At 41.0% G+C, this 120,844-nt stretch overlaps 1 protein-coding gene, 1 non-coding gene and 2 pseudogenes across 13 annotated transcripts; 3 read left to right on the forward strand and 1 right to left on the reverse strand.

The window, feature by feature from the left end:
- The first annotated feature begins 7,951 nt into the window (after nucleotides 1-7,951).
- LOC123840366 (small ribosomal subunit protein eS12-like) lies at nucleotides 7,952-9,390 on the forward strand (annotated as a pseudogene).
- Nucleotides 9,391-13,695: 4,305 nt separating this feature from the next.
- LOC123840372 (large ribosomal subunit protein eL21-like) lies at nucleotides 13,696-14,203 on the reverse strand (annotated as a pseudogene).
- Nucleotides 14,204-36,924: 22,721 nt separating this feature from the next.
- Nucleotides 36,925-120,637, forward strand: CNOT10 (CCR4-NOT transcription complex subunit 10). Of its 12 annotated transcripts, XR_010411244.1 has the most exons (20): nucleotides 36,942-37,236; nucleotides 58,261-58,355; nucleotides 60,581-60,742; nucleotides 65,629-65,779; nucleotides 69,838-69,980; nucleotides 75,193-75,279; nucleotides 75,943-76,026; nucleotides 77,763-77,880; nucleotides 82,089-82,238; nucleotides 83,962-84,164; nucleotides 89,293-89,414; nucleotides 90,843-91,019; nucleotides 92,206-92,286; nucleotides 107,104-107,238; nucleotides 110,933-111,063; nucleotides 112,446-112,481; nucleotides 112,681-112,808; nucleotides 114,439-114,579; nucleotides 116,133-116,208; nucleotides 117,510-117,564. XR_010411244.1 is itself a non-coding variant. In XM_064590364.1 (19 exons), the coding sequence occupies exons 1-19, from the start codon at nucleotides 37,215-37,217 to the stop codon at nucleotides 117,659-117,661; spliced, it is 2,232 nt and encodes a 743-aa protein (XP_064446434.1). In that variant the 5' UTR covers nucleotides 36,925-37,214; the 3' UTR covers nucleotides 117,662-120,637. The 12 variants fall into 12 exon arrangements, 11 of the variants coding, with proteins under 11 accessions (XP_064446434.1, XP_064446433.1, XP_064446449.1 ...); XM_064590364.1 differs by lacking the exon at nucleotides 114,439-114,579 and having other exon boundaries at nucleotides 36,925-37,236; nucleotides 107,125-107,238; nucleotides 117,510-120,637; XM_064590363.1 differs by lacking the exon at nucleotides 114,439-114,579 and having other exon boundaries at nucleotides 92,209-92,286; nucleotides 117,510-120,637.
- Nucleotides 50,903-51,005, forward strand: LOC123841707 (U6 spliceosomal RNA). Its single transcript, XR_006790269.1, has one exon. It is a non-coding gene; the product is annotated as a U6 spliceosomal RNA (small nuclear RNA).
- Nucleotides 120,638-120,844: the final 207 nt, after the last annotated feature.

Below are 120,844 nucleotides of genomic sequence, written 5' to 3' on the forward strand. Positions count from 1 at the left end.
CAGCTGCTTGCAGGGCTTATGAAATATGGCTACAATCATCCAAGGAAGTGAAAAAGTAACAAGGAAACAGAACAATCAAAGTTACCTACCAAGAGAAGGTATCTTGATTTATTTCCTCTTGCACTGTTTGCTATAAATAGCGTGGCATTGGCCTCCTTGTACTTGCTTAAGGGAAAGGATTTGTGGTCCTATTGTTCTTCCTTCTGTTTTACTGATAAATGAAAGAGCAAAGGTGGAAGGTTACTCCCCGTTGGCAAAGTTCTGACGCCAAACCAGCTGGTGTCTAAGGAGGAGACGCAGAGACTCATGAGATTGGCATGGACAGAGATATCTGGTAGTCCAGATAGAAGTACATCATAAGAAAAGAAAAGAAAAAAGAAGGAAGTCATAAGACTCATTTCTACAGAAAGGCCGTGGCTAATCCGTAGTAGAAACTCAATAAATACAGAATGAACAGGGGAGGAACAGAGTGAGAGAACACAACCAGTTTCACTATATGGTTACATGTTATAAGGTTCTTTAAATTCATATTGGGGGGTACCTGGATGGCTCAGTCAGTTAGGTGTCTGCCTTTGGCTCGGGTCATGATCCTGGGGTCCTGGGATTGAGCCCCATATCAGGCTCCCTGCTCAGTGGAGAACCTGCTTCCCCCTCTCCCTCTGCTACTCCCCCTGCTTGTGTTCTCTCTCTCTCTCTCTCTCAAATAAATAAATAAATAAATAAATCTTAAAAAAAAAAAAAAAAGAGTTGGATGCACCACCACTGAGCCAGGCAGGCATCCTGCATAACCTCACCTTTTAATTTGCAATGGTTCAGGAGTCCTAAACACAAAAAGAACTTAAAACCATTCACAATTGAGATGGACAGGTACAGACCCGCCTAATGAATTGGGAGTTCCTGGAGGAGGCTGGACTATACTGAGAGACAGCAGGTTCTGGAAAGAAAAATGCCCACAGGAGAGAAACCCTATTTAATTCACCCAGAAAGTGTCTGCATTTGGTTTTTCCTCCATCAGCACCTTCCCCTGACATATGTCTGCACAGCCGTCATGCAGTGGGAGAAAGTTAAATATATCAAGATGTTGATTGTAACACTGAAATAGCAAAAAATTGGAAAATATCTCAATGAATATTATGGAGGATTGGCTATGTAAATCAAGATACATCCGTAACATAGAATCCTAGGTAATCATTAAGGAAAAGGTAAAGAAAACAAAAACAAAAGACAAAAATACATGAAAAATAATGCTTTTCAAAATATTGGACATCAGGTGATAAAGGACAGTGATCCCTATGGGACTCTTTAATATGGCTTGTATGGCCAGGCACAATCTAGCTTCTCCCTGCTCACAGACCTCATCTTGTGCTTTGTTCTCTCTGCTCAAGCCACACTGAACATGTGTTCATCCCTCACACCAAGATCCCTCTCACCACAGGGCCTTTGCATCTGCTCTTCCCTTTACCTTTTTAACTACTACCCAGCGGAGCGCCTTGGTGGCTCAGTCGTTAAACGTCTGCCTTCGGCTCAGGCCATGATCTCAGGGTCCTGGGATCGAGCCCCGCATGGAGCCAGGAAGCCTGCTTCTCCCTCTCCAGCTCCCTGTGCTTGTGTTCCCTCTATCGCTATCTCTCTCTGTCAAATAAATAAAATCTTAAAAAAAAAAACTACTAGCCAGCTTTCAGATCTCAGTCTCTTCAGGCTGTCCCTGAGCTTCTGACTAGGAACCCCTAATCTTTAAGCTTTCCACTCCTAAAATATGTACTCTCAGAAGAGCATTTTTCTCATCCTTCTACCTCTCGTTTGTCATAATATATGTATACACACACAACTGTTTTATTAATGTCTGTAGCCTCATTGGTGTGTAAGTAGACAGGGTCTGTGTTCATTTTCATTCTCTATTGCATCAACACCTAGCACAATACATTCCATAACTATTTGTTAAATATGTATATCAGTGAATGCAATTCTTATTTGGGGTGATTTTCAAAATACTTAACAACTAATATGGCACGGACACTTCTCATTCAGTACTGGAGATAGCCATAAATAACCAGCATAACTATACATGTCAGCACCAACTATATATTAATCCTGCCTGTATTACAATACCAAGGGTTCATTTTTTTAAGTTTATTTATTTTTTTTAGTAATCTCTACACCCAGTGTGGGGCTTGAACTCACAACACCAAGATCGAGAGTTGCATGCTCTATCAACTGAGCCAGGCACGTGCCCCCATAATACTAAGGGTTCTAACATAAACATTGCTTTCATTCTGACCTATTACAGGATTTACATGGGACTGTAAATAATTAAATAATAAATTTAAGTAACACATGCAAAAATCAAATCAGATCTAGATCTATTTGCTTAATTTGATTTAGATACTGACTCAGGATTAATATCAGCTGCATATAATAGAAAATCCAAATTAACAATGAATAAGTCTTGGGGTGCCTGGCAGGCTCAGTCAGAAGAGCATGTGACTCTGGATCTCAGTGTCATGAGTTTGAGCCCCACACTGTGTAGAGATTACTAAAAAAATAAATTAAAAAATGAGTAAGTCTTGCATGTGATAAGGTTTCATCTATACACAAATCCAGTCTGGAATTAATATGGAGACTCTAAGATATCATCAGGAACACAGGCTCTTCAAGCTTTCTGTTCCTGCCTCACTAGAACTTTTGTCTTCATGGTCTAAGATGGCTGTTGGAGTTCTGGCCATCACATTTACATTCTAGGCAGCAGGATGGAATACTAGGTGAAAAGTGAGAGACAGAGAAAAAGATATGTATCAGTCTTTTAAAGCAGTTTTCCAAAAAATGCCATATGACTTTAATTCTTTGCATCTCATTGGCAAGGATTAACCATGTGGCTACACCTAGCTGCATGGGAGACTGGAAAAATGGGAGCATTTGATCCAGGCAGTTATGTGACAAGCTAAAATCAGAGACTGTATGACCTTGGAAGATGAAGACAAGTTGGGATAGGTGGCTAACAGTCTCTACTTCAGACAGATTCACATATTACACTATTTTTTTAATGGGAGGGAATGCATAGAAATTTAAGAAATTAGTTACGAGGGGTGGTTGGAAAGGAGTAAAAAGAAGAGGAGAATGGAAATGGAGTAATACAGATGAGGACCAAGTTATACTTCTTTGAGAATACCTTTTTGTTATAGAACCACAGTCATGTTTCACATGCCGTTCACATTTCCCTGAAAAATAAACAAGTAATTCAGACCTATGCAGATGTGGTGGGAATCCAAGATATAATACGAACAGTAACACATGAACCTGTACTAATCATAAAAAACAAAATCTCACTGAAGGGGTGAGGAAGAAAAGAACTACTCTAAGTAACCTTGGAAAACAGGATCTTGTCTGCATAATACCAGTTTATAGACAGGGCGCCTGGGTTAGTTAAGCATCTGCCTTTGGCTCAGGTTGTGATCTCAGGGTCCTGGGATCAAGCCCTGCATTGGGATCCCTGCTCAGTGGGGAGCCTGCTTCTCCCTCTGACCCTCCCCCCCATGCTCTCTCATTCTCTCTCTCTCAAATAAATAAATAAAATCTTAAATAAAAACGTTGGGATGCCTGGGTGGCTCAGTTGGTTAGGTATCTGCCTTCGGCTCAGGTCATAATCCTGGTGGTCTGGGATCCAGCCCCACATCAGGTTCCCTGCTCAGCCTGCTTCTCCCTCTCCCTCTGCCACTCTCCCTACTTGTACCTCTCTCTCTCTAATAAATAAAATCTTTAAAAAATTTTAAAAGAGGTTAAAGACAAAAAGAACTACATAAATGCTATAATCTAGAATAAAAATGTGTATTTCAAAGGACTGTGGGTTAACAATTCTGACACCACTTTATGTGTACTTTATGAATAAATAAGTAAGAATTTTATATACAATGGAGAGCCTGGTTTCTCACTATTGGAAAAAAAGTTACAAATAAGAAGCGCATAATACTGGATTGGAATCAGAGGTATCAGCATAAAATCCTAGTTTTAAAATATATATACAGATAGAGTTCTATAAAAATACAAATGCATGTGTGCATGGCTTAGTAGAGATACACGTATTTCCTAGCTTTTCCACAGAAGGAACCTAGTAGCAGTGAGCACACTTAGCACCCAGATATTGGTTTCTATACACCATTCTTCAGTAAAAGAACCAGGATTCCTTGGAGAGTGGTTGATTCAAGGACTGGGACAGGGAAATTATACGATGAATCCAGAATATTTTGCAGTGCCAGAAAGTAAGGCTGTGCTGAAAAAAGGAAGGGACATGTCAAAAAGACACAGGAACCTGGGCACCTGGGTGGCTCAGTTGGTTAAGCGACTGCCTTCAGCTCAGGTCATGATCCCAGGGTCCTGGGATCGAGTCCCACATCGGGCTCCCGGCTCAGCAGGAAGCCTGCTTCTCCCTCTCCCACTCCCCCTGCTTGTGTTCCTGCTCTCGCTGTCTCTGTCTCTGTCAAATAAATAAATAAAATCTTTAAAAAAAAAAAAAAAAGACACAGGAACCAAACCTGAAGGAGCTCTAAATGGCCAAAGTTAGAACAATCTGAGCATTAAAATAAATAAATTATGGGTTAGATTATAACCCATAGAATGATAAATATTATGAATCTATACTGACATAAATAAATAAATGGGAAAGAATTCTTACAGAAGAATTCCAACTGAAGTGTGTAGAAAGAAAGAGGGAAATAAAAAAAATCAATATTAAGCAAGTACCACTGTGTTAATTCCTTGCAGGAAAGGTGGATACTAAAATTAGCAGGCAGGGATCCTGGGTGGCTCAGTTGGTTAAGCGACTGCCTTCAGCTCGGGTCATGATCCCAGGGTCCTGGGATGGAGCCACGCCTTGGGCTCCCTGCTCCTCAGGGAGACTGCTTCTCCCTTTCCCTCTGCCTGCCACTCCTCCTGCTTGTGCTCTCTCTGTCAAATAAATAAGTAAAATTTTTAAAAAATAAATAAATAATAAAATAAAATTAGGCAGAAATTTGAGGAGAAACAGGATATTTAGATAATCTTACATTATCTACTCAGTTATTTATGAAGACGAGGGGAAGATAGTAACTTTACAGTGGAGAAACCTCACAGGGGGCACCCTAACCAAATGATCAAGGTTAACGTGTAACAACATAACAATGTCATAAACGCCTTACTACGGAGCACTGAGAAGGACAAAAAGTCATTTGTCCAAAATGCATAACCTCATTCTAGTCACAAGAAAACATCAAACAAGCCCAAATTGATGGATATCTTAACAACATTCATGACCAATACTCTTTAAAATGTCAAGGTCATGGAAGATAAGGAAAAACTACAATACTGTCATAGATTAGAAGACACTAAGGAGAAATAACAACTCAATGATCTGTGAAATCCCAAAAGAGGAAAAGGACATCAGTGAATCACTACTGAAATTCTAATAAGTTCTGTACATTAGATAATGGTATTATACTAAGGTTAATTTCTTAGTTTTAATCAATATACTTTGGTCATGTAAGATGTTAGAATTAGATGAAGCTAAGTGGAAAATATGTGGAAACTTTCTGAATTATGTTTGCAACTTTTCTGTAAATCTAAAATTGGTTAAAAACAAAGTTTTGGGTTTTTTTTAAGATTTTATTTATTTATTTGAGAGAGAGAGAGAGAAAGCACTAGTATGAGCAGGGGGAGGGACAGAGGGAGAGGGAAAAGTGGGCTCCATCTGGGACCCCGGGATCATGACCTGAGCCAAAGGCAGATGCTTAACCAACTGAGCCACCCAGGGGCCCCAAAAATAAAGTTTTTTTTAAAAGGTATGATTCTGGGGTACCTGGCTAGCTCAGTCTGTAGAGCATGCCACTCTTGATCTTGGGGATATGAGTTCAAGCCCCATGTTGGGCCTAGACCTTACTTAAAAAATAAAATAAAATAATAAATTGAAATATGTGGTTCTGTGAATGTCAGATGTAGTGTAAAAAAATAAAACCTGTTTTGGTGTGAATACTTTATTGTATCTAACAGCTGTTATTAAATATACTTCATACTATTTTAAAGGGAAGGGGTTTAAAATTGTTGCCTTGATGAAGGATAGTTGGAAGAAAGGCAGGCAGACAAGGGGCCCCGACCCTAAGAGGAAACCACCCTTTAAAGGATTTTACACCGCCCTGGAAGGAGCCCTCCAACCTTGCCCATGTAATAGATAGGTGACAAAAATCTGATTGGATGCCAGGCACAGGGAGGGTTAATCAGATTAAAACAGCCCGCCAATAAGCCCATAAAAACCCCTAGAACTAAATGTCAAATTGGCAACCCTCTCGGGTCCCCTCCCTCTTTGGGAGCTTTGTACTATCACTTTGCTATCACTCAATAAACTTTGTCTTGCTGCCCACCAGTCTGTCTGGTCTACCTTTTCGTTCTTAAAAGCAGCATGGCCAGGAACCGTGGACACTTAGAGGAGAAGAAATCCTGTAACAGCCTTATGTTTTAGTAAGAAATATGTCAGGAGTTTAGCTAAGCTAGCCATGCTATTGCTGCCTTAGCATTTATTTTGTTTAGCCAACCAGCCTGCCAGCGGGCTTAACTGACATTAGCCCCCCATGCAAGCAAGCACACGTCCTAGGTAATAGCCTGCAGAGTCACAAGCAAATGTAAGATCCTGACATGACTTCCTCAACAGCCCTTGTGACCAACTGTCTGTCCTCTCTCCCAGAGCCTTTCTCTTGTGCACCCCATAGAGAAGACTCCCCTTGGATGGGATGCCTGGGTGGCTCAGTTGGTTGGGGGTCTGCCTTCGGTTCTGGTGGTTCATGATCCTAGTGTCCTGGGATCGAGTCCCACATCGGGCTCCTTGCTCAGCAGGGAGCCTGCTTCTCCCTCTGCCTGCCTCTCCCCCTGCTTGTACTCTGTCTCTCGGACAAATAAAATCTTAAAAAAAAAAACCAAAAAGAACTCCCCATGGAGCTTCCCAGACCACACTGTTTTGGGTTTGAATTGACCAATCCAGCCTTAGCCCAGGAACCCCAAAGCCCTCCCCACCCACAGAAAAGGATGAAGGCATATGCCCCAGGTCCTCTCCCTCTCTGTTTGCACCCTACCTTGACCTTCTCAAGTGCTCAAGTGGCCCCTTGACACATACTGTGTACTTCCTCCAGATCTTGTGAGTAATAATCCTCTCTTTCAATTTCTCTCGTAATCTTTTGTTGAACCGTGGCAACATCCACATCTTGCATTTCCTTTTTTTTTTTTTTAAGATTTTATTCATTTACTTGACAGAGAGAGAGGGAACACAAGCAGGGGGAGTGTGAGAGGGAGAAGCAGGCTTCCCGCAGCGCAAGGAGCCCGATGCGGGGCTCGATCCCAGGACCCCGGGATCATGACCTGAGCCGAAGGCAGACGCTTAACGACTGAGCCACCCAGGCGCCCCATACATCTTGCATTTCTTCAACAAATGTTAATCTAACAAAGTTATAACAAAAACATATTCTGGGCTTCTAGAATAAGGAAAGGAAACTAAGAAAGTAGAGGTATAATGCAAGAAACCATGGTGGAGGGGAAGATTTCCACAAGCAAGATTAAGACATCGTGGACCCATTCCCCAGTGAAATTGGTGAACATTTTTTTAAAAAAACAGACATAGGGGTGCCTGGGTGGCTCAGTTGTTAAGCATCTGCCTTCGGCTCAGGTCATGATCCCAGGATCCTGGGATCGAGCCCCGCGTCGGGCTCCCTGCTCTGCAGGAAGCCTGCTTCTCCCTCTCCCACTCCCCCTGCTTGTGTTCCCTCTCTTGCTATGTCTCTGTCAAATAAATAAATAAAATCTTTAAATAAATAAATAAATAAATAAATAAATAAATAAATAAATAAATAACAGACATAAAATCAGTCTTTGTTTTTCCCCCGCTGTCACCGAGTCGTGCGGAGGCTCAGGTGCATTCAGGATTCGGCTCTACCAGTAACCCACTGCCATTACTGAGGAAGGCATGACTGCTGGAGGTGTAATGGGTGTTCATACTGCTGCTTTGCAAGAGGTACTGAAGACCACCCTCATCCACAACGGCCTAGCACGTGGAATTCGCTAAGCGGCCAAAGCCTTAGACGAGCTCCAAGCCCACCTTTGTGCATTTGTATCCAACTGTGATGAGCCTATGTATGTCAATTTGGTGGAGGCCCTTTGTGCTGAACACCAAAATCAACCTAATTAAGGCTGATGACAACAAGAAACTAGGGGGATGTGTAAGCCTCCATAAAGTTGACAAAGAGGGAAAACCCCATCAAGTGGTTGGTTGCAGTTGTGTGGTGATTAAGGACCATGGCAAAGAGTCTCAGGCCAAGGATGTCATCGAGGAATACTTCACATGGGAGAAATGAACAAATGAAAAACTTGGTTCTTGTTGAAAAAGAAAAAACAACAAAATCAGTTAAAATCTCTAGAAATGGTCCTAAGGACATATAGCCTATAAAAAGAAAAGAAAGAAAGAAACATTTACTAAAACAAAACAAACAAAAGCTACTAAAATTCAGTACAAACACTGAGTCTATGGTATTTAAGCTGAGACCCACTCCTCCTTCCCCCACTCCCACTCGGCAAGATGAACACTCAAGACTGGTACATCCAAGAAAGAACACAGGGCTCTCTCTCCCCCCAGCTCCCAGTTGGAGGGCTATTTCCTACAAACAGCAGGACATCAGCATTTCTCATCTTATCCCCATCAACCTGTTGCGGAGGCTCACTTCCTGTGAGTGTGGCTGAGAAATGAGGGCTCCTTTCGTCTGCCCAGATCCTGCTCGTGGGACTGAGGCTCTCTACCCTGACTGTGGTGCCTCTGAGAGTCCACAGAGCTCTGATTGTCCTTGCCTCAGCTCACCAGGCAGTGGTTCCAAGCCGGAAGAGGCAAGCCAAGATGTGATGTTACTAACCCCTTTCTACTGAGTGCTCAATTCCTAGGGCAAGAGTGTCACTCCGAGAGAAGTGTGCCACAGTCCCCACCCCCTTCAGAGTAATGGCTCAGAAATTTTGCCTAAGGGAAGAAGCAGGATGAAAAAGACAGCTCTTATTTTCTTCCCAAAGACACTGATTTCATCTGCTATCAATGTGGAGAAGTTCAAGCCTGAGGGTTCTTTCAGAAACAGCGGAGATTGTGGTGAAAAGCAACTGGGAGGGGAATGACGTATTTATTGGATACATAGGCAAAGTATAGGCCAGCTAGAAAACCTGGGAAAGGGAGCGGGGAAGAGCCTGCCTGGGATCTGAATAAACTCAAATACTGCTCTCAGGGGCGCCGGGGTGGCTCAGGCGGTTAAGCATCTGCCTTCAGCTCAGGTCATGATCCAGGGGTCCTGGGATCAAGCCCCACATTGGGCTCCCTGCTCGGTGGGGAGCCTGCTTCTCTTTCTTCTGTTCCCCCTGTTTGTGTTCTCTCTCTCCTTGTCAAATAAATAAAATCTTTAAAAAAAAAAAAAAAGTACTGCTCTTGAAAAACTATTTCAGGGCACCTGGGTGGCTCAGTAGGTTGAGGGTCTGGCTCCTGATTTCAGCTCAGGTCATGATCTCAGGGTCTTGAAATCAAACCCTGTGTCAGGCTCAGTGCTCCACGCTTGGTGTGGAGTCAGCTTGAAATTCTCTCTCCCTCTGCTCCTCCCAAGCTTGTTCTCCCTCTCTCTCTCTCAAAATAAATAAATAAAATCTAAAAAAAAAAAAAAAATCTATCCCATCAAAGGAGACTGAATTGGATTGGGTTCCTCTGGGGAGCAATTTTTGCACCAGGGCTTTGCTGAAAACAATAGAGTAACCAGTGGGCAATTGGTGGAGTCTAACAGCGGTGTGGTCCGAGGAAGAGATATCAAAGAAAGCCCTGCCAAAACCTCCACATCCCAGGATGACTATGGACGACTGGGCTTCTGCCAGCCTCAGGACAACATTAGACCACAGGGAAAGGGGAGGATGGAGAGAGAATAGACTACACTAAAATAATCCAGTCAGTCACTAAACAAATAAACTAGCAAATAACAATAACAAGCCCTATTGGAAGGGTTACTATGATATTATCTAAAATGTCCAGTTTCTGGGGCACCTGGGTGGATCAGTCGTTAAGCGTCTGCCTTCGGCTCAGGTTATGATCCCAGGTTCCTGGGATCGAGCCCCGCATCGGGCTCCCTGCTCTGTGGGAAGCCTGCTTCTCCCTCTTCTACTCCCCCTGCTTGTGTTCCCTCTCTTGCTGTGTGTCTCTGTCAAATAAATAAATAAAATCTTTTTTAAAAAATAAAATAAAATAAAAAAATAAAATGTCCAGTTTCTGACAAAAAAAAATTATGGTACATGCAAAAAAACAAAGTATGACTTAACGTTGAAAAACAAAAAAAAACCAAAAAAACAGGCAACAGATACTGCAAGTGAGAGCAACCAGATGTCAGTTAACAAAACCCTCCTAGTAGCCATTTGTTTTGTGTTGGTCCCAGCCTATAGATAGTGAAGCTACTGGCTAGAAATGCCTGGTACAACACCATTTCCCCAGTGTTGAGGCCAGACCAGCCCATGTGGTTCTTATGATTGCAAGATGCACCTCAGTAACAACCATCAGGAAACCTTGAAAAAAAACAAGGTTTATTACTGAGGAGTCCTGGAGGGTACATGGCACATCCAGGCCATACAGTGAGATCAGGGGTACAGACAGAGGGAGCATGGGCCTGGGGTTTTGCCTTTATTGGGGTCAGGGGTGGGTTGCCTAGGGTTTTACAGGTTCACTCTTTATTGGTGATTTTAAAACATAAAAGTAGGAATTGAAGTGCATGAAGAGAAAAACATGGCCCCTCAAACACTAGCAAACTATGCGGCAACATATAAAAATGCACCATGACCAAAAGAGATTTATCCTAGGAATGCGAGTTTGGTTTAACATCTGAAAAATAACCATTTTAATGCATCATATCACTAAAATGAAAAAAGAACCCATGATCATCTCAATAGACACAAAAAAGCATTTGATAAAATTCAACACCTTGTCATTAAAAAAGAAAAAAAAACCACTCAACAAACTTCAACAAACTAGGCACAGAAGGGAACCTGACAAAAGACCGTCTATGATAAAGTTACAACTAACATATTTAATGGTGAAAGACTGGATGTTTTCCCCCTAAAATCAGGAATAAGACAAGGATGCCCACCCTCGCTATTTCTGTAATAGAAGATTCTAGTCAGGGAAATTGGGCAAGGATAAAAAAAGGCATCCAGATTGGAAAGGAAGAAATAAAACTATCTCTATCCACAGATGATGTGGCCTTGTATATAGAAAATCCTAAAGAATTACCTGAAAAACTATTAGAACTAAGAGAAACCGTTTTCTTTTTTTTTTTTTTAAGATTATTTATTTATTTATTTGAGAGAGAGAGACTGAGAGAGAGAGCACATGAGAGGGGGGAGGGTTGGGAGGGTCAGAGGGAGAAGCAGACTCCCTGCCAAGCAGGGAGCCCGATGCGGGACTCGATCCAGGGACTCCAGGATCATGACCTGAGCCGAAGGCAGTCGCTTAACCAACTGAGCCACCCAGGCGCCCGAAACCGTTTTATTTTCATCAAGGCTGCAGAATGCAAGATCAATTTTTTTCTATATACTTTCAATGAACAATCTGAAAATGAAATTAAGAAAATAATTCCATTTGAAATAGCATCAAAAAGAATACAATTCTTAGAAACACACTCACAAAACAAATATAACATTATATGCTGAAAATTATAAAATATTGTTGAAAGAAATTAAAGGATATCTAAATAAATTGAAAAAAATCCCATATTCATGGATCAGAAGACTTAATATTATAAAGGTGACAATACTCCCCAAATTGATCTACAGATTCAATGCAATATCTATCAGAATCCTAGCTGACTTTCTAGAAATTTACAAGCAGATTCTAAACTACATATAGTATTTCAAGAGCTTCTGAAAAACCCAAAACAACCTTGAAAAAGAACAAACATGGAGGACACACATTTCCTCATTTCAAAATACACTACAAAGTAATGGTAATCAAGACAGTATGGTACCGGCTTAAGATTAGACATAAACATCAATGAATAGAATTGAGAGCCCAGACACAAACCCATGTGTCTGGGGTCTATTTATTTATTTGTTTGTTTGTTTGTTTTTATTACTAATATATAATGTATTATTTGTTTCAGGGGTACAGGTCTGTGATTCATCAGTCTTACACAATACACAGAGCTCACCACGACATATACCCTCTCCAATGTCCATTACCCAGCCACCTCGTCCCCTCACCCCCCTCCCCTCCAACAACCCTCAGTTTGTTTCCTGAGATTAAGAGTCTCCTGGAGTACCTGGGTGGCTCAGTCGTTAAGCCTCTGCCTTCAGCTCGGGTCATGATCCCAGGGTCCTGGGCTCGAGCCCCGCATGGGGCTCCTGGCTCAGCAGGAAGCCTGCTTCTCCCTCTCCCACTCCCCCTGCTTGTGTTCCTGCTCTTGCTATCTCTCTCTGTCAAATAAATAAATAAAATCTTTAAAAATTAAAAGAAAAAAAGAGACTCTTATGGTTTGTCTCTATCTCTGGTTTCATCTTGTTTCATTTTTTCCTCTCTTCCCCTATGATCCTCTGCCTTATTTCTTAAATTCCACATATCAGTGAGGTCATATGATAATTGTCTTTCTCTGATTGACTTATTTCACTTAGCATAATACCCTCTAGTTCCATCCACATTGTTGCAAATGGCAGGATTTCATTTTTGATGGCTGCATAATATTCCATTGTGTATATGTACACCACATCTTTTTTTTTTTTTAATATTTTATCTATTTATTTGACAGAGCAAGAGAGCACAAGCACGGGGAGTGCCAGGCAAAGGGAGAGGGAGAAGCAGGCTCCTTGCTGAGCAGGGAGTGTGACACAGGGCTCGATCCCAGGACCCCAGGATCATGACCTGAACCTAAGGCAGACGCTTAACCCTCTGAGCCACCCAGGTGCCCCTACCACATCTTCTTTATCCATTCATCCATCGATGGACATCTGGGCTCTTTCCATAGTTTGGCTATTGTGGACATTGCTGCTATAAACATTGGGGTACAACTGCCCCTTCGGATCAATACATTTGTATCTTTGGGGTAAATACCCAGTAGTGCAATTGCTGGGTTGTACGGTAGTTCTATTTTCAACTTTTTGAGGAACCTCCATACTGTTTCCCAGAGTGGCTGCACCAGCTTGCATTCCCACCAGCAGTGTAGGAGGGTTCTCCTTCCTCCACATCCTCACCAACATCTATCATTTCTTGGCTTGTTAATTGTAGCCATTCTGACTGGTGTGAGGTGGCATCTCATTGTGGTTTTGATTTGTATTTCCTTGATGCCGAGTGATGTTCAACATTTTTTCATGTGTCTGTCGGCCATTTGGCTGTCTTCTTTGGAGAAGAGCATGTGACTCTTGATCTCAAGGTTGTGAGTTTGAGCCCCACATTGGGGATAGAGATTACATTAAAAATTTTAAGGGGCAGCTGGGTGGCTCAGTTGGTTAAACAACTGACTCTTAGTTTTGGCTCAGGTCATGATCTCAGGGTTGTGAGATCGAGCTCTGCATTGGGCTCTGAAGTCAGCAGGGAGTCAACTTCAGATTCTGTCTCTCCTTCTTCCACTGCACCTTCCCCTTTCTGGCACTCTCTTAAATAAATAAATCTTTAAAGAAAAAAAATTTTTTTAACAGTCTTGAGGTCTTTTATTTTCTTTACATTTATCATGCCATGAATTCATAGGGAATGGGTTCCTGCAGTTCGGGCTCCTTTCCACTGGTTCTCATAAAATGTGCTTCTCTGGGTGGGGCAGGCTGGCACTTCAGTTGAACCCAAGTACCTTTCTTTTTGGCTTCCTTCTTTTTCTGATCATTTTCCTTCACACGCTTCAGGAAGCTATCTCAGCTCTTTGAGTGTTTAATATGCTCAATGTGTACATTAATTCTCTTGGCAAGAGTCTTGCCCTTGTTTGTTTAGAACAATGCCAACAACATGCTCAGTAACATTGTAGACTCTTCCAGTTTTGCCATGGTGACATTTGTGGGGCATTCCTTTTTGAACAGTGCCCATTCCCTTGATGTCCACAATATCACCTTCCTTGTAGATTCCCATGTATGTGGCCAAAGGAACAACTCCATGTTTTCTAAAAGGCCTAGAGAACATATAGTGGGTACCTCTCCTCTTTCCCTTTGTTTTGATCATTTTAGCAAATTACTGGAAGATGGCAGTTCCAGACGAAAGGAAAGCAGAAGTTTTTAAAAATAAAATATAAATGGGACTCCTGGGTGTCTCAGTTGGTTAAGTTACTGACTATTGGTTTAGGCTCAGGTCATGATCTCAGGGTCATGGGCTCTGTGTTCAGAGGGAAATCAGCTAGAGATTCTCTCTCTCCCTCTTCACCCCCCACACTCTGAATCTCTCTCTCTCTCTCTCTAAAATAATAAATAAATAAATCTTTAACATAAAAAATAATAAATAAATGAAATATTAAATATTAAGAAGTTTTTAATTAAAATGGGCAAAGAGGGGAACCTGGCTAGTTTAGTTGGTGGAACATGTGATTCTTGGTGTTGGGGTCATGAATTAGCGCCCCATGTTGGGCATGGAGATTGCTTGAAAAAAAAAAATAAAAACAAAATAAAATAAAATAAAATGGGCAAAGTAGCTTTATTCTTAATAGCCCCAAAGTGGAAATAACCCAAATGACCATCACTTGATGAATTAATAAACAAAATGTGGGGGTCACAAACAATGGAATATTAGTCATCCATGAAAAGGAATGGAGTGCTGATATATGCTACTATATGGACGAACTTTGAAAACATGCTAAGTGAAAAAGCCAGTCACAGAAGGCATACATTGTATGATTCTCTTTGTGTGAGATGTCCAGAATAGGCAAATCCTCCAATAGTCAATCTGAGACAGAAAGCAGATTAGTGATTACCAGGAACCACGACGTGGGAGAAGCGGGAGAGAACTAGTAATGTGTGCAGCATTTCTTTGGGGAATGATGAAATATTTTGGAATTAGATAGTGGTGATGGTTGCATAACTTTGTGAGATACTAAAACCCACCAAACTGTACACTTTAAGTGGGTGAATATGAATTATATCTCAATATAGCTATTTCCTTAAAAAGGAAACAAGAATGAGCAAAGAAATTGGCGAACATGAGGATATATCTAAAATACATACAGAACAACTAAATAAGGGATTAAAAGCATGGTAGAGGGGTGCCTGGGTGGCTCAGTTGTTAAGCGTCTGCCTTCGGCTCAGGTCATGATCCCGGGGTCCTGGGATTGAGCCCTGCATCGGGCTCCCTGTTTGGTGGGAAGCCTGCTTCTTCCTCTTCCATTCCCCCTGCTTGTGTTCCTGCTCTTTCTGTGTCTCTCTCTGTCAAAAAAATAAATAAAATCTTTAAAAAATAAATAAATAATAAATAAATAAAAGCAGGGTAGAACTATAATAGCAAACAATCATTGGGGTTGTGTGCTTCCACAGGCACACATGGGATAATTTTAATTTCAAAAAGGTTAAGGACTGCAGTTGATTAAAACATATTGAATATATAAAAAGTCATGAGTTCAGAATAATTTTTTAGAAAGGAAATAGTCCTGGAGATAGCCAGGCCATCAACTTATTCCTCTGAAAATTGTTAATTATAGGGAAAGAACTAAACATTTCTGCTTTTCTAATATAAATAGAATTTCAGTATAACCTAATATCTCTGTGGATAAGGGAAAGTGTTTCAATACAGAAGAATTCCAGCTAGGGCTGGGATTAGGGTAAGGTGAGTCAAGTGCCTAGGGTAGAAAATTTAATAAGGTACTCACCTTGCCCTGATTTTAGTTAATAAATGCAGGACTGTCCAAACTAGAAAATTGTTTCAACCATTAGTGAAATAACTGATTCAAGCACTAGTCATTAATGCTGCTAAAACAACTACAAGAAAAACTGATAGGAAATGTATAAAAATCAGGCTGTCACCATCCAAACCCAATGATCAATCTTAATGCCACAAAAAGTGAGACAACCAACATCACATGCCTCCTGAGTGGGTACAGAAAGTACACAGCATCACTTAGTAAGGATTCTCAGAAAAAAAATTTTGAGTCATAATACAATCAAACCGGGCACCTGGCTGGCTCAGTCAGTGGAGGATGTGACTCTTGATCTCGGGGTTGTGAGGTTGAGCCCCACATTGGGGGTAGAGATCACTTAAAAATAAAATATTTAAAAAACAATAATAGGGGCGCCTGGGTGGCTCAGTCGTTAAGCGTCTGCCTTCGGCTCAGGTCATGATCCCAGGGTCCTGGGATCGAGTCCCACATTGGGCTCCCTCCTCGAGGGGAAGCCTGCTTCTCCCTCTCCCACTCCCCCTGCTTGTGTTCCTGCTCTCGCTGTCTCTCTCTCTTTGTCAAATAAATAAATAAAATCTTAAAAAATAAAACAACAAAAAAAAATAATAATGCAGTCAAACCTTTAAAACTGACCCCTAGTCCACAGGAAATATTGAGCATAAAGGATGAAGTCCACAAGGAAGCAATATACAAGATCTCAAAAGAGGGACTTTCTATTAGACTCTAATTTCATCAGCAAGTCAATGAAAGGAAAAAATAAAAGGTGAGGGGACTGTTCTAGATTAAGAGAAACATAAGACTTAAAAGACTTATGAGAAACACAAGACACGTAACAACCAAATAAAACGGATCCTGTTTGATCTTGATTCTAAACAGAAATTACAAAAAGAATTTTTTATACAATCAAGGAAATTTGAGTATGGCTTGGTAATTGAATAATATTAAATAATTATTTGCATTTTGTTAGATGTGATAATGGATTGTGGTCATGCAAGAAAATATTTGGAGATTTCTTTTTGAGTTGCATACTGAAGTATTTAGAACTGAATGGTACAATGTCTGGGATTTGCTTTAAAATACTCCAACAAAAAACATAACAAGGGGGAAGGGGTAAATGAAACAAGTCTATGGTTAAATGAAGCTAAGGGTTGGACACAGGGGATTTATTATACTTTCTAGTTTGGGGCATGTTTGGAAAGTTTCACAATAAAAATCCCAAAAATATGGGTACCCCATTATTCAGCTAAATCCCACTGTGTAGTATGTATCTTAGAGAAACTCTTACAGCTGTGCACATGTTCAAGAGTGAGTTGTGCTTTGTAAAATGAAAGGGTAAAGTGTCAACAGCCATACCCCATTCCTCCTAGTTAACAAAATCCTGATTTTATTTACCCCTCACAGAAATACTTTGTGAATACTGTGTGAGGATCCAAGGCATGCTTTGGAATCTCATTTCTTCTTACCAGTAATTGCAGTGGCAGGCAGGAAACAACTTTGCCAATGAAAACGAAGGGAAATCTTGATGAGAGTCTAGGGAAGTTCCACCATACTTCATTGATTCCAAGGCACACAATCTTTTTTTTTTTTTTTAAGATTTTATTTATTTGAGAGAGAGAGAATGAGAGAACACATGAGAGGGGGGAGGGTCAGAGGGAGAAGCAGACTCCCTGCTGAGCAGGGAGCCTGATGTGGGACTCGATCCAGGGACTCCAGGATCATGACCTGAGCCGAAGGCAGTCGCTTAACCAACTGAGCCACCCAGGCGCCCCCAAGGCACACAATCTTTCTTTCATTTCTGAAATTTGCAGGCTTCTCACAACTGATAGCATGTCGCTGGACGGCTGGTGCAGTGTGTTTGTCAACCCTGCGTGTGTACAAACATGATTTGAAAGCCTACCCTTTGTGCCATCTGGTAAGATCCAGAAAGTACTAGAATTACAACTTGCAGAATGGGTGTTCCTGAGACCATAGTGGCACATTCTGTGAGGGGATACTGCACTGCCAGTTCCTTATAGCACAGAGGGTAACATTTTGGGGGGGAAACACGGACGTGGAAGGCTCTGATTTTTAAAGTGATATAGAGTGGAACTCTGGTGAGAAGACATTCTGAAAATACCCTTAACCGATTTATTTCATTTCTACTTTCCTATTTTGTATACTCAAGAGTAATATATAATTTTAAAAATTTTATGTCTAAGTTTAAAAGGGCTATTTTTAAGAGTATAAAACAAAACTTCTAAGGGATAAGAAAGTACTGTCAGTTTAAGTGTTGGAATTTTGGTTTTTTTAGTAGTTAAAAAAATCTGTGCCTTCCCACTGATGGAATGTGGGACCTATCTGTTAGAGAATAAGGCTAGAAAATAGAAGTTCTTTTTGCTCCCCTTCTTGCTTTGGATACTGTCAGGCAAGGGCACAGCTGTGGCAGTTATCTGGGACCACCAGGGGGAGACCAAAAGGATCCCAGGGATGCCCAATTGCATCCTGACATTGCTGAGTCGCTAATCTAGCAATGGAACATCCTACTTGCAGATTCCCATCAATGAGATAAGTAATGCCTATATTACTTATAAAACTTTTACTTAGGAATCATGGTACAAAAGTATACTGAAGTGATAATCATTTAGTAGAATACTGAACATTTTAAAATACACTATAAAGTTTAATGTAAATATATATATTTTATATTTTAACATATATTTTATATAAATATAAACATTTTATATGAATACTATGTATTTTATAAATATATATTTCGATATCAAAAAGATAATGTTGAGTTAAAAAAAGCAAGTTTCAGAATAATATCTGTGCAATACTTATATAAAGTTGAATGATTCATAATGTATTGTTTATATGTTTTAAACATGGACTAGAAGGATACATACTATCTTTAGCATAGTGGATACGCTAAAGATACTCACTGGGGGGGCGCCTGGGGGCGCCTCTGTGCCTTCGGCTCAGGTCATGATCCCGGGGTCCTGGGATCGAGCCCTGCATCAGGCTCCCTGCTCAGCGGGAAGCCTGCTTCTCCCTCTCCCACTCCCCCTGCTTGTGTTCCCTCTCTCGCTGTCTCTCTCTGTCAAATAAATAAATAAAATCTTTAAAACACAAAAAGATACTCACTGGGAAGGGAGTAAGGGAAATGGAATCAGGAAGGGAATATAAACTGGACTCATCTGTACCAATAATGATTTGCATATTTTTTCAAAAGAATATCCAAAGCAAATGTGGCAAATATTAACTTTGTTAAATCTGAGTGGTAGGGGCGCCTGGGTGACTCAGTCGTTAAGCGTCTGCTTTCAGCTCAGGTCATGATCCCAGAGTCCTGGAATCGAGCCCCGCATCGGGCTCCCTGCTCGGGGGAAGCCTGCTTCTCCCTCTCCCACTCCCGCTGATTGTGTTCCCTCTCTCGCTGTCTCTCTCTCTCTGTGTCAAATAAATAAGAATTTTTTAAAAACCCTAGTTACTTAATTTTCCCATGTTTATAATTGAAATAATCTCAAAGTCATAGTTTAGAGCATAATAAAAGTATGTTTAACATACATACATTTTTTTCTTCACTTGTAAATTAGAAATGTCCACTGGAGATGGCGCCAAAGAGTCATGAAAAACACTAGGCTATATGACAGACTAATTCTCTTAAAGGTACTAGATATAATTGTGAAAATCCCATGTATACTATTAAGACTTCTATCAACAATATCTTGTATTTGCATATTAGTGGTTCAGAAATAATGATAAGGACACAAATCTAGGGCGCCTGGGTGGCTCAGTCGGTTAAGCGACTGCCTTCGGCTCAGGTCATGATCCTGGAGTCCCGGGATCGAGTCCCGCATCGGGCTCCCTGCTCGGCAGGGGGTCTGCTTCTCCCTCTGCCCTCTCCCCTCTCGTGCTCTCTGTCTCTCATTCTCTCTCTCTCAAATAAATAAATAAAATCTTTAAAAAAAAAAAAAGGACACAATCCAGCCCTTAACAGAGCGGGATACCACTACTGCCTCCTGCTGGAGCAGGGGGGAAGGACAGGAAGCAGGAGGTGTTCCTGGAGTCCAAGGGCTGGGGTCCCTGAGCAAAACCAGAACTACCCTGAGCCTGTTGAGGGATGAAGTCTTTCCCAGGAAGACTACCGGAAGCAGAGAAAGAGGAGAAATACCCCCGGTTTCTCCCTTCCTCTTGGCTTCCGATTTCCCAATGACGCCTCCCACTGGCTGGACTTAGCCAGAAATCAGCTGACCTGGGAGCCGGGAAACAGCCTATAGGAGTCAGCCCCCTGAAAGCACAGCGGAGCGGAGCAAGGGCAAAAATGAAATCTGAAGGCAGAGAGGATCCATCCCACTAGTTGTAAACTTAATTAGTTGTAGTTAAATTTTCTTGTTTCTCGTATTTCTTTTCCAGAATGGTTCTCAGGCGCCTGGGCGGCTCAGTCGGTTGGGCGTCTGCCTTGCGGTCAGGTCATGATCCCGGAGTCCCAGCATCGAGTCCTACATCGGGCTCCCTGCTCACTGGGGAGTCTGCTTCTCCCTCTGACCCTCCCCCCTCTCATGCTTTCTCTCTCTGGCTCTCTCTCTCTCTCTTAAATAAATAAAATCTTTAAAAAATAGTAACAAAATAAGATGAGATGGTTCTCAACTCCTATATACCTAGAGTTGCCAGATTTAGGGAGTGGGAGGAAGAGACACGGATGCCAGTTGAATCTGAATTTCAGATAAACAATGCAATATTTGGAATATATTTATAAAAAAAATTTTTAGTATTTATCTGAAATTCAAATTTAACTGGGCATCCTGTGCTTAAAATTGTATCTTGCACACTGTGTACCATATACCAAGTATAACTGAAATGCTTTAAAAACAAAACTAACTTATACACCCAACTATACAAAAACCAGAACTGATCCTAACTTCCACATCTGTCAGACAGTGGGAAAGACTATTTCACAAAATTGGATAATGCCACTGTGCTCCCATTCTGGTGACAGAGCCTTTGGATACAGGGCCAGACATGGGGTAAAGCAAGTGAGGCACTGACCTTGGGTGCAAACTTTAATGGGGTGCCAAAAAACTTGGTAAGTAATCAAGATAAATAATATGTTAATGCAATATTTTTAAATAAAAATGAATACAAAAAATCCACAAAGAACAAAATACTGAAAATTTTAATATGACAGGATCAGTAACAGTGCTGTGCTGAGACATATTGAAACCTGAGAAAAGAGGAAAAATCAGTCTTTACTTACTTTAAACCTGTCTTTACTTAAAATATTGATATACTGCTCATCATGAATATATTAACTCCTGATTTCTAAAAATATTGCCTTAAAATATTATTTGTCTTAATTAGGGAATTTTTTGGCACTTCCTTAAATTTTTCCACCTGAAATGAGTGTTCAGCACTGTTTGGATCCATTTCAGGGTTACACAAAATTCGTCAGATTTGTGTCGAATGATTACTGGCACATTTTAAGTTGGCAAATAGTTTTGCCTTTGAAGCTTGATTTGAATAGCCAGTGAATGAAAAGTGAAGCTGGGACAGGAGCTTGATGTCCATCCCTGTGGATGTAACTGCTTTGGCAAAGTGGGTAGAAATTTACGCTTTCACATCTTTGTAGTATTTCTTGGTAATATCTACTCACTGTGATGAATTGGTTGCAAAATAACTTGTAGTTTCCACCAGAAATTTGATTATGGGAATAACACTAGATTTAGCCCTTTGTATCCTAAAAAAAAAAAAAAAGCCAGATCTAGAGTTGCAGAACTCTTTCCAAGTTCTAGTTCTGACACTTACTAGCTGAGCAAGCTGATTTATTGATTTACTTCTTGGAGCCTCAATTTCTTCACCCTTAAAATGGGTTTGAATATCCATATTACAAAAATGTTGAGGAAGAAAAGAAGCAATCATTGCAAAACCTCTTTATGAAATTGTAAAAGACCATTCAGAAGTGTCAAAACCCCTGAAACACTGAAGAATTCTCATCTTGGGGGGGGGAGGGGCAAAGGGTGAGGGAGAGAGAATCTTAAGCTCCAGTGTGGAGCCCGATGTGGGGCTTGATCTCACCACCCTGAGATCATGGCCTGAGTCGAAATCAGGAGTTGGATGCTTAACCGACTGAGCTCCCCAGGCCCCCCAGAATTCTCATTATCGTAAAGTCCTGTTGCAATCATAGATATTGGCATGCTTGCTAAGTATCAATATAAGGATGATATTTAAAGACAGACAGTATTTGGGGCGCCTGGGTGGCTCAGATGGTTAAGCGTCTGCCTTTGGCTCAGGTCATGATCTCAGGGTCCTGGGATCGAGTCCCGCATCGGGTTCCCTGCTCAGTGCAGAGCCTGCTTCTCCCTCTCCCTCTGCCACTCCCTCTGCTTGTGCTCTTCTGTCTATCTCTCTGTCAAATAAATAAATAAAATCTTTAAAAAAAAAATAAAGACAGTATTTGGAGATTATAACTGAGGTGATGGAGAGGGGATTCATATCGAGAGATTGTTTCCATAGTGCAAGAGAAGATTTGCATATTGCTGGTATAGTCTTTGGCCATCAGGAACATCTTCTTGAGAAAATGATGCCCATGTTTCCTGGGAAGGAAACGGCTTTAGCTACAAAAGAGGGTATGTACGGGATGGAAACTGAAAAGGGATTATAGGCAGGTCATGAAAGGTCTTAAAAGTCATTTTAAGGAGTTTGGAATTGGTACTAAAAGCAATGAAGTGTTTTAAATGGATGTGGACATGATCAGATTAGCATTAAAAAACCTATCTCAGAGCGCCTGGGTGGCTCAGTCTGTTGAGCGTCTGCCTTCAGCTCAGGTCAGGATCCCAGGATCCTAGCATCGAGCCCCACGAGCAGGGAGCTTGCTTCTCACTCTGCCTCTGCCCGCCGCTCTGCCTGCTTGTTTGTGCTCTCCATCTCTGTGTCAAATATATAAATAAAATCTTCAAAAAAAATAAAAATAAAAAACCTATCTCTGGCTAAATGAAGACATTCTGGAAAGGGAAAGACAGGATGACAAGGTTGCTGTGGCACTTGTCTCAGAGGTGATAATGACTTGGGAATAGAGTGGCAGTGAAAATGGAAGGATCCATCATACGGAGGAGGTAGAATCCACAGACCTCGGTTGGCTGGTTGAACCAGATGGGGAATGAAGAACTGGGAGATGGTGTTTCAGTTATCTATTGCTACACCCTCAAATTTAGTGGTTTAAAAGAACAACTTTGTACATCCACATGCAAAAGAATGAGGTTGGGGGGGCGCCTTGGTGGCTCAGTAGGTTAAGGGTTTGACTCTTAGTTTTGGCTCAGGTCATGATCTCAGGGTCATGAGATTGAGCTCCGTGTGGGGTTCTGAGCTGGGTGTGGAGCCTACTTGGGATTCTCTCTCTCTCTCTCCAACTGCTCCCCCCACAACAACAACAACAAAAATCTTTTTTTTTTTTTTTTTGGAGAGAGAGCACATGTGTTCGAGAGGGATGGGGCGGGGAGGGGCAGAGGGGAAAGGGAGACAGAGAATCTGAGCAGGGAGCCCGATGTGGGACTTGATCCAGGGACTCCAGGATCATGACCTGAGCCGAAGGCAGTCGCTTAACCAACTGAGCCACCCAGGCGCCCCTGTTAATTATATCTTAATTTTTAAAATTAGATTTAAGAAATGCAACAACAATGCCTTATTATTTTTTGCCATCCTGGGGTTGACTGAGCAGTTTTTCTATTTCGTATGGTATTAGATAGGATCATTCATGTGACTACATCGAGCTGGCAGCTGAGTTGAGCTGGAAGTTTCAAGAAGGCTTCATTTTTGGGGTGTCTGGGTGGCTCAGTCAGTTGAACGTCAGACTCTTGGTCTCAGCTCAGGTCATGATTTCTGTGTCCTGGGATCAAGCCCGGTGTCAGGCTCCATGCTCAGCCTCCCCTTCTGTCCCTTTCCCTCTCCCTCCCCCTCTGCCCCTCTCCCAGCTCACACGTGCTCACTCTCTCTCTCAAATAAATAATTAAAATTTTTTTAAAAGAAGAAGGCTTCATTCTTATGTCTGGAACCTTGGTGCTTGCTGTCAGTTGAGGCATCTTGGGTCTCCTTCATGTGGTCTCTCTCCAGCAGGACAGCCTGAGCTTCCTTACACCTTGGTGGCTGAGAACAAGAGAGGAAAAGTGGAAGCTGCAATACTTTTGAAGGACTAGCCCAAAACTGGCTCACCATCACTTCTGCATCCTGTTGGTCAGAGCAACTCACAGCTCAGTTTCAAAGGGAGAGGGAGAGCAGCATGTGCGTATTGGGACAGGTGTAACTGCTGACAACTATCTTTGCAGACAGTCTTGCACAAGTGACAAGGACCACATCCAGTTTGAGGCGCTGTTCCCTGGCTGGAGGGGAAGTGCGGTGCCAAGGTTGGTGACAGAACAGAGTTCCACTGAGATTTTCCACCTCCCACTTTGGTTTTTTTTTTTAAAAGATTTTATTTTTGGGGGTGCCTGGGTGGCTCAGTCGTTAAGTGTCTGCCTTCGGCTCAGGTCATGATCCCAGAGTCCTGGGATCAAGCCCAGCATCAGGCTCCCTGCTCGGTGGGAAGCCTGCTTCTCCCTCTCCCACTCCCCCTGCTTGTGTTCTCTCTCTCCCTCTCTTTTAAGATTTTATTTATTTATTTGACAGAGAGAGACCAGCGAGAGAGGGAACACAAGCAGGGGGAGTGGGAGAGGGAGAAGCAGGCTTCCCACCGAGCAGGGAGCCTGATGCTGGGCTTGATCCCAGGACTCTGGGATCATGACCTGAGCCGAAGGCAGACACTTAACGACTGAGCCACCCAGGTGCCCTAAATAAAATCTTAAAAAAAAAGATTATTTTTTTAAGTAATCTCTACACACAATGTGGGGCACAAATCCACAACCTCAAGATCAAGAGTCTCATGCTCTACTGCCTGAGCCAGCCGGGTGCCCCCCTCCCCCACTTCTGAATTAACACCTTTCCATCACTGATGTCACCCTATCTGTGAACAAAGGATAGCTGCCAATACTGAAAGTTGAGAGACCTAAGATGTCTTCAATGTAGGAAATTCTAGAACCTTTAAAGCTGAATGTGGTGTTGGGGCACCTGGGTGGCTCAGTTGGTTAAGCGACTGCCTTCAGCTCAGGTCATGATCCTGGAGTCCTAGGATCGAGTCCCGCATTGGGCTCCCTGCTCAGCAGCGAGTCTGCTTCTCCCTCTGACCCTCCCCCCTCTCATGCTCTCTCTATCTCATTCTCTCTCTCAAATAAATAAATAAAATCTTTAAAAAAAAAAAAAACTGAATGTGGTGGTTAAGATAATAGTCACTTATTTGTCTTGTGACTTGGGAAAGTGGGTTAACACCTCTGCCTCAGTTTCCTTATCTATGAAATGAGGAAGAAGAACAAGAAAAGTGACCACCTGTGAGAAATTTAAAAATGACTCTGTTGACATCTAGGTCCTGCTAAGAAAATAAAAATAATTCTTCATAGCAGAATGTTCCCAAATGGACATAAACAATCACAGAATATGAACAATGTTCAGAGAAGTTTACAGCATGACTGTGTTTGGAACAAGACAAAAAACAAAGCCCTCCACAACTGTAAAAATGAGGGAACACCCCCTTCTTCTAACATGAGTGATGCTGCCCCTTGACCAATGACAATTCTAGTCTTTCTTTTTTTTTTTTTTTTTTTTTTTAAATTTTTTTATTCTTATGTTAATCCCCTTACATTACAACATTAGTTTTAGATGAAGTGTTCCATGATTCATTGTTTGTGCACAACACCCAGTGCTCCATGCAGAATGTGCCCTCCTAAATACCCACCACCAGGCTAACCCATCCTCCCACCCCCCTCCCCTCTAGAACCCTGTTTGTTTTTCAGAGTCCATCGTCTCTCATGGTTCGTCTACCCCTCCGATTTCCCCCGCTTCATTCTTCCCCTCCCGCTACCTTCTTCTTCTTCTTCTTTTTTTTTTTTCTTAACATATATTGCATTATTTGTTTAAGAGGTACAGATCTGAGATTCAACAGTCTTGCACAATTCACAGCGCTTACCAGAGCACATACACTCCCCAGTGTCTATCACCCAGTCCCCCCATCCCTCCCACCCCACCCCCCACTCCAACAACACTCAGTTTGTTTCCTGCGATTAAGAATTCCTCATATCAGTGAGATCATATGATACATGTCTTTCTCTGTTTGACTTATTTCACTCAACATAATACCCTCCAGTTCCATCCACGTCGTTGCAAATGGCAAGATCTCATTCCTTTTGATGGCTGCATAATATTCCATTGTATATATATACCACATCTTCTTTATCCATTCATCTGTCGATGGACATCTTGGCTCTTTCCACAGTTTGGCTATTGTGGACATTGCTGCTATAAACATCGGGGTGCACGTAGCCCTTCGGATCCCTACTTTTGTATCTTTGGGGTAAATACCCAGTAGTGCAATTGCTGGATCATATGGTAGCTCTATTTTCAACTTTTTGAGGAACCTCCATACAGTTTTCCAGAGTGGCTGCACCAGCTTGCATTCCCACCAACAGTGTAGGAGGGTTCCCCTTTCTCCGCATCCCCGCCAACATCTGTCGTTTCCTGACTTGTTAATTTTAGCCATTCTGACTGGTGTGAGGTGATATCTCATTGAGGTTTTGATTTGGATTTCCCTGATGCCGAGCGATATTGAGCACTTTTTCATGTGTCTGTTGGCCATTTGGATGTCTTCTTTGGAAAAATGTCTGTTCATGTCTTCTGCCCATTTCTTAATTGGATTCTTTGTTCTTTGGGTGTTGAGTTTGATGAGTTCTTTATAGATTTTGGATACTAGCCCTTTATCTGATATGTCATTTGCAAATATCTTCTCCCATTCTGTCGGTTGTCTTTTGGTTTTATTAACTGTTTCCTTTGCTTTGCAAAAGCTTCTTATCTTGATGAAGTCCCAATAGTTCATTTTTGCCCTTGCTTCCCTTGCCTTTGGCGATGTTTCTAGGAAGAAGTTGCTTCGGCTGAGGTCAAAGAGGTTGTTGCCTGTGTTCTCCTTTAGGATTTTGATGGACTCCTGTCTCACATTGAGGTCTTTCAACCATTTGGAGTCTATTTTTGTGTGTGGTGTAAGGAAGTGGTCCAGTTTCATTCTTCTGCATGTGTCTATCCAATTTTCCCAACACCATTTGTTGAAGAGACTGTCTTTGTTCCATTGGACATTCTTTCCTGCTTTGTCGAAGATTAGTTGACCATAGAGTTGAGGGTCCATTTCTGGGCTCTCTATTCTGTTCCATTGATCGATGTGTCTGTTTTTGTGCCAGTACCATGCTGTCTTGATGATGACAGCTTTGTAATAGAGCTTGAAGTCCGGAATTGTGATGCCACCGGCTTTGCTTTTCTTTTTCAATATTCCTCTGGCTATGCGGGGTCTTTTCTGGTTCCATACAAATTTTAGGATTATTTGTTCCATTTCTTTGAAAAAAGTGGATGGTATTTTGATGGGGATTGCATTGAATGTGTAGATTGCTCTAGGTAGCATTGACATCTTCACAATATTTGTTCTTCCAATCCATGAGCATGGAACGTTTTTCCATTTCTTTGTGTCTTCCTCAATTTCTTTCATGAGTATTTTATAGTTTTCTGAGTACAGATCCTTTGTCTCTTTGGTTAGATTTATTCCTAGGTATCTTATGGTTTTGGGTGCAATTGTAAATGGGATCGACTCCTTAATTTCTCTTTCTTCTGTCTTGTTGTTGGTGTATAGGAATGCCACTGACTTCTGTGCATTGATTTTATATCCTGCCACTTTACTGAATTCCTGTATGAGTTCTAGCAGTTTTGGGGTGGAGTCTTTTGGGTTTTCCACATAAAGTATCATATCATCTGCAAAGAGTGAGAGTTTGACTTCTTCTTTGCCAATTTGGATGCCTTTGATTTCTTTTTGTTGTCTGATTGCTGTGGCTAGGACTTCCAATACTATGTTGAATAGCAGTGGTGATAGTGGACATCCCTGCCGCGTTCCTGACCTTAGGGGGAAAGCTCTCAGTTTTTCCCCATTGAGAATAATATTTGCTGTAGGTTTTTCATAGATGGCTTTTATGATATTGAGGTATGTACCCTCTATCCCTATACTCTGAAGAGTTTTGATCAAGAAAGGATGCTGTACTTTGTCAAAAGCTTTTTCGGCATCTATCGAGAGGATCATATGATTCTTGTTCTTTCCTTTGTTAATGTACTGTATCACATTGATTGATTTGCGGATGTTGAACCAACCTTGCAGCCCAGGGATAAATCCCACTTGGTCATGGTGAATAATCCTTTTAATGTACTGTTGGATCCTATTGGCTAGTATTTTGGTGAGAATTTTTGCATCCATGTTCATCAGGGATATTGGTCTGTAATTCTCCTTTTTGATGGGGTCTTTGTCTGGTTTGGGGATCAAGGTAATGCTGGCCTCATAAAATGAGTTTGGAAGTTTTCCTTCCGTTTCAATTTTTTGGAACAGTTTCAGAAGAATAGGTATTAATTCTTCTTGAAATGTTTGGTAGAATTCCCCTGGGAAGCCATCTGGCCCTGGGCTTTTGTTTTTTGGGAGATTTTTGATGACTGCTTCAATTTCCTTAGTGGTTATAGGTCTGTTCAGGTTTTCTATTTCATCCTGGTTCAGTTTTGGTAGTTGATACATCTCTAGGAATGCATCCATCTCTTCCAGGTTATCTAATTTGCTGGCATAGAGTTGCTCATAATATGTTCTTATAATTGTTTGTATTTCTTTGGTGTTGGTTGTGATCTCTCCTCTTTCATTCATGATTTTGTTGATTTGGGTCATTTCTCTTCTCTTTTTGATAAGTCTGGCCAGGGGTTTATCAATCTTGTTAATTCTTTCAAAGAACCAGCTCCTAGTTTCGTTGATCTGTTCTACTGTTCTTTTAGTTTCTATTTCATTGATTTCTGCTCTGATCTTTATGATTTCTCTTCTCCTGCTGGGTTTAGGCTTTATTTGCTGTTCTTTCTCCAGCTCCTTTAGGTGTAGGGTTAGGTTGTGTACTTGAGACCTTTCTTGTTTCTTGAGAAAGGCTTGTATTGCTATATACTTTCCTCTTAGGACTGCCTTTGCTGCATCCCAAAGATTTTGAACAGTTGTGTTTTCATTTTCATTAGTTTCCATGTATTTTTTTAATTCTTCTTTAATTTCCTGGTTGACCCATTCATTCTTCAGTAGGATCCTCTTTAGCCTCCATGTATTTGAGTTCTTTCCGACTTTCCTCTTGGGATTGAGTTCTAGTTTCAAAGCATTGTGGTCTGAAAATAGGCAGGGAATGATCCCAATCTTTTGGTACCGGTTGAGACCTGATTTATGACCTAGGATGTGGTCGATTCTGGAGAATGTTCCATGGGCAGTAGAGAAGAATGTGTATTCCGTTGCTTTGGGGTGGAATGTTCTGAATATGTCTGTGAAGTCCATTTGGTCCAGTGTGTCATTTAAAGTCTTTATTTCCTTGTTGATCTTTTGCTTAGATGATCTGTCCATTTCAGTGAGGGGGATGTTAAAGTCCCCCACTATTATTGTATTGTTGTTGATGTGTTTCTTTGCTTTTGTTATTAATTGCCTTATATAATTGGCTGCTCCCATGTTAGGGGCATAGATATTTACAATTGTTAGATCTTCTTGTTGGATAGATCCTTTAAGTATGATATAGTGTCCTTCCTCATCTCTTATTACAGTCTTTGGTTTAAAATCTAATTTGTCTGATATAAGGATTGCCACCCCAGCTTTCTTTTGGTGTCCATTAGCATGGTAAATGGTTTTCCACCCCCTCACTTTCAATCTGGGGGTGTCTTTGGGTCTAAAATGAGTCTCTTGCAGATAGCATATCGATGGATCTTGTTTTTTAATCCAGTCTGTTAGCCTGTGTCTTTTGATTGGGGCATTTAGCCCATTTACATTCAAGGTAACTATTGAAAGATAGGAATTTAGTGCCATTGTATTGCCTGTAAGGTGACTGTTACCATATATTGTCTGTGTTCCTTTCTGGTCTATGTTGCTTTTAGGGTCTCTCTTTGCTTAGAGGACCCCTTTCAAGATTTCCTGTAGGGCTGGTTTTGTGTTTGCAAATTCCTTTAGTTTTTTTTTGTCCTGGAAACTTTTTATCTCTCCTTCAATTTTCAATGACAGCCTAGCTGGATAGAGTATTCTTGGCTGCATATTTTTCTCATTTAGTGCTCTGAATATATCCTGCCAGTCCTTTCTGGCCTGCCAGGTCTCTGTGGATAGGTCTGTTGCCAATCTAATGTTTCTACCATTGTAGGTTACATATCTCTTCTCCCGAGCTGCTTTCAGGATTTTCTCTTTGTCTGTGAGACTTGTAAGTTTTACTATTAGATGTCGGGGAGTTGACCTATTTTTATTGATTTTGAGAGGGGTTCTCTGTGCTTCCTGGATTTTCATGCCTGTTTCTTTCCCCAAATTAGGGAAGTTCTCTGCTATAATTTGCTCCATTATACCTTCTGCCCCCCTCTCTCTTTCTTCTTCTTCTGGGATCCCAATTATTCTAATGTTGTTTCGTCTTATGGTATCACTTATCTCTCGAATTCTGCCCTCATGATCCAGTAGTTGTTTATCTCTCTTTTTCTCAGCTTCTTTATTTTCCAGCATTTCATCTTCTATATTACTGATTCTCTCTTCTGCCTCATTTATTCTAGCAGTTAGTGCCCCCATTTTTGATTGCACCTCATTAATAGCCTTTTTGATTTCTACTTGGTTGGATTTTAGCTCTTTTACTTCTCCAGAAAGAGTTTCTCTAATAACTTCCATATTTTTTTCAAGCCCAGCTAGTATCTTTAAAGTGATGATTCTGAACTCTAGATCTGACATCGTACTAATGTCCGTATTGAGTAGGTCCCTGGCAGTCGGTACTGCCTCTTGTTCTTTTTGTTGAGGTGATTTTTTCCGTCTCGTCATTTTGTGCAGAGGAGAATAGATTAATGAGAGAACAAAATGCTAGCAGAGTAACCACGTCCCCAGAAAATATACTCTAAACAAATCAGAAAAGACCTGAAGCAGTGGGATAAGAAGGGGAAAGAGAGAAAAAAAAAAAAAAAGAAAAAAAAGAAAAAGATAAAGATAAAAACAACAACAAACAAAACAAAAGAACAACAACAAAAGAAAAACCAGAATGTGATCAAATATGATCTATATGGTATATAGATCAGTGCCACACACTAGATTTGGGGTGTGTTTTGGTCTTTTAGAAGAAAGTGTCTCCCAAAATTTTAAAGAAAGAAAAACTTATATATGTACAAAAATAAGGGTTGATATGATGAAGGGATGGAAAATGACTGTAAAAATGGAAATTATAAAAAATTTTATAAAAGGAATTGATAAGAAGTTGTTTGAAAAAAGAAAGAGGATTTAAAAAAAGAAAAAAGAAAAAGAAAAAAAAAGGGAGAGGATGTGATCAGGCAGGGGAATAGAGAACACCATATACTAGAGATTTAGGGTATATTTTAATCTGTTAGAAGAAACTATCTCAAAATTTTAAAGAGAGAACAACTTATATATATAAGCCAAAAATATGGGTAACTACTATGAAGGGATAGAATATGACTCTAAAAATGAAAAATAAAAATGTTTTTTTTTAAAAAAAGGGATTGATAAGATGTTGTTTGAAAAAGGGAAAAAGAAAAATTCAAAAAGAAATAAAAAGACAAAAAGACAGTTAAAAAAAAAATTAACTTTAAAAGACTAAGGAATCATGGTAAAAAAGCCGTGAATTCTATGTGCAGTAGTCCCCTAGCGCTGGAGTTCTGCTGTTCTCATTGATCGGTAAACTTGGTCTTGGCCGGCTGTTCTCGCTGATCTTCTGGGGAGGGGCCTGTTGCCGTGGTTTCCAAATGTCTCTGCCGGAGGCGGAATTGCCCCGCCCTTGCCCCCTCCCGGCTAAGTAATCTGCTCGGGTTTGCTCTCCGGGGCTTTTGTTCCCTGCGAGCTTTCCGTACAGCTTTGGAGGCGGAGAGTGAAAATGGCGGCCTCCCAATCTCCGCCCTGGAGGAGCCGAGAACTCGGGCCCGCTCCTCAGTGAGCCCCCAGAGAAAAGCCGTCAGTCACTCCCGTCTCCCCGGTCTGCAGCTGCACTCCGTGCTCAACCGGCCTGTGACCACGCGTTTCTATCTCTGGCACCGGACCCGGTCTGGAGTCTCCAAACCCAGCAGATCCCTGCGGTGCACTCCCGCGCGGCTCCTCCCGGGGGAGGAAGGTGAGTCTCCCCGGATCGGCCGCTTGTTGGGTCCCTGCTGGAGGAGCAGGGGCCCGACTGGGCCGCGGATCGCGGTTTATGGCAACCCCAGCTGAGAGCCCGCGCCTGGGCTCCGCCTCTGCAGCCGGCTTCCCTGCTGCGTTACCTGGGAGCTCTGCTGCCCTCAGGCACCCCCGGTCTTTCTGTGACCCCGAGGGTCCTGAGACCACACTGTCCCGGAGGGTTCCACCCCCCGCTGAGCCACCAGAGTGACGTCCCTCGGCGGAGCTGACTTTTAAAAGTTCCGATTTTGTGCTCCGCGGCTCTATCACTTGCCAGAAGCGGCCGACGGAGGCCCCTCCCCCGCCGTCTATCCTCCCGAATATCGCCTCGGATTCACTTCTCCGCACGTCCTACCTTCCAGAAAGTGGTCGCTTTTCTGCTGAGACAGTTGTTGCTCTTCTTTTCTTCGATCTCCTGTTGAGTTTGTAGGTGTTCAGAATGGTTTGATCCCTATCCAGCTGAATTCCTGAGAGGAGACGAAATCCAGGTCTCCTACTCCTCCGCCATCTTGCTCCGCCCCCAATTCTAGTCTTTCTTTAATCCTCCTGTCTCCCAGATAAAAATTAAGACCCTTAATCACTGAATTGCCTGTTTCCTGAGTGAATCTAATTCTAAATTGCCCCCTCCACCTGCCTAATCCCTCTTTAAAATCATCCAGCACAAGTCCAAATTATTTAAGAGGTTCCACCTAATTCTCTTTTCTTGAGAGGATCCTTCCTTAAGCAAGATTAGTAAGCACTTCAGGCATCTTTTTATGTGAGCTCTAACATGTTGGGGAGAAAGAATCTCCTCTGCCCTTCAGAGTTCTTCTAGCTGGACTAAGACTCAAGCTGAGATGAGACAGATTAGTGGGGAAAAAAATCAACTTTAATAGCATACATATGAGCAGTCCACACAGACATGGAAATTCCAAAGACAGTGAGTCACATGAGGCTTATATGAGCTAAGGAAAGGGGTAGGGGTCTGAAGATACAAAGGGAGAAAAAGATCTTTAGCAGGAAGGTGGGAAGAGATGTTTGGAAAATAAAGATGTTTGCCCTATGCCAAAGTGACCCATCTTGGGTCAGCCTGCCCTTGGCCCCTACAAACATATACATCAAAATATATACTAGAATATTCATATTGGCCTTATTCAATACAGACAATAAAATGAGCACATAAATTACAGAATAATTAACATAATGGAACATTACATAACAATGAGAAACAAGCTACAGACTCAACAACATGGATGAATCTCATATTGTTGAGCAAAAGAAGCTAAACTCCAAGAAAAATATACTGTATGGGGATGCTTGGATGGCTCAGTCGGTTAAGTGTCCAACTCAGGTCATTATCTCAGGTTTGTGGGACTGTGCCCTGAATCAGGTCCATGCTCAGCAGGGAGTCTGCTTGAAATTTTCTCCCTCTCCCTCTGTCCTTCCTCCAACTCTTGCATGCTCTCTCACTCTAAAATAAATAAATAAGGTGTGCCTGGATGGCTCAGTCACCTTTGGCTCAAGCTATGGTCCCAGGGTCCTGGGATCAGGCCCTAAATCAGGCTCCCTGTTCAGTGGGGAGTCTGCTTTTCCCTCTCCCTCTGCCCCCTGCCCCACTCGTGCTTTCTCTCTCCCTTGCTCTCTCTCTCAATAAATAAAATCTTTAAAAATAAAATAAAATAAATAAGTCTTTAAAAATATATATATAGGGGCCCCTGGGTGGCTCAGTCGATAGCGTCTGCCTTCAGCTCAGGTCACGATCCCAGGGATCGAGCCCTGCATTGGGGTCCCTTGTATGCGGGAAGCCTGCTTCTCCCTCTCCCACTCCCCCTGCTTGTGTTCCTTCTCTCACTGTGTCTCTTTCTGTCAAATAAATAAAATCTTTAAAAAAATAAAATAAAATAAAATAAATATATATATGCTGTATGGTCCATTTGTATTAAATTTGAATACAGGTGAAACTAATCCATGGTGTTAGCCATTAGTTTAGTGACTACCCTTGTGGAGAAATGGGAGGAGGCATTAGGGGGGCCTCTAGTTCCAGGTAGTTTGTTGTCCTTTCTCTGGGCGTTAGTTATGTGGATATGTTGAAAATTCAATAAACTGTACTTATGATTTGTGCACTTTTCTATGTGAACGTTAATGTGAATAAAAAAGGTTTTTTTAAAAGTGGGCAACCACTTAAAAGGGACATAGGAGCCTACCTGAAAAAGCTCCTAATTAATAAAGCTGAAACAATTTCAGCAACAAAGTAATTTAATATTGAATTGTAAACACAATCATGAGTCCATACTCATAAAATTTATGGTTAAATAAGTAACTAAATGGGGGAGAAGAGACAAATCTCCCTTAGAGAAGGTTATCTACATATATACTCCTCACTGCGGGAGGTAGAGTTTAAAACATCCTCCACTCCCCAACCTGAGTGTGAACTGCACTTAATGACTCACTTCCAAAGAGTGGAGTGTGGAAGTAACTTTACAGTGGAGAAGACTGGCAGACTCTACCTGAGCCAGGTGATCAAAGTTAACATCATCATTTGCTAGCATGTAATCTTCATTTGATGTGATGAGAATGGCAAGTCACCTCTGGTTTTCCTCCTAAAAGCCCATAATCCTAGTCTAACTATAACTGAACTCAAGGGGTGCTGCACTTGGGGTGCATCAAATTGAACATAACCCAAAGAAGTGTTGAAAGCAAAGAGCTTTTTGTTTTCAAAAAATTTTTTTTAAATTTCATTTATTTAATAGAGAGAGTGAGGGAGTGCAAAGAGGGAGAGTGAGAGGGAGAAGCAGATCCCCCACTGACCAGAGAGCCTGATGTGGGACTCAATTCTAGGACCCTGAGATCATGACCTGAGCCGAAGGCAGACACTTAACCAACTGAGGCACCCAGGCGCCCCAAAAGCAAAGAACTTTTTATTACTCGTTACTTGTAAGGAGACAGACAGTTCTCAAAGCACTGTCTTCCTATGGATTAGTACAGGATGCTTTTAGTCACTGTATTAGTGGGCAGGGCAGGTAGCTTGCATATACATTAAGGAACTTATATATATTCTATTACTTACACTCTTTGCTTCACCTATGCTTGTCTAACACATTAACATGCTAGTGCATATAGGTATGTTCAAGAAATGGCAGAAAATCCCACCTATAGGAAGAGATCTTAGTGTTATAATGAGCTAAAGGCAACTTTAAGACAACTTGGGGAAAAATAATAAAAAATAAATACATAAATAAATAAATAATAAAGGGGCTCTTGGCTGGCTCGATTAATAGAGCATGCAGCTCTTGATCTCGGGGTTGTAAGTTCAAGCCCCATGTTGGGTATTGAGATTACCTAAAAATAAAATCTTCTTGGGGGCACCTGGGTGGTTCAGTCAGTTAAGCGTCCGACTCTTGATTTTGGTTCAGGTCATGATCTCAGGGTTGTGAGATGGGCATGGAGCCTGCCTAAGATTTTCCCTTTCCCTCTCTAATAATAATAACAAAAATAATAATAAAATAATACAATCTTTAAAAAAATAAAAAGACAACTCAGTGGGGCTTCTGCATAGATCCTCAGCTCTAGTCCTGCTCAAACTGTCTCATGTAAGGGGCTATCATGTGAAACACCTAGCCGGGTAGTCTCCTTGGTTGGAACTGCTGGTTCTGCAAAACAAAACACATTCCTCCCCTGCTTTTGTCCCTTCCCGCTCCTCCCTTCTACTGAGAGCTTTTAGCCCTCTGATCTAAGTAACTTCCCTGCTGCATCCTAGCTAACAGGGGCAAGGGTGTCCTGAGAAGGTAGACCCCATTGATTGAAGGCCCATGAAGTCATGTTAGCAGGTGTCCTGATGCCATGCCACTTTGTCTGGTCCTCTGTAGGTCTTTTCCATTTCAAGAGAATTGGAATCTAAAATATACCTTTATTCTTTATGCTAAAGATTTCATTAGATATATTTGATAATTGTTATCTCTAGGCTAGTGCTGATTAACTACTTGTCCCACAGGTTGCTTTGAAAGATAAAGCAGGCATTCCTATCCCTGGAGGCTAGGCCTAAGTGTTCCTTGTTTGGTCCAGCTATGCCTGGGGACAATTTGCTTCTGTTCTGAATTGACAGGATGAATGTCTGGGTGCCAGCTTCATAACCATGAAGAAAATAAATCAAATCAAATGTGCAGTCTTCAAAAATCCTGACCAGTACTCCCTAAAGCTGTCAAAATCATCAAGGACAAGAGAAATCTGAGAAACTATCACAGTCAAGACTAGCCTAAGAAGACATAAGGAATGTAATGTGATGTCCTTGACAATCCTGGAACAGAATGGGGACAGTGGGGAAAATTGATGAAGTTACAAAAAATATATGGTAATGTACCAATCAAGGTCGTTTCTTAGATGTGACGGATGTACCAGTTATTCAGTCAAAATCTATGATGCTCACAACACGGGAAACTAGGTGGGGAGTATACAGGAACTCTATGTATCATCTTTGCAATTTTTCTGCAAATATAAAACTATTCTAAAATAAAATGTTTCGTTTACGGGAATTGCAAGTGTCTTCTCACAGAATTGGGAGAAATCAGTGGAAGCGTACAGGTGTCAGGTGTTATTATTGCGATTTTACGTAAAACGCGGGAGGAAAGCTCTGACACTTAGGAATTTTGACCAGGATAAGCAAGGGGTAATCGCGTGCAGATCCCTCCCCGGCTACCCAGCACACGCCCACAACCCCGAGTGAGCATCCGTCCGGTCGGGCGCGCACGCATACGCACACGCACACGCACACGCCGCCGGGGGCGGGGCGCTCGGGGGACGCCTGCGTGGGGCGGGGCCAGCCGCAGTTCCCACACCCGCGGCGGCCCCCGGAAGTGGTGTGTACCAGGATGCCGTGGAGCGGAAGCTGTCCCTGGCGGGAGTCAGTGGGGCTACCCGGCCTGAGACTCTGCCTCTTGTTGCTAGACGACGCGAACTAGCCTTCGTCACTTCCTCAGCCCGCCGCCTCCCCACTCCCCAGGCCGGAACCCAGGGGCCCGGAGCCGGGGTGGGCTCGTCTTCCGGGGTCCAGGACCGCAGCTAACTCGGCAGCTGGAATCGAGGCCACGCCACCTGCGGGGAAGAACCTAAGCTGGGCTGGGAAGATGGCTGCAGACAAGCCTGCAGGTGAGGCTCCCACGCCCCGTGTGCTGAAGCGGTGGGACACGCAGGGGTGGGCCGACCCTGGCGCTGAGTCTGTGGGGACTAGGGGGTGGGGGCCCGAGGGCGATTTTAATTTGGGTGTGCATTTGTCTCCCCCGTCCTCTCCCTCGACCGTCCCATATGTGAGTCTTTGGGCCCCAGATCGATAGTTTGTTTTTGTTTTTGTTTTTATCTAAGTGCAGTATGAAGCCACTACTGACCGCCTTTGCCCCACTCTCCAGAATATCTGACTTAAATGTAACCACTTCACAGGCTTTTCGGTTTTCCAGTGGGGAAGGCAGAACAAGCAAAGTTCACCCTGGAGCACACAGCTGCCTTAAGTCCCCTGGCTCAGGATAAGACTCACCTGGGCTGTTTGCCCCACATAAGCCTGCCTCTGGTCAGCGACGTCCTATGTAATTAGTTTTGTGAAAACTATTTAAGTAGACATAACATTAGAGCGTCTCTATTCGTTCTATGCTCGCAGATATCTTGGGTTTAGAACCTATTTTCCCGTAGTTCCTCAAGGTTAATTAATTTAATCTCGATTATTTTCTTTATGGATTACTGCTCCATTCCTAGAATCTTCTCCATTAGGGTATGTAAAATTCTTTCCTGCCTACCTCTGGGACGATCTGCGATATGTGTCTTTTAAGAAATTAATGTTCTCGGGTGCCTGGGTGGCTCAGTCGTTAAGCGTCTGCCTTCGGCTCAGGTCATGATCCCAGGGTCCTGGGATCGAGTCCCACATCGGGCTCCCTGCTCGGCAGGAAGCCTGCTTCTCGCTCTCCACTCCCCCTGCTTGTGTTCCTGCTCTCGCTATCTCTCTCTCTGTCAAATAAATAAATAAAATCTTAAAAAAAAAAAAAAAAGAAATTAATGTTCTCTGTGGCATCTCAATTATGTTGGGAGAGTTTAACTGACAGATCTTAGAAGTGGTCAACACTAAGACTTTTTGCAGTGAAATTTAAAAAAAAGAAAAGACAGTCTCTATATTCTGTAGATTTTGATCTCAGTAAGGGACAGATGGACTTGATTTGAAATGAAAGCCAATCCTAATATAGGTACAGATGAATAAAATTGTTGAAAGATCTCTTCAGTAAACTGAGAAGAAAAACAATAGAGAAAAGGTTTACAAAGTCAGGATAATAGAATATGCTGTAGAATTTTAGGTAGGCTGGTCACAGAAAGGCTCGGGTGAAGTGATATTTGAGCAAATACCCACATGAAATGAAGGAGCCATATGGAATGGTTAGGGTGGATAGGGAGAATGTTCCAGGCAGGAAATAAGCATGACTTGTCCAAGGCTGGACGAAGGGGACCAGCATCTTCCTTCTTAATTGATGACCGTTATCTGTTCCCCAGGTTTACCATTCCTCCTTGCCCATATCTTTTGCACTTGCCTGGAATGACCTTTTTAGGCCTAAAGCCCATCTAGTTTTCAAGTCCTACCTCAGTCATAAAGCATTCTTCTACTTGTTCATTCACTCACAAAGATTGAGTACCAGGCACTGCCTTGGATATTGAAGAAATGGGTATGACACACTCCCTGCCTTTGAAGACCTACTGCTCAGTTTGTGAGAGCCCTAATACAGTGGTACATCCATTTGGTAGGATGTATGTAATATAGCCATGTAACGTAGCTATGTAATACGTGTAGTGGAGGAGTAAGGTCCAGGGCGATTTGGGACTGTGTCTTTGGTTGAAGTTTATAGGCCATGTTGTAGGAAATTCTTACCTAGATAATGTTAAATATGTATTAAGTAGATGAGTGTTTAATGTGGTTCCTTTGAATCTCTCCTCCTCTCCATCCCCATTTCACCTGCTGGGATTCTAGCTTTTATCTCTTAATGGGGTCTGTTTCACATTAAGCAGCCTTCTGACTGCTGTTTGTTTCTCTTCCTATCCAGTCCATTCTTCTCACTGCTGTCTTTTTATTCTAAAACACGAATTGGAACATACTATTGCCACCCCTGTAAACTTTCTAAGATTGCACCATCTTGTGTGCATCACATCCTCACCCTTTAATGTCATTTGTGAAACTTCACAGTCTGTTTCCAGCTGATGTTTCTATGTCAACACACCTAGCTCTTCACACCAGAAATGACTCTCTTGAAAAGCATTGTGTTCTTTTGAGTTTCTGACTGGTAAGAAAGAAGGGAAAGTGGTATCTTCCTTTCTCTTCTCAATCTGGTAAACACTCTCTTCATTCAAAGTCTAGTTTATATGCTGCTTCATCTCTGAGCTCCTGAGCTCAGAGCCCTTGTCATGGAGGGTATTGTGTGCTTATTCTTAATTAGGTAAGAAAAGAGACCCATGAAAGCGTTTAAGAAAGTAAGTGACCTGGGACGCCTGGGTGGCTCAGTCGTTAAGCATCTGCCTTCGGCTCAGGTCATGATCCCAGGGTCCTGGGATTGAGCCCCACATCGGGCTCCCTGCACTGCGGGGAAGCCTGCTTCTCCCTCTCCTACTCCCCCTGCTTGTGTTCCCTCTCTCGCTATGTTTCTCTCTGTCAAATAAATAAATAAAATCTTTAAAAAAAAAAAAGAAAAGAAAGTAAGTGACCTGATCATAGTGTGGGAGGGGGTAGATTTAAGTGAAACAAGACTGGAAGGCCAGAGAATAGCTAAAGCCAGCTAATGTTGTGATATTAATTTATTCCGTAAATATTTACCCATGGCCTGCTTTGCCAGGCACTAACATAATCTCTGTAGTCCTGAAGCTTATAGTATGAAAGACAGATAAACATGTAAACAAAATAAGAAATAATTGTGACTTTTAAGTTGTGATAAATATTGTGACAAAAAGGACAATGAGTAGGATATGAGAGGATAATGAGAGCAAGGACCCTGTTTTGAATAGATTGGAAGGGCTCTCTTAGAAGTAACATTGGAACCCTCAATATAAAGAGCCAGCCATGGGGGGGAAAAATGATCCAGGTAAGAGGAGCAACAAATGTACAGACCCCTTGGAAAATGTTTAAAGAGAGTGCGAAGACCCCTTGAATATAAGCACCTCGAAGAGAGGTACTTTTATCTGTGTTAGTCTTGCTCTTATCTCCAGTGCCTAGAACAATGGCTGGCATATAGGAGGCACTCGATACGTATTTATAGCATGGTGAGCAAAGGAGCATGAAAGATGAATTCAGTTGTGTTGGGCTGGCCTATGTCAGTTTGAGTTCATTCTAATGGGAAGCCATTGGGAGATTTCAGCAAGAGCATCATGTGACATGATTTATGTTTTAACTGAGGTAGGTAAGAACTGATGAAGAGATAGAAGTAAGGGGTTTGAAACCAGACAGCCTGGGTTCATCCTAGCTCTACCACTTGGTATCCATGTGACCTTGGGCAAATTTTCTTTTGTAAAGTAGGCTCCACACCCAGCATGGAGCCCAACAGAGAGCTTGAACTCGCTGACTCTGAGATTAAGACCTGAGCTGAGATCAAGAGTCAGACGCTTGGGGTGCCTGGGTGGTTTAGTTGGTTAAGTGTCCAACTCTTCATTTCAGCTCAGGTCATGATCTCAGGGTTGTGAGATCGAACCCCATGTGGGGCTCTGTGCTCAGCAGGGAGTCTGCTTCAGATACTCTCTCTGCCCCTCTCCCCTGCTTGCTTGCTCGTGCGCTCTCAAATAAATATATAAATGAGTCAGATGCTCAACCAACTGAGCCACCCATGCACCCCTTGGTTAAATGTTAAGACCCTTTTTAAGCCTCAGCTTTCCTCTGTAAAATGAGAATGATAACAGTATCTGTGTCTCAGCATTAATAAAGGGTTAAAATGACATCATCTCAGGGCCTGATTTTTTTTTAAATGTGGGCTGATATTACTTTGGGGTAAGCGGTAGGATGGAAAGGAGAGGCAGATACGAGAATGTTTAGGGAGTAAAACTGGCAGAATTTGTGAACTAATTGGGTATAGTAAGTGAGCAGAAACCTTTTTCCTTAGGAAAGGTTCTTAGTTGGACCTCAGTTTCTTCATTTGTAAGATGGGTGTCCTAGCAGTTTTCTAACTTTTTTTTTTAAGATTTTATTTTTCAGTAATCTCTATACACAAACATGGGGCTCAGACTTAATAACCCCAAGACCAAGAGTCACATGCTCTACCAACTGAGCCAGCCAGGTGCCCCCTAACTTCTAATAGCATTTTATTTTATTTTATTTTATTTATTTTATCTTATTTTTTAAGATTTCATCCATTTATTTGACACAGAGAGAAAGAGAGCGAGCACAAGTAGGAGGAGTTGCAGAGGGAGAGGGAGAAGCAGGCTCCCCACTGAGCAGGGAGCCCGACGTGGCACTTGATCCCAGGACCCTGGGATCATGACCTGAGCTAAAGGCAGACACTTAACTGACTAAGCCACCCAGGTGTCCCTTTATTTTTTTTAAAGATTTTATTTATTGATTAGAGAGAAAGCAGGGGGAGCGAGGGCAGAAGGAGAGGGAGAAGGAATCTGAAGCAGACTCTGCCGGACTTGGGGCTCGATCCCACAACTGCAAGATCATGACCTGAGTTGAAACCAAGAGTCGGACATTCAACCAGTTGAGCCAACCCAGGTGCCCCCCAATAGCATTTTTATTTATCTCATAGGGTTGTAGCTTAAGTGTATCAACTGAGGTAAGGTGTACTATTTAGCTCACATCCTCTGAGAAGCAGAACTCAAAGTGCTTTTTATTTGGAAGGTGCAAACTCAAGATGGTAAAAGTGAGAGAGAGAAAAAAGTAAGGCAAAGGAAGGTGCAGTACATTAATACCTGGCTCCTGTTTCACCTTGAGCTAAGAGACAGAGCATGTCACTTGCATAAGGGATTTTTCTGAAAGGGTTTAAAGGAGAAACTGCACTCCAGAATAGTTCATATGAAGAGAAAAAAAAGGGATAATTTATCTGTCCAGTTTCCTCCCATTTCCTGTTTCCAACTGGTAAAGACTTACTCCCTGAGAAACAAATTGACCTGTGCTTCTGGATTGTGTGGCTTCTCAGTGACTGATCTGCCAGCGGTTCTCATGCTCTGATTTGTATTTCAGCCAAACTGTAGAGGAGGGTGGATGGGGGACCAACCAGAGACAAAGATTGAGGGGGGGGCATTGGGAGGTTCACAAGGTCCATGTCCCTATATGACATATAAAAGTGATGTGAAACTGGTTGGATTTTTGATTAAGGAAGTACCAACAGTGTTTTAGGATGATTTATTTGACCTTATTTTTTCATGGTTATCTGAAGGGAGAAAATGGCTGGAATTAGGACACAACATCCTAGATTTGAATCTATCTGAGAATTTGAACTGTGAGGCTGGCTGTAGTAGGCTTAATAGGAAAAGGTTAACAATATTATGAATAAGGGAAAGATAGGACCTGATGGGTAATAGGAAATCAGGAAAAGAGTACTTACAGATGGCTTTGAAATTTTGAGCCAGGATGGCCACAGAAATGATAACAACAAACAAATGGGAAAAATTTAAGCCAAGGCTATTTTATTTTATTAAAGACACCCAAAACTGATGATTATTATTAAATGTATAAGGTAAAAAGTATTAAATTCTCTGTTGCCTCTACCCGGTCTCTGCCTCCAGGTAGCTTATACTGAGTTTGTGTGTTCTTCCAGACTTCTCCTATTCCTACCCTAGCTCATATTGACTTAAAAATATGTATGTGCAGGGTCACTTGGGTGACTCAGTTGGTTAAGCTCCGGACTCTTGGTTTTGGCTCAGGTCATGATCTCATGGGTTGTGGGATAGAGTCCTGCTCCATGCTCAGGGCAGAGTCTGCTTGAGATTCTTTGCCCCTTCCCTCTCCCTTCCCCTCTGCTCCTCTGCATGCATGCACATGCACCCTCTCTCTCTCTCTCTCTCAAATAAATAAATTCACTCTTAAATAAATAAATAAATATATATGCAGATGAGGAAATAAACTATGTAATACCGTCCTATCATTTGCTTTCTTCAGGGTCCAGTAAGGAATCTGTGCATATATGAAATTTTTTCAACTTTGTATTACAAAGGATTTTAAACATCCAAAAAATTGAAAAAATGAGTATCCATATGCCCACCACCTAGTTAACGATTGTTACATTTTGCCATATTTACTTCCTCTATCTCTAGCTACAACTTTTAGTATTGAATCATTTCTAAATAAGTTATAGACACTTCATCTCTAAATATTTCACTATGCATTTTTAAAGATTTTATTTATTTGACAGAGTGTGAGCACAAGCAGGGGGAACAGGAGAGAGAGAAGTAGGCTCCCCACTGAGCAAGGAGCCCAACGCAGGGCTCGATCCTAGGACCCTGAGATCATGACCTGAGCTGAAGGCAGATGCTTAACTGACTGAGCCACCCAGGCACCCCTCACATGCATTTTTTTTAAAATAAAGCCATTCGGGGCAGCTGGGTGGCTCAGTCCTTAAGCATCTGTCTTTGGCTCAGGTCATGATCCCAGGGTCCTGAGATGGAGCCCCGCATCAGGCTCCCTGCTCCCTGCTCGGCAGGAAGCCTGCTTCTCCCTCTCCCACTCTTCCCTGCTTGTGTTCCTGCTCTCACTCTCTCTCTCTGTCAAATAAGTAAATAAAATCTTAAAAAAAAAAAGGCCATTCACCTATATAACCATTGTCATACTTTAGAAAATTAATATTTGAATATATTAAATTTCCCAGTTGTCATAAAAATGCTATTTAAAAGCTTAAAGAAGCTGTGCTTATCTGGCAAAGTATCAGTTAAAAGATAATAGTAGGGGCGCCTGGGTGGCTCAGTCGTTAAGCATCTGCCTTCGGCTCAGGTCATGATCTCAGGGTCCTGGGATCGAGCCCCGCATCGGGCTCCCTGCTCTGCAGGAAGCCTGCTTCTCCCTCTCCCTCTCTCACTCCCCCTCTCCCTGCTTGTGTTCCCTCTCTCGCTGTCTCTCTCTGTCAAATAAATAAATAAAATCTTTAAAAAAAATAAAAAATAGTAAGTTAAAAAGATGAAAAGTACAGCATAGGGAATAGAGTTAATAATACTGTAATAATGTATTAACTGCACCTACTGTGGCAAGCACTCAGTAGTGTATAGACTTGTTCCATCAACATGTTGTACACCTGACACTAATATAACACTACGTTAATTAAACTTCAATTAAAAAAAACTGCTTTTCAAACTAAGATCCAGTCATAGTTTACACATTATATATGTATATATATTTTAAGTCTCTTCAGTATATTAATTCCTAGTATTCCTTTATGTTTTGTTTTGTTGTATGACAGTGATTTTTGAATCAATTGTCTTGTAAAATATCCCACATTCTGGATTTGTCTAATTGTTTCTTCTTAGTATCCTTTAATTAGTTCCTTGTCTTCTGTATTTTCCATGAACTGAAAGTTGTTGCTTCTGCAGACTTGATTAGATTTAGGTTTACCATATTTTTGAGATACTTTTTAGATGATTTTGTATGCTTTATATAAAGTGCATAATGTCAATTTCAACTTGTCCATTGTTAGTGATGCTAAATTTCATCAGTTTGTTAAGGTAGTGACAGGAACATCTTTTTCCAATTGCAATTAGAAGTAATCTATGGGGTAATAATTTGGAATCATGTAAACATCCACCATTGATGATCAGTTATATCATTGGGGGTTGCACAGTGGCACTTTTCCTAGTTCTATTACTGTTTACATTTATTTGCTGATACTATATAAAGAATAGCTCTCCCATATCAACTGGGAATGAACTATAACTCTTCCCAGAAAGGCATGTTAAATGTTAAAAACTTGAAAATTCATCCTTTTTTTTTTTTTAAAGATTTTATTTATTTATTTGAGAGAAAGAATGAGAGAGAGAGCATGAGAGGGTGAGGATCAGAGGGAGAAGCAGACTCCCCGCCGAGCAGGAAGCCCGATGCGGGACTCGATCCCGGGACTCCAGGATCATGACCTGAGCCGAAGGCAGTCGCTTAACCAACTGAGCCACCCAGGCGCCCGAAAATTCATCCTTTTCATTTACTAGTTTTCAGGATAAGGAGTTGATATAATAGTGACCTACATTTGATATTTCAAGTGTCTTTAATGTTTAGGAATTTAGAGTAATGTATTGGTCTTATGATTCCTTTTTTTTTTTTTTTTTAAGATTTTATTTATTTGACAGAGAGAGAGAGCGCACAAGGAGGGGGAGCAGCAGGCAGAGGGAGAGGGAGAAGCAGGCTCCCTGCTGAAGAGAGAGCCCGATGCGGGGCTCAATCCCAGGACCCTGGGATCACGACCTGAGCCGAAGGCAGACGCTTAATGACTGAGCCACCCAGGCGCCCCTGGTCTTATGATTCCAATTTTAAATATATAATTGAGTGTATAGTTGATTTGTACATGTGAACTTAAGTTGAAACCTTAACTATATATTTTTGCATGGACATTAAAGAGTACCTGAGTCACTATTTTTGTAAGTTAAATTTTTTTAGATTTATAAGTTCAAGTCAATTGTACTTAAAATTGAATATATTAAAGTAGTAGAAATTTTATGTCTCAATGTGTCTAACTTTGTAAGGGAGATCAAACGTTCATCACAGCCCTTTAAAATTAAAACCCCAAATAAAATGTCTAAGTTGTGGGGTGCCTGGCTGGCTCAGTTGGTAGAGCATGCAAATCTTGCTCTTGGGGTTGTAAGTACAAGCCCCACAATGGGCATAGAGACTACTTAAAAATAGAACCTAAACAAAGAAAAAGATGGGACAGATGACTCAGTCAGTTAAGCATCTGCCTTCAGCTCAGGTCATAATCCCAGGGTCCTGGGATTGAGTCCCACATCGGACTCCTTACTCAGCGGGGGGCCTGTTTTTCCCTCTCCCTCTGCTTATGCGTGCTCTCTCTCTCTCTCTCACAAATAAATAAAATCTTAAAAAAAGTCTAAGTTGAATGTAAAAGCTTAAGGGAAATCTAGGCTTTCTGAATTTATAACATTAATAAATCAAGTATTAATATTTGAAAACTAGAGCAAATCTCTTTTCTGTGCATAAAAACTACGCTCCAGTATGAAAATTAAAATACTCCTCAGCAGGGTGCCTGGCTGGCAGTCAGTGGAGTGTGATCTTGATCTTGAGGTTTTTCGAGCCCCACAATGGGTGTAGCGATTCCTTAAAATCTTAAAAAAATACTCAGCATGGTAGAGGTCTGGTTTGCCTGTCTTTTCCAAAGCATGTTATATTGATTTTTTTTTTAAAGATTTTATTTATTTATTTGACAAACACAGCAAAAGAGGGAAAACAAGCAGGGGGAGTTGGAGAGGGAGAAGCAGGCTTCCTGCTGAACAGGGAGCCCGCTGTGGGGCTTGATCCAAGGATCCTGGGATCATGACCTGAGCCAAAGGCAGATGCTTAATGACTGAGCCACCCAGGCTCCCTAGAGTCTTTTTTTTTTTTTTTTTTTTTAAGATTTTATTTATTTGACAGAGAGACACAGTGAGAGAGGGAACACAAGCAGGGGGAGTGGGAGAGGAGAAGCAGGCTTCCCGCGGAGCAGGGAGCTCGATGTGGGGCTCGATCCCAGGACCCCGGGATCATGACCTGAGCTGAAGGCAGACGCTGAACGACTGAGCCAGGCACCCCTATTATTGATTCTTGATATTCTCTTCCTTTATTTCTGTAGTGCTGGACAGGGTGCTCAAGTCTGAGGCATTGCTGGCCACATATTATTTCTCTGAGCTATGTAGTAATCAGCTGTTATATGTGTAGGGTTTTGGTAAGTCAGAGACACTTGTCCAAGTGATAGAAAACCACATGCGAGGTGTATGAACTTCAGTTATATGGTAACTTTGGCAAACCTGAATGATTTTTCTTTGAAATGGCATCCTTTTTTAAAACTTGCCTTCGCAAAGGCATTAACACTATTTTGTGACCATACTAGTAGGTTTTCTTAGTTTTTAACATTCCTTATTCATTTGGAAAAAAATGTCTTTTCTTGAACATCATTGAAGTTATATTTTGAAAAGTGTAGCTTGTGTGGAATACCCTCCTCCAATCAGATTTCAGTTGTTAACATTCTGTATTAGAATGTGTCTGTGCTTTCAGTTAACTGACTTCTTTCAGTTTTGAAATAGCAGTGTATTTCTTTTCTACTTAGTTCAAACCTAAAAGCAATTGTTTGGTTCAAAATGAAGCCTGTTGGCTTAAAGGGTGTTAAGGTTTTTGCTCCTAAGAGCTCTCTGCGCCTGGAAGGTCAGCCATGTTCGTTAGGCCAGAGTAGAAGGAAAGTCAAGCTTATGGATGAACGCCCATACACTCTCACAATTGGCAATGGAGACTACTTTTGGACAAATAAAGACACATTATGGAATTATGTGCAGACTCTTTCTGGTAAGAACTCAGCAGTTACAAATACTGTTTTAAAACCTGATTATGAAAATAACACCCATTCTTTATAGAAAACAGGAAGATAACAGGGAAAATAAAAATAATAATCCCATTGGAGTATTTTTGTTTTAAAGTTTTATCTTGAAGTAAAAATGCAAATAAAATAATGGTTGGTTAACTTGGAAAAGGCTACTCTTTGGGCTCAGTTCTCCAAAATATCTGTAGAAATGAGAATTTCAGAGTTTCTTGTAAGCCTTAGAGTCTAGCTTATTTATTTATCTTAAAGTTCACTTCTCTCTTTACCTGGAGGATTGTAGGAGGCTTTTACAGTTCCTGGAGGATAATGGTGGAAAGTAGAAGCTTAAACTCTTCAGTGCGTTGGTGAATTGTTGGGTTATTTCCCCCTGCTTCATAGTATATATAAATCACTCTTTGGCAGTTGGGCCCAGAGGTCCCGTAAAAGAATATAACCTAGAGAGGGTATATTTTAGAGGAAGCTATGAAGATAACTTGATGGCACATTAAGAAATTTTGGCATTTGGTTTAAATTTTGTGTACTTCCTTATGAGCGAAGATAAATGTTGTAAACACTTAGGGTTTCCTAAAATTTTTTAAAGTGTTTGTGTTCATTGTTAAAATTTTATGACAGATGTACATGCAGTTGAGGGTTCTGCTTCACTCTAAACTCATTCTTCGATTTCTGGAGTCCTGAAATCCTGTGTCCTATTTTTACACATTTACAAGTAATTAGTTCTGGGGCACCTGGCTGGCTCAATCAATAGAGCATGCGACTCTTGATCTCAGGGTTGTGAGTTCAAGTTGGGTGTAGAGATTACTTTAAAAATAAAATCTGGGGTGCCTGCGTGTCTCAGTCCATTAAATGTCCAACTTCTGATTTCGGTTCAGGTCATGATCTTAGGGTCATGGGATTGAGCTCTACATAGGGCTCCAGGCTCAGTGCAGAGTCTGCTTGCCCCTCTCCCTCTGCTTCTCCCCCTGCTCACATGCGTGCTCTTTCTCTCTCAAATAACATCTTTTTTTTTTTCAAATCCAAAATAAAGATTTTATTTATTTATTTTTTTAAAGGAGATTTTATTTATTTGACAGAGAGAGACACAGTGAGAGAGGGAACACAAGCAGGGGGAGTGGGAGAGGGAGAAGCAGGCTTCCCGCTGAGCAGGGAGCCCTACGCGGGGCTCAATCCCAGGACCCTGGGATCATGACCTGAGCTGAAGGCAGACGACTAACAACTGAGCCACCAGGCGCCCCCAAAATAATCAGTAGTCACATCTCTACCAACTGAGCCAGCAGGCGCCCCCAAAATAAAATCTTAAAAAATGATAATAGTAAATAAATAAAAGTAATTGGTCCTTACTGTTATTATACACCTAAAGTTTTGCAAAACAGATGTATTGTGTAAACAGGTTAACAATAACTTATTGTCACTGGCTTTCTAAAGAAAAAGCTATCCTTTTTTTTTTTTTAATTTTATGTTTTCAGTAACCTCTACACCTGGAGCGCCTGGGTGGCGCAGTTGGTTAAGCATCTGCCTTTGGCTCAGGTCATGATCTCAGGGTGTTGGGATTGAACCCCACGTCAGGCTCCCTGCTCAGTGGGGAGTCTGCTGCTCCCTCTGCCCCTCCACCCACTTGTGCTTGCTTGCTCTCTCCCTTTCTAATAAATAGTTAAAATCTTAAGGGAAAAAAAGTAATCTCTACGCCCAACAAGGGGCTTGAACCCACAACCCTGAGATCAAGAGTCGATCCACCAATGGAGCCAGCCAGGTGCCCCTAATAGTGTCCTTTTAAACTTTCTTTAATAAACTATTCGTTTTCCTCCTCCCTATTAGGACTCAATTCTTATCTGTATGCTGAAGTGGAAATGAAATACTAATTTATCTGCTAACTCTTTTTTTCATTTATCTTATATATTTTGAAAGTTTTATATATTTAAGTATATATATATTTAAGTATCCCAGTGTGGGAGTCAAACTCATGACCCCGAGATCAAGAGTCACATGGTCTTCTGACTGAGCCAACCAGGCACCCCTTATCTGCTAACTTTAATTATCAGAAGTAATACTAAAAAACCCAAATACCAGAATACCTTTTTTTTGTAGAGCAGATCTAAGTCTTTGATAAGTTCACTTAAGCACAAGTTATATTTTGTTCTTGGTGTTAAGTGGTGATTCTCAAAAGAGTATGCAATCCTACTGGGTATTTACCCCAAAGATACAAAAGTATGGATCCGAAAGGGTACGTGCACCCCAATGTTTATAGCAGCAATGTCCACAATAGCCAAACTGTGGAAAGAGCCAAAATGTCCATCAACAGATGAATGGATAAAGAAGATGTGGTATATATATATATATATATATATATATATATATATATATACACACACACAATGGAATATTATGCAGCCATCAAAAGGAATGAGATCTTGCCATTTGCAACGACGTGGAGGGAACTGGAGGGTATTATGCTGAGTGAAATAAGTCAGAGAAAGACATGTATCAGATGACCTCACTGATATGAGGAATTCTTAATCTCAGGGAACAAACTGAGGGTTGCTGGAGTGATGGGGGGTGGGAGGGATGGGGTGGCTGGGTGATAGACACTGGGGAGGGTATGTGCTCTGGTAAGCGCTGTGAATTGTGCAAGACTGTTAAATCTCAGATCTGTACCTCTAAAACAAATAATGCAATATATGTTAAGAAAAAAAAAAAGGCAGGAGGGGAAGAATGAAGGGGGGGAAATCGGGGTGGGGGGAGAAGAACCATGAGAGACGATGGACCCTGAGAAACAAACTGAGGGTTCTAGAGGGGAGGGGGGGTCGGGGGATGGGTTAGCCTGGTGATGGGTATTAAAGAGGGCACATACTGCATGGAGCACTGGGTGTTATGCACAAACAATGAATCATGGAACACTTCATCTAAAACTAATGATGTAATGTATGGGGATTAACATAACAATAAAAAAGAATAAGTAGAGATTAAAAAAAAAAAATATGCAGTCTACCAGTGCTGGCTCCATTGGTGAGAAACTGCAAGAATCTTTAATGGTTTTGTCAAAAGGAAAGGGGAAGGGAGGTAATATTTATTTAGCATCTCCAAACAGAGAGTTAGATGGCGAAGAGGAGACCGTACCGGAGATGTGACCGATTCCAAGGCTTATACTGCTTTCATTGCACTGTGTTTCCCTCTTGAGAGAGGGAAATTGGGAGTCTTTACTGACTGCCAACATGTGCCTGGCCAGGGCTCTTGGAGTCAGCTCTGTGGAGGACTGGTTCTTTGAAATGCTCTTGGAATATACAGGATTCTAGATAGTTATCAAAAATGTCCACATCGTGCTTGCTTCAGCAGCACATATACTAAAATTGGAATGATAGAAGATTAGCATGGCCCCTGTGTGAGGATGACAGGCAAATTCGTGAAGTGTTCCATATTTTTATATATATTGGGAATGTTAACCAAAAAAAAAAAAAAAGCCCACATCATGAATGTAAATAGAGTTTAATGACACCTCACACACCCAGAAGCCCCCTGTATGCATCTTGCAGTCACTAGACTCCTGAAGGATTGATTTGAAAATTAAATGAGTTAAGCTATCTGAGGTGCTTACGTGCCTAACACATAGTGAGTGCTCAATAAAGGCTAGATGCTATTGTTGTTACAGTTAGGCAGAAATTGCGGGTAGTATAGGATGGAGAAGCAAACAGTTTCTCAAGATAGAACCTGGCATAGTAGGGGCTGGAAAGAATGATGGTTGTTTGAGAGCTGCAAGCGGTTTACATTTGGAGCCCTATATCCTCAGGACTTCCATGCCTGCCTTCTGATTTAGGTCCAACCTCACCTCCCATCCCCACTCCCTCTCTTTCACAGCCCCTGTTATTGTCATAGCATTATTCACATCTGGAGTCCTGTATTTGTATCTTTTCTCCCCAAGGAGTCTCTTAGTTTCACAAGTGCTGGAACCTTGTCTGTGTGGTTTACATTTACATCGCTAGCACTTAGAACAATGCTTGACCCATAGTGGTCTCTCAGCTATTTATTAATTGAATGCATGGCTTGAATTTATCACATATAAGCCAAACTATCACAGTTAAAAAAATAACTCCCAGGCAAGTGTTCCGTGTTTCACCATGGCCAAAGTTAAAGAGTGAACAATGTCTTCTGAGAAACTTGGGGTGATGGTAATGGTAGTGGTTGTAGGAATTATTGAGTAGTAAATTTGGGGGACAAGATGATCTGCCATTTCCCCCCATGTGGAGATTTGTCTTCCATTGATACCTTAGTTAGATATAAGTGTTGCTTTGTGAACAAACATAGCTGTTTCTTTATAGAAGCTTGTTTGGGGGACTGAATTTCTGAGTTGGAGGGTACCCTAAAAGCCATCTAATACAGATGCTCGTTTTAGTAAATAGGGAAGCTGACATTTGCCCCAGTTCCATTTCTGTATCATCTGTTTAATTTCAAAAGTGGCACTAGAGTTTTGGTCATCGTATTTTATTTCCAGGTATTGTCTCCACCTCATTGTGCTACCTGGTCCTGCCTGTCTGTTGAAAATAATACAGTCTGTACTACCATGCCACATATGGGGACTTTCTCTGCCAGATACATTTCAATCACTTCACATATATTCTTAACAAAGCCTCCCAATAACTCTGAAAAATGTTTTCTTATCCCCATTTTGCACCTGGATTCAAGCTTTGGAGGTCTTTGGATTCAAGGCCGAAGCAACAATTCTATCTGAAAAAAAAAATCTATATAAATAAGAAATTCAAATATCACAAGATTTTGATAGTTTAAAGAATTCTTCTTTATTCTGAGTCATAAACAGTGGCATCACCCTCACATGTCTATGTTTGCAGCCCATTGCATCATACTTGTGCAATGGTCATATTTCTTTTTATTAGTATTCCATTAATGATGCATGGAGTTTTTGTTGGTGAGTAAAACTAAAAAACCAGAATGTTCTTTGGGAGATATTGAAACATAAAAGACATCTTTTTAAAACAAAAGGTAGATTTTTAAACCCATTTAAAATATTAACATTAAAAATGAGGGGCGCCTGGGTGGCTCAGTTGGTTAAGCGACTGCCTTCGGCTCAGGTCATGATCCTGGAGTCCCGGGATCGAGTCCCGCATCGGGCTCCCTGCTTGGCGGGGAGTCTGCTTCTCCCTCTGACCCCCCCCCATACTCTCTCTCTCTCAGTCTCTCTCTCTCAAATAAATAAATAAAATCTTAAAAAAAAAAATGATTAATATTTGGGGTACCTGGGTGGCTCAGTCGATTAAGCATCTGCCTTCGGCTCAGGTCATGATCCCAGGGTCCTGGGATTGAGCCCTGCATTGGGCTCCCTGCTCGGCGGGGAGTCTGCTTCTCCCTCTCCCTCTGCCGTGATCTCTGTCAATTAATAAATTAAAAAATCTTTTAAAATGATTAATATTCAAAAAAACAAAAATGACTAATATTTTATCACCAACATAATACTCTTGCCATAAATGTTAGACTGTATGCATGAGGAAACAATCAGATAAACCCAGAATATGGAACATTCTACAAGGCAACTAGCTTTGGCTCTTTTTTTTTAAATTTATTTGAGACCGAGCATAAGCAGAGTGAGGAGTAGAGGAAGAAGCAGACTTCCTGCTGAGCAGGGATCCTGATGCGGGGCTTGATCCCAGCACTCCACCTGGGATCATGACCTGAGCTGAAGGCAGACGCTTAACCGACTGAGTCACCCAGGTGCCCCAAGACAATAATTATTTTAAAGAGACTAAGCTAGGGGCGCCTGGGAGGCTCAATCAATTGGTTGAGCGTCTGCCTTCAGCTCAGGTCATGATCCCAGGGTGCTGGGATCAGCCCCGCATTGTGCTCCCTGCTCAGTGGGGAGCCTGCTTCTTCCTCTGCTTCTCCCTCTGCCTGCCGCTCCCCCTGCTTGTACTCTCTCTGTCTCAAATAAATAAATAAAATCTTTAAGGAAAAAACAGCTTGATAAGTAAAAAATGGTAAGGCAGTGTTCTGGACTAAAATAAACAAAAGCTATTTAACTGAGGAAATGTGTGAGCCTTGATTGGTCCCTGGATTGGGAAGGGAAAATAAAGTTATAACATGTCTTAGAACCGGGGCTCCTGGGTGGCTCAGTTGTTGAGCGTCTGCCTTCGGCTCAGGTCATGATCCCAGGGTCCTGGGATCGAGCCCCGCATCGGGCTCCCTGCTCAGTAGGAAGCCTGCTTCTCCCTCTCCCACTCCCCCGTGCTTGTGTTCCCTCTCTTGCTGTGTCTTTCTCTGTCAAATAAATAAAATCTTAAAAAAAAAAGACATGTCTTAGAACCATCAGGGAAATTTGAATGAAATTAGTGGACTATTTGTTAGATGATACTATTGAATTATTACTTTTCTTAGTGTGATTATTTTATTTTGGTTATGTAGGAGAATGTCCTTAAATCATAGGAGAGACATGCTGAAGTAGGGAAGTTAAATGTCATATTACTTTCAAATGATTCAATGAAAGAAATATGTAAATAATGAGAAAGCAAATGTGGCAAAATGTTAAAAATTATGAATCTCCATTTATATAACTAATGTTCTTGAAATGACAGTTGTTGAAACAGAGAACAACCTATCAGTGGTTGCCAGGGGTAGGGAGGCAGAGAGGAAGTGAGTGTGGCTATGAAGTATAATAGGAAGGATACTAGGGGCGCCTGAGTGGCTCAGTCAGTTAAGCGTCTGCCTTCGGCTCAGGTCATGATCCCAGGGTCCTGGGATCGAGCTCCACATCAGGCTCCCTGCTCAGTAGGAAGCCTGCTTCTCCCTCTCCCACTCCCCCTCTCCCCCTCTCTCTCTGTCAAATAAATAAAATCTTAAAAAAAAAGTAGGAAGGATACTTCTGTTGATGAAAATTTGTGTTTCTGGGCCATAACATTGTTAGCATCCTGGTTGTGATACCATAGTATGGTTTTGCAAGATGTTACTATTGGGGGAAAGTGGGTAAAGGATACAAAGAATCTCTCAATTTTTTTTTTAAGACTTATTTATTTTAGAGAGAAAAAGAATGCACGTTCATGTGCAGGGGGAGGGGCAGAGGGAAAGAAGCAGACTTCCCACTAAGCACGGGGCCAGACTAGCATGGGGCTCAATCTCACAACCCCTGAGATCATGACCTGAGCCAAAATCAAGAGTGGGATGCTCAACCGACTGAGCCACCCAGGTGCCCCTCAATATTATTTCTTACAGCTGCATATGAATTTACAAGTATCTTAGAATAAAAAGCTTAATGTAAAAAACAGTGAATCTAGGTGAAGACAATGTGGGTGTTCATTGTATTTTTTTTTTATTTTTTTAAAGATTTATTTATTTGAGAGAGAAAAAGAACATGAGCAGGAGGGGCAGAGGGAGAGAGAATTTTAAGCAGACTCTATGTGGAGTGCAGTGCCTGATGTGGGGCTCAATCTCAGGACCCTGAGATCACATTCTGAGCCAAAACCAAGAGTTGGATGCTCAACCGACTGCACCACTAGGTGCCCCTGGGTGTTCATTTTCATCGTATATTCTTTCAGCTTTTCTGTAGGTATGAAAATTTTCAAAATTGAAAGTTGGGGGAGGGAGTTGGAGGAAAAAAGGTCCAAAAAAATCAAAAGAAAGCTAGCTAGCTAGCTTGCTTGCTTGCTTGCTTGCTTTCAAAAGGATTTTACTTATTTGTCAGAGAGAGAGAGCATAAGCAGGGGGAGCGGCAGGCAGAGCAGGGCAGAGGAAGAAGCAGACTTCCTGCTGAGCAAGGAGCCTGATGAGGGACTCAATCCCAGCATCCTGGGATCATGACCTGAGCCCAAGGCAGCCGCTTAACCGACTGAGCCATCTAGGCGTCCCAAAAGAAAGTTTTCTAAGTGGGAAATACTGGTAAATTGTAGAGGACAGTTTCTGAAGACTGATCTTGATTAAGTACAACTTGTATTTTGAGTTCAGTACTTCAGGGAAAAGCAAGAAATGTCATGATTAATTTGAGAGTAAATGAAGCTAAAATAATCCATAGCATTATAGCTGGTTATGCCTTCTCAAGGTGCCTTCCTTCCCTCCCTGCATTCCTATTCCCAAAGTCTTTATAATGATGATGATGGCAGCATTGAATAAATGTGAAAAGGGCTGAAAGATTTATTTTTTTTTAAAGATTTTATTTATTTATTTGACAGAGACACAGTGAGAGAAGGAACACAAGCAGGGGGAGTGGGAGAGGGAGAAGCAGGCTCCCCACTGAGCAGGGAGCCCGATGCGGGGCTCGATCCCAGGACCCGGGGATCGTGACCTGAGCTGAAGGCAGCCGCTTAACGACTGAGCCACTCAGGCACCCCAGGGCTGAAAGATTTAAAGGATTTAACATTTTTTTATGGTCCCTTGAAACACTAGATGCTACATTTTTATCAGCTCTGTAGATGTAGTTACCTTTTATTCTTTTTTTTTTTTTTAAAGATTTTATTTATTTATTTGACAGAGAGAGACACAGCGAGAGAGGGAACACAAGCAGGGGGAGTGGGAGAGGGAGAAGCAGGCTTCCTGCCAAGCAGGGAGCCCGACGTGGGGCTCAATCCCAGGACCCTGGGATCATGACCTGAGCCGAAGGCAGACCCTTGACTGAGCCACCCAGGTGCCCGTTACCTTTTATTCTTACTAACTTTTATAACTTTATTGTCTCCTTTCCTTTAAATAAATAATTAAAAGCTCAGGTATGTTTCTTAGTGTTGAATGGAAACTATGTTTTGTGGCTACTGCTATGTAATTTTACAGAGGAAACTTAAAAGTTTGTGAAAACTGGATAAGCATGATGTTGTCTCCAGAGTGTGATATTATGGTTTAGGTTCTTGTCACTTATCTGACATCAAGGCCTCAAATCCCAAGGATAAGAAAGATTTCTGCCAGCCCCTCTCCCAAAAAATCATCTACCACAGTATATAAATGAGGCTTAGTCCAGAAAGATCTCTTGTGAACAAGAAAAGATGGGATCATTTGACTGCATTGTGCTCACAAATGTTGGGATCAGTGATGCTTCTTCTTTCATGAAAGAAAAAGTATTATTTTGGGATGCCTGGGTGGCTCAGTCGGTTGAGTGTCTGCCTTTGAGTCCCCTCATGGGGTTCCTTGCCCAGCGGGAAGCCTGCTTCTCCCTCTGTCTGCTGCTCCCCCTGCTTGTGCACGTACGCTCGCTCGCGCTCTCTCTGGCAAATACAATTTTTTTTTTTTTTAAAGATTTTATTTATTTGACAGACAGCAAGAGAGGGAACACAAGAGAGGGAGTGGGAGAGGGAGAAGCAGGTTTTCCGCCGAGCAGAGAGCCCGATGCAGGCTCGATCCCAGGACCCTGGGATCATGCCCTGAGCTGAAGGCAGGCGCTTAACGACTGAGCCACCCAGGTGCCCCTGCAAATACAATTTTTTAAAAAGATGTATTTATTTAGTTTGAGAGAAGGGAGAGACTCTCCTGCAGACTCCCCTCTGAATTCAGAGCCAGATGAGGGGCTTGATCCCACCACCCAGAGTTCATGACCTGAGCCAAAACCCAAGAGTTAGACATTCAACCAACTGAGCCACCCAGGCACCCCAGAAAAAGTATTTTTTTTTTTTGAAGCATTTGTCAGAACAGTTAAAAGTGTTGAACTCGAGTAGTTTTAGACTTTATTTAGCAGAGATTTTTGTGTTTACTTTGGAATTTGGTTTTTAAATAAAAAATATCGGGGCACCTGGGTGGCTCAGGTGTTAAGCGCCTGCCTTTGGCTCAGGTCCTGATCCCAGGGTCCTGGGATCGAGCCCCACATTGGGCTCCCTGCTCAACGGGAAGCCTGCTTCTCCCTCTCCCACTTCCCCTGCTTGTGTTCCCTCTCTCGCTGTGTCTCTCTCTGTCAAATAAATAAAATCTTTAAAAAAAAAAATTAATTTTGAAACACTGAATTGTGGGGCAGGAATCATTAATCTTAAAGGGTATATGGATACTTAATCATGTTAAGGAAGCTTTTTAAATGTGTTAATCTTGGCTTTTGGATTTCTAAGCCTATGGAAGTATTCTTGGCCTGAAAATGTTTTGTTTTGTTTAAAGATTTTATTTATTTATTTGACAGAGACACAGTGAGAGAGGGAACACAAGCAGGGGGAGTGGGAGCGGGAGAAGCAGGCTTCCCGTTGAGCAGGGAGCCTGATCCGGGACTCGATCCCGGGACTCTGGGATCATGACCTGAGCCGAAGGCAGTCGCCCAACCAACTGAGCCACCCAGGCACCCTTAAAGTAGTTTTCTAATTGTTAAATGTTACTATATTCCAACTGGGTTATAAACTTTTTGAAGGTATTATATATATATTTATAATCTTTGGTCTCCAGAGTCTGGCGTAATTTCTTGAATATGTAGGACTTTGATATATTGCTGGGGGGCAGATCTCATCTTTTTAAGTGAACACAACATTCTCAGCCCAGGATGGACAGAGCTGTAATCTTTACATAAGTGATGGTGGGTTTTCATTGTGCTTGACCATGGCTAAGGGAAACATTTCTTTAAGTTTTTGGTGGAGTGGCTTCTAACTCACTTATAACCCTAATATGCCATTGTTGTTGAGAAAGCCCTAACTGTGGCACCTTCATTAGGAAGAAGACAGAAGAAAACTAGGGCATGTTTACTGTACGACTTTATTTCTAAACAACTGTAAAACTTTTGTGCTTGCAGATCAGGGAGCAGAGAAACATGAAGGGACAAGTCAGTCCTCTGGGATTACTGATCAAGAGAAGGAGTTGTCCACCAGCGCTTTCCAAGCTTTCACAGTAAGCAGTGATTTTTTCTTTTGGCTCCCATTTTTAGAATCTGTCGAATATGAATCTTTCCACAATGAATTTTTAAATTTATAATTTTTGTTCTGTAATAATTCAAGAATTAAGTTTAGAGAGTAGGTTTAGTTTTAATATTTAAAAAATTAGAGTTTAGGGCGCCTGGGTGGCTCAGTTGGTTAAGCGACTGCCTTCGGCTCAGGTCATGATCCTGGAGTCCCGGGATCGAGTCCCACATCGGGCTCCCTGCTCAGCAGGGAGTCTGCTTCTCCCTCTGACCCTCCTCCCTCTCATGCTGTCTCTCATTCTCGCTCTCAAATAAATAAAGTCTTAAAAAAAAAAAAAAAGAAATAGTAAACCTTTAAAAAATAAATAAATAAAAAATAAAAAAAAATAAAAAATTAGAGTTTAAATATGGTAAAAGGAGTGGGAGTAATTTGAGCCATTACCAAGTTTTTGTGTTGTCATAAACATGTTTTAACTCTTACAGTGTTGTTTTTTGTTGTTTTTTTTGAAAGATTTTATTTTTTTATTTGACAGAGAGAGACAGCGAGAGAGGAACACAAGCAGGGGGAGTGGGAGAGGGAGAAGCAGGCTTCCCGCCGAGCAGGGAGCCCGAGGCGGGGCTCGATCCCAGGGCCCTGGGATCATGACCTGAGCCGCAGGCCGATGCTTAACGACCGAGCCACCCGGGCGCCCCTTACAATGTTGTTTTTAAGTCTTTAAAACTTAGGGTCGCCCGGGTGGCTCGGTCGTTAAGCATCGGCCTGCGGCTCAGGTCATGATCCCAGGGCCCTGGGATCGAGCCCCGCCTCGGGCTCCCTGCTCGGCGGGAAGCCTGCTTCTCCCTCTCCCACTCCCCCTGCTTGTGTTCCTCTCTCGCTGTCTCTCTCTGTCAAATAAAAAAATAAAATCTTTCAAAAAAAAGTCTTTAAAACTTAGATTTGTAAATATGTGGGTCACTCTTTTCAATTCACTGCTTTATTCAGTTCTTTTTCTTGAATATGCTTTAAAATGGAACTCCAGGGGCGCCTGGGTGGCTCAGTTGGTTAAGCGACTGCCTGTGGCTCAGGTGATGATCCTGGAGTCCCAGGATCGAGTCCCGCATCGGGCTCCCTGCTCGGCAGGGAGTCTGCTTCTCCCTCTGACACTCCTCCCTCTCCTGCTCTCTCTCTCATTCTCTCTCTCAAATAAATAAATAAAATCTTTAAAAAAAAAAAAATGGAACTCCAAAGGTTTCTTGTCAAAACTTTAACTTCTCTGACATTAAACAATATGAAAAAAAACCTTATTTGATTATCAAGTTACATGTATGCAGAAGAATTTGATACTGGGCGCCTGGGTGGCTCATTCATTAAGCATCTGCCTTCGGCTCGGGTCATGATCCCAGGGTCCTGGGATCGAGCCCCACGTCGGGCTCCATAATCAGCTGGAAGCCTGCTTCTCCCTCTCCCACTCCCCCTGCTTATGTTCCCTCTCTCAATGTGTCTCTGTCAAATAAATAAATAAATAAATAAATAAATAAATAAATAAATAAATAAATCTTTTCAAAAAAAGGAATTTGATACTTGGGTATTCCAAGTGTATTTACTGGAAATTAAAAATTAGAATAATTAATCATATTACCTTTCTTGGCCAGTGTCAGCTACTATGTCCTACTAGCAATATACAACTATATACATACATGTTTGTGTGTATATAGCATGTTGTTTTATACATGTATAGAGATATATGGTATACCTGTGTCTCTATGTATGTGTCTTATACAAGTATTGGTGTTAGAGTTTGAGTCTTAGGAAATATCTACAATTTTTTTTCCAGCTTTATTGAGATATAATTGACATATCCCAGTTTCTTAATTGATATGAATATTGCTTCATCTAGTCACTTTAATTAGTAGGGGATTTGTAGGTCCTTTTATTTTTCTTTCCTTTTTTTTTGTTGTTGTAGGTCTTTTTAAAGAGTCTTTTTTTTTTAAGTCTTTATTTGTCAGAGAGAGCACAAGCAGGGGGAGTGGCAGGCAGAGGGAGAAGCAGGGGAGCCTGATGTGGAGCTCGATCCTAGGACCCTGGGATCATGACCTGAGCTGAAAGCAGACACTTAACTGACTGAGCCACCGAGGCACCCCTTTAAAGAGTTTTTCAATGAAGAGTGAAATATATTTGGAAATGAATGTATAGTTTTAAAGCTGATAAATAATTCTGTCTGTTTTTTTGTCTTAGGCTGGAAATTATGATGCCTGTCTGCAACACCTTGCTTGCCTACAAGAAGTAAACAAAGATGATTATAAAATAATTTTGAATACAGCAGTGGCTGAGTTTTTTAAAAATAACCAAATGACAACAGATAGTTTGAGACAAACACTTAACCAGCTGAAGAATCAGGTGATATGCAAATGAATTTAGCTATAAAAATACTGTGGTATTCTCTCAATTGTGCAATAGAAATACTTAAGGAAAATTAATAGGACATGTCTGATATTGATAGCACAATTTCTAGTGTATCTAAAACACTTGCATTAATTTTATAAAATTATTATTCCAGGAAATGGAAGGTATGTTGTATAATTTTATTTTCTATTGTATTTTTAAATTGAAAAGAATAGATTAATATACCAAATTTGAATGAGCTTTGGAGTGTTGAGAAAAAATTAAAGTGGAAATATATGAAAAAGCTTAACCGCTGAGATTATCCTTTTTTTATAACTGCAAAGATCTGATTATTTATAATGTCAAATTGTTTTAGCACTTTGGATCAGGACATGATTAATTGATTAAATAGAAGATATTCTGATTCATATATGGTTTGGGGCTTGTCTTGGAACATTGGTCATAACAGCAACATTTCTCACATCACAGAGTTAGAGCTTTGATAGTCAAAAGGGCTGATGATGAGGATGATAATAGTATCAGATAGCAGACGTTTATTGCTTATTATGGAACAAGGCCCTGCTAAGAACTTTGTATGCAGCATGTCACTTATTCTTCCCAGTAGTCCTATGAAACAGCTACTATAATTTTTCTCATTTTACAGATGGGAAAGCTGAGGTACAGATAGCTTGTATAAATTGTCCAAAGACACAAAGCTCTTAAATGAAAAGAGCTCCATCAACCCAGTCCTGTTTGACTCTAGGGTCTGTGCTTCTGATTACTGCTTCATACTGTAGAAGGTCTTAAGACCTTTTTGAGCGCCTGTCCTTGTTCGTGAATACCGCTATATAGTAATCACCCTAATATGTGATATAGTTAGAAATAAGTGACCCCTTCAGGGTCTTCATAATTTTTTATAGGAGTAAAGCTACTTTACAGTATCACCCTAAACGTGGTATTGTTAGAAATAAGTAACCTGTTCACGCTCTTCCTAATTCTTTACAGGAGTGATTTTTCAACCCTATTATAGTTCCTCAATGAAAATGAGAATAGGGGCGCCTGGGTGGCTCAGTCGTTAAGCGTCTGCCTTCAGCTCAGGTCATGATCCCAGGGTCCTGGGATCGAGCCCCGCATCGGGCTCCCTGCTCGGCAGGAGGCCTGTTTCTCCCTCTCCCACTCCCCTTGCTTGTGTTCCTGCTCTCGCTATCTCTGTCAAATAAATAAATAAAATCTTTAAAAAAAAAAAAAAAAAGAAAAAAGAAAATGAGAATAATAGGGGTGCCTGCCTGGCTCAGTTGGTAGAGCATGCAATTTTTTTTTATTATTAACATATAATGTATTTGTTTCAGGGGTACAGGTGTGTGATTCATCAGTCTTACATAATACACAGTGCTCACCATAGCATGTACCCTCCCCAATGTCCATTACCCAGCCCCCCCATCCCCCCACACCCCTCCACTCCAGCAACCCTCAGTTTGTTTCCTGAGATTAAGAGTCTCTTATGGTTTGTGTCTCTCTCTGGTTTCATCTTGTTTCATTTTTTCCTGTCTTCCCCTATGATCCTCTGCCTTGTTTCTGAAATTCCACATATCAGTGAGATCATATGATAATTGTCATTCTGTGATTGACTTATTTCACTTAGCATAATACCCTCTAGTTCCATCCATAGAGCATGCAGTTCTTGATCTCGGGGTCATGAGTTCAAGCCCCACCTTGGGTGTAGAGATTACTTTAAAAAAAAAATAAAAGAAAATGAGAATAATAGCCAACGTTTATTAAACACTTATGTGATTCCAAATTCCATATTAAATGCTTTTTATGTTTTATCTCATATAATCCTCACATTCAACCCTTAAGATAAGTACTTGTTACCTCAGTTATAAAACTGGGATTTAGGGAGCCTAATAATTTTAATTTATATAGCCAGGAAGGGGAGGAGCAAGATTTGAACCAGACTGTCTGAGTTGTTTTGTTTTTTTTTTTTAAAGTAAACTCTGCATGTGGGGTTTGAACTCACGACCCCAAGATCAAGAGTTACATGCTCTACAGACTGAGCCTTCCAGGCACCCCCAGACCATCTGACTTTTGAGCCTGTTTTCATAGCTACCCCAGTCTTCATAAATTTAGATGATATCACATTTCTTTATTTCTCTAGTCTTAGTAACTGTGACTTTATCTGGAGCTCCAGAATCAAAGGAAAGATGATGTTTGTGGATATCTAGTACACATGTCCTATGACCCCATAGACTGTTTCTTCCAGGGAACATTTATTTGGTCTTTGAGCACAAGTTCATCCTTAAAACCCTATTTTAGAGTAAGAGACTCCTGCAAACTTCCTATTAAGCCAAGAAAACTGCTTTTTGAAATCCTTTCACCAGTCCTAATTCTTTTTTTTTTTCTTTTGCTTTCATTCTTGATAAGGCTGATTCAATAATCCCCCTCACGCCATCCAACTCTCTTGCGTTTCCTAGAAGTGTTTGTACCTGTGTCTCCTAGCTTTATCTAAATCACACTTCCATTCAGAGTCTTCTGTCCTTGGCATAGTTACATACCTTTACAACCTATTCCATCTTTATTAATATTTTATCTCATTTAATGAGTAGTTTTTGTTCTGGCTGGGGCAAATACTAGATGTTTTTGGTAAGTCCTAGAAGATGTTGCTGTTATTTATGTCATATGTTCAACCATTTTTGCTTTGTTTTGGTTTTGTTTTTTAAGAAGAAAGAATTTATTTATTTATATTCTTCATTTGCTAGAGAGAGAGCAAGAGAGCACTCACACGCGCACACACAAGCAGGGGGAATGGCAGGCAGAGGAAGAAGCAAGCTCCCTGCTGAGCAAGGAGCCCGATGTGGGACTCAATTCCAGGACCTGGGGATCACGACCCGAGCTGAAGGCAGATGCCTAACCGACTGAGTCGCCCAGGTGTCCCTACTTAAATAAAATCTTTAAAAAAAAAAAAAAACCAAGTCTTAAAAACAGACCCATAGCAGTCCCTGCCATTTGACAGCAAACTCCCAGCGCCCAGCAACTAGTAATCTGCTTTGTCTATGTATTTGCCTACTTTGGCTATTTTGTATAGGTGAATGTTCAACCATTTTTGAATCCAAAATTCCTTAATTTGTCCCAAACCCCCTTTTCTGGCTAAGAATTAACCCTTTCTTAGCTCATTCTCTCTCCATTATATTGCTACCAAGAAGTACTATTTTTCTTAGTCACTTGAAGACTATGACTTGGTAAGTGAAGATTATACAGAACCTGCAAACTCAACAGAGATGCAAGTGCTTGTGGTCAGAGAGGACCAGTTATTAACATTTGAACCGCCCTGTCAAGCTCACCATGTGGATGACGGAAGTCTCAGGTGTCTGATTACAAATTGCTCTGTCATGAACCTTCTGCTTCCTTGCCATCAGCCAAACCAAGGTTAAGTTCATCATGTATATCAAAGTCCCACTGCTTAATATAGGGAAGTGTCAGTCTTTAGAGTTAATTATTTAACATTGCTTAATAATTTGTTCCAATCTTTAGGGGCACCTGCGTGCCAAAGTTGGTTGGGAGTCCGACTTTTGGTTTTGGCTCAGGTTGTGGTTTCAGGGTCATGAGATTGAGCCCCATGTAGGGCTCCAAGCTCAGTGCAGTGTCTTCTTAGGACTCTCTCTCCGTCTCCCTCTCTCCCTCTCTCCCTCCTCCCCATGCACTCTCTCTCTCAAATAAGTAAATCCTTAAAAAAATAATTTATTCCAATCTTAATAGTGGCAAAGAAAAATTAGTTTTAATACAGATAGATTTCCAGTTTTGTGTGTTAAATGAAATTACAGAATGTTTGCAAAACTTGATTAAAATTTGCAAGCCTGGGGTGCCTGGGTGGCTCAGTCGTTAAGCTTCTGCCTTCGGCTCAGGTCATGATCCCAGGGTCCTGGGATCGAACCCCCATCGGGCTCCTTGCTTGGCAGGAGGCCTGCTTCTCCTTCTCCCACTCCCCCTGCTTGTGTTCCCTCTTTTGCTGTGTCTCTCTCTGTCAAATTAAAAAAAAAAAAAAATTTTGCAAGCCTATTCCTACAGCTTAGGGAGGGGATATGCAGGTAGTCATTAGCTTTAAAATGCAAAGTGTTGTGATTTTTTTTATCTGGTATCAGATGTGAATGTTAGTGTTTTAACAAAGCCATTAAAAGCCTATTTTTGTTGTTTATTACTTTAAATATTTTTTTTTTAGTTATATGAACAAAACCTGAAAATAAGAGGAATATCAGAAAATATACTCCCTAGCTATAAAGCCTTGGGCAAGATAATTAAGTTTTTTTGTGCTGGTCTCCTTATTTATAAAATGGAAATGATAATATCTATGTCCTCAAGGTATCTTGAGGATTAAATGAGGTAGTCTCTATAAAAGGTTTAACATAGTGGGCCTGGCACATAATTAAGTAGTAGGCTATTGTTTATTGTTTAAATTTTACTTCAGTTTTTACAAAATGAAATCAAGGTTATTTATACATATGTTGTGTGTGTGTGTGTGTATGTATAAAACATAGTGCATACAGGAAAGGTCTTTTGAGTTTTGCCTACTGCCAGGGAGGCTAGAAAGTAGGGGACCGTCTCGGAAGCCATATTGGCAGTTAAAACATTGACGGTATCTTCACAGTGGCAAGGAAGAGACTTGCCTTGCTTTGTGCTAGGTACTACATAAAGTCCATGAAAATGTTTTACTTAATGGAATTTTATTATGAATAAAATAATTTTGAATATATGAGAATTAAAATCTAGAGGTCTTGTTGTAAATGGAAAAATTCAGAATAAGAAATGTTGGCCTATGTTTCTGTTTATTCATATAGATTCTTTCACTTTTGCTCTTTATTTTCTTACTGTTGTGAGAACAACAACGATCTTTGTTGATTGTTTCATAGGTCCACTCGGCTGTTGAAGAAATGGATGGATTAGATGATGTTGAGAACAGCATGTTGTATTACAATCAGGCAGTCATTCTTTATCATCTGCGGCAGTACACAGAAGCGATAGCAGTTGGTGAAAAACTTTACCAGTTCATAGAACCTTTTGGTATGTTCTGTAAAAAATTTCCCTATCATCCGGGGACTTGGGTGGCTCAGTCAATTAAGTGTCTGACCCTTGATCTCAGGGTTGGGAGATCGAGCCCTCTGTTGGGCTATGCACTGGGCACAGAGCCTGTTTGGGATTCTCTCTGTCCCTCTCCTTCTGCCCCTCCCCACTCTAAAAAAAAAAAAATTCTCCCTATTTACAGTGGCCTCTGGTACTTTTACGTAGTTAACCTAAATTAGGGAGTTGTCTGTTAGTATTTAAAGAAAGAAAAAAAGCTGTGTAGGTTTTCTTAATAGCTAGAAAAGATAAAAATGACATTTTTAGATGAACCCAGGTTTTCTTTTAGCATTTCCTCCCCACTCAATTTTTTTTTTTTTAAACATCTCATCTACTCATTTGAGAGAGAGAATGAGCAAGAGAGAGAACATGAGCAGGCGGAGCAGGAGAGGCAGAGGGAGCAGTAGGCTTTCCACTGAGCAGGGAGCCCGATGTGGGGCTCGATCCCAGGACCCCCGGGATCATGACCTGAGCTGAAGGCAAACACTTATTTGACTGAGCCACCCAGGCACCCTGCCCACCCCTCAATTTTTAAAAATGACTGTTAGAAATGATGTTTCTGATTGGAAAGACTTAGTGATTTTTGTTTTTCTCTGCTCTTTGAATACCACCTAGTGTACCCAATCCATTCTTACTTGAGCAGTGTATTAAGGAGTGTTTGGGGATGTTAAGGGACAGTGAAATATTTTGTCCATTGCCTCACTGACGTTTTTGTGGGTAATCAAAGAATAGATAGTACAGACTATGCTAGCTTTTTTGGTATCTTAAGTTACTTATCTTACAGTTACTAGCCTTGAATAAGTATAGTAAGAAAGGTGAAGGCAAAGGAACAAAGAGGGAGCAAATAAAGCAGCAAAGGCAGACTCAGGAAATGGTTGTTAGAGAGGGCTGTTTGTTTCCAGCCCACAAGCAGTCAGATTTCAGTTGTGATTCACATTTTTGTCTTTTTCTCTATTACTTTCCTTTAAATTCAAAACACTAATGCCGATTCCTGATTTATAAACGCCTGATTGCTGATGTGGTCCCCACAGGACAAGAGGTGGAGTGTGATGGCTCCTCTGTGGGGCTTTGGGAAGAGTTACAGGGTCCCCTTTTGCTGCCAACTGTTGAACAGCTGCTTGCTGTGGATCCGGGGGGGCATTTTCAAGGTGTTCCTCTTCTGTGTTGAGGGCATGGTGGCTGGACAGATTGGGCAGGAGAAACACCAGTGGTGAAGATGGGGTAAATTGTGACCTTTCCTTTTTATAAAGCTGGAAATCAGAATTATACTTCTAGGATGACACAGATGTGTTTTTCTGTGAAGTGGGGGGGGGGGGGGGGGCGGGAGGGTTGTTTGTTTTTTGTTAAGTAATCTCTACACCTAAGTGGAGCTTGATGACCCTGAGATCAAAAGTCACACACTCTACCAACTGAGCCAGCCAGGTGCCCCTGTAAAGCTGGTTTTTAGAATTTCTGAAACAGTTCATGAAATCCTGTTAATCTATACTGTGGCTGAGTATGGAATATAACAACCAACTAGGTAGAATTCAATTTTTTTTTTCTTCTTTGGAAATTATTATTGCTCTTTTATTTATTTTTATCTTTTATTTTTTTTAAAGATTTTATTTATTTATTTGACAGAGAGAGGGAACACAAGCAGGGGGAGTAGTGGGAGAGGGAGAAGCCGGCTTCCCGCGGAGCGGGGAGCCCGATGCGGGGCTCCATCCCAGGACCCTGGGATCATGACCTGAGCCGGAGGCAGACGCTTAACCAACTGAGCCACCCAGATGCCCCTATTGCTCTTTTAATTTATAAGTAATTTCTACACCCAACATGGGGTTCAAACTTAGAACCCCAAGATCAGGAGTCACATGCTCTTCCAACTGAGCCAGCCAGGCACCTCCATTATTGTTATTTTTAAAAACGTTACTATTTGAGGGATGCCTGGGTAGCTCAATTGACTGAGTTTCCAACTCTTGGTTTCAGCTCAGGTCATGATCTCAGTGTCCTGCGATTTAGCCCCGCGTCACACTCCATGCTCATTGGGGAGTCTGCTTGTCGATGCTCTCTCTTCCTCTCCCTCTGCCCCGTCCCAGCTTGTGCACACTTGCACTCACTCTGACTCTCTAAAATAAATAAATCTTTAAAAAATAAAAATAAAAATATTACTACTAGGTTCTTCTACAACATGTATTTATTGAGCATATACTGTGGACCAAAACTGTCCTGGGAAAGGGCGCCCGGCTCAGGTCATGGTCCCTGGGTTCTGGAATCGAGCCCCGCATCAGGCTCCCTGCTCGGTGGGAAGCCTGCTTCTCCTCTCACTCCTGCTTGTGTTCCTGCTCTTGCTCTCTCTCTGTCAAATAAATAAATAAATCTTTAAAAAAAAAAATGTTCTGGGATGTGAAGATAATGCAGTGAATGAAATAAAGAAAGTCTTTACCCTCATTATGCTTATATTCTAATGGGAGAGAGAACAACACAATAAATATATATATTCTGAGGTAGCTGAATGCCATGAAGAAAAGCTAAAGTTGGGTAAGAGGATAGAAATGGATTGGGAACCTTATTTTTATTTATTTATTTTTTAAAGATTTTATTTATTTTTTTGACAGAGAGAGACATAGCGAGAGCAGGAACACAAGCAGGGGGAGTGGGAGAGGGAGAAGCAGGCTTCCCGAGGAGCAGGGAGCCCGATGCAGGGCTCGATCCCAGGACCCTGAGATCATGACCTGAGCCGAAGGCAGACGCTTAACGACTGAGCCACCCAGGCGCCCATGGAACCTTATTTTTATTTTTATTTTTTATTTTTATTTTTATTATTTTTTTTAAGATTTTATTTATTTGAGAGCGAGAGAGAGAGACAGCTAGAGAGGGAACACAAGCAGGGGGAGAGGGAGAAGCAGGCTTCCCGCGGAGCAGGGAGCCCGATGCGGGGCTCGATCCCAGGACCCTGAGATCATGACCTGAGCCGAAGGCAGACGCTTAACGACTGAGCCACCCAGGCGCCCGGGAACCTTATTTTTAGATAAGGCAATCAAGGAAGGCCTGGGATAAGACAGTATTTGAAGAGACCTGAGTGAAGGTAAGAGGTGAGCCACATGGCTCTTGAGGAGGAAGGCATTCCAGCCAGAGGTGATAGTATATGCAGAGAACCTGCAACGAGCTTGAGTTTAGTGAGAGGAACAGCAGAAGTCCGTTGGGACTGGAACTAGGTAGGGAAAACAGAAGCAAACGAAGTTGAAAGTAGTGAGGGGCAGAATAGGTAAAGTCCTGTGGCCTAGGTGAGGACTTAACTGTTTTAAGAGTGGTGGGTGACCTTTGCGCATCAACCACCTTGATTTTAGTTTTAAATGGAATCCACTCTGGCTGCTGTGTAAAAGCAATAATGGAATCAGGAAGACTTGTTAGGAGGCTCTCTTAAGGGCTTTTGAAATTTCTGTTCTTGATTTTAGCATTTTTTAGACCTTATTTTTCCTTTTTTCTTCTGAAAGGAAAAGAAAATAGTGTTGTGATATACCAGGTTACCCTTCCTTTCTTTTTGGGCTCTTCTTCCTTCGAAGTCCTTCTTAGAGTTGGAAGGAATCTCAAAAGATCACCTGGCTCACCCCCCTGCCTTTAGGCAGGTGAAGTATTCTCCCCATTTTATAGGTCGGCCAGCTGAGGTCTAAAAATTAGCTCAGTGATGTGTAGAGGCCACATATCTAGTAAGTAGCCAAGCGAATACTGGAATTGAGGTTTCCTTCTTCCTCAAGTAAGATTCCTCATTTCACGTGTTGGTGTTTGGTAGATATTTTGTCAAAGGAGGATCTGTCACTAGGAACCCTACAATGAGAGGCCTTGAGATGCAGAATAGAATAGCATTGGTGGTATTGTAAGTTTTCCATTTGTGGCTCTAGGTGATGAACAGTCATTTAAATAAAGACTTAGTCTTTGCTCTTAACTTTTTGGGGAGGAGTGGTCTGAAATGTTCGTTTCACTTTGGATTATAACTTTTCTTTTCCTGTTTTTTTTTTTCCCAGAAGAAAAATTTGCCCAAGCAGTGTGTTTTTTGCTTGTAGACCTATATATATTAACCTATCAAGCTGAGAAAGCTTTGCATCTTCTTGCTGTCCTAGAAAAAATGATTTCACAAGGCAACAATAACAAAAATGGGAAGAATGAGGTAAGTGTTCTGAGGTGATCAGATTAAAATTTGTGGTTAATATTTGGAGTTATTAAATATTTTAACAGCTTTATTGAAATATAATTCACTGTACAGAATGGTTGCTATGGTTAATCATACCGTAGTATTACATACTTGAAAATGGCTAAGAGAGGGCGCCTGGGTGGTTCAGACGGTTAAGCATCTGCCTTCGGCTCAGGTCATGATCCCAGGGTCCTGGGATCGAGTTCTGCATCGGGCTCCCTGCTAGGCGGGGAGCCTGCTTCTCCCTCTGCCTCTGCCTCTCTGACTCTCATGAATAAATAAATAAAACGTTAAAAAAAAAAAAAAAGAAAAAATGGCTAAGAGAGTAGATCTTTAAAGTCCTCAGCACAAGAATAAAAACCTTTTGTAATTGTGTATAGTACAGTGATAGATGTTTTTTTTTGTTTTTTTTTTTAAAGATTTTATTTATTTATTTGAGACAGAGAGAATGAGAGACAGAGAGCATGAGAAGGAGGAGGGTCAGAGGAAGAAGCAGACTCCCTGCCGAGCAGGGAGCCCGATGCGGGACTCGATCCCGGGACTCCAGGATCATGACCTGAGCCAAAGGTAGTCGCTTAACCAACTGAGCCACCCAGGCGCCCCAGTGATAGATGTTTTAACTAGACTTATTTCATAGTATTTACAAATATTTTTATGTTGTATACCTAATAGTATTTGTCAGTTATACCTCAATTTAAGAATTCTTATAATAAAAATCAGAAGAATTATGCCTACCCTCAGGCGGCCCACAGTCTAGGTAGGGAGAGACAGATGAGTTAAAATTTTGATTAATGGGGCAACTGACTGTTGCTCTACCAACTCGATAGAGCATGTGACTCTTGATGTCAGGGTCGTGAGTTCGAGCCCCACGATGGGCATGGAGCCTACTTATTTAAAAAACTAATTTGATCAGTGACCTTAAAAAGCAAATATAATTCACATCTACAAAATTTAACATTTTAAGGTGTATAATTCAGTGGCTTTTAGTATACTCACTGAGTTGTAGAACTGTCATCACTATCTAAATTCCAGAACGTTTCATCACCCCAAAAAGAAACCCTGTAGCTGTTAGCACTTTTTCCCCTTCCCTCAACCCCTGGTAACCACTAATCTACTTTATATCTTTATGAATTTGACTATGCTGGACATTTCATATAAATGGAATCATACAATATGTGGCCTTTTGTGATTGGTTTCACTTGGCATAATACCTTCAAAGTTTATCAAGTTGTAACATGTACTTCATTCCCTTTTCATGTACTTCATTCCTTTTTATGGCCATATAATCCTCCACTATGTACTTTTGCCACATTTTTTTTAATCCATCAGTTGATGGTCATTTGGGTTGTTGTCCACATTGACTTATAAATGATGCTGCTATAAACATTTGTGTACATATTTTTGTGGTGGCATATATGTTTTCATTTTTCTTAGGTATATGTTTAAGAGTGGAATTGCTGGATCATACGGCAGTTCTATGTTTAATCTTGGGAGGAACTACCAGCCTGTTTTCCAGAGTAGCTACACCATTTTACATTCCTACCAGCCTTTCATGAAGGTCCCAGGTTCTCCACATTCTTGCCAACCTTGTTATCTTTTCTTTTTTTTTAAGATTTTATTTATTTATTTGACAGAGAGACAGCGAGAGAGGGAACACAAGCAGGGGGAGAGGGAGAGGGAGAAGCAGGCCTCCCGCCGAGCAGGGAGCCCAATGCGGGGCTCGGTCCCAGGACCCTGGGACCATGACCCAAGCCGAAGGCAGACGCCCAATGACTGAGCTACCCAGGCGCCCCCTTTTTTTTTTTTACACTGTAACCATCCTAATGGATGTAAAGTGGTATCTCATAGTGGTCTTAATTTCTGTGCTTACTAAGGGTGTGTGTTTGCATCTTTTCATGTGTGAAATGTTAGTTTTATAGAATGTAAAGATTAGAATTAAGACAATAGAAATCCATAATCTGGATAAACAGGGCAGTTTTTTTATTTAAGATTTTATTTTTTTTATTTATTTGACAGAGAGGGACAGCAAGAGAGGGAACACAAGCAGCGGGAGTGGGAGAGGGAGAAGCAGGCTTCCCGCTGAGCAGGGCGCCTGATGCAGGGCTTGATCCCAGGACCCCCCGGGATCATGACCTGAGCCGAAGGCAGACGCTTAACGACTGAGCCACCCAGGCACCCAGGGCAGCTTTCACTAGAGAAAATTTCATCATTTAAGTTCTTCAGAAAGAGTGCATGTTTATGACATATTCTGGGATAAGAGACTTGGTGTACATTAAGAATACTTTTTAGATCTCATGGGGTTTTTTTTTTTTAAAGACTTTATTTATTTATTTGAGAGAGAGAAACAGCATGAGAGGCGAGAGGGTCAGAGGGAGAAGCAGGCTCCCCACTGAGCCGGGAGCCCAATGCGGGACTCAATCCCAGGACTCCGGGATCATGACCTGAGCCGAAGGCAGTCGCCCAACCAACTGAGCCACCGAGGCGTCCTCATGGGTTTTCTATTTTTAAGATTTTATTTGTATTTTTAGTTATTTATATTTTTGAAGATTTTATTTGAAAGAGAGCGTGCACACATGTGCGAGTCGCAGGGTGGGGCAGAGGGAGAGGGAGAAGCAGGTTTCCTGCCCAGCAGGGAGCCCAATGTGGGGTTTGGTCCCAGGACCCCAAGATCATGACATGAGCCGAAGGCAGACGCTTAACTGACTGAGCCACCCAGATGCCCCAAGATTTTCTTTTTAAGTAATTTCTACACCCAACGTGGGACTCAAACCCACAACCCCGAATTCAAGAGTCACAAGCTCAGCTGACTGAGCCAGTGGAGGTGGCCACCATGAGGTGCCCCTCTTGTTTGTTTTGCTTGTTCTCTAGTTGTCAACGGATGGTCCTCTCTTCCTGTCCCTGTCCTTTTGTTAAAAAAGGAGTTATTTGTAGAAAACAGATTGTTAATACCTTTCTTTCTACCTGTTTAAGTTCTCGAGGTTTAAAAGTAAGTATCTAGGGTGCCTGGGTGGCTCAGTTGGTTAAGCGACTGCCTTCGGCTCAGGTCATGATCCTGGAGTCCCGGGATCGAGTCCCATATCGGGCTCGCTGCTTGGCAGGGAGTCTGCTTCTTCCTCTGACCCTCCTCCCTCTCATGCTCTCTGTCTCTCATTCTCTCTGTCTCAGATAAATAAATAAAATCTTTAAAAAAAAAAAAGTAAGTATCTAGGGAGCCTCGGTGGCTCAGTCATTAAGCGTCTGCCTTCTGCTGGGGTCATGATCCCAGGGTCCTGGGATCGAACTCAGCGTTGGGCTCCCTGCTCAGTGGAGAGTCTGCTTCTCCCTCCCACTCTTTTTGCTTGTGTTCCTTCTCTTACTATGTCTCTCTCTGTCAAATAAAATCTTTAAAAAAATAAAAATAAAATAAAAGTAAACATCTAGCATTATTTTTTACAATTTAACAGGTGTAGATAGAAAATAATTCAGTTAGGGGCGCCTGGGTGTCTCAGTCATTAAGCCTTTGGCTCAGGTCATGATCCCAGGGTCCTGGGATTGAGCCCCGCATCGGGCTCCCTGCTCCGCGGGAAGCCTCCTTTTCCCTCTCCCACTCCCCCTGCTTGTGTTCCCTCTCTCGCTGTGTCTCTTTCTGTCAAATAAATAAATAAAATCTTTAATAAATAAATAAATAGAAAGAAAATAATTCAGTTAAATCATCTTAGCATTATTCCTCAACACTGTGTGGTAAAATACTTTGTTTTTATATTCAGTATATAAGAGAGTTGATAAAATAAAATTCCGTTCAAAAGATGCTGTGTCCTCTGCTAGATACTAAAGTGACAAAAATAAAAACCTTATAGTTCACACTTCGTGAGAGAGGAGAAAGATGGGGAAGCATCTGTCCAGGGACTGGGAGGAAGGCGAGTAGGGACGATTTTGGAGAAATTTAGGGGCGCCTGGGTGGCTCAGTCGGTTGAGTGTCCGACTCTTGATTTCGGCTCAGGTCGTGATCTCAGGGTCAAGAGATCAAGCCCCACGTAGGGCTCTGTGCTCAATGCGGAGTCAGCTTGAGATTCTCACTGCCTCTCCCTCTGGTCCTCTCCCCTGAAATAAATACTGATTTTGGAGAAGTTTGGATGTTTGATTTGGGCCTTGAAAGATGTAATATAATTCAACTAGTCAGAAGCAGAAGGGTGGAGCAGAGTAACTGGCATGGCAGAGAAAACACAGAAGGTGTGAGAGTGGTTACATTGGAGGAATTTCTGGTAACCTGAAATGCATAGTACACCTGAAAAATGTAGATATAGGAGATCAGGAGATGAGATTGGCAACTCAAATATTGGTCACATTGTGAAGGATTTTGGATATTACTAGGAATCTAGCATATGATGTTGGCAGTGTTTATACCAGAGTAAGTTTTTAAGAGGGAAATGACATGGGGGTACCTGGGTGGCTCAGTCTGTTAAGTGTCTGCCTTGGGCTCAGGTCATGATCTTGGGGTCCTGGGACTGAGCCTGACGTCAGGCTCCCTGCTCAGTGGAGAGTCTGCTTCTCCCTCTCCCTCTGTCCCATACCTCCCTCTTGTTCTCTCTCTCTCAAATAAATAAAAATCTTTTACAAAAAATGTAGACATCGGGGCGCCTGGGTGGCTCAGTCGTTAAGCGTCTGCCTTCGGCTCAGGTCATGATCCCAGGGTCCTGGGATGGAGCCCCACATCGGGCTCCCTGTTCAGCGGGGAGCCTGCTTCTCCCTCTCCCACTCCCCCTGCTTGTGCTCCCTCTCTCTGTGTTTCTGTCAAATAAATAAATAAAATATTTTAAAAAAATGTAGACATCAAAAGTTTAAAAAAGGGACGCCTTGGTGCCTCAGTCAGTTAAGCATCTGCCTTCGGCTCAGGTCGTGATCCCAGTGTCCTGGGATCGAGCCCCACATTGGGCTCCTTGCTCATTGGGGAGTCTCCTTCTCCCTCTCTCACTCCTCTGCTTGTGTTCCCTCTCTCGCTGTGTCTGTCAAATAAATAAAATCTTAAAAAAAAAAAAAATTCCTATTACCCCCTCCAGACTATTATACCTGAATCTCTGGGAGTGAGACCTGGGATTCTATAGTTTTAAAATATTCTGTAGGTGATTCAGATAAGCTCACTTGTAAATCACTGATTTAATTATGGTAAAAAATTTTTAATTTTGGTTAACTTTGTTTTACCACCCTACAGACTGGTAATAACACCAACAAAGACGGATCAAATCATAAAGCTGAAAGTGGAGCCCTAATAGAAGCTGCAAAATCAAAGATTCATCAGGTAGCATAAATTCTCAGAGAGGTTATGCATCACGTATATTTACTAATAGTTATGAATGATGAAGAATGTGATAGATCATTGAAAGCAGTAAATAATTCAAGGCATGTATATTTGTTTGGCTTTGAAATATTATAATTTAAAAGCATATTTATCCTTCTAATTGTATTTGCTTAAAATGATAATGCAGTATCTTTTCTTTAATTACTTGATAAAAGATTGAGAGAAATGGCCTGGGAATGTATTGGATGATAAAATCAGTTTGTAGACTACTAAAATTCATTCTTAATTAGCCAGGTGCAGATAAAAATGATAGGAATTAGAGAATTGCTGAATCACTGTATTGTGCCCCTGAAACTAATACTGTACGTTAATTATACTGGAATTAAAATATAAATTAGTATTTTAAAAAGTAAAAGAATTGTTAGGATTTTTGCTTGGAATTTAAGTATAAATTTTATTCTACCATGTTTTTTGTTTTTTAGAATGCATTCTAAGAATACAGTAAAAATAGATTAAGATAATTTAAAACTTAGTTTTGCAAGTAACTGGTATAACTATGTTGTAAACAGATTGGGTTGAAATTTCATTTAACTAGAAAGTAAAACTACTTCAGCATGTGTAAATCCATCATAGTTCTCACATACTAGCATTTTCCTTTGATAGTATAAAGTAAGAGCTTATATCCAAATGAAGTCCCTGAAAGCATGCAAAAGGGAAATCAAGTCAGTCATGAACACAGCTGGAAATGTAAGTTTCTTCTTGATTTTCTTTTTTTTTTTTTTTTTCCAGTTTGTAACTTTTATGTCCTAAAACTTTCTTGTTTGGATAGTAGGTATTTGTCAGTCTTAAATAATTTATTTTAGTCTATTATAGTATATATATACTGTTACATATAATCCTTGACATTGAGTTGTAAAGTGATGATCATACTGTGTCTATAATTTAATACTTTTCTCTCTTAAAATTATAGCAAGCATTTTCCCTTGGTGTGTAGCCCTCAAAACCACCATTTTAAATAGCTATCTAGTATTCTGGAAATGGTTTATCACAAGTCACGTAAACATTTACTATTAGACACTTCAGGATTTTATTAGTTTATACTCAAAACATTTATTAAAGATTAACAGTTCAGCTATAGCCCAAACCTACCCTTTCCAAATGATCTTTGACTTGACAGTACCTCAATTTGACTAATGTTGCTAGAGTATTTGAGATAAAATTACTCCTTCCTTCCATTCCCTCCACTCCACTCCTCCACTGATACATAAAGTTTAAGACTGTGGAGGGAAAAGGTAGAATTGTGAACGTTCTTGATGCTTTTGGGAAAACTGTTAATTTTAAGTATGAAGTCATAAGGAGAAATAGTTTGGCTTTGAAGTATTGTAGTAGTTTGTACTACAGTTTGTAGTAGGAATGGTTCAGGATAATTGACCCTAGAAATCCTAGGCAGGATCCAGATTAGTCACTGGGTCAGTACTCAAGTGATTTTTGAGGAGAACAAATTGTAGCCAAAGTCTGAGGAGGTAGACTTGAGGCTAAGAGGGAAAAGCCTAACTAGCCAGCTAACCGTTATCAAACCTTTTTTGAGATAAAAGACATGATCCCTGCCTTAATGGAAGCTATATTCACAGGGGAGAGAGAAACAGGAAAATAAATAATTGTAATGCAGAGTAGTAGTAATACCTAAATCAGGAGGAAGTATTGCTACCCAGAATAAGCTTTGGAAGCCCTTTTTCCTCAATGACCAGGAGGCAGAGCAAAGCATGAACAAGGACTTAGAAGAAAAGCCTATAGCTAAGCTAAAGTGAATAAATGATGAGACCAGGATTCCTGATGTCCTCTTGGATGGATGTTTAGTCTGCAGATCTATGCATACCTTTGCACTCTAAATAGGTATGATACAGATGATCCTCCACTAGGAGGATTCTTAGGGGAAGTGAAACATGGTCTGCCATCCGAAATGTGATCTTTGTCACAAGCAAGATTAGCTCTTGAAAATAAGGTATTCTGTTAGGCAATTCTTCCATCCACAGAATGACACTTTTTTTTTTCCTATTTGGAAAGGCATTGGATTATTTGTGTCCCTTTGGGTTCTAATGAAGGTGCATCTGTACCCTAAAAAATAAGGGAGACCTCCAATCTCTCTAAATAGTCATTGAACTGAAGGACCTAGTTAAATTGGCTTCCAAGTAGTAGTATAATAAATGAAGACAGTCTGTTGATGATCTGCAGACTGTATTCTTATACATATGTACTGCGTGTATTTTTTTTAGGCAGACCCTTAATTCAGTTGATAAGGTACTCTCTGATAAGGTTTAATTTTTTTAGATTGTGAAAGCAATGAAAAATTGCTATAGTTTTTTGTGAGCATGATTTAAATGATTCACTTATGCTCTTGAATACATGCCAATACAGCAGTGTGATTATGATCTCACAATTGACATCTGAAAACAAAATATAAGCAACTTATATTTTCTTTACAGTCTGCACCCTCTCTATTTCTTAAAAGCAATTTTGAGTACTTAAGAGGCAATTATCGAAAAGCTGTGAAGCTATTAAATAGTTCAAACATTGCTGAACATCCAGGATTCATGAAAACAGGTAAAAAAAAATTGTGAAATTCTAGTATTTTTTCTGGCTCTTCTGTCTTTTGTTGTTTATTTCCTATAGTGCTCTTCAGTGTGATTTTTGCTTATTTTTTATTTTTTTATTTTTATTTTTTATGACAGAGAGGGAACACAAGCAGGGGGAGTGGGAGAGGGAGGAGCAGGCTTCGCACAGAGCAGGGAGCCCGATGCAGGGCTTAATCCCAGGACCCTGGGATCATGACCTGAGCTGAAGGCAGATGCTAAATGATTGAGCCACCCAGGAGCCCCGCTAATTTTTTTAAATGAAATGTTTTATTATTTCTGCTGCAGAAAATTCTTAGAATTTATTCTATTATTTGTTTCCATTTTATTTATTTTATAGATTTATTTATTTTAGAGTGGGAGTGAGCATGGGGAGGGGCAAAAAGGGGGGGAGCAGAGAGAGAGAGAAGCAGACTCCCCACTGAGTGCAGAGCCTGAGGCTGGACCAATCCCAGGACCTGTGCCAAAACCAAGAGTTGGATGCTTAACCTACTGAGCCACCCAGGTGCCCCTATTTGTTTCCATTTTAGAAGAAGCTTCGGGGCTCCTGGGTGGCTCAGTCGTTGAGCGTCTGCCTTCTGCTCGGGTCATGATCCCAGAGTCCTGGGATCAAGCTCCACATCGGGCTTCCTGCTCTGCAGGGAGTCTGCTTCTCCCTCTCCCACCCCCCCGCTTGTATTCCCTCTCTCCCTGTCTCTCTCTCTGTCAGATAAATAAATAAAATCCTTAAAAAAAAAAGAAGCTTCACTCCTTTACTTTTCTTTCACCTCATGTATGCTTTCTTTCATTTCATTTTTTTTTTTTTAAGATTTTATTTATTTGAGAAAGGGAGAGTACAAGCAGGGGGAGCGGCAGAGGGAGAGGGAGAAGCAGGCTTCCTGCTGAGCAGGGAGCCCAATGTGGGGCTCCATCCCAGGACTCCAGGATCATGACCTGACCTGAAGGCAGATGCTTAACCGACTGAACCACCCAGGCGCCCCCATTTCATTTTTTAATACCAGCTTACAAATTATGTCCAGGATGTAAGGTCCTTGGACTTTTACTTTGTGAAACGAGATCTTTTAAGGAAATGAGATGATAATGTTTTTACTTTTCCCTTTTCTCCTGTAAAAGCTGTGACCATATTATGATTTTTTAGATTAACTATATCAAAAATATTTCTATAAAGTTGGGAAGATAATTATCGTTATCTGTTTTCTATTTCGAAAGTTTTTAAAAAATATTTTATTTATTTGTCAGAGAGAGTGCACAAGCAGGGAGAGCGGCAGAGGGAGAAGCAGGCTCCCCACCGAGCAGGGATCCTGATGGGGGACTCAGTCCCAGGACCCCGGGATCATGACCTGAGCCGAAGGCAGACGCTCAACCGACTGAGCCACCCAGGCGTCCCTGTTTAGAGAGTTTTATTTATTTATTTATTTATTTTAAGATTTTATTTATTTACTTGACAGACACAAAGTGAGAGAAGGAACACAAGCAGGGGGAGTGGGAGAGGGAGAAGCAGGCTTCCTGCCTAGCAGGGAGCCCGATGCAGGGCTCGATCTCGGGACCCTGGGATCATGACCTGAGTCGAAGGCAGACATTCAACAACTGAGCCACCCAGGTGCCCCTAGAAAGTTTTAATGAGGTTTAAGCGTCAGCTTAAGCATCCAGCTCTTGATTTTGGCTCAGGTCATAATCTCAGGGTAGTGAGATCGAGGCCTGCATTGAGCTCAGTGCTGGGTGTGGAGCCTGCTTAATTAAGATTCTGTCTCTCCCTCTGCTCTTCTCCGTGTCTAAAAAAGAAAGGTTTTTGTTGTTTGTTTTTTAAAAAAGGTTTTAATGAGTTGCTTAATACTGTTGGTAAAATGAAAGGTAAAATTTGGGGCTTTCTTTTAAGTTCACATCATTGCTATTTTATGGGGAGAAAGGGGGAAAATCCATTTATTCAAGAAATGAAGTCAAACTATTGAAAATGCTTTATCCCAAGTTTAAAATGCAAAGATGGGGACGCCTGGGTGGCTCAGTTGGTTAAGCCTCTGACTCTTGGTTTCAGCTCAGGTCATGGTCTCAGTGTTGTGAGTTTAAGCCCCAGGTTGGGCTCTGCACTCAGCGTGGAATCTGCTTAAGATTTTTTCCCCGCTCTGCTCCTCCCCCCTTCACATGCACATGCACCCGCACTCACTCTCTCATAAATAAATAAATAAATAAAATCTTAAAATGCAAAGGATGAATAAGGTTTTTGGGGATGTTTTCTTTTAGATTCTATCCAGACGCGAAGATAGAACACACATGCAGGGGCGCCTGGGTGGCTCAGTCGGTTATATGGCTGCCTTTGGCTCAGGTGGTGATCCCAGAGTCCTGGGATCAAGCCCGGAGGCGGGCTCTCTGATCAGTAGGAAGTTGGCTTCTCCCTCTCCCTGCAGCTCCCCCTTGTGCTCAAGCACTCGCTCTCTCTCTCTCTCTCTCTCCCGTCAAATAAATAAATGAAAGAAAATCTAAAAAAAAAAAAAAACCACACCTGCAGACATACTCACCTCCCCCCGCTTTACCCGTTCTGTTAAGTGGGGTTGTAAAAGATGGAGAAAAGCAATTTGTTCCATTACAGTTCTCTTGGATATTCTGTTTATTCTGAGTACCCATTTTTAATTGTGCTAAATTTTCATTTTTGCTGTTTTTATTGTCATAATTTCCCCTCAGAGTCCCATAACACCCAAACACCGAAATGATCTTTAAGACTAAAAATTCAGTATCCTTTGAGAAAATTTTGCTTAGGATTGTCTTGATACAGATTTCAGAATCAATATTTTTAGGCTCTACAGTGGAGTGAGGAGTAGGACATATAGTTGACTACTCAACAGTTAAGATGATCTAATGGGAAAGATTTTTATATAGTAGTTATATATTTTATGTACTGAATTTTTTATAGTTATTAATTTAAAATATTTTCTCATGTAAAATTATTTTTTGCTGCTGATAAAATACGCTTATTGGAAAAGATTCAGGAATAGAATGTTTCTTAAATTGTTCACAGTGCCACTACCAGAGGTAGCCTCCTTTAAATAAACATTTTAATGTGTTTCCTACTGTCTTCCCCAGAAGCCTACTCTTTGTCTTTTTAAAATACCATTGCTCAATTTAAGAACACATCAGAAGAAAATCTTTAGATTTTAGTATTAAGCATTGAATATCCTGAGTGTTAATTTTGTCAGTCTGATCTGGTATTTTATATCATTGTGGAAAAGACAATCAGTAAATTGTTTTGGAGTATTTGGGAAGCAGTTTAGAAGAAGAAAACTAAAGCTTGGATTGCTTTCATTACAGCAAAATAAAACCCAGAGGAATGAAGGGTTGAAAGCAACTAAAGAAAACTTGAATATTTTAATTTTGGGGGGGGGATACTTGTGTGGGGGGAATACTTGATTTATCCAAAATGCAAGAACCATAGATTTTAGAAAAGATGATTAAATTTCACCACATAAAAATGTAAAACTTTTTATGATTAAACACACACACATACACACTGAAGCAGGTCATAAGACAGATGACACACTGGCTTTGGGGGGAATATTTGAAACAGATGTGACAGAAGGTTTCTATAACATACTAACAGGTAACCAATAGGAAAAACATCTGTAACCAAATAAAAAAATGGGTAAAGAACAGAAAGAAGCAGTGTATTACAGGATAAGAAATACAAATGCCTAACAAGCTTGAGAAGATAGATGCTCAGCCTTAGTGATAATTAAAGAAGTGTGAACTAAAAGAACAGTGAAGACTTTAAACAGGCAAAAGCAGGATTTTATATATTGTTTAATGTATTCTTGCTACTCATTTAGTATGTTTCCATATATACTGATTCTTTCCAGTTTCTACATAATATTTTGTTGTGTGGATGCAGTGCATATAATGTTACTAATAAATACTTCTTGTTCTTTGCATTATTATATTATTTGCCCACAATTATTTAAAAATCAGAAGAAAAGATTAAGCAGGCTAACAAAATCAATGGGTAGGGTTTATCACCTTTAATAAAAGATTTTAAAAGGAAAGGAGCTTAGAAAATTTTCAGATGTCCTGAATTTCAGATGCCTTATAAACTTTCCTATAAGGACCAGGTGGAATTCCTGTTGCATTGCCAATTCTTGTGTGGCGTATGTCAACAGTAACATTTTTGGACAAATTTATTTGTGTTTTTGTCAGGTGAATGCTTGAGATGCATGTTCTGGAATAATCTTGGTTGCATCCATTTTGCCATGAGCAAGCACAATTTGGGAATTTTCTACTTTAAAAAGGCTCTGCAGGAGAATGACGGTGTTTGTGCACAGCTGAGTGCAGGCAGCACTGATCCAGGTGAGCCCATCGCTGGGGGACAGCTCGTATCTTCCTACTTGAGAGATGATATTAAAGAGCAAGCATCTGAGCACCCAGTAGTGTAGAAAATTGTTGAGTCACTGTGTTGTATGCCTAACACTAATATAACAAGGTAAGTAAATTATACTGGAATTTAAAAAGTAATTTTTTGTTTTTGGTAAAGAATAAATAGGTAGATAGTGATCAAGTTTCTGGTCAGAATGCATCCATATGTGCCTGCCTACAATTAACATCGACCCTGCCCAACGGGTTTGACTCCGGAGACTTAGTAGATATGGCTACTTCAAATAGCAAGGTGGTAGGAGTAATTATCAAAGAAATTTAAATTACGTTTACTTTTTCGTGGATTTGAAAATCAGTAATCACACATGGTAATGTTATAAAGCAAAGTATGTTGCTAAGATTTCTCGACTAGTTTTTTTGGTGTTTTTTGTTTTTGTTTTGTTTTGTTTTTTAAGTAAGCTATATGCCCAATGTGGGGCTTGAACTCACAGCCCTGAAATTAAGAGTTGCATGCTTTACCAACTGAGCCAGCCAGGTGCCCCTAAACTAGTTTTATTATAGCTTCTTTCCAGGGTTTCACATGGGATGTTATAGGCAGCACCTGACAGTCTTTTTTATTTTTTTATTTTTTTGCACCTGACAGTCTTTGAGCAAATTCCTGAAGTTTCTTACTTTAATATTCATATGATATGGATCCTTGACCTGGAATGCTTAAAATCAAGCAATTATGTAGCTTTTTTAACCATAAAAAAAACTGATGAAAAGTGTATCCAAAATCATAAGTAGTCTTTTTTTTTTTTTTTTAAGATTTTATTTATTTATTTGAGACAGAGAGAATGAGAGACAGAGAGCATGAGAGGGAGGAGGGTCAGAGGGAGAAGCAGACTCCCCGCTGAGCAGGAAGCCCGATGCGGGACTAGATCCCGGGACTCCAGGATCATGACCTGAGCCGAAGGCAGTCGCCTAGCCAACTGAGCCACCCAGGCGCCCTAAGTAGTCTTATTTTATTGTAGACTGTGAAACTTTGAATAAGTGAGTGAACCATAGTCATCGTAGGTATAATATATTAATTTTTATTTCCATAGTAAAGTTCCCAAACTCCTGCTAACATTAGCTGAATACTTCTGGTTAAGAAAGCACATGACAATAAAATGGCTAACCAAAATGAAAGTTAAAAAAGAAAGTGAATCTTCTGAAAAGGTGGAAAGGTGGTTAAAGATTCATAGGAGTCAGTGGGTCCTATCTATTTTGTTTGCCTTTCTGGACCATTGTTACCTGGGGAGCTGGCAAATGAGAAGAGACATCTCTGGCCACACCAGCACAAGCAACTGAGATGACTCTGGAGGATATTTGTGGGGTTGAGGATGAAGATCATCACTAATAGAGAGCTGTTACAACTTTACACTGGGCCGGAACACCTACGTGGCTCAGTTGGTTAAGCATCTGCCTTTGGCTCAGGTCATGATCCTGAATCCTGGGATCCAGCTCTGTGTCGGGAGTCTGCTTCTCCCTGTCCCTCTGCTGCTCCCCTTGTTTGTGCTCTCTCTGTCAAATAAAATCTTCAAAGAAACACAAAACTTCACACTGGAGTCCTTGGTATTAAACAAGGTAGTATTTAAGTATTTAGTGGAATAAATGTTTTCAGTGTAACTGTTATTTTTAATCTAATGTTTTTTTCTTACCTAATTTGTATCATTAGGCAAGAAATTTTCGGGAAGACCCATGTGTACATTACTAACCAACAAGAGGTATGAGTTGCTATATAACTGTGGCATTCAGCTTCTTCACATTGGAAGACCTCTTGCTGCCTTTGAGTGTCTGATTGAAGCTGTTCAGGTTTATCATGCAAATCCCCGCCTCTGGCTAAGGTTGGCTGAATGCTGCATTGCTGCAAATAAGGGGGTGAGTGCTCTTTGGGTATCTTATACACTCCCCCCCAACTTGTTACATAGAAAGCAGAAAATACTTGAAAACACACAAGACCTCATTCCCTTTATAACTCTCAGAGAATTTATAAAGATAGTCTGTTCTTCAACAGTTGGACAAAAGATTTAGTTTCTTAAAGTCACTTGTTAAGATTCTTAAAGTATAGCAGCCTGTATCAGCAGTCACATTAAAGAAGTGAAGCCAACAAGAGGGTCGTATCTGTTGGAACAGTGGTCTGCTAACTGCTGGGGCAGGGGCCATATCATCTGCTGGCCTGAGAATGGTATGTGCACCGGGTGGTTAGAGAAGGACTAAGACCATGAGTGTGCAAAGAACTGTATAACACTGCATTTCCTTCAGTGGGGAGGAGCTTTAGTTTTGATTCAGTAAATGGTTCAGAGTTCATGGATTATCAAGCTGTCTCTCTCACACCTTTGTCCACAGTGACTGTGAGAAATAGGCCAGTTTACATGGGTGTCCTTGCCTAGAACATCTGCACGTGGTGGTTGGTAGAAACCTTTGGAATCTCAAGTGGGGAGTGGTCAGTGGGAGTAGGAGAAAGACAGGTTCTATCAGAATTAACAGATGCCTGTATCACCCCATTTCTTACCCACCCCCCACCCTTGCTGCACTCTTTGGCTGTGTGGAGATTGGGAGGCCTGGCACCTGGGGTTTGTCTGCCATAGGTGATATAGATGTTTTTGCTGCTCCTATTGCTGAACAGCACTTCCTGAGAAGCAGCTGCAAAAACTAGCATTTAGAAGTATGTTTGCCTGGCAGTTTTCACACATGATACTTAAGTTATTCATGATTTGGGTATACCACTGGGAAAAGAGATAAGTGCTATCTTTGAAGGGCTTTAATCATTTATATAATTGTAATTTGCCTTTTAAGAAAGGACAACTTTTCTTTTTTTGAAGACTTTATTTATTTGATAGAGAGCACAAGCAGGGGGAACAGCAGGCAGAGGGAGAAGCAGGCTCCCTGCTGAGCAAGGAGGCCAATGTGGGACTCGATCCCAGGACCCCAGGATCATGACTCGAGCCAAAGATAGACACTTAACTGACTGAACCATCCAGGTGCCCTAAAAGACAACTTTCTTACTGGATAATTCTTAAATTAGCTGACAGTTTTAGGCAGTATTTATACTTTTTTAAAACAAGAATCTCTAGAAATTGGGGCACCTGGGTGGCTCAGTCATTAAGCGTCTCCCATTGGCTCGGGTCATGATCCCAGGGTCCTGGGATCGAGCCTCATCTCGGGCTCCCTGCTCGGCGGGAAGCCTGTTTCTCCCTCTCCCACTCCCCCTGCTTGTGTTCCTGCTCTTGCTATCTCTCTCTCTGTCAAATAAATAAATAAAATCTTTAAAAAAAAAAAAATCTCTAGAAATTGCTTATTCTCTTTAATTCATTCATGAATTTAAGTGTTGGAGACCTCTCATTTGGACGGTTATTGGAGACCAGGGAATTAGATCTTCCTAGGAGTAGAAAAAACAGTAAGGTTTAATATTTTCTTTTAAAATTACTTATTTTTAGAAACAGTACCTTTAGAATAGTCTTCATTCTGTGGATTTTATTATGAAGTCCCCATCCTCCCATTTTCTTGTACAAATTTCTAATTTTTTAAAAAAGACTTTATTTATTTAATGGGGTGCCTTCAGCTCAGGTCATGATCCCAGGGTCCTGGGATCGAGGCCCGCATCAGGCTCCCTGCTCAGCAAGAAGCCTGCTTCTCCCTCTCCCACTCCCCCTGCTTGTGTTCCCTCTCTTGCTGTGTCTCTCTCTGTCAAATAAATAAAATCTTTAAAAAAAATTTGTATTTATTTATTTTGAGAGAGCATGCACAAAAGGGGGGAAGGGGAGGAGCAGAGAGAAAGGGAGAAGCAGACTCCATGCTGAGCAGGGAACCCGATGCGGGGCTCGATTCCAGGATCCTGGGATCATGACCTGAGCCAAAGGCGGACGCTTAACTGACTGAGCCACCCAGGCGCCCCTAAGTTTCTAATTTTTAAAAAATGGTAGGGGTGCCCTGGATGGCTCAGTTGAGCATCCAACTCTTGGTTTCCGCTCAGATCAGGATCTCAGGGTCATGGGAAAGAGCCCTGCATCCGGCTCTGTACTTGGCAGCGTAGAGTCTACTTGGGATTCTCCCTGTCCCTCGTCTGCCCCTCCCCCCTGCTCACACGTCTTCTCTAAAATAAATAACTAAAATCTTTTTTAAAAATGGTAAAGATACTTGATTGCCATAATTTGGTGAATCTTAGAACACTCAGTTTGTGCTACAAATAGGGAATTTGCCAAAAATAATTATCTATGTCTATGCTTCTCCTCCTTCTAAAAAAGATCTAAAGTGCCATAAAAGACAGTAAAAACAACCCCCAAAATACTCCTGAATAAAACCAGAAAACAAAATCCCAATAAGTAGAAATTATAAACTACAAATAAAATTCCATAAAGTGTGTTTAGTCAGTATAGAAGGAATGCTGACCAAAGCAGTTTATACGTTCAGAAATAAATTCATTTTGGGGGCACCTGAGTGGTTTAGTCGGTTAAACATTTGCCTTTGGCTCAGGTCATGATCCCTGGGCGAGCCCACATTGGGCTCCCTGCTCGTCGGGGAGTCTTATTCTTCCTCTGCCCCTCCCCCCGCTTGTGCACTCACTCTCGTTCTTTTCTCTCTCAAAATCTTTAAAAATAAATACTTTTTTTTTTTTTTTAAAGATTTTATTGATTTGTTTTTTGACAGAGAGAGACACAGCGAGAGAGGGAACACAAGCAGAGGGAGTGGGAGAGGGAGAAGCAGGCTTCCCGCAGAGCAGGGAGCCTGATGCGGGGCTCGATCCCATGACCCTGGGATCATGACCTGAGCTGAAGGCAGACGCTTAACGATTGAGCCACCCAGATGCCCCCAATAAATTCATTTTTGAATAAAAAGAACGAACTTAAATTGGTGATGCTAAGGAGATGATTTATGTCCTGTTTATCTGATGCACATTGCTTCAGACCGCTTTTGTCAGAAGCACAGCTTACACTTGCTTGGTTAGGTATAATATGTGAGAAATCCTGCTAATTATCAAACGTAGACTTAATTGCAGGGAGAGTAAGCATTTTAAGAGAAGGCTATTAAAATATATAAATGTGGGGCGCCTGGGTGGATCAGTCGTTAAGCGTCTGCCTTCGGCTCAGGTCATGGTCCCAGGGTCCTGGGATCGAGCCCCGCATTGCGCTCCCTGCTCAGTGGGGAGTCTGCTTCTCCCTCTTCCACTCCCCCCGCTTGTGTTCCCTCTCTAGTTGTGTCTCTCTGTCAAATAAATAAATCTTTAAAAAAATATAGAGAGAGATGTACCATTTATTTTTCTTAGTTCTGAAATTGAAATATGTTGAGTGCTGTTGCTGTTATGGCACTATAAAGTAATATTTTAATTACATACGATTCTTCTACATCATGACTGATCTGACACACGTTCTGGCTCTTGGTGTATTATTGAAAGTATTAGTTTATTATTGTGGGTTTTTAGTTCCAGTCCATTTTTGTTTTCATAGGCTGCATCTTCAAATCTAGCCATCTGATTGATCGGCTTGCATGACCTTAAGGATCAGGAAAGAATGTATGGATGAATCATTATAAATTTATCGCCACCACTAGGAAAAGAAGTCAGAATGGAAGTCTTTCCCATAGTGGTTCAGCATATCCACTCTCTGTAATTTTTCATTAATATTGCTTGGCTGCATCCTTGACAGAAAATTTCCAATCAGAAAGGTGCCTGGGTGGTTCAGTCGGTTAAGGGTCCAACTCTTGGTTTCCGCTCAGTTCATGATCTCACAGTTGTGGAATCGAGCCCTGCATTGGGCTCTGTGCTCCGTGTGCAGTCTGCTTCAGATTGATTCTCTCTCCCCCTCACGCTCTCTCAAATAAATAAATAAATAAATAAATAAAACCTTTAAAAAAAGTTTTTAATCAGAGCAGTTTTGTATTTTTTAAGCATGTTGTGGTTTTTTTTTTTTTTAAGGTTTTATTTATTTATTTGACAGAGACAAAGCGAGAGAGGGAGCACAAGCAGGGGGAGTGGGAGAGGGAGAAGCAGGCTTCCTGCAGAGCAAGGAGCCTGATGCAGGGCTTGATCCCAGGACCCTGGGACCATGACCTGAGCAGAAGGCAAGACGCTTAACGACTGAGCCACCCAGGCGCCCCAAGCATGTTGTATTTTTTAAGCACTATGTAATATTTTTTGTTTAAAATGAATATGCAAGTGAATCCTTGTTTTATTAGAAGTCATAAATAGAAGTTATAGTAGGGGCAATAAGTAACAGTACAGAAACATTATGCTTAGAGAAGGACTTTTTGCAGGGCAGAGTTTAGCTCTGTGAGTTCATGGATTGGCTCCAGTTTATTCTGCATATGAGAATCTGCCTGACTTTATATGACTAGTTGGGAATCCACCTGCAGGTAACTCAGAGATTTGGAGTGAAAGGGAAGATAGAGGTAGTTGACACCATCCAGTTCCCATAGTAAGATGATGCATCTTAGTGAAATATCCTAAAATACTATATATGTGTAAGTAGCTTTTACTCTTTTCAGTTTAATGTTTTACAGGGCTTTAGGATTTTAATTTTCTAGAAGGCAAGAATTGTGCCCATGTAAATTTTAACATATAGGTTGTCTGAGTTTATAAGTTGTTGACAATTTAATGCTTTCAATGAAGAAGCACAAGATATGTATTTTAGAAAGTAGAGCTGCTTCCCTTTTTCATGAGTTTTTGTGGCTCTATATGTTTCCTTAATCTGATGTCAAAGTGCCTGTAATATGCAGCATGGTCCCTGGGATGTAGAATGTTCTAAATAAATCATTCTAAATAAATGCTTGAGTCATTCTTGAATTGCCTTTTTTCCTTAGAATTACCTCAAAGTTCATATTAAAGTACAGCATGCATCACAGACTTCCCACTCCATGTACTAACTAACTACTCTTCAATGTGGAGCATATTTCGCTCCACATCGATGGATCTTAGGAACTTCCTTGGAGTAACCGGAAAAGTATTAGATCATTTTTCACATCCTGTCTTATAATTGCATTAAATTAATTGAAAATTATTTGTATTTTGTAGACTGCTGAACAAGAAACTAAAGGCCTTCCGAGTAAGAAAGGAATTGTACAGTCTATTGTTGGTCAAGGCTATCATCGTAAAATAGTTCTGGCATCACAGTCCATACAGAATACTGTATATAAGTAAGTATTTTGCAAAGAGAAACTATAGATATTTAATATTTCACATAATGTTATTTATAAAAATATGCTTAAGACTTACCACTTTATAGGAGAAATCATTTTGTAACTAGGTTTTATTGCTACTTCAACAAATAGATCCCCATATATAGGTTCACAGTGAATATTATCTGACATAAGAATTCAGTTAATTACATTTATGCTGAAACTGTTGATGGCCTAAGAGACCCTGGTCTATTCAGTACCGTTATTCAAAATGTCCAGAAGAGGGCATCTTGATGTTTCTTTTTTTATATAATTTATCATTGATGCTTTTTATTTAGGTATTTTCTTATAGTCCCTAAAGCTAATTCTTAGTATTTAGAGAGAAAAGTACTAATACATAAAGTAACCAAAGCATTATAAAGCTGTCACATGTAAACCTTCAGTTGAGTAACTTTTAAATATGAACATCTTTATCTTGTATAAAGATTCCAAGTTGGAGTTGCTATTATTTCTAAAGTAGTAGGCTTTATAAAAAAAAAAAAAAAAAATTGGCTGTACTTTTTCTTTTCCAAAAAATAAAAATGTTCCACTACCATTTAAAAGTTCTCCCAGGGGCGCCTAGGTGGCTCAGTTGGTTAAGTGACTGCCTTGGGCTCAGGTCGTGATCCCAGGGTCCTGGGATCGAACCCTGCATCAGGCTTCCTGCTCGGCGGGAAGCCTGCTTCTCCCTCTTTCACTCCCCCTGCTTGTGTTCCCTCTCTCGCTGTCTCTGTCACTCTCTCTCTCTCTCTCAATTAAATAAATAAATAAAATCTTTAAAAAATAAATAAAAGTTCTCCCAACGTTTTAAAATAGTAACTGGCACACAATATTTTGGTCTTAATTTATTTCAACTATAATGCAGATTTTTTTTTTAAGACTTAAGATAAAGGATCATTTTCCTAAAATTTCAAAATTATTACTACTTTTCACCTTTTGAACCAATAGAAAGTTATATAAAATCTCAAAAAAATTGCAAGACAAATTTACAAATAAAGCATTTTCAAAAGCAAGGATCAACCAAAACAAGGCTCAGATGTGAAAATCTTTTCAATTCTTACTATACTTGCCCTTGCCCTCGTTATAATTTTCCTTGTCTATAACTCTTGTGTTACATTAATGACGACATTGCAGATAACCTTCAAGTTGGTTTCCATCCTTAGTTCCATTCCTAGAGATACATCTTGTATGACGTGTATACTTGCTATGTATTATTCATACTTTTAAAATTTTTGTGTGTAATATTTAGGATTTAGGTTCTTTACGATTCTCTTATAACTGCTTATTTTCAAATTTCTACCTGTCAGCAAATTTTCATTTCCAGTTATATTGGTTTTATTCCTGATAATAGAAAAGTCTTATTTATTTTAAGTTATTTACTTAGCTAATTTGTTTTCGTTTTTTAAGTGATGGACAGTCTTCAGCCATTCCTGTAGCCAGTATGGAGTTTGCAGCCATTTGTCTCAGAAATGCCTTGTTGCTGTTACCCGAAGAACAGCAAGATCCGAAGCAGGAAAATGGGTCTAAAAATAGTAATCAATTAGGTGGGAACACGGAGAGCAGTGAAAGCAGTGAAACTTGCAGGTATTCTAATCCCTTTGACCCCCTTTGGTGAAGCCCCTCAGGACTTCATTAGTAAGCCTCTTTGTCCTTTAGATGAATTCCTAAAATCTCCAGCCGAATTTCCTAAATCCCCTGTTTTGAATAATAAGAAAGGAAAGTATGAATGTTAAGTATTTCTGGAAGAGAGAGCGACTGTGAAGACTAAGTGAGGAGAGAACCTAAGAAAAGTGGAAAGAGGGGCGCCTGGGTGGCTCAGATGGTTAAGCGTCTGCCTTCGGCTCAGGTCATGATCCCAGGATCCTGGGATCGAGTCCCATATCGGGCTCCCTGCTAGGTGGGGAGCCTGCTTCTCCCTCTGCCTCTCTCTCTCTCTCTCTCTCTCACTCACACTCTCTGACTCTCATGAATAAATAAATAAAACATTTAAAAAAAAAAGTATTGCTGCTGAGCCTGGTGACATTTATAAAAAAAAAGAAAAAGAAAAGTGGAAAGAAACAACTTTTCATTGATAGGAGGAATAGTTGTAAAGAAATCCTGTTGCTCTCCCAGATAGCATTTTGTTTTTATGTTTATTAAAGTAAATACTTAAATCCTAAAATTTCTCCTTTTTTCTTAACGTATGCCTTTTCTCTTAACATACCATAAACTGTTAACCTCAAGAATATTTCTACTAATTTCTAGTTTTTTAGTATAAGTTAAATATTAACCAGTCTCTAGAAATTAAGAGAGCTTCTCATAATAATAAAACACCATTATATATAAAGTTGTTTTTACACATGGCACCTTTAAATTCAAGTCTTTCATCCCAGCGTTTTTTTCTTGATTATGATAGAAATACATGTATTAAAGAAAATTTGAAACAAAATTGTGGGGGTTTTTTGTTTTTTCCTCCATTGGGGTTATGTTTTACTGTAGTTGATAAAAAGCAATCAGAAGACCGAGAAATGTGTGAAAATACAGAAGTGGTTTCCTTTGTAGAAATATTGTTTACAATTAGAAATTTTTAAAAACAGCATTGTGTACTGGAGGAAAGAAACTGAAATACAGTATAGCTTCAGCACACTGGTTGCTAAGCATTTTGCATTCGTTGTTTTTGGTTCTTGTATATTTTTGGCATAAAAAATTGCATGGGAGTGGGGGTAGGGAAATAATTTTATATTTAATTGTTTATTTGCTCTTCATAATTTAGAGTCTGTCTTTATTTTAGCAGTAAAAGCCATGATGGAGATAAATTCATTCCAGCTCCACCTTCTTCTCCATTGAGAAAACAGGAATTAGAAAACTTAAAGTGAGTATCTAAACAAAATTAGGGGCTGCTGGGTGGCTCAGTCCTTAAGCTTCTGCCTTGGGCTCAGGTCATGATCCCAGGATCCTGAGATTGATCCCCGCATCAGGCTCCCTGCTCGGCGGGAGGCCTGCTTCTCCTTCTCCCACTACCCCCTGCTTGTGTTCCCTCTCTCGCTGTGTCTCTCTCTCTGTCAAATAAATAAATAAAATCTTTAAAACAAAAATTAGTATAGCATCTATTGCATGTTATTTTTAATCTTCTTTATTTTGTTAATGTTATGGATTATATTGATAGAATGTCAAATGTTAAACCAACCTTTCAATCTTGTGATAAACCCCGCTAGTCACAATGTATTATCTTTTTTTATAAATTGTTGGATTCAGTTTTTTAATATTTTGTTAAGAATATTAGCTTCTTGGGCGCCTGGGTGGCTCAGTTGGTTAAGTGACTGCCTTCGGCTCAGGTCATGATCCTGGAGTCCCGGGATTGAGTCCCACATCGGGCTCCCTGCTCGGCAGGGAGTCTGCTTCTCCCTCTGACCTTCCTCCCTCTCATGCTCTCTGTCTCTCATTCTCTCTCTCGCAAATAAATAAAATCTTTTAAAAAAAAAAATTAAAAAAAAAAAAAAAGAATATTTGCTTCTTGGGTGCCTGGCTGGCTCACTTGGTGGAGCATGCAACTCTTGATCTTAGGGTTGTGAGTTTGAGCCCCACGTTGGATGTAGAGATTACTTAAAAATAAAATCCTAAAAGAAAAAAGGCCATTTTTTACCACATAATTACCACTTCTGGCTGATTCTATTTCCATAAGATATCATTTCCCTTCATTCTGAGGCTCCTCCTTCAACATTTCTTACAATACAGGTCTTAATTTTCCTAGGGTTTTGGGTTTTTTTAATCTGTTTAAATCTACAATTGTCTTTATTTCATCTTCATTCTTAGAGGATATTTTCACTGAAAACAGAACTCTAGATTGGTAGAGTTTGTTTTTCCTTTCAGTCAGCTCTTTGAAGAAGTCACTGCATTAACTTCAACTTCTGTTATTTCTGATTAGAAATTTAGAGTCATTGTACTGAGGTGCCCTTTTTCTATCTATAGATTGTCTGTTTTTCAGCAATTAGACTATGATGAGTCTGAATGTGATTTTCTTCATTTTTACTCTTGCCTTGGAGTTAGTGGACTTTATAAATTTATCTTTCAACAAATTTGATATATTTTGACCATAATTTCTTTTTTTTTTAAGATTTTATTTATTTATTTGACAGAGACAGCGAGAGAGGGAATACAAGCAGGGGGAGTGGGAGAGGGAGAAGCAGCCCTCCCGCGGAGCAGGGAGCCCGATGTGGGGCTCAATCCCAGGACCCTGGGACCATGACCTGAGCCGAAGGCAGATGCTTAATGACTGAGCCACCCAGGCGCCCCGACCATAATTTCTTCATATTATTTTTGAGTTAGGCTGAATGATATAGCATTACTTTTAAGAATGATTTCAATAATAGAACTGAAAACTAAAATGAAAAAAAGCCATTATTTCTTTTATTATTATTATTATTTTTTTAAGAACCATCATTTCTTACGTTTTGCCTATTGCAAAAGAGTGACAGAAGTACATTTAAACATATATGTGTTGCTGGTAGCATTGTCAATTAATGGATGACTTTTGGAAAACATTTATTTATTCCCATTTTTTTCTGACAAACAGTGCTAGCCTTGGTACAGAGGTACAGAGGAATTAGAGATAGAGGGAAAAAAAACTGCCTTCAAAAGCAGATGGTGAGGAGCATCTGGGTGGCTCAGTTGGTTGAGTGTCCGACTCTTGATTTCAGCTCAGGTCTGATGTTAGGATTGTAGGATCAAACCCCACGTGGGGCTCCATGCTCAGTGGGGAGTCTGCTTCTGTCTCCCTCTCCCTTTGCCCCTCCCCCAGCTTGCACACTTGCTCTCTCGCTCTCCCACTCAAATAAATAAATCTTTAAAAAAAAAAAAAGAAGATGGCAAACACTTAGGACAAAATGATATTAATTAGTAGCTTAGTTATTAGGTCGTGAGATTTGGGGTGTCTCTTTTATTCGTGTGATATTTTATTACCCTGAGAAGTAAAAAATGACCTCATTTAAAAATTTTGCATTTCTTTCAGTCTGCTCAAGGTGCTCAGTCTGATGCCAAGGTTAACTGATGGCTTGTATTTCTTTTTCTTTGAACCTCCTGTTTGTAGAATTTACCATTTTCATATCGGGTTTTTCATCCTTTTTGTTTTTGTAAGAGTTCTTGTATGTTACAGAAATTGGCCTTTTATCATTTCTGAGATTTATGCTTTTAGTTGTAAAACAGAATTCCATAAGTATTCATGTAATGTGTAGAAAGGCCTTCTTGCCTCCAAGGATGAGAGAATAATTCACCTATGTGTTCTAGCACTGTCACAACCACCAATATAAATTTGTTTCATCTAGAATGTATTTTATAGAAATGAATAAGGTAGGGGCACCTGGGTGGCTCAGTTGTTAAGCGTCTGCCTTCGGCTCAGGTCATGATCCCAGGGTCCTGGGATTGAGCCCCGCATCGGGCTCCCTGCTCCGTGGGAAGCCTCCTTTTCCCTCTCCCACTCCCCCTGCTTGTGTTCCCTCTCTCGCTGTGTCTCTCTCTGTCAAATAAATAAAATCTTTAAAAAAAAAAAAGAAATGAATAAGGTAGGGATCTATCTTTACTGTGTGTAATTTTTCATAGTATAGTCCATTTGATTAACTTCATTTAACTTTCAAATAAAGCATGCAACAGAACTATAAAATGTTAAGATTTTATGTCTAAACAGTTTAAAATTACAATTTTATAAAATAACATGTATATGTTTATTTGCGTGAAAAAATTGGAGGGATCTATGTCAAAACCTTCATGGTGGTTATCCCTGGATAGTGGAATAACTGATGATTTTTGTTTTCTTATTGGATATCTGTTTTTTCTAACTCTTTAAAAAGGAGGCTATTTCATTAATGTTAGTGAAGCCCCTCCTTGCATGCCTAGTGTTTTTGGAGGAATATTGGCCAGCAGGATATGTCCTTTTCTCTCTCTCTCTCTCTCTCTTTTTTTTTTCCATTTAAATAAAGATGTGCCCTTTTTTTTTTTTTTAAGATTTTTATTCATTTGTTTTGAAAGAGAGAGAGTGTATATGTATGTGTGTGAGAGATCGCGAGAGAGCAGGGGGCGGGGCAGAGGCAAAGGGAGAGAGAATCTCAAGCAGACGCCACACCGGGTGCAGAGCCTAACATAGGGCCCAGTCCCACAACCCCAAGATCATGACCTGAGCCAAAATCAAGAGTCAGGTGCTTAACTGACTGAGCCACCCAGATGTCCCCAAGATGTGCCCTTTTCTGATCATATTCTGTCAGATCAACATGTTCATGCCAGGGCATTGCTGTCCATGAGCACAGGGCTCCATGCACCATTCTCACCTAGACAACAACTTTTTATTTCTTTATTTTATTCTGTTGAAGTGTACCATAAATTCCCACTTAGCATTAATGCCCTCTCTGTCCCGGGTTTTATTATGAGGAGGAAAGAATTAATCCTCTGATTATATGGAGGATTAAATCTCATGTTTAGTTAGAAATGAGTTGGTCATTTAAGATTTTGAATGTAGAGTTTTGGTTTTTTGAAACTTGACAAAGTTAATTAAATGTTTTCTTGGGGCACCTGGGTGGCTCAGTCAGTTGAGCGTCTGCATTTGGCTCAGGTCATGATCCCAGGGTCCTGGGATCGAGCCCCGCGTCGGGCTCCCTGCTCTGCGGGGAGCCTGCTTCTCCCTCTCCCACTCCCCCTGCTTGTGTTCCCTCTCTCGCTGTCTCTCTCTCTGTCAAATAAATAAATAAAATCTTTAAAAATAAATAAATATAAAAAGCAGTCAAATTTCAACCATATAACTAAAACCATGCTAGATTTTTGTCCTGAATGGAAATTTGAAAAAACAACGCAAATTAAGTAAAGCTAATCTATATTTGGTATAACTTAAGCTCATGGGAAAGAGGTGGATTGTAGTGCTCAGCCAGGACAATATTTGGGACAATGCTTTGATTTGCCAAAAAAATGTACTGTTTTCCCCCAGTGTCCCTCATGTTTTCTAGAGATGTCTTTCTTTATGGATCCACCTGCATTTTATATTTATCTAAGGGGTTCATCTATTTTTAATAGGTTATTGTGTGTGATAAAAATCTTAGTACAAAAAGTTACATAGTGTAGGGGCGCCTGGCTGGCTCAGTCAGAAGAATGTACGACTCTTGATCTCAGGGTCGTGAAGTTTGAGCCCCATGTTAAGGTGTATAGATTACTTAAAAATAAAATCTTAGAAAGAAAAAAAAGTTGGATAGTATAAGTAAAATTTGACCCATCCCAGTCCTCTGTTTCTAAGATCTTCCCTGAGGGGCGACCAGTTACCAGTTTCTTGTATGTCCTTCCAGTGAGATTTCTCATTCCTGTGCCAGCGTATGTATATATGGTAATTTTTACACTAGCACTAGCAATTGGATAGTGTCCCCATCTTGTTCCATACCCTACTTTTCCCATTTGACAATGTATCTTTAGAAATTGCTCTTCCTTGGTACAAAGCTCTGTTTCATTCTTTCTAATAGGTGCATAGAATTGCATTATATGGATATGACATACTTCATCATTCCTTTATATTTAGTTGTTTATAATGTTTGTCTTTGATGTTACAAATAATGCTGCAGTGAGTATCATTGTACAGTTTTTAAGGAGAATCCTTAATAAGGTATTTTATTTTATTTTTATTTTTTTAAAGATTTTTATTTATTTATTTGAGAGAGAGAATGAGATAGAGAGCATGAGAGGAGGGAGGTTCAGAGAGAGAAGCAGACTCCCTGCCTAGCAGGGAGCCCGATGCGGGACTCGATCCTGGGACTCCAGGATCATGACCTGAGCTGAAGGCAGTCGCTTAACCAACTGAGCCACCCAGGCACCCCCTTAATAAGGTATTTTAAACAGTTTTTAAATTTGATTTAATTTTTACAAATTTATTTGAGTAATCTTAGGATGGCTTTATGCAATTTAACAAGTATATTATTCTCTAATGGTTGAACAGCTGCAGAGTTGTGTAAATTAATTTTGCCTTCTGAAAGTGGCATTAAAGAGAAGGGTATGTGCAGAGTGGCATACTTCCTCTCTGAATTTTGTACCCTCCAAGGCACAACTCTTTGCTTTCCATGTGCCCTAATAGGAGGATTGATGATTTTCAGAGAAAATAAAATTACTTCCCTGTTTTTGTGGAAAGGGGCAAAGGGTCTCCATTGGGAATTCCATCATCATAAATTGAGGTAAAGATGGGTTTGCTGGTATATATTAACCTTTTTTCTTATGGAGCAGATGGGAGAAAGGAAATGGAACAAGAGGGAAGGAGCCTTAGGGTAGATTTATAAAAAGAACTGCTATGCAAGACAGTAGTAACGGTAATGTGGAGACAAATGGTGCAGGGAAGGAGTCGTAAAAGATTTGTGTCGTAATTTTCAAAGCTATAAAAGCTCATAATGCAGTTGGGCGTGTTAAAGGGCAGGTCTGTGGCAGGAGCCAGCTGTCTTCTATAGAAGGAAGGAGACTGAGTACATTGGTTTTCTGTTAAGATCATGGAATTCTTAGAGATTTCATCTTTTTCTGACCTGAATTCTTTTATGTGATTGGAAATGTGTGTGTGACTAGTGTATTTTTTATGGACTATTATCTTTGACCCCTTGTGCCCTCTAATACCCAAGACACCAATGTAAAACCTCATTTCCTATTTCCAGCATAACTAATATGCAGTAAATTATCATGAGTGTTATAATGGCCACTTCCTTTGGTATGGGTTCACAGCCTCTTGAGTACTTTCATTTTTTTCATCTGTATATAAATGAAGATGGGTCCCCAAAAATATTCATTCTAACCAAGTTTCAAGAATGTTTTTTGAAGACAGATGACACCTGAAGCAATTAATGAGATTCTATATTAGAATTAAGAAAGATTTCAGAAGAATATTCTCACAATTAAAACAGAAATTTACCCCACATCAGGAAATGTCTCAGAAATCAACTAAGTTTAATTGTGAGGCTCAGATGAACAGATGAACACTGTTAGAGTATTGTTCAGTTCCTGAATCATTCCGAGCTCTGCAAAGCCATCAGTTTCATTCAATTAGGAAAGCACACACACACATACACACATTCTACAGCCTTAAATTAAATAAATGCTATGACTTAAAATTTTCAAAGAAAAGGTGATTCTATTTCTAGGTACATACCCAAGATAAATGAAAACTTGTACATACAATAAATCATAGCAACTTTACTCATGATAGAGAAAAACTAGGAATAGTCCAGTAACCATTAATAAGAGAACAGATAACTAAATTATAATCCACTATATACACTGGAATACTATTCAGCTATAAAAAGCAACAAATTATTGATGCACAAGTCAATATGAATGAATCTCAAAACATTTTGTGTTTCTTTTATGCAGTGTAAGGTATCTACAGTATGATTCCATTTATGCCATTTATATGACAGGCAAAACTATACAAAACTAATTTATGTTAATAGAAATCAGAGCAGTGGTTGGGAGGAATTGACTGGAAGAATCTTTCTGCAGTGATAGAAATGTTCTGTACTTTAGCTGGGCTGGTGGTTACATGTATATATTCAAACTCAGCAAACTGTACACTTCAAGTGATGCATTTTAGTGTATATAATTATATCTCATTAAAATTTTAAGGTATTGGATCTCAGTGGCTCAGTCAGTAGAGCATGCGACTCTTGATCTCGGGGTTGTGAGTTTGAGCCCCATGTTGGGTGTAGAGATCACTAAAAAAAATTAAAATTTTTAAGGTAGTTTTAAATTTTACAAAAATTAATGTAATTCTAAATATTCTTTTGAGGGGCGCCTAGGTGGCTCACTCAGTTAAGCATCTGCCTTTGGCTCAGGTCATGATCTCAGGGTCCTGGGAACGAGCCGCACGTTGGGCTCCCTGCTCCGCGGGAAGCCTCCTTCTCCCTCTCCCACTCCCCCTGCCTGTGTTTTCTCTCTCACTGTCTCTTTCTCTCAAATAAAATCTTTTAAAAAAAGAAAATTTAAAATTATACTTACAGGTTTAATTATATTTGTATTGGACAGTGCTGCTCTGAGTTTTTATTTTTATCTTTTTAAAGATTTATTTATTGAGGGGCACCTGGTTGGCTCAGTCGATTGAGCGTCTGCCTTCAGCTGGGGTCATGATCCCGGGGTCCTGGGATTGAGCCCCACGTTGGCCTTCCTGCTCAGTGGGGAGCCTGCTTCTCCTTCTCCCTCTCCCTCTCCTGCTCCCCCTGCTTGTGCTCTCTTTCAAATAAATAAAATATTAATTTTTTAAAAATGTGATTAATCACATTTAATTAATCACAATTAATCACAAATAAAGATTTTATTTATTTATTTGACAGACAGCGAGAGAGAGAACACAAGTAGGGGAGTGGGAGAGGGAGAAGCAGGCTTCCTGTGGAGCAGGGAGCCCGATGCGGGGCTTGATCCCAGGACCCTAGGACCATGACCTGACCTAACAACTGAGCCACCCAAGCACCCTCTTTTTCTTTTTTTTTTTTAAAGGTTTCTTTATTTTAGAGAGTGTGAATTGGGGGTGTGGTTCAGAGGGAGAGAAATCAAGCAGACTCCCCAATTGAGCACAGAGCCTGACATGGGTTCAATTCCAGGACCCTGAGATCATGACCTGAGCTGAAACCAAGAGTCAGACACCCAACTCACTCAGCCACTGAGGCAACCCTTACTTTTTTCTTTTATTGACCATGCTTTTCATGTCCTATCTAAGAATCCTTTGCCAAATTCAAAGACATAAGGTTTTCTTGTTTTCTTCTAAGAGTTTTATAGTTTTACGTGTTACATTTAGGTCTTTTATCTGTTTTTCAGATAATTTTTATATATGATACGAAGTAAGCGCTCAACTTAATTCTTTCGCATACTAGTATCTTATTAACAGGAAAGAAATAAGTTCATAGGCCTAATTAGTCACATATTAACATTTCATTGTTGCACAGTGGTTTATTATTTATTTATTTTTTATTTTTTTAAAGATTTTATTTATTTGAGAGAGAGAGCACAAGAGGGGGGAGTGGGAGAGGGAGAAGCAGACTCCCTGCTGAGCAGGAAGCCCGATGCGGGACTCGATCCTGGGACTCCAGGATCATGACCTGAGCCGAAGGCAGTCGCTTAACCAACTGAGCCACCCAGGCACCCTGCACAGTGGTTTAATAACCAGCTTAGGTATATGTACTGATTCTTACATGTTGCATATTATAGGACATCTTTGTTATTCATTCTGAGATTGTGATTTTTAATTTCTGAAACTAAAATGGAACTGCTCTAGAACTTGGAAAACAGTATAACAGAACTGGAAAAGGGCAAGAAGTAATTTGGGGGCCCACATGGGAAATGTTTGTATGAGAAATTAAAATCACAGCATATAGAATAAAAGTGAGGGGCACCTGGGTGGCTCAAGTCATTAAGCTTCTGCCTTTGGCTCAGGTCATGATCCCAGGGTCTTGGGATTGAGCCCCGCATCAGGCTACCTCTCCCGCTTCCTCTGCTTGTGTTCCCTCTCTCGCTGTGTCTCTCTCTGTCAAATAAATAAATAAAATCTTTTAAAAAAATAAAAAATAAAAATGAAATTTCAATTTGTCTTTTTTTTTTGTTTAATAAGAGGCTCAAAAATGGATAAAAGGAAGTTTTCAGGTCACATTTAATTAAGCCCAGTTAAGTTGTTCTACAAGTATAAATTATAAAACTTTAATTAGTTCATTTAGAATTTGATGTAATACTCAGTGGATGATTTCCCATTCAGTTAAGGGGGACCTCCCATGACCCAGTGTTTGAGAGAAGATGAATCAAACAAATGGTTGATGACATAAATATTATAGGCAGTTCTAGTATACTTATGGAATCCAGTTTCTTTTGGTTTTGGCCTAGTGGTTATATTATAGCTCATGAGACATACCTAAAACAGAATTATGGCTGAAAATCTTTTGAATCTCCTATTGTTCTTACATCTGAGTGTGTGGTCCTATTGAAATGTATCCATCTTGGGCGCCTGGGTGGCTCAGATGGTTAAGCGTCTGCCTTCGGCTCAGGTCATGATCCCAGGGTCCTGGGATCAAGTCCCGCATCGGGCTTCCCGCTCCTTGGGAGCCTGCTTCTCCCTCTGTTTCTCTCTGTCTCTCATGAATAAATAAATAAAATCTTAAAAAAAAAAAAAAAGAAAGAAAGAAATGTATCCATCTATAATCAATTCCACCAAAGAAGGAACCTGCATACGTGACATTTCCTTCACATCATAAGCAGTGTTCATATTGGCAGGGCTCGAGTAATTCTTCAGTGGTCTGCCATTCTGTGGAAGCCCCATATGGCCACTGCTGACATTGGACAAATCCTTTAACCCCTGTAGGTCTTACTTTTCTGTCAAGTAAATGAATTGGGTCGGATGATCTTCAGGTCCCGTCTGTATATAAAATGCTGTGTCTGTGACTTTATGAATTTTATTTGCTGCCTAGGCTAGGGCTCGGTCCTTTGAGACGCTAGATTTGGTTGAAAAAACTTTTTTCAGCTTCTTTGTGTTGGGCTTCTATTTGTTTTGGATTTGGGGTGTGTTTGTCAGTAAGCTTCTTTTTGTACAGAACTGTTACCAGAAAAGCAAAATGTTTACAAAACACATGAAGTGAAAAACTTAAAAATTTTCTTTTAAGATTTGAAAGTTGACAAGTTTAACATTTTCGAAATTATCATGGATAATGGAAATAGCTTGAAAGATTTTTTTTTTTAAAGTAGGCTCCATGCCCACCATAGGGCTCAAACTCACAACCCTGAGATCAAGAGTCGAGTGCTCTACCAGCTGAGCCAGCCACACGCCTGATTATTTTTTGAAATTATATAATCTATTCAGCTTGGAAAAAATTCTTTTTCTTTTTTTAAGATTTTATTTATTTAGGGGCGCCTGGGTGGCTCAGTTGGTTAAGCGACTGCCTTCGGCTCAGGTCATGATCCTGGAGTCCCTGGATCGAGTCCCGCATCGGGCTCCCTGCTCAGCAGGGAGTCTGCTTCTCCGTCTGACCCTCCCCCCTCTCATGCTCTCTCTCTATCTCATTCTCTCTCTCAAATAAAATCTTTAAAAAAAAAAAAAAAAAGATTTTATTTATTTAGGGCGCCTGGGTGGCTCAGTCATTAAGCGTCTCCCTTTGGCTCAGGTCATGATCCCAGGGTCCTGGGATCGAGCCCACATCGGGCTCCCTGCGCCTCGGGAAGCCTGCTTCTCCCTCTCCCGCTCCTGCTGCTTGCGTTCCGTCTCTCTGTCAAATAAATAAATAAAAATCTTTTAAAAAAGAAAAAGATTTTATTTATTTATTTGAGAGAGAGAGAGAGAGAGAAAAGCAGTCTCCCCATCTAGCCTCTCGTCGTGGGGCTCGATCCCAGGACCCTGGGACCATGACCTGAGCCGAAGGCAGATGCCCAACTGACTGAGCCACCCAGGCACGTCCCCTGGAAGAAATTCTTTATTGGATTTTTTGGGCCAATTTTTCAAACTTGTTTGCTGTAAGATCTCTTTATAATTTCCTTTGACACATGGTGACTGACTAGATTTACCCCCATTTTAGCCTCTTTTAATAAGGGTTAAACTATTTCAGACATTTGGTTTAGATTCATTTAACTCATTACAGAATATGTGGCTTGATAGACTTTTGATGCCCAGTCTTATATACCTTGTTGCTGTAATTTGATGCTTTAAGGAAAGTCCCTACCCCCATTTCTTTTCTTTTTTCTTTTTTGTTCTTTCCTTTCCAAGGGTTGGCATTCTATGGACCTAGAGCAAGTTCCTCCCACATGTAGAGGAGAGAGTATGGGGTTATGTCAGATCCTCCAGTTGGGGGGGGTTGTAGACTGGGGGCAGGGGATGGAAAGCTAGTGTGTCTCTTCCCTTGAGGTATAGTTCTTCCAGTCTGATGAACTGTCAGATCCACTGTGTGGTTGGTAAAGCAGATTGGACAGTGACTCAGGGAAGTGGGGGGCGGGGGGGGGGTTAGTATTTTAAGTAGCAACTCTCAAAGGTAAAGTGATTTCTCCAGGGGCTTAGTAGATAGAGCTATATGTGTTTCTAGTGTTAGCACTCAGTAGGAATTAATGGCAGAGTAGAATATTGTTTCCTAGAGGAAAAGGAGGATGAGTGAGGATGATGAGAGGTTGGGATAGATTGTGAGGCATTAAGGGAAGAGGGGCCATAAATGTTAGTTTTAGTTTTGTGCAAGCAATGAAACTTGCTTAATCCTGACAGCTCTTGATCAGAATGCCAGCCACAGAGTTCTGCTTGACATATTTAAGTATTTTTGAAAAGAAAGATTATTAGTAGAATCTTCTACCCTGTTGTGATTTGATAGGATCTCTTCTGGGAAAAAAGGGTAAAAGTTGAGGAAACCAGATTTTTACCTGGTACATAGCTGCAGTCTGGACTTCCTGGGCAGCAGAAACCTGCTGCAATCTTACATGACTGATTTCTGGACCCAAAGTGGGCTTGACAGTGGGCTGGAGCAGTAATAGCCCCCTACTGTCGGGAGAGGCCAGGGCAGGCTTTTCCCAGCAAGCCTGCCTGAGGTGTGGCTGTCCTAGACGCTAGGCCCCAGAGCATGCAGGATGACTCTCCTGTCTGTGGGAGCTGGGAAAGAGGTGGCTTCGTCAGTGAGGCAGCCTGCCAACAAGACAGGTGGAGGTCTGCGTGCCTGGAGCAGTAAGTCAAAAAATGTTGAAAGCTGTGGTCTTCAGTGATTATCTGTTAAACACCTACTGCGTAGATGCTGAGGAATTGTTCCAGTGTTAGTGCAGGAAACAAAAGGTGGTGGGCTTCTGCTTTGAAGGAGCTTATGTCTGATCTTTGGCCAAGTCATGGATGAAAATGGATATTAAACTTAGTGATTTTCGTTCATATAGGCCCTGAGCTGATGGCTTTCTTGGGCCTCTGGAGACTTAGGCCTTAAAAGTCCTTTTCTTCATAAGCATACATACCTGGCTGATGAATTTGTGTTCGTTGCCATTTTAAAATAGTACAGGGGCACCTGGGTGGCTCAGTCATTAAGTGTCTGCCTTCGGCTCAGGTCATGATCCCAGGGTCCTGGGATCGAGCCCCGCATCGGGCTCCCTGCTCCTCGGGAAGCCTGCTTCTCCCTCTCCCACTCCCCCTGCTTGTGTTCCCTCTCTCACTGTGTCTCTCTCTGTCAAATAAATAAATAAAATCTTTTAAATAAATAAATAAAATAGTACAAATAAGCCAAAAGAGGAAATTAAGTCACCCTAATCTCACGACACAGAGCTAAGCACTGAGGAGCTACTGCATGGGGGAGATAACTAGCCATTGCCTCCCTTCTTTGGGCCCTTGCTTCTTCCATCAGAGAGAGGATGCCCCCTCGGGGCTGTGGCCACAGGACAGCTTGGCTGGTAAAGACAACTCTTGGAAACATAGGGATATTGACAGTAAGCTTGTCAAAAAATCCCTTTGAGAAGGACATTACTTGCCTGTTCTTATTCTCTTATGTGAACAGGGTTCAGATTTTAAATTATGTGCTCAGTAAGAAAATTTAAACTTTGGAGGGGCGGCTGGGTTGCTCAGTCGGTTAGGCGGCTGCTTTCCGCTCAGGTTATGATCTCGGGGTCCTGAGATCGGCCCCATGGGAGGCTCCCTGCTCAGTGGGGAGTCTGCTTGTCCCTCTCTCTCTCCTGCTTCCCCTGCTTGTCAGGTCTCTTGCTTGCACTCTCTCTCAAATAAATAAAATCTTTTAAAAAAATTTAAACTTTGATGCTGAGTGAAATAAGTCAAACAGAGAAAGACATGTATCATATGACCTCACTGATATGAGGAATTCTTAATCTCAGGAAACAAACAGGGTTGCTGGAGTGGGGGGTGGGGTGGGAGGGATGGGCTGATTGGGTGATAGACACTGGGAAGGGTATGTGCTCTGGTAAGCGCTGTGAATTGTACAAGACTGTTGAATCTCAGATCTGTACCTCTGAAACAAATAATGCAATATATGTTAAGAAAAAAAAAAAAGAAGATAGCAGGAGGGGAAGAATGAAGGGGGGGAAATCGGAGGGGTAGACGAACCATGAGAGACGATGGACTCTGAAAAACAAACTGAGGGTTCTAGAGGGGAGGGGGGTGGGAGGATGGGTTAGCCTGGTGTTGGGTATTAAAGAGGGCACGTTCTGCATGGAGCTCTGGGTGTTACGCACAAACAATGAATCATGGAACACTACATCTAAAACTAATGATGTAATGTATGGGGATTAATATAACAATAAAAAAATTTAAACATTACCTTCTGTTTTCTTCCCTTTTAAAGAGACAGGCTTAAGTACCTACATTTGTTGTCTGCATAGTTACGAATGCATTGGGAAAATCATAACAATCTTTTCTTTCTACTTTATTTTCAGGTGGTCTTGTGAACCGATAGTGAAGTAATATGATAGGATGGGAAGGGCAGTGAATTAGGAGTCCATGGTGTTGAATGTTAGTCCTAACTCTAATCACACACTCTAAGCTAGAGAATATATTAAATGACTTTGGATTTCAATCTCTATCTTTTTAAAACAAGGGACGACATTAGGCACTCTTTCAGCCCCTACCATTGTAGCCTAAGGCCATGAATCTCAATTTCCTTGTGTCTCCTCTGGGACCAGTCTACTTTTCTGTGTTGTGAGTTGCTGAGGGGACTATTTTGCCTTTAATAGGGTAATTTTCCAAGGTTCCAACACCCAGGACTCATTCAGTGAAGAGGAAACAGCAGACTACTTCTGTTTGTCTGATTTGCCCAGCTACGGCACTTTTAGAAGGGCCATTTCTAGTTAAGGATTTCAGATTATTAGAAAACTGCAGGGCTGTGGGGGTTGCATTCTTCCTTAGACTGAAATTACAGCCCGAATGTACTTAATGATACACATATGTACTGTAATTTGTAAACATAACTCAAAACCCTGTATCTAAGTTGGGTCATTTGTGGTTGGCCGTTCAGACCTCATTTCTATTTGACAGGGGTTTATTTTAAGATTGCTTTTTGGAGCGGTTGTTTAACATTCAAGTGATCTATTAGTGTCAAGTCTTTAGCTAGACCTGTTTCAAATGAGCTGCCCGTTAAGTAGAAAACCAAACAGAAGTTTGCTTTCCAATGCAACTTAGCAAAGTCAATGTAACTTAAATTTTCTTATCTTCACGTGTATTTACTCAGCCTGATTTCTTTCTTGAATATTCATTTAGGGTAATAGTACGTGTATGAATGAAATTCTTTTAGTTACTCTTGATATTGTTGCTTAGCAAGAACTATAGACGTAACAGGTTCAGAGAAGAATACTTTAAGCTAAGTGGATTTTTTAGTGAGTTAATTGTGTTTCTCGGCGAAATGAGTTTGAAAGAATAGTAATCTGCTTCTGGAGCTTTATTTCTAGGATGTTAAGTGTTCTATGGGAAGTAAATTCTCACTAGGCCATTAACTACATATTTTTTTACAGGCTAAATATTGTAACTCCTTTTGGTTATTTTGTTGGAGATGGGGGTCAGTTGGATGGAAGCTAAAGATGGTTTGGGTAGATAGCCACACTGTGCCTCAGATGGTAGTTTTATACATCATCCTAATTCTTACCATTACTGTTGTGACTTCCTCTCTCTTCTTTCCTGGTGTCCAGATTGTCACAGCTTTAATTAGGGCGTTCTTTCATATTTAATAACAAATACAACCATTGTCAATTTTGTAACTCAGATTTTCAGCCCTTCCCTTTTGTGTTCCAGATGCTCCATACTTGCCTGTAGTGCTTACGTGGCTCTGGCTTTGGGTGATAACCTTATGGCTTTGAATCACGCAGATAAACTTCTTCAGCAGCCCAAGCTGTCAGGATCGCTTAAGTAAGTGTGACTTCCCCTGTGTGTCCCAGGGTCGTTTTGTTTGGAGGTTTTCAATTAGTGTGTGGTACATATTGCTGCTCTTTACTCCCCCAGTGGGATGTATTATCTAGACAAAGCAACTGACTAAAACATTAATTTGGTAGTTCTTTTCCCTTGTTGTACCTCGAGGATTAAGGGAAGTAGCATTTGCTGTACTGAGTATCAGGAGGCAGAAACTTTGCACTGTCTAGTGTCCACTACTAGGCCTGACTGGAGCATATTTTCACGTATTAGTCCCCAAAATAAGATGAGTCCTCAGGAAGAAGACCCACAAAAACAGGAGTTTAGTCAGCATGATAAATCTGCTTCAAGGAATGCAAGTTAAATAGATAACAATTCTGACTACCTGAGTTTTATGCCTCTTCAGTATTAGTGTCATTGTCAGTCTAAAATTGGCTAAAACACCTCTCTTTCCATTTATGGAGGTTGAGTGAGATGCAGCTGTCTTTGAATCTTTGTATGATGCTCTGCTAGAAATTTTATTCGGAACCACAGATACTCTGCATAACATTAGGACAGTTGTTTTTTCATTCATCCTGTAGGTATATACCTATAATCTCCAGAATATAATTACTTACTCTTGCCTTTTAATGGTCTTTGTTTATAATGTGCAATGCTTAGAATTGGGAGATCATACTCTGAGGAATAATTCTGTTGATGTTTAATTATGTTTGTCCTTAAGAAAAAGTATTACTTTGGGTGCCTGGGTGGCTCAGTTGGTTAAGTGACTGCCTTCGGCTCAGGTCATGATCCTGGAGTCCCTGGATCGAGTCCTGCGTCGGGCTCCCTGCTTGGCAGGGAGCCTGCTTTTCCCTCTGACCCTCTCCCCTCTCATGTGCTCTCTGTCTCTCTCATTCTCTCTGTCTCAAATAAATAAATAAAATCTTTAAAAAAAAAGAAAAAAGAAGAAAAAGTATGACTTTATACAGTCATCTAAAATTAACAATGATTACGGTTATTTTAGGTCAGTGTTTCCCAAACATATCTTGTGTTTCAAAAAAAAAAAAAAGATAATTAAAAGAATATCCAGTAACATAAGAGGCTTTGCCACAATCAAATATAAGAAAGCCTTGCCTAACATTGAGACCTGGAGGGATCCCGAGTTCCAGTTCAAGCAGCGGGGTTGCCTCTGAGGACACCACCGTCCAACTCGGGGAAGTAGCAGCCCAGAGTTGCCGCCGAAGTCCACACTTGGCCTGTGGTGCCACGGCCATGATTAGAGCAGTGTTTGGTTTGTTTTGCTGTTTAACAGAAGTGAAACACAAATCTTCACTGCTTTTTCAACCTCTTTGGTTGACATTGTGGTCACTGTTCTCAAATCCCAGGTAGATTCTTTACTTGGCATTCGTTGGAGGGTTTTTAAGTTTATCAACTTTTGAGGGATTGGCCAAGCTGTGTCTGGCAATTTCTTTTTTTAATTCTCTTGATTTCTTTTTTAATTCTCTTAACTATTCTTTCCTAAGTATTGGTTTCTTAATTAATAACAAGGCCACTGTCTGTCTTCCCAGCAAAGACAAGCAGGTAATTCTGCATTTGGCAGCTCACATACCACAGCAGCTTTACCCCACAACTTTTTGCTTTCTGTACACCTGGTCAAAGATTTCTTGGCTTTGAGTGTCATGAAGGCATTTCATTTGGCTAAAAAAGGAAGATTTTTTTTTTTTAATTTTTTAAAAGATTTTATTTATTTTTTGACAGAGAGAGACAGCGAGAGAGGGAACACAAGCAGGGGGAGTGGGAGAGGGAGAAGCAGGCTTCCCGCTGAGCAAGGAGCCCGATGTAGGGCTCCATCCCAGGACCCTGGGATCATGACCTGAGCCGAAGGCAGACGCTTAACGACTGAGCCACCCAGGTGCCCCAGAAGGAAGATGTTTTTAATAAAGTAATTCACAGAAGACAATTTGAAGTAGTTCTTTGAATTTATGTGTTTCTGTTTTGTAATGATTACTGGCTTGTGGGTACTACTTTAATGAAATTTTTAAATTATCTTATTTCAAAATATAAGTGAAGTTACTGATTTTTTAAAGATTTTATTTATTTATTTGACGAGAGAGACAGCGAGAGAGGGAACACAAGCAGGGGGAGAGGGAGAAGCAGGCCTCCTGCTGAGCAGGGAGCCTGATGTGGGGCTCGATCCCAGGACCCCGGGATCATGACCTGAGCCAAAGGCAGACGCTTAACGACTGAGCCACCTAGGCGCCCCTACTGATTTTTTAAAAACTTGTCATTTCTGTTAGGGTATTTGGTAGAGAACCAAAATAAGGTCATTGCAGCCCCTCTTAGTTAGAAGAAATTGCTTAATAAAGAATTAAAGAGCTCTTGAGTGGTTAATATGTGTAAATCTCTAAAAAGGTTATATTGAAAAGAGCCTAAAATTTTTTTTTTTTTTTAAAGATTTTATTTATTTATTTGAGAGAGAGAGAATGAGAGACAGAGAGCACGAGAGGGAAGAGGGTCAGAGGGAGAAGCAGACCCCCCCGCTGAGCAGGGAGCCCGATGTGGGACTCGATCCCGGGACTCCAGGATCACGACCTGAGCCGAAGGCAGTCGCTTAACCAACTGAGCCACCCAGGCGCCCCGAAAAGAGCCTAAAATTTGAGGACTCGAGATTCATGGGGACAGATTCAGTTGGGTCAGGCTAGCTAGAGTAGGTGAGACCTAGCTGGCCATTTAAAAGGAGGAGTAGAGAGATCCCTGACTGGCTCAGTTGGTAGAGCATGCAATTGTTGATGTCAAGTTTGTGATTTCAAGCCACACATTGGGTATAGAGATTACTTGAAAATAAAATCTTAAAAAATAAAATAAAAGGAGGAATAGATGTTGGCTTGTGGAGATGAGGCCAGGCTTGCCCAAGAAGGCCAGGCCATGGGGGAACGGTGGGTGCGCCCTGCCCAGGACACTGTCTGGTAGGACCAGAGCAATTTTTGAGGGGGTGGGAATATTGACTGGATATAGAAAAGTGGGACCAAACTTGGAGAGCTTTAAGTTGATAAAAAGTTTTGTTCTCAGGTAGGAAAAGTCATTAAGATTTTCAGCAAGGGTGGAATATACCTAATCCTCTTTTAATTTTGAAAAATCAATCAGGTGATCATAGAGAAAAATGGCCTGTAAGTAAAAGACCGGAAGAAGCAGGCTCTTATAAGCCGGGAGGATGCGTATTTGTCCTAAAAACATCAGTAGGCATAAAATAGATGATTTGAAAAGCAGGAAACCTTTGGGATAGAAAGTAAAGTTGATCTAACCCAAATCTGGTCTGAGTCCCGTTTGGCACCCTGATGTGTTTTGACTATTCCAGCAGCGGAGACTAGAGGATTCATCCTTGGACCTGTCTCTTATTTTAGAACTTCATTCCTTTCCTCATGTTAATGTTATTTTCTGCATAAACAGAATAGTAAATTTGCCAATTCTGGACTTTTTTCTTAATTGATATGTGTCATTTGTTCCAGCTTAGCTGATATAAAAATTATTGTATATTTTAAGATATTTTTATATAAAGAGGTAAGAGTTAAGTGACCTTTAATTGATCCATTTATAAACTTCTATTTCAATTCAAAGATTTGAAATATGTGAAGCATATGTACACCAAATCTTGTTATACATTGGGTGTTTTGTGATGACCTACTTCTCAGTTTGGAATCTGTTCTTTTCATCTTAGGTTTTTGGGCCATTTATATGCTGCAGAAGCCCTCATCTCTCTGGACAGAATATCTGATGCCATTACTCACTTGAACCCAGAGAATGTCACTGATGTTTCCTTAGGGATCTCTTCAAATGAGCAGGACCAAGGTTAGTGAGGACACATTTGATCAGAACCGGTCATCATTTCCACCTCCTTCTTGGATGTGTGGAAATCTGAAGGCACAGTTGTGAAGGGAAAGAAGTTTTGGGTTGGCTCTCTACATTTTTGGCTGTACATATTTTGTAGTAATTATGTGCTGAGTAGACCTAAGAGTTGATAATCACATGGTCTAAATGCTTACTTTAGAGGGGTGCCTGGCTGGCTCAGTCAGAAGAGCATGAAACTCTGATCTCAGGGTGTGAGTTCAAGCACCACGTTGGGTGTAGAGCAGACCAAAAAAAAGAGAAAAGAAGAAGAAAGAAAAGAAAGACTATTTTCTTTTTTTAACTTTTTTTTTTTTTTTTTTTAAGATTTTTATTTATTTGAGAGACAGCGAGAGAGAGACAGCATGAGCCAGGTTGAGGGGCAGAGGGAGAAGCAGACTCCCGTTGAGCAGGGAGCCTGATGCGGGACTCAATCCCAGGACCCCGGGATCATGACCTGAACTGAAGGCAGACACCCAACTGACTGAGCCACATAGGCGCCCCAAGAAAGACTATTTTATTTTATTTTATTTTTTAAGATTTTATTTTATTTTTTTGACAGAGAGACACAGCAAGAGGGAACACAAATAGGGGGAGTGGGAGAGGGAGAAGCAGGCTTCCCACGGAGCAGGGAGCCCAGTGCTGGGCTTAATCCCAGGACCCCGGATCATGACCTGAGCCGAAGGCAGATGCTTAACAACTAAGCCACCCAGGCGCCCCAAGAAAGACTATTTTAAAGAAAGAAATAGACTCTCACTTTTGAAAGGCTGGTAGTAGAAAAATTTGTTTTGATTCTCATACTGTATTTTTCTCCTTAAAGGGATTCTGCAGTCTAGGGGAAAGTAGAAAAAAGCATTCAAAAGTCAGTTTTATTTTTTATTATTATTATTTTTTTTTAAAGATTTTATTTATTTGACAGAGAGAGACACAACGAGAGAGGGAACACAAGCAGGGGGAGTGGGAGAGGGAGAAGCAGGCTTCCCGTGGAGCAGGGAGCCCCGTGCTGGGCTTGATCCCAGGACCCCAGGATCATGACTTGAGCTGAAGGCAGACGCTTAATGACTGAGCCACCCAGGCGCCCCTCAAAAGTCAGTTTTAAATCATCCCTAAGTTTTTAAGAAAGTAAGACTGGCATTCACTTTATTCAAGATATTATGCAGGAATGGGGTGGTGGTGGGTGGTACCTTCTGGTGTCCTCTAATAGAACCTCCACTACATGAAAAGTAAACACTGTGACATTACAGATTGCTATGATACTAGATTTTCCATTTCATAAACAAAATTAGGTTTCTAGAAAATATACTCTGTTGTCCTTCCCCCTCAGGTTTGTTTTCATGTTTTTGTAGGCTCAGACAAAGGTGAAAATGAAGCAATGGAATCCTGTGAGTAAGAAGTTTTGTAAATACTTAAAGTAGCCTGGCTTTGCATCCAAAAGATGTAGGCTCAAGCCTTTTGTGTCCATTTGTCAACCTAAGAAGTAGCCTTGTGCTTTAGTCTGAGCAGCTGCTGGGGCGGTGGATTGGGTTGCCCCCTTGCCCTTGACCCGGCCTCTTCACCAGGGTCCACGTTCTTTTTCCCCAGCTGGGAAGCGGGCCCCTCAGTGCTACCCCAGTTCGGTCACCTCTGCCAGGACCGTGATGCTATTCAATCTTGGCAGCGCCTACTGCCTGAGGAGCGAATACGACAAAGCCCGAAAGTGTCTCCACCAGGTGAGGCTGGAAGTGGTGGGGCTAAGCCCTCTTGTAAGGCAGCCAGCAAAGGGTTTGGAGTTTCTGGGTTTTGTTACTTTGTTTGAGGCTCTGGTCAATTTGTTAAAAATTGGAATATTACTTTTCCAAGCTTAGAAATATTCTTGCAAGGTAAACAACTGATCAGCTATTACAAATGAACGTAGGCACTTAATGGAGGATTTTTCCCAATGGTTTTTATAATTAAAATTTCAGAAGATTGGAAACTATCTAAATAAGGGATCACTTAAATAACGGTGCATCCATACAGTCGAACACAATGCCGCTGTAAACTCTGTGTACTAAAATGATAAGATATCCAAGATATACTAAGTGAAAAGACCAAGATTTAAAACTGTTGCTTTATGATTGTGTATGTGCATACGAGAGCTCTGAAAGGACATACTAGAAACCACCAACACTGCTTATGGGGCAGCAGGATAAGTACTGTGTGGCTGGACCACTAAAACGGGAGACTTCAGAAGAAAGCTGGTGCCAAAGAAATTCCACATATGTTAAAGAAAATTACTGGCAACATGTAACTAAAATACACCTCTGAATTCTACCACTGAAATGATGTATCATCAGTAGGTCTCTGGGAAGATTCTGATTGAGCCTCTTTAGGTTTCCTGCCCATCCCTGGAGCAGTCATGAACATGGACCCTTACTTGCACTAGGGGACCAGGTGACCAGATAGCACCAATGGCAGCTCCAGAGGCTGGGTCAAAAACTCAGAAAGGGGTAATTCCTCAAAAAGATACTAATTCAAATTGCAAGCATGTGAGCACTACTTCTTGGTAAGCCATGGGAATCAAACAGTAAAAATAGGTAGGCATGATGCAACCCTGCCTGTAAAGGGAATTGCGACGTCAGAGGGTGTGCAGAATTTTAAGACTTCTAATATGGAAAGTTTGTGTCAAATGGTATAATCACCAGGAGCACAGGAGAGAGCCCATGTCCCTATATGCTTGTCAGAGTAGCTAAAATTGAAATTACACCTATTCTCAAGAGATTTGGTGGCTTCTGGAAATGTTCTTCCTGTGAAGACCACTTTGTCATATAGAGCCATGAAGAATCTTACCATGTGCAAAATAACCACGAGTGATATTTAGTTAAAGTGGCATCTGGTCGGCACTTCTGATTCAAAATCAGAAATGTTAAGTGATGGACTATCCAAGGAAACATGTTTGCTATTATCTTGCAGTTGAGTTACACCAGTTGATTGGGAAGGAGTTGATTACAGCAAAGAGGACTTTTTTTTTTTTTTTTTTTAAGATTTTATTTATTTATTTGACAGAACGAGAGAGCGCAAGTAGGGGGAACAGTAGAGGGAGAGGGAGAAGCAGGCTCCCCACCAAACAGGGAGCCCGATTCGGGGCTCAATCCCAGGACCCTGGGACCATGACCTGAGCTGTAGGCAGACGCTCAACCATCTGAACCACCCAGGCACCCCAACAAACAGGACTTTTGATCTAAAGTTGCAGTATGCACGGTCTAGCTCAGGTTCTCGTACAGCAGGTGGCCATGGCGGCTGCCACGCTGGGAGAGACAGATGGGCTCAGGCCTGGCTCAGGGTCTGAAGGGGGTTTTGTTTTGGTCCCTTGGTTTTTAGGTTAATCCAGTGGCTGGATCTTTGTTAATTGGGAGGCCCACCGTGCCTCGGAGGGCAGGACAGTGACGTGAAGAGTTGGAAAGGGCTCCACGGAGGTGTTTCCGAGGTTGCCTCCCCGCCACTAGCCATTCTGAACAGCCAGTAAGCAGAGCACCATCAAGTCTCATAAAGTTGCTGTTGTGAATGCCTGTATTTTAGAGAAAGCTGCAGACTGTGATCAGTGCAAAGAACAATAAATGACCTGTGTTAACCAGCCACTTGAAGGCAAAATAGAGATTTTAGTACCCACAAAATGCTGTAAAGATGATCTTGCCTGTATGAAGCTTGGCCTAGAAGTGTAAAATCTCATTTTCTGAACAGAGTCATTATACCTCCATGATGTGGTGAGAGAAATAAAAGCCTCCCTGCTTCGTTCGTGAAGAACTTAAGGGTGTGCCCTGGATGAGAGCATACCTGCTCATCCAAGATCTCTTCTGAGGCTGCTGGGAACTGACCTTGTGCAAGCTTCTGGTCCCCCACACATCTCCCATCTGCACAGTTCGGTCTACAAGGCCTTTCTCCCCATTTTCTGTTACCCAATATCCACCCTGCAAGGACTACGGCAGGTGCCCCTTGCCCTGAAGCTCTCCATTCAAAAGAAACATTTTTCTCTCTTCATATTCACAGTACATTCATTCTCTTCTCCCCCTAGCATTTGGATCAATTTGTTTGGATTATTGTTAGTTGTTTGCATGCCCGTTTATTGTCAGGATGAGTCCCTGTCTTACCCACACACTCACCTCTGATCAGTAAATGTTTATACAAGTACACTTTTTGATAAGATGAAGGGAAGAAGCAGGGCAGCCTGGAAGCCAGAGTACCTGAGACTGGATGGGGGAATACAAGTTGATAGTAAGGTGTGAGAAAAGGCTGCAGCCCAAAGAGGCCCAGACTGAGGAAATAAACCTATGATCTCAGCACCATTGACCAGAGCAGGCTAGGCTTCCTTTCTCACGACTAAGTCAGAGAGAAATTGCTAGCTAGAGAAGTGACTCTCAGATCCAGGAAAGAATAGCATGTTGCTTAAACAATTAAATTTATTTGACAAAATTGTACTGTTTCAGTCCTTAAAAATGGGGACATTGAACATGCTTAGTGGTATTTTTTTTTCTGTATTACCAACTTTTAAGTTTGAATTCTTATTGCTAACTTTGGGAACTTGAGACCTGCAATACTGAGTTGTTACTTAGGAAAACAAATGGACATGCAGATTTTAATATAAGTGCAACCATGTCTGTGGTGAAGAACCACCAACAACCGACCTGGACCAATGACTGGAGTGCAGAATCCCGAGTGTCTGGTCACCCTTCTCAAAACCAAATAGAGCCAAGACATGGAAGAAGAACCCCAAGCAGGTGAAAACAAGAGGGAAGAAAAGCTTTCCCCTATTAAGAACTCATTATGGACTAGGTAAGGGAAAATGAATAGTGAATCATTTAAAGAAAAATTACATGTCTAGTTTAATCAGTAGGGATGAGGACAAAGGTAGCTGAGGGGCATCAGAACAGAATGATAGTAGTTGCTAGGAGGTCATGTGGGAATGAGTTTGCTAACTTGTCATTGGTAGGCTTCCCCCCACCCCCACCCCCAGCATTACTTGGAGTTTGTGTCTTAAGCTGTTGGTTTTTCATGGGTGTCTTTTTTGTTGAGCAAAGGCGGCTTCAATGATCCATCCTAAAGAGGTGCCCCCTGAAGCCATCTTATTGGCAGTCTACCTTGAACTGCAAAATGGTAAGTAATTCTCTCCAGTTAGGACTGTATCCCTTCAGAGATGACTGGGTCAGTTGGAAGAGCATGCAACTCTTGATCTTGGGGTTGTGAGTTCAAGCCCCACGTTGGGTGTAGAGATTACTTAAATAGAAGTTTAAAAACAAAAACAAAAGGACTGTATCCCTTCAAAGAACCCAAGGTTTTGGGTGTCTGATCTATCTCTTCGAATTTGAAACTTTGCCTTCCTTGAAGATATTACCCATCAAGTTCTAGAAAAAAATGTAGCTAGGGAGTTTTTGGTATCTTACAAATTCCTGCTTCTTGTGACTTAACCGTATTTCCTTTTATCTGTGAAAATACAGGAAAGCATAACTTCTGACAATTATAATTAATCCCTACTAATTAACCTTTCTCTTAGGCAGCCAAATGACTTGAATTGAGAACATGAGGCAGAATGCCAGTTGCTAAGAGTTGTACACTGTAGTATTTTGAACATAGATGTCATTAATGAGTTTTACAGTAAACCAGTTCTTGCTGACAGTTATCCAGACCTAAATCCAGGTCAGACTTCTGGAGCACATACAACCTTTAAGGACATGGCTTCTGAGAAAAATGACTGTGGGCCCTATATAAGAGACAGCATGAAGTAGAGAAGAGACATGAATGGAAGAAATTAAACAAACATTAAGAGTTCTAAGTCATGCCTCCTTTTGATCATGGGAATCTTTACATGGTTCCCTCTTTCGATAGCTTTTTTATAGCATTAAGTGCCTGGTACCCCTCTGGCCTTGGCCTCCTGAAAGGTGTGAATAGGGTTAGTGCACTGGTCCTAGTGCCCTTCTTCCATGCAGTCTACCTGGAGACAAGTTTGCAAGCTGGGTCATACCTTAGAAAAACCTTAGGGCTTTTAAAAATCCCTCTTTTTTTTTTAAGGATTTTATTTATTTATTTATTTGACAGAGAGAGACACATCACAGCAGGGGAGTGGGAGAGAGAGAAGCAGGCTTCCCACAGAGCAGGGAGCCCGATGTGGGGCTCGATCCCAGGACCCTGGGATCACGACCTGAGCCGAAGGCAGACGCTTAATGACTGAGCCACCCAGGCACCCCTAAAAATCCCCTTGCCCAGGTCACACCCCAGATCTCTTAAATCAGAATTTCTGGGGATGGGATGGAGACATGATGTGGCTTCAGTGTGTAGCAAAGGTTGCAGACCACTGCTCTCCCAGACCCTCTTTTACTTCCCTTGCATGATGCTGATGGCTTGCTTTGCACATGGTATTGTTTATGCTTTTTTTTTTTTAATGGGAAGTGTTTTTATAGGTAATACCCAGCTGGCCTTACAGATCATCAAAAGGAATCAACTGCTCCCCACAGTGAAAACATTGTCTGAGATGAGAAAGAAGCCAGTGTTCCAGCCTGTCCACCCGATCCAGCCCATCCAAATGCCAGCTTTCACTGCACAGAGAAAGTGACATTTTTGCTCTCAGAAAACTGTTACTTGAGACCCAGGGGGGTATTTACGGGCCTTTTTAGTTGTATCACAGCAAAATGAATAAAAGCAGATGGTGAAAGGTGCTAGTTTTGAAGACACAATTTTGAAATGATTCTAACCCCTGGCTTTTTGGGGTTTTTTTGTTTTGTTTTTGCCAGAAGCTTACTTAAAATTAAGGATTCACAAACTCGTTTTCATCTTTTTCTTTAATCTTACATTTTGAGCCATTATGTGATGTATCCATGTCATAGGCAATTAAAACATGGTCTTATCAGAACAGTCTTGTATAATACATTTTGTCTTTCTTGCAACTGTTGGACAATTTTAGCATCTGAGGTTTAGTGTTAAAGTTTTAAAACCTGAGAGACCTGTCAGCAGTAGATGAGTAGCCAATCCAGAAGCTGGTCTGGGGGCAGAGAGGAGGGGAAGTTGATGTGTTTTCTGCCTGGTTATGACTAAAAGGACCAGAAAATGCATAATAGAACCCACAAGGCCATTAAATTGGCTTAAGAAGAGATGACTGGTCTGATAGGAATCACTTGCTTCAAGATTACAAATGAAGACAAACCAGGTTCAGGGCAGTGGTCATGTTCATCCTCCTGTACCCCTAGGCAGAGGCACTGGTTCTAGAGTCTGTTAGCAAGGAGCTCAAGGTTCATTGTTAACCTCTTTGCAGATACAAACAAAAATTTAAAATTGTTTCTATCCCAGGTGCCTGGCTGACTCAGTTGGTAGAACACATGACTCTTGATCTTGGGGTTGTGACTTTGAGCCCCACGTTGGGTGTGGAGATTACTTAAAGAATTAAAAAAAAAAAAAAAAGCTGCTTTCGAACAGACAGACATATGTTGTGGGATTAACATGGCCAAAATTTGTCCATAGCGTTAATACATTAACTTTAGGGGGAAAAGCCATAATACAGACTTTCTTTGGAAAAATTGGGTCGGGGCACCTGGCTAGCATGGTTGGAGGAGCAATCATCTCTTGATCTCAGGTTTTGAGTACAAGCCCCACGTTGGGTGTACAGATTCCTTAAAAAATTTAAAAAAAAAATTTTTTTAAGATTTTATTTATGTGAGATAGGGAGAGAGCATGAATTGGAGGGAGGGGCAGTGGGAGAGGTAGAAGCTGACTTCCTGGTGAGCAGGGAGCCCCACACAGGGCGCAACCCCATAACCTGAGCCAAAGGCAGACACTTAACAACTGAGCCACCCAGGTGTCCCCAGAAAAAAATTTTTTAAAAAAAGGGGCACCTGGGTCACTTGGTTGGGTATCTGAACTCGATTTCAGCTCAGGTCATGATCTCAGGGTCGTGGGGTCGGGCCCTGTGTTCAACAGAGAGTCTGCTTGAGGTTCTCTCTCTCTCAGATTTCATTTTTAAAAAAGATTTTATTTATTTATTAGAGCATGGGGGCGGGGACAGAGGGGGAGAGGGAGAAGCTGATGCAGGCCTTGATCCCAAGACCCCAGGATCATGATCTGAGCTGAATGCTTAACCAACTGAGTGACCTAGGGGCCCCTAAATAAATATTTTTTTAAAAAAAGAAAAATGAAAGAAAAATTGGGTGCCCTCCTGGTTGAGATCATGTTTGGTAGGTTCATCAAAGCTTGCTATTTAGGAGTGTCCCTTGCTGTCTACACCTCTTCAGTTCCCTAGTTTGGAGACCACATTCAGATAGGGAAGTCTGACACACCAGCTGACTGAATGGTTCCTCACTTTCACGCCTGGAGAGGAAAGTATTTGATAGCAAAGCACATAATTTACCCAAAACTTGATCTTATTCTGTTGCTGAAATCACTTTACATAGGTATATCTACTAGAACAGGGTATCTGTGATGTAATAGACATTGCACACAAAGGACTCAGAGAAGGGGGGAGTTTCTTTTTCCACTTTTTTAAGAATTTAATTGACAGAGAACATAAGTAGGGGGAGCAGCAAGCAGAGGGAGAGGGAGAAGCAGGCTCCTTGCTGAGCAGGGAGCCCGATGTGGGGCTCGATCCCAGGACCCTGGGATCATGACCCAAGTCAAAGGCAGAGGCTTAACCAACTGAGCTACCCAGGCACCCTCTTTTTCCAACTAAACATGGGATGGGTGGGCACAAAGGGGTTCTGTTGCTCTTTTAAGAGCCATATTACTCTTAAAATTTGTCTTTACAGAGTAAATTTTTTCTAGGTAGATACTGAAAACAGTGGCCTAGCTTCCATGGGCCTCTCAAAGCCATTTCCAGATGAGAGGAAGACCCTTAAGCTTCACTGGTGTTGGTCCAAGTCTGTAGCCTCTGTATTCCCAAGTCCCAGACAAGCAGCAGCACTGGGGGACCCACTCATATGCTGCAGGTTGGTAACAGAATTGCTTGTCCTAGACAGTTTTTGGAGAATGAGTCCACAGACCTGATAAATTGGAGGACCCCACAGGGTCTTGTTAGTGTGAAGTGGGAAAAGGCCTGTTAGTTGTACTTGAGGACAATACATCTTTGGAGAAATCTCAAGAAATGAGAACTTTCCTTGCTTGCTGATTGGTTTATGGGAAAGTAGGAATAGCTATGAGGCAGGTCAGGCCCCATGTTGCTGTGTTAAATAAGAATACATTTGGGGTGTCTGGGTGGCGCAGTAGGTTAAGCGTCTGACTCTTGGTTTCTGCTCAGGTCATGATCTCAGGGTCATGGGATTGAGCCCCACATCGGGCTCCTCACAGAGTCTGCTTGGGACTCTCTCCCCACTCACTGGCATGCTTTCTCTCAAATCTTTAAAAAAAAATACATTTGGCTGCTAGTAGTAAACAATGGGTTCATGATATCAACGAAGATTGTTTTTCTCTCACTTAAGAGGTAGGCACATAGGCAGCTGCTGGCCTTGGTTCTAGTGCTCAGGGATGCCTTCAGGGACTCCACTCCCATTTTCCATGTCACTGTCCTTAGCATTTGGGTTTTTGTCCTCAGTCACAGGATGTTCCAGCATTGCATCTGCATTGAAGTCAAGAAGAGGGTAAAGGCAGCCTATCCTCATAGGGGACTGTCAGGAACAAACTCCCAGCTTCACGTCTCCTTTGTCAGATCAAGTCACGTAGCCATCCTTAGCTGCAGGGAAGGCTGGAAAAGAAGTCACTAACAGTGTTGGCTGCAGTTGCTAGGATAGCCCTGCACATCTTAAGGGGAGGCCAG

The sequence above is a fragment of the Mirounga angustirostris genome, unplaced genomic scaffold (genome assembly GCF_029215605.1).
Source record: "Mirounga angustirostris isolate CCGP_5_RB_7025 unplaced genomic scaffold, mMirAng1.0.hap1 SCAF_1, whole genome shotgun sequence".
Lineage (NCBI taxonomy): Eukaryota > Metazoa > Chordata > Mammalia > Carnivora > Phocidae > Mirounga > Mirounga angustirostris.

What these genes read in the sequence shown, in the direction of transcription:
- CNOT10 (XM_064590382.1), top strand. Translation starts at nt 47,356, where the DNA reads ATGAAGCCTGTTGGCTTAAAGGGTGTTAAGGTTTTTGCTCCTAAGAGC. An exon ending in CCAGTTCATAGAACCTTTTG is followed by an intron (nt 65,780 to 69,837) that starts GTATGTTCTGTA and finishes TTTTTTTCCCAG; the next exon opens with AAGAAAAATTTGCCCAAGCA. An exon ending in CCCGAAAGTGTCTCCACCAG is followed by an intron (nt 112,809 to 116,132) that starts GTGAGGCTGGAA and finishes TGTTGAGCAAAG; the next exon opens with GCGGCTTCAATGATCCATCC.